The following is a 144179-nucleotide window of genomic DNA, read 5'->3' as shown; positions in this document are numbered from 1 at the left end:
TACGCCTGGGTGTGGCCCTCGTGCTGCAGTGGGAGCACCTTTTCGACGTTGAATGTATCGGCAGATGGGCAACCTTGTCATACCTGATGTCAGCGGGAACCTGTTTCTTGAATGAGCAAACCTCAGATCGCTTCCTTTTTGTCCCCTTTTTATTGAGTTCTTGTGCTCCCAGCATGCCTGCTACAAGTTCCGTGCGAAAATCCTTGAGGGTGACATTAGCATTCGTGGCTACCTGATTGTATAGGACATGCGCGTTTACTATTGCAACATCCAGGAAATGAAAAGCAATCCGATGCCACCACTTGCGGCTTTTCCGGTCGATTTCATAAATACTCTTCATCATATCAGCTTTGTCCACGTATCCCATGTGGGAATTGTAGTCTAGGACCACCTGTGGGCACGGGATGGTTTCTGTTGATCCGTCTTTGGACTTCCTCGGCACTGTTGATATTTCGGTACCGTGGGCATTTGATGCAACTGTCACACACCTCTTGTCTTTCCATTTGGCTACCAAGATACCCCTAGCTGACACTCTCTGGTCTACGTCCCCCCTTTTCATTGCCTTATCGGACTTGAGTTCTGGAAGAAACTTCCTGTTTGCACGAATGGTACCAGTGGCATATACACCTTTCTCCAGAAGGTCTGTGAGCAGAGGCACCGATGTAAAGAAATTATCAAAGAACACGTGATGATGTTTGTTGTGGAGGGCCTCTGACAGGGATCGCACAACACGTTCACCAAGGCCGTGCTCGGGCACCGTATCCTTTCCACGGCCAGTATAGATCTCAAACTGGCAGATGTACCCGTTTGCGTCGGCTCGAACCCACACCTTGTACACGCGTTTGATCGGCTTCTGCGGCATATATTGCTTTAGCGTAGACCTCCCTTTGAATTTTATCATAGATTCGTCGACACTCTGGTACTTGGTTGGGGCGTAACATTTTGCAAAAGTTTGGCTGAGCCTGTTCAGCAGTGGGCGCACCTTGTAGAGCTTGTCGTAATCCTTCGTTTCACGTTCAGGTGCCCTGCTGTTGTCGTTGATGTGAAAATTAGAAAGAAGGCTGCTAAAGCGCTTTACCGACATGACGTTTGCAATGTACGGATCCCTCATTATTTCCATGCTAGACCAATAGTCCCTGTAGCTCGGGAGTTTCTTGATTCCCATGAGGATATTTATGGCCAGAAATGCCTTCATTTCCTCGTTATTTGTTGGGGGAAATGTCGTAGCGTTCTGAACGGCATACAAGTTGGTCTGAAAGACCACGTCGTCAATCAAATCTTCAGGAAACAACTGGAGAAACACATCCACAGGGCGCACTTCAGTCTCAAATGCGCTGTCACATAGGACTCCAGTGAACTCAGAAAATTGATTCAGGGACGGTGAATAATCCTTTTTCATCCACTTTATGGGCCTTTTGTTGGTGACAGTGCTTGTATCCTCGTCTTCCCCATCAGATTCACCCGACATGCTTCCTCTCTCTGATATTTCATCATCACGGGGCGTGAAGTCATCGTCAGTGTCACTCCCTGACACAACAGACTCTGTATCAGACGGAATGTCCTCTGGAACAGCTTTGTTCCGGTAAAAGAAAGACGAAGAAAAGGCCATCCCTGCGACAAAACAGAATAGTGTCGGTTGTACCCTAGATGGGCAGTGGCTCCAATTGAAACCACGCAAACGTTGCTCCAATTTTCGAACATTTAGCGTCATGATATTGAAGCCAAACCATGTATTACTTACCTCCAAGGTCTACTTTTCTCCAAATAGCAGTTGGTGCGTGCGTGGGAACTATATAGTCGAAGAAACAGAGCGAACAAAACAACCCGATCACTCGCACGTGAATTGCATTGTTTCGAAAAGCCCGCGAACCGCGAAGATGAAATTCAAGCGCGTTTTCACTGCTTGCTCCGAGAGGGCGACACGTGCTCCATCTGCTTGCGTGGTTTCAAGTTTGTGCCACTGCCCGTTTGAGCTACAGGGGACGAAATAGGTGTGGTATCACCACGGAACCACTACCCCTCAAAGGGTTAAGTACTCCAGCACAAAATATATGTTAAGTGTGTTCTGTACCTGGGGGTAAGCGCGAATAATGTACAATTATCTGCGCAAAACAGAGCTACAATAGGGCATTGCAGGGTACATTTACAACGAATTCCGGGAGGACTGTTTATATGCTCTGGCGGACAGCGCGTTTGCAACGTCGGCAACAATGAACTTGTGCCTTCGTTCCATTTTCCTTTCCACTAATGGCGAGCAAAGGCGCATCACCTGGAGCTGCGGCCACGAGGCCCCGTGTCCGTGGTCCGCAAGTGTCTCAGGAGCGCATGGAGGCGCTTATCTCATACCTGGAAGCCAACAGGCACTTGGCAAATCCCGCGGACGATATGTCCGGGCATCCGCGTGGCGGTGGGGGCCTGGAGGCCGAGTGGCGAGCCTTGGCTGACACCCTCAACCAGGGTCAGTCATACCGCCGCACGCCGCAGCAGTGGCGGACGGTGTGGCTTAATAAGCGCCGCACCATCAAACTAAAGTACTCAACTTGGAAGGCTGCGTGCACCAGGACCGGCAACGTGAGGACGTTTGAGGACGCCGTTGGTGAGTTCAACGACATTGATGCGCGTGCTCTACAGCTCCTGGGGGCTTGCAGAGTGGAGAGCTTTTCGTCCAACCGACGTCTCTCCAGCGGCCTCGTAAGTGACGTTTTGTAGCGGTGTGTATTTGATGGTTTTCGTCGACGCGATATTTTTTGTAATGACATGTGTTACCGCAACCAGTGCAGGCGTCCCGAGCCTGACCCAGCGCGTCCTCAGCGCCACGTACGTCGTCGGAGCCGCGTCCGAGCACGTCTTCTTCGTCGGCGCCCAGTGCTTCTGCCGTACCGCTGGATGATGTGGAGGATGTCGAGTCGGACGAGGAGGACTGGTCCCTTCCATCAGTGGAACCTCCCCGACATAGCTCGACAGGTGATAGTATTTTGAGGATCTTCCACGTCCTTTTTATTCTGACTATAGGAAACAAACACACACACTCTACTGAATGATGTAGGACATTTTTTAACGTGGGCCATTCTTTTCGCAGCCTCCCCTGACAGCCCACCGCGTCCTCAGCCTAGTCGAAAGCACGCTCGCATTGACGAGTTGATGGCTGGGGCCGCGCAGCACACCCACACAATGGACCGTGTCTTAGAGGTCCTCGACGGCATTGCGACGGCAGTTACTGCCTCCTTACGCCAACAGGAGGTCCATCAGCAGCAGGTAATCATTTGCATCGCAATGCGTAATGATGTGTGTGTGTGTGTGTATCGCCGGCTGCACGCCCGGATTGATGAATTAATTAATGGCTGCGGTCGCGTAGCATACGCAGGTCATGGAGTGGGTAGCGGCGGGCCTGGACAACGTCGCGGCGGCTATCACCGCCTCTGTACGCCAGCAAGAGGCTCACCAGCAACGGGTAATCATTTGCATCACATACCTTATGACGTGTCTTGGGTATCCTCTAACACTGTATCACATGGTTAAAGAACCAAGCCATGTTCCGGGCCTTCCTGGCTGGCCTGGCTAGGGAAGCGACGCCACGCCAGGGACCATAATTACGCATCACGGCGCGGAGGCGTGTATATAGTGTATATAATGTATATAGTGTATGTAATGTATATAGTGTATATAATGTATATAGTGCCGAGCTCAAGAGTCCCAAGTAGGACGAGACGGCCGTCCTCGGCTGGGAGTGCACGATCAACTGGTAAACATAGGCACAGCCACGTGCCGCCACAGAGCATACTCTCAAGACCCAACCCAAGATTGTGTTACTTCCCTGCGCCGGGCTGAAGAGTCCCAAGTAGGACGAAACGGCCGTCCTCGGCTAGGAGGGCACGATCAACTTGTAGGCATAGTGCATATATAGTGTAGTATACATTGTACATATGGAACACTTCAAAATGAAACACAATATGGTCCCATATTTTCCGCAAGACTGTTTTCCTGGAAAGCGTGTTGCACTCTTTGTCTACAGATTCAGGCCTTCAAGTTTCAAATTGGCTGCGATCATTTGGCGAGTTGTTGATTTCGCAGAACACCGATTCACAATCAGACGATTTCGGACTTTATATGTCCACGTAGCAAAGGAGGGAGAGGAGGCAATAGGCATGCCTTCTGTAGGTGATGTTGGTTGAGACAGCATGTACGTATTTGTATATACTGAATTGTAAATAAATTTCTCAGTTGCTGCTTCCCATTAACTCTGTACCTGTCTTTCGTTTCTTTTCGGCTGTGTATATAGCTCATGGACATGTATGCAGACTGTATAGTGTAAACAGGGTGTGCGACGAAAACATAGCGTTCATTTTGGTTTTGCTCCCCCTCTATGGAAGCGCGAGTGCGCCCCTCAATCTTGTACGGTGCATTCTTTTCTTCAAAGAGGAGCGATTTCTGTGCCGCGAAACAACCGTACAGCCGGACCGAAACAAATGCTCCCCAAAAAGTTTTACTGAAAGCGGACATATAGGGCTCGTATGGTCTTACCACACATATTTGCGATACGTATGCGCAGTACCTGTTGTATGGCGTTGTCTGACAAATTCAGTGCATTAAAAAGCCCGTAGAAGGAATACCAAAGTCATTCAGGCAGGAATCAAGAGAAAGAGTTCCATGTCGCTCTTAGGTTAGGACCTGTTTCTTATACAAGCCGTAGCTGCATTGTTTTGTCTGCTGACTCCTTATGTGGGGGCTGATCGTCGGGGGTTTCAGTTCCATTAAAATTTTCCGAGTGCTCTTTCCCTTGTGTGTGCGTTGTTCTAGCTTGGTTCGCAATCTTAAAACGAGTAACGTAATGAGGTTCTTGAAAGCATAGAGAATTCTTGATATTGTGAAATGAGACAACGTTTTCAAATGCCTTTTTTTATTATTTGCAATAAAGCGACATGTATTATGGACAGACACGTAGCAACAAAGCCTGCAACTATTCACCGCAATTTCAGCATGTGCCTGCCGTTGCAGACTTCACAGACACGCGCGTATGATAACTGCAAACTGATAATTCGTGACTTTACGTCGCGGGACAGCTGTAATCATGATAGCGACGTCACAGTGCTCGCGTCTGTGATTTAATTTTGCCCACCTGCAAATGCTACAAGGAGCGCCGTGTTTAACGTCCCTCGCAGAAGACTGTGTGCTGGGCAACTTGTACCTCGCCACGGAGCTGCCAGCGTCCTCGGTCGGGTTGGAGCACGCGACTCTGGGATCAGAACAACTCTGAACTATGAAATGAATAGCGTGGAGACATGGCCCATAATATGCGGGTGCTTTTCACCATTGTGCAATGCATACTCTTGTGCAAAATAAACTACCCGATGACGCTGGACTCCAGCAAGTAGCGCCTAGGTGGGAGGCGCGCTGACACAGTTACAGAGATACTGCTTCGATCCATCTAACGTTTGATAATGAAGGGTTTGCAGTCATTATGTACGTTGATTTACGTGCAAGGTGTTCAAGAGAGTGACACGGCAAATGAGCAGATATCCGCCATGCGCTAACTATCGACTCTGAGCATATGATGCGTGCTTAGCATGCTAAGCTTCCGCGCCGAGACCGCGGGAGGTGTCTTGTGTTCGAATCCGGACGACGGCTTTGATGTCGACGGTTTCTCCGGGGTATGCCACAGACAACTTCAGACAAGAATATATCCTCCCTGTTTCCTTAGCAGTCGGCGAAGCACTCAGGCTGTTCCTATGGTGGCCGATCGAGTAGCATGGAAATACACCGGCAAAGCAGCACCACCTGAGCGAGAACGAGACATGTTAATTTAAAAGACCAAAGCAAGAGGAGAAAACCAACCCCATAGAACCACAAAGTGACAGAGACGCGGCCAGCGCTGCTTACGCTCGCCACAGGTCATCAATTAACTGTGCTCGAACCGCACCACCTGCCTCATAAGTGTCTGTTTCGCGAGGGGGCACAGGATGGCTAGTGGAATCCTCGCTCGCCTCGCCGTCATCGAGGTCGTCTTCACCTTGGGCATCAGCGGGGGGCGCGCGCCAGTGCATGCAGATGTCATGAAGCACTGCGCAAGCCACCACAATGTTGGATGCCCTATGGGGGCTGTAGTGTAGACCCCTGTAGCGCTGCAGACACCGGAACCTAGCCTTAAGGAGGCCGATGCACCTTTCCACTGTGCTGCGTGCACGTCGGTGTCGACTGCTGTACCGCGCTTCCGGTGTCGACGGCTCCTGTTCGCCTGGCAAAGGAGTCAAGAGCCAGGGCTCCAAGGGATAACCAATGTCACCTAAGCAAAATGAGGAATATCATGTTCTGGTCCCATCGAACTTCCAGTAGAGCCTACCCAACAGATACTTGCGCACGTTAGATGAATGCGTGCTGCGGAGCTCCTCTCGCAGCTCGCTGTGCCGCCAAACGTAGGCATCGTGCGTCCCCCCGGAAAAGGAGCAGTCTAGAGAGGTGATTGTCATCGACGAATCACACACGTAAAACACATGATGACACTGCTTGTGAAACATCTTCCACTGCCACGCGTAATCAGGTCATTCTCACACGAGAGCCATATTTTGTAGGTGAAACAGCACCACATAACAATGGGTCTTCTACGTAGACTCAAGAAGCTGCTTAAAACGTGCAAACACTTCATTGCAAAGGAGGTAGGGGATGAATACCTACGACCATCGCGTTCAGTGCAAAGTACTGCTTTCTGCAGAAGAACGCGCTCTTCTGACATTGCCCACTGCTTTCGGAGGGAGCAGTGACGCAGACGAGTGTGCCGTCAATGCAGCCTGCGTAGCAAATTGTGTGCTCTGTTAATCGATATGTTACATGGGTACATTTGTTGAGAGATCCCCCATAACCCATTAACTAACTTTACGAAGCACTCACCAATTACGCCGGGCAACTTCCACTTCCTCTGGAAACCAGCCATTGCCGCGTGCACCTCTGCAGAGCTTAGGGGGAATTTAATCCACAGCGGTGCAAGGCGAAGCACAATGGCATTCGTCACTCTAAACAGCACCCTGCTGACTGTGCTCTGGGAGACGGACAGATCGCGGTCAGTAGTAGCCATCCCCTGAAAGCTGCCCGTGGCATAAAAGCGAAGGGCAATCAGTATCTGCTCCGCAACTGTCAAGGTCCTCCTTGTCGCCCTTCTAGGTTGTAACGCGGGCCTAAGCTGGTGGCAGAGCCAGCGGACGAGTTCCTTCGTCAACCTATATTTGTTGACGAAAACTTGGTCACTTTCCTCGAAAGCATCCGCACGCTCCCGGAATGTCCGTTCAGCGTCGTGCTCCAGCAGAACTCCCCGCAAAGCGTATTGCATTGCAAATAGCGAGAGAGAGAGAGAGAAAAAAGAGATAAAATACAATAAAAAGTTATAAAAAGTGGAAATGTACAATTAAAATAGTTTCACTCAATATACACGTTGAAAAAGTCACAAACACACAACACAAATAAAACTCGGACGGCACAACGTAGAGAAAATCACTAAAGAATGGAGCGCAGAGGAGAATTCAACTGGGAGCAGCAGAAAAGTGATGTAGAGGGCCGCGTTTCAGCAGTACTAGCACACGATGTTCGGGATACGCCCCGCAGATAAAGCAACCCCGTTATCGCCACGAACCAAGGAATTACGTTGCCGATATTTTTCCCCACTCCTCCAGCCTCCTTCACATATTACTTATCTTTTTCCTTTCCAACGTGCACCTGTATCTGCGCGCTGACAGTGCGATTGATAAGCACACGTCGCCTGCACGACTTGGGTGCAACATGTGGGTGGACATGCGCGTTTCGACGTTGAGTTTGTGTCCGGACCGCGAACTATGCATGGCGTGGAACGCAACTGATGCTCATATATTGCAATGTACACGTCCAGTTGTCATCAGGGGCGGACGTGCATGAGTACATAGGGCTCTGTACCAATATGTCACTGTTTTAAATATTTTACACGCGAAAACAACTGTATACTTTGTTGATATACTTTATTTTTTGTGGCATGGTGTTCCGTGCAAGAATTTGACATAACAACCACATTTGCAAAATTTTACAAGAGCACATATCTAGGGGGCTTACGACCCCTTGGCTCCCCTCCACCCCCCCCCCCAAGTCCATTCTTGAACAGTGGCAATTAAACAGAGTCAACCGCCTTGCAGGCGCACCTCCTCATGATCGGTGAAGACTGGTTTCCACCATTACCGTAACGCGTAACGGAAAAGGAAATCGCAGTTCAACGCTGGAGCCGCACCATGTAGACGCACCTACATGGAGTCCAACAAACGGCTCACAAACTTCTGTCACACGTAATTGTTCAACCAACATGTATGTCCTCTTCGCAAGAAACAGCGGATAGCGAGTTAGTAAACCTTGTGGTACGAATGCGGTATCCGGCTACGTCCTTGCCTACGTTGGAATGCACCCATACAACACCAATAAGCTGCATTATTTCATAATACGACTAATATGCGCTATAAGCAATGCAACAACTGCACAGTTGTTGACTGTATTCATTTGCCATTCATACAGCCAATTGCTACAGTGCATATGTCATTACGGTGGTGTGAGAACTTGCGCGGAGATGGCCGATGGCGTCTTGGAGAAAGAGCACATTTATTTTTAAGATCATGAATGGCAAGTTTCATCGCCAAAGGGCCATACTTTGAAATAAAATACTGAGCTTCTGCATTCTAACAATGTATAGTAACAAGAGCCACAAAAGCGCCTTCTGAAAACCTCATTCTTGTCACGGTTTCTCGTAGTACACATAACTTCATTCTCTTCGTCCGATAGCGAACAGCAATGCAACAAAAGTACGACAACCACAACCACGTTCTCAAATGAACTACAACTCCAGTTTCGGTTTCATACTCGTAAAATGAAACGCTGGTGAACACTAGAGAGAAAGTCGTTCGGTCGATTTCTGTAGCTTCGGCGGCCAAAAAGGACGGCGGCGACGCGACTACGTGCAGCCGTGAAATGCTACTGGAAAGTGGCGCCCCAATGTAGAGTCTAGCCTCTATTACTGAATATGGCCGTCTTAGTTGTCCCTGCATTTCTCCCTAGCATTCCCTAGCTCATGGCTTCATGCTAATCAGGACCGTGGCCCTACGTCATTTTGACGCAATCATGACGTAAAAGATTAGTTTCAAAGCTTAAAAGTAATCTATCGAAAAGGGGTCGATTACTTTGAGCGGCGCGACTTTAGTGATGCGTCCGCATGCATACTTTTATATGATGTTGTATGAAGTGTGTATGTGCTCGTGACAACAAAAAGTTCATATCTTTTTTCGTTTAATGGTTTAATAATGCAGAAAGTATCGATGCACAATGCGCTTCACCGTCACAATTTCTCTGCGCCGATCGCCGCTCGTATGTGTGAGAGTGGCGCGCTTTTCGAAGCGTCGTGCAATCGATGTTCTTGCAATAGAAGTGTGCACACAAAATACTCATCGATCAAAATTCACTGCTTGTGGAGTAGAGCATCAACGATCATTTGAGTACCGTTATTACCCCCACAACTCACGAAGGAAGCATTTGAAGGACGACTTCCATAACGTCATCGCATGTCAGCACTCGAACACACACAAAAATTGACAAAAATAAGCTGAAGCTCATGATTTAAAGCACAAACCGATTTCTTATAGTCGCGTTTACGCTTCGCGCCACACTGTCCGTTCGATCCTTTGTGGGTTTGTTTTGTCGCCTGCCGAAGTCTCTGATGCCGCCATGGGCCACCGGCGCCATCTCACGGCCACATACCGCTATTATAAACGTCAAGTACAGTCACGGTGTCACAGATACATTGCTGCCTTGCACATCTGTACACCATGAAAAATAACAAAATGAAAAAAGGAAATTACGAGCGTGCTTTTGCGCACATTTCCCACGAAATTCAGCTTTACGCCAGAAGAGCTTTCTGGTTCCGACACCAAACAGCCGAAGCAACAAGGCAAGGCGATGAAAGGCGGGCAGGCCACAGGTGTGGCCTTCGGGTTCTCAGGAGGAAACATCGATAAGGCGGGTAGCATCCCAAGATAATACGTTGTGTCATTGGTTGATAAAAGGTGTGAACCACTTTTAATATTCACGCCTTTTTAGATTGTCCACCAATGACAGAAGAGATTTGAAGCAATCGAGCTCGATTACTTTGACCAGGATAGGGCCCTTGGTGTGCGACCCTCAGATACCTTAAAAACACTCATTGGTGCTCAATGTGCTCCTTGTTGCAGGCGGATCGTGATTACCAATGACAGCACATAACTTAATTTAAGCCACTTGAACACATACACGGGGAAAAAGGTACCATGAGCAGTTGGCGGTACGCTCAGTGTCTTAGCACTCCTGTAAAACAGCAACAACTTTATTTTGGCTTTGGAGAGTGGGGATGTTCATCGCCACAGGCGATACTCTACCCCACTGCTGGTGGGAATGTGGGGAATAAAATAACGAGCCCTGTCACAATAACGATCGAAGTCTGATGGTGTCCAGAAATGTCAGAAGAGCTTTGAGCGCAGCGCGTTGCTGGGCTGGATTAGGCCAGGGACCAAGCAATTTCGATAGGAAGAAGGGGCGAGAGTCCAGCTGACGAAGAGACTCGGAGAGTGTGGTTCGGGAAGGTTGGTAGTGGGAGCAATGAAGAAGAATATGCTCCGGATCCTCAAGCACACCACAGTGGCAGCAGGTGGGAGAGTCAACTTGTCTCAAGCGGTAACGCCACTGAGCTGTAAAGGGCACATCGAGGCGCAGTCGGTGGATTAATGCAGCATCTTGACGAGAGGTGTTTCGTGGCATGCGGAAAGCGAGCGTTGGATCAACTCTGCTCAACATAGAGGGGGGAAGAATGTCGGTTGTCCATTGGCGGGAAGCCATCGACATCGTCATGACATCTGCTGCTCCGTCGTCGAGCGCTGCAGTGGTTCAGGACATCGTCACGACCATGTCCTCTGCCCCACAGGCTCACAAAGTGCAGCCTGAACCGGAAATTCTTTTGCAAACAGCAAAGGTACGGGTACAGGGCGAGAATGGCCAACGACGCCTGGTGCGAGTTCTGCTCGATGGCGGCAGCCGTGTCGCTCCCTCCCGTACTACATACCGTTGCGTACAAGTAGTACTGTGTAGCCAATTCACTTCTCCTGACCGGGGCCCTGCAGTTACGATCGAGGCACTTGAATACGAGCAAATATGTTCGAACAAGCTCTATCTATCTACAAGATCTATGTCCACCTGCAATTGAGTATGGTTACAAATTTATAGATAAGAAGGCCACACTTTTGAGGCACTAGCACACGAGTTTAAATGCATACAAATGGAAGACCAAGGTAGAGGTAATACCTTTGCTGCGGTACACACTGCAGAAGCCTGCTGAGTGGATGCTGCTGTGATTAGGTCCTCCATCTTCCCCACCATACTTGCCATTTCTAAACACAATACCAAGGTATTATTTAAAAAAAGCGCGCGCGCGCGAGAGAGAAAGAACAACAACGCTAATGTATGGCCCTGTGTGCAATAAACAGGAATGGCTATCTGCACGTCGGTTGCACTGCCCCCAACAAGCTTGTGGGAAAACATAAATGTGTGCCGAAAAGGAAGACCTACCTTGGCACTTGCATGCCGGCCTGTCAAGTGAATAAAAAATGTCAACACACAGCTGACACCTGCTAGGAATCAGCTAACCTACAACAACACTTGCAATTTAGAAATGACAACTCATATAATCGAATGTAACTTCATTCCACCTAACTCAGTGGGCTCAAAAGTTACAAAGTGAATTGGAACAATTCAAACCAGTACCTTCCACACAGAAATGAACCAGCCTGCAGACACGCTAGGCAGACTTAATTGCATAATGATTTGTCGCCTTACAATGGAACATGGTAGGAACATGTCGTGCATACTGCTGTTTCCTTTTCGAGTATGCACCGTAAAGAAAAAAAAAAAACGGACAATGAAACAAGTTGGTAACATACGGCACTGTTCCTTTGCCTTTCGAAGCTTCTTTGCCAGCTTGGCATTGTCATGTGTCAGGTCCTCAATCTTCCTTTTGTGCTCCTGGCAACTGGTGCAGGGTTCTTCCTCAACCTGCACAGCGAACAGTAATTACTACCTGTAGAATACGAGGATCTCTGCTCTCCATTTCAGACAACACAGCTATTTTGTTAAATATGAACCACAGAAGGCATTTTTCTGGCTACTATATGCTTTGTCACAGCCGCTGATCAAAGAACATTTACACAGTGCACAAGAATGAAGCAATAATCATCTCAAAGTATAAAATGAACCAAACGAAGATACGTACAATGCCACCACATATATCCCAACAACATTCAGGGCTTTCAAGATCTTCAGTCTTTTTCTTTCCAGCGCATCTGGGGACCCTGGAGGTATAACAAATGATTCACTTTACTGCTAATAGCATTACCACGTGCCTGACCCTGAACACTACATAATTTCGTAGAGCAAGCGTATTACTGTGCAGCGAGAACAAGAAGAAAGCAGTCAGCGCAAATTTAGGGGAAAGAAATGAACGCACACAAAATGTGTCATGCTACCGCCAGTTTCAAATAGGCACGTAGGTCAGCCTGCAGTCATTCCACAACCACATGACTGCAACTGAAATTTTCGAGCACGCTGATAATAATAATAATAGCAGGAGAGCAAAGAACACGTAGACCTCGCCCAGCTTTTGAAGCTTTGCTCTCTGAGCACTTCAAGTCTTCTACTCCACGCCTACACAATACAAGGTGTGTCCCAGTGAAATGGTGACTGCTGTCAAATAAAATGGAAGGCATCAATAACGTTTAATTTTTATTATGGGTCATTCAAAGTAGTCCCCCGCCGACTCAATGCACCGCTGGAACTGCCCGTGTAACTGCTTGAAGCAGTGCCTGAAGTCTTCCTTCGGTATGGCTCTGAGGAACCTCGTCGCAACGTCTTGAATGTCCTTCATGGTCCCCTTCATGGCCAACTTCAATTTTGGGAACAGCCAGTAGTCCGCTGGAGCCAGGTCTGGGGAGTAGGGCGGATGATCGAGGACAACAAGGCCTTTCTTCGCCAAGAAATCGCGCACAGCCTTCGCATTGTGCGCAGGGGCATTGTCGTGCAACAACAACCATGATCCTTGTTTGCGGTACTCCGGCCTTTGGCGAAGAATTTTGTCCCACAAGCGGGATAAAACACCGACGTAGTATTTCGCGTTTACTGTCTGACCCTGTATAATGTATTCAATATGAATTATTCCCTTTGAATCAAAGAAAACGGTCATGAGTGTTTTGACTCGACTCTTTTGCATTCTTGGCTTTCTGAGCTTCTTGTCATCTGCCGATTTCCACTCGGCGCTCTGCCGTTTGGTCGACGGTTCGTACTGGAAGCACCACGTTTAATCGTCGGTTACGATGCTTGGGAGGAATTTAGTATCCTCTGCTGCGGTTACCTGCATGTCTCTGCAGTGCTCCAGTCCGGCGCGCTTCTGGTTGCTTGTCAGGACATCAGGCACAAATCGCGCACAAAGCTTTTGTTTTTGCAGGTCTTCCATCAAAATGCGATGCACGCTTGTTTTGGGAAGGCCGGTGAGCTCCTCGATGAGTTGTACAGAGATGCATCGGTCTGAAGCAAGCACTTCCGCAACTCTTTGCACGTTTTCTTCATTTCGGGATGTCTTCCAGGCTACCGGCCGTGGATCATCTTCCAGGGCATCCCTGCCGTCACGAAACCTCGAAATCCACCTGAAGACACTTTTACGACTCATTGCCTCAGTTCCATACCCAGTTTGGATCATCTCAAAGGTTTCTGTTGCAGACTTTCCCAAGTTTAAACAAAATTTCACATTGGCACGCTGCTCCATCGTTGAAAAATATACAAAGCGACTGTCATGCCAACGCAATTCAAATTCAAAACCGGCGGTTAAAAAGTGCCAACCATCTGAAATTCGCTTCAGCCAATAGCTGAAGGACTGCGCTACGTCATCCATGTGCTCGACAAAAAATAGCGCCACAAGCACGCTCGCGAGCGCACCAGTCACCTTTCCACTGGGACAGACCTTGTATACAACGTGTTTGCCAAGTTTCCATTGCCGGTGCCGAAAAACGTTACAGATTCACATAGTAGCGCATAAACGAATGCAACAAGAGAAGACTTACCTGCAGCTACAATGTAAGCCTCACTTGGGTCGGAATCCTCCCTCCGTCGAATAAGATACCTTGTCCGTTTCAAATCCGCCACACTTCCCGGGTTGTGCTGGATACTTAGCCGTACCTCGACGTCCACAACGCTTTCGATAGGGTAAACGTCAATCATATTCGGGTTCGGCCACTTCACCAAAATATGCATGGTGCGAAATACCAAGTTGTGACCGGGAAAGACTACAGATCTACACACAAGCAAAGCAGCTAATGGCCTCCCGCTACCCAATCTCCCTCCTTTCTTCCTCCTGCCTTGAACCCGGACGTTGCTTGGATTGTTTGGTAACTTATCGGATATCTATCCACCTCTTTCCCCCCATGCTTACTTCTCTCCATAGAAGCTTCTCACAGCACAGTTCAATCATTGTGAAACCGCAAGATAACTTCAAGTTGAGAAAAAGAAAACAATAACAAATGATAGAAAACGATAGTATCGAGATAGCTGGCACCAGAAGGCCCGCGGGCAGCAAAGAGAAGTCTGATATCTATCCACATCCATGTACATAGCCGGCTGCTGTCGTAACATCGTCACATGGTGTCAGTGTTGCCAATTTAGCGGATTTCCCGCTAGATCTGGCGGATTCAGTCTGACGGGGCAAATTTGACTATTCTCTAGAGATCTGGCCTAGGATTTTCCCTCTCCCTCGCGCGCCCCGCCCACCCGGAGCGCGCCAATGGGAGGACGCGTGGGCGGAGTCGACTTTCATTGCCATCTGGGGGCAGAGGTTCGAACGTAGACGGAGACTTGCTTTTCGCGATGCTACGTCCACTAGGTCGTTCCATTCACCATGGCCCTGAGTTGGCCCGTGTTCCATAGATTGCGCTGCTCGATCTGTGAATCTAGGGACGCGCGTTCCTTGGGACCACGAAAATGGTCGGCGATAAGTACTGCGTCTGAGCGATGCTCGCGTTTGTCTGTTTGTTTTCGCTTTTAATGAACGTTTTATGATGGCTTGTTTTTGCTTTTAATAAACGCTTCATGATCGGCATCCTTGGGCGATGCACGCGTTTGTTTGATTTATTAAACATATGGAACACGCGTTGTTAGAATGATCTTGATAAGACGTCCGCGGAATCGTTGCGCCCGTGTTTGGGTGATAGTAGGGCGTTCTTTGGCGTGTGCCTTCCCTTTTATTGAGCATGTCATGCGATTCGTGTGCGAGGTGCTGTGGACCGGACGCGGGCGGTGAGAGGTATGCCCCGCTTTTGTTTTTTTGTCGTTTCGCGGGACAATGCGTCATTATGCACTGTTTCCCTCTGCGTTTTTTTTTTCCTCTCTCTTTCATACCCCCTTTATGTCTTCACTGCGCCATGCGACACGTGTTGTTACTAAAGGAATTTGATAAGATTCCATGCCCGTGCCGTTTTTGTGCGTACGTTTAGGTAATGACGACAGAAGACTCTGGTTCTTTTCCCCCTTTTACTGAACATGATGACACACGTTGTTACAGAAGGACTTTGACGAGACGCCCAGGCCGTTTCTGTGCGTATGTTGGGTAATGCTGGCTAATGACGACAGAAAACTACTGTTTTGGTGGTTTCTTTCATTAAACTTTGGTGGCACCGTACCGCTGTCAATTGACTGGGCGCGCAACATCTTTCTATGTGAAACCAGGAGACGCATGCAACTAACCACAGCGGGCTGCGAAATTAATGCACATGACATTTATTGCAAGGAACTGCATGGACAGGCTTTTGTTGGCGATGACAACAGTACATGGGGTTGAGGGCTGTCCTCTGAAACCCTGTTGTCACACTGTTTTCAGGGAAGGCACACGCCAAGGAACGCTATCAACCAAACACGGGCGCAACGATTCCGCGGACGTCTTATCAAGGTCATTCTAACAACACGTGTTCCATATGTTTAATAAAGCAAACAAACGCGGGCATCGCCCAAGGACCCCGATCATGAAGCGTTTATTAAAAGCAAAAACAAGCTATCATAAAACGTTCATTAAAAGCGAAAACAAACAAACAGACAAACGTGAGCATCGCTCAGACGCAGTACTTATCGCCGACCATTTTCGTGGTCCCAAGGAACGCGCGTCCCTAGATTCACAGATCGAGCAGCGCAATCTATGGCGGGCCATGGTGAATGGAACGACCTAGTGGACGTAGCATCGCGAAAAGCAAGTCTCCGTCTGCGTTCGAACCTCTGCCCCCAGATGGCAATGAAAGTCGACTTCGCCCACGCGTCCTCCCATTGGCGCGCTCCGGGTGGGCGGGGCGCGCGAGGGAGAGGGAAAATCCTAGGCCAGATCTCTAGAGAATAGTCGCAAATTTTTTATTTGACGGCTAGCGGGAATTCTGGCAGTGCCCCCCCCCCCCCCAATTTGGCGGATCCTAGCGGAGTCGGCGGGATTCTGTCGGATTCTAGCCGAAGAATAATTGTCTCGCTCGCGCCCCTCGCTGGAACAACAAACACAAACCGAAAACTGTGCTGCAGTACTACTTTACGCAATAATTTCAACTGTACAAAGCACATCCATCACGCAGAGAGCGAAAAGGGCGATAAATATCATGTCACTTGTGAACTCATGCAGACCGTTGCTTTCGGTACGGAAAGTCAGCACAGAGAAGGCTTGTCAGAGGGTCATTTTGTCGTGCAAATAAAGTCATATTCAATAGCTTCGTTGCGATACCAGGACCATGAAACGACTATCTGAATTTGACTGTTCCTTCGGGACACCGACTTGCCTTTTCTTATTGAGCGAGTAGTCCGGACTCTCAAGCTTGAGGTGGTTCCCCATGTCTTCGCGTCTCGACCGCTGTCGAGCGTTCCATGCAAAGTTTCGGTTCGAAGCGTTTGCTGTCTCTGTGTGCTCCCACTTCGCTGGAATGCCGAAAGTCGTTTATACCCTAAAATTCCGTAAGGAGTGGCTCAAGGACCCACTGCTGAGCTCATGGCTACGATGCAGAACGCGGGCAGACGGTTGTGAGGCGGCCGAGTGCAGGTATTGTGGATGCGCTTTAGGCTCTAAATGTTCGGATTTGAAGGCGCATGGCAACAGTGCGAAACACAAGGCTGCGGTGGGACACATATCGTCAGGTCAGCAGACTGTCAAATTTGCCTTCCAAAATGTGGACCCAGCACATGATGCAGAAGGCAGAACAGCTCTTTTTATCGCAGAACACACATCAGTGCTTACGGCTGACCACTTAAATGGGATTTACAAGAAGTGTTTTGCCGACAGTGCTGCAGCAAAGCACTACAAAATGCACCGGTCCAAATGTTCGGCAGTCATTCTACAGCTTGATCATAGACGAGTCCACTGACATAAGTGTGACCAAGATCCTTACTGTATCCATCATATACTACAGCCAAATGACTTCAAGGATCGGTACCACGTTCCTTGGGCTATCCGTTATGGATAAATGCGACGCTGCCAGTATCGTGTCAGCTATAGATTGCCTGCTGAGCAAATAGAACCTCGCAAAGGGCAAGATGAGGGGACTCGGTACAGACAATGCAAGTGTGATGGTCGGGATGAATAGCGGAGCCAAAGGCTCAAGGAGGAAGTTCCCGCTCTTATTCTTATCCGCTGTGTCTGCCACTCGCTACAGCTATCCATTTCTGCGGCGTCGGATACGCTCCCTAGGAACCTTGAGTACCTGATCAGCGAAACGTACAACTGGTTCGCCCGGTCTTCTGGGAGACACATCGCCTACAAGGAATTGTACGCGCTTATAAATGACGGCAAAGAGCCACTAAAGATTGTACAGTCATGTGCAACGAGGTGGATGTCAATTGAGAGCGCCGTGTTCAGAATAATGGACCAGTGGCTAGAGCTGATGACGCACTTTGAGCTCGTGAGGCACACGGAGAAGTGCTATGCTGCAGAGGTGTTGTACGCAATGTACAAGGATGATATGAACATGGCGTCCTTTTCGTTTTTGCGACCTATCCTCGGAGAAGTCCAGAATGTAAACAAAGCGTTTGAGGCAAATGACGCAGACCAAACGAAGCTCCTCAATGACCTAACGCTTCTGCTTACTCCCCTCGTCAAAAAGGTGGTTCTCCCAACAGCCAAACTGTGCCCACTTACTTCGACACTGGAAGGAAACTTGGACCCTAGACCCTCTCTGGGTTACCTGTTTGAGAAACAGATGGCGGAAATGAAAGAACGTGGTATGTCCTTACGAGACGAGTCCAACATCAGAGCACGCTGTATCAAGTTTGTTCTCGTGCTCGTAGAGCAAGTCAGACAACGTCTTCCTGGTAACATCGAAGTGTTACGCAAGGTATCAACGCTGTCTGTCGAGAAATCCCTCAGTGCCCAGAAGGAACTGCTTGCACCACTCCTGGAGGCTCTGAATGTGGATGCAACTGAAATTGAGAAGATCGAGACCCAGTGGAGAAACATCACACTGCGGAATTAGGAGCACACAGAGTCGACGCAGGGATTCTGGTGTGAAGTGATGTCTCACAGGAACGCTTGCAATGAAAATCCATATCAGGAGCTCGCAAAATTTGCGTTGTCAATGCTGGTCTTGCCATATTCCAATGCGGAGGTGGAGCGGACATTCAGCCAGCTGAATGTAGTTAAGAACAAGCTACGGAACAAACTGAAGCCTGACATGGTTGAAGCGCTTTTGACAATTCGTTCAGGTCTGAGGCGTCATGGAAACAGCTGCTTTGAATACGATATTCCTCCTGCTGTGATGAAAAACATTGGAACGACAGCCAGTTACACGTCTTCTGAGGAGCCCATACCGTCGTCGTCATCCGAGATCAGAAGTGCCGCTGTTCCTGATTGGGAAGAGGAGGCTTTTTGGGAAGCTTTCTAACAATAAACATCGTACAGTACGTCCTGTGACCCAGTTTACCTGTCCTGACGGAAACATTCCAGTTACGAGTCACCGTGTGCAACTTTTACCTCTGCGAAATAGCAGGATTCCCCTTGTCTGGTCCATTTTATTTATTAAAAATATATATAGTTTGCAACATTTGAATTCATTTGTATGCGTCAACTCGCCAAATAGCCAAACAGCGGATTTTAGCGGCGTGCGCGGCATATTTAGCGGATTCTGGCGGAATTGCAGTGCGTTTCTTGCGATTTACGCTCCTGAAAGTTTGGCAACACTGCGTGGTGTCGGCGCGACCGTGAAGTGGTGATTCTCAAATCGTCATCCAGCGACCCTTGAAAGGCACCTGTACAGTCTAAGCTGGTAAAAATACAATGCGCAGCTACGGGCATGGCAATCTTCTTGTTGTTGGTTGAGCGATCAAACAGGTATTCACCGTCGTTAGTCTAGAGGAAACCGACGGCTCCTCGAATTGGGTATGCCGAAGCGGGCATACCGTGAATGGGCATTAAGTCCAGATACTGCAGTTTCGCGAAGTACGCTGTGGAACTGGAAGAGGTCCATGTCTAGTTTAGGTCCGCCACTCCATTTGAACCTTGAAATCTACATACCTGGATGTAATTATGCAAGGTGCATCGTAATCTGTAATTAATATGCGGCGCTCGGTTCCACAAATTCCTCTAGAGACCCGTGATTCACGGAAAGTTTCGGCAGCGGCGACCATGTCATCTCCTTGCGCCCATTGTTTACCTATGACAGCTTACGCACACATCGCACTCTTCCCAGCATGCCTTTCGCCTGTTCGTTGCTAAGACGCACAGCATGGAGGAAGGAAACACAGGAGCGGCCCTTCCAGCTTTTTCCCATTGGGACGGGCGTGCCGGCCACTGGGGTGGCATCCAATGTATTGCTCCGTAGACGAAAGCGTGCTGGGCGAACACAATGCATCCTGGACAGGTCCTGGTCGCACGTCACAGCAAACGTCAAGGCACACGTGACCTTAAAGATGGCGGCGCCCGTGATCGGCGGCCAAACCGTTTGTAAACAATGGGGTTGTTGTTTCTGGACGACGTTTTGGATGTTTTTCGATCACGGTAATTATTTTTATCCGATAATCTCGCAGTAAAACGCGCAATTTTACACATAAAGCCTCGTATTGTTGACAACTTCCAAAGATGTGATGACGACCGCGCGTTGAGACTTACCGAGCCGATGCGATGTACTTAAGCTAGGGAGAAATGGGCTGCCATGTTGCGGAAGAAGCACCGCATAGTTTACGCTGGCAAAATACGGTCATCTCTTGGTGTTATGACGGCGAAAATATGTCGGTTAAGCGCAAAACGACATGTAAACAAAGACACATGACCTCAAAATGACGTTTTCTATGACGTGCGACCAGGACAAGATGGCAGTTTTGCCAAAAGCACCCGCTTGAGGGTAGTTACAACAATGGCGGGTTTGTGTCACCCCTGTGGTGCCGGCCCTCGCATTGCATTCTGGGATGCTCCTGTCTACCATGTGACCGCTCACGTGACCCCAAGAGCATGCGCAGGCCAGCTCCCAAGGCGGACGACGGGAGTCGCGATTGTCTTGCAGCTCAGATACCTGCATTGTGATGAACGCCGCGCGTCCAGTTTTATTTATTTATTTATTTACATACGTTGAGGACCCCCAAGGGGGTATTACACAACGGAGGGGCAAGGAAAAAGACAAGGAAACAAAGCATGTAAAAAACAACAACAACAAAAACAAACAGACAAATAGCTAAAATATTGCAACAGATGTACAACCAATATAAAACAATAGATTCGCAGTGCTCACTAGAAATGACATTGGATGAATGCAAAAGGAAAAGACGGTCGAGGTGAGAAAATAAAAGAAAAGAGGTGGCGGAAAGTGACGCTGGAGCGATCATGAGATGTAGGCTATGTTTTGTAGTGTTGGGTGATGGCAGCCTTAAAGTGGGCGGGGTCTTGCATAAAAACGATCGACTCTGGCAGGTGATTCCAGTCCCGAATTGTTTTAGGAATGAAGGAGTACATGAAAGAATTAGTATGACATTGTGGGGTTCTAATCTTGTGAGCGTGGTCGTGACGTGAAGAGATGTATTCCGCAGGGGGGAGAAGACGATCACGAGTGTTTCTGTTATAGAATAGCTTATGGAAAAGACACAGACGGGAGACCTTTCGTCTGAATGTGAGATGGTCCATGCCAAGGTCTTCTTTTAGACCTGAGACGCTACAATCCGATGAATAATTGGAGGTGATGAAGCGTGCGGCCCTGTTCTGAACTGATTCCAGGGCATGTATCAAATATTCCTGGTGTGGATCCCAAACAGCAGAGGCGTATTCTATTTGTGTGTGTTCGGAGGTTTACTCCTGGTTTACCTTACTACTACAAGAGCGGTCACAGTCTGCAGGACAAGCACGGAAAACTAGAAACATCATTCGTGGCAGCGACGTTTGTGTGACGCCGTGGCCAACTTTTGTGTTTGTTGCTGAAGTGGTAAGGCATGCCAGTAATCAAACTTGTACAACAATGAAGGAAATCAGATGAATCTGCAGCTGTAGCACAGCGCCAGCTTGGAAACAAACGATTCAAGATGACTCTCTCACAGACAGCGGTACAAAACAACCGATGATGCAAGTACGCACTTACGAATGAAACGTTATTCTTGTGACAGAGCTGCTTTCTGTTGAACGACAGCTGCAGCCGTGGTAAGAACATGTTACCATAACGTTGTTTCCACAATGGTGCTCACATTTTAAGAATAAATGACGTTGGAAATGCATAAAAGCACGGAAAGCAGCGCGAGCAACAAAGCGTTGCCAAACCGAAACTTTAGAAAGGATCACGTGGTGGACAGAAGTAATGGCGGATTTGACAGGAGCGACCGCCAGAGGGGTCCCACGGAAATCTGTTCGAAACGGCCGCTCAGGTGTTTCCTTCCTCCATTACGCACAGCGAGTCCAGCCGCCGGCTCTAAAGCGAAACGCACCGCCTCCAAAATATTGGCGCCACCGGCGTGCGCGCTCGGAAGATCTCTGATTGGCTGCGCATTATATATATATAAATATTTGGATGCTCATTGGTCTCCAAGAACTGGCGTCAGTTTCCTTCGCGCTGATTGGGCGAGGGTCATTTGATTGAGGCGCGCGTATCTAAACGGTCGGTCGAACCAGGGGGATGAACGTGTAGTATATTTCTATTGTCGGGAAAAACTCACGTGACCTCTAGCGTTGGGCCAATCGTTGGACGACGGTTGAGTAGGTTTTTTGCTTTGCTTTTTTCTGTCTCCCTGGGTGACCTGTGACGCTGGTGGTGCTTTCCCCTTTCCCTCTCTCATTTGTTCTCTACCCTCTCCCCTGCTTTGGCGGTTCTGGGTGGTTGTGGATTTTCGTTCGCGTCGAGTGAAATAAATAACAAAATGCGGAAGCGTTGGCTGTTTCTGTTACACAAACTGCTTTATTTTTCGAGATAGATATTTCCAAATCACAAACTGCAGTCTGCTGTAGCTGTGCAAAACACGAACATGATATGAACATTGTTTCTGAAGTTCGAATGATATGCCGAAGCAACGTTGCATTCACTGATAGCTGATGTCTCACGTGGAAGATTTCACAGTAGAATAACAGTATATTGGCCGCACAGGCACACACATTCAGAGATCCGACATGACAGAGAACATGTCCATATCCCTTTGCTGCTTGTGTAGGCGCCTGGTTGACCCGCCACAAAGGAACTTGTGCAGCTGCTATGTCGAAAGATGATCCTCCAACCCCTCTGAGTGGCTTATCCATTCTACTGTATCCATGCAGATGCTATTCTGAAGCAGATATGGGTTGAGTGCTTATACCTGAACAAGAAAGATAGAGATCAGAAACGTGAAAACCAAAAATTCTACCTGTCAAAATGCTGCGTATATGCCACAGGTGTGGCTCTATGCTATACTAAGCGGCAGAATGGAATAGGAACTGACTTACCTGTCATCAAGTGAGTAGCGGAAAAACGAAGTATTCGTCCTTCTTGAATCGTTGTCGCACCAAGCAATGCGAAGCAGACCTGCCTTCCACTTCTCTATCACTGAATTGACTTGCAGAAGTATCCATGAGGCACCGAGCTTTTCAGAGTCAGTATCGACAACATGTTAGGACACTAAAACCATCCAAAGCGGTACCGGCATAGATGCTTTGCTTGCGTCCCTGCTGCACCCAACACATTTCGAAACTTTGCTGCGAGTTGCTCCCGCACCTCCGACACGGTGTCGCCGGCTTGAGCGCGCCAAGGAAAGTTCATAGTTTCAAACCAACCAACGAGCGCTCGCACACCGGGGGAGCGGCCTCAGGAGCCAATGGGCTCGTGACGGTTGAGAACTCGCGCTTCGACGTAAGAATTCGGACGTTTCATGACGTTTGATGACGTGAAAAGCTTGCAGCGCCTCACTTTAGTCCGCAAGTGAACTCGCGAGTTTCATCCCCTTGGTCGAACGGAGGAGAAAGAAAAACGACAGGGGAGACATCGCGTCTGTCCGGCCACGCGTGTTCTCTCGGACTTCGGACTGCAACCGTTGTGCACGCAGACGCTAGGGGTAGTTTGAGGGTTTTGAATGCTTTAGATTTAGATTTTGGCGAACTGCTAATGTGAGAACGGAATGGCACATCCACCTGATCATCACAACAGCGGGAAGACGAACATGACATGGAAAACCTGCACCTCCAAAGGACGCAGAAATCGTCAGAGAGGAAGTCTGCACTCTTTCCGACGTACTGCAGGTGAACGGTAAGACAAGTTTGATTACTTTTTTGTGACCGAAGGAAGTAATGCAGGTTTATCACGTTAAGTGTATTATGTACAACATTTACGAGTCACTCGGTACGTTAGCGGCGTTTCATTGTGCAGTGCATTGCCGTAACTTGTACGTTTCTGATATGCCGCTAATCAAATTATGTGTGGTTATGCTAGTTGCCCCTCATGCACGTCGCAGCCGTTCATTCACTGTGATCTACGAACATTCGTGACAAATGCGCTTTGGTGATCAAATACGAAATCAAGATCGATTGCCTATGATAGCAGTGATTTTCGTGCAGAGTTACGGATCATCAATAGATTTTTTTTTTTAGTTCTCCCGCAGCCATCGGCAACAACGACGCACATAGCTCAGCATTGGCTTATGAACTGCCCTTCGATGTCGAAGCACCTAAAGCTCCAGTGAAGCCTGTTACAAGACATAAAAAGATATGTACTGTAACTTTTTCGAGGCAGTTCCCGAGGACAAATAAACTTGATTTGTCATACACCATCGGGCTGTTTGATTGTCTGCTTTGGGACAGCATGTTCGTTGCTCTACAGCAAGGCAGCAAGCGCCGAAGACAAACGGACAAGGCTGGGGGGGGGGGGTAGCGAGGAGACGAAAAACCCGAGGAAAGAAGGGGAAGGAGGTTGGGAAAGGAGGTCGGTCTGCGCATGCGCACTGGGCCCTGGCTTTTTTCCCGCGCTCCAGCTCGGGGCCGCTGTGCGTGGCTCCTGGAGATCACGTGGTTTGGGCGCCCTCCATTTTCCCTGGACCATTGCGTAAACGGGAGCTTCCGCCGGATGGCGACTCTGCTAGCGGACGACAGTCGGCCTCCCCCTCACGCAATTGCTCCGCGCCAAAATTGGCACTGTCTTCTGCCAGCACAGTCTCGAACAACTGGGGGGGGGGTACCGCCCCCCCCCCGCGTGTAATATGTACTGACCTAACCTGACCTAACCTCACTACACTTCGTGTAGTGAGGAAAGCCAAGCTCTATGGCTGATGCGTAGGAGTACCACGAATGATACCCGTCGAGATCTAGTGCTTTCATTGTGCATTCTTGGCAACGAGCGAGAGGGAACAGGCGAAAGGCATGCTGGGAAGAGTGCGAGGTGTGCGTAAGCTGTCATAGATACACAATGGGCGCATGGACATGACATGATCGCCGCTGCCGAAACTTTCCCGGGGAGACTGATCTCTGGAGAAATTTGTGGAACCGAGCGCCGCATATTGCCACGAATCATCATCGCGAAACTTCCAGGGCAGGCACGGAACGGTACATCTCATCGCGGCGCATGCTGAAGAAGAAGCAAGAAGTTTCCAGACACATCGCCTGCTCTCTGGCAAACGCACGTGCTGTTTCTAGACTTTTCGGCTCGACGCTTAAATGCTTGTGCGCTCCAAGCTGGAGCATTCATTCTTTGGACTCAGTTGTGTTCAGAGAGCTATCACTGTGTTTTGCTACCAAGTAGTGTAATAAACCGTTCGCTGTGTATTCGACGACTCGCCGACCCATTTCGCTTCGTGACATTTCTGGTGGAGGTGCGGGGCATTCCCTGTCCAACGGCCTGGAAGACCAACTGCGACAAAGCACAAGACAGCTTGGTCTGCCTGCAGAATTCGGTCCATTAGAACCCCCTAAACGCAAGAAGAAGATGACTGCGGAGACCAGTACCCAAGTGGCGCAACCTGTTGCCACGCCCATAGCCCCTGCACGGTCGCCGAAGACATTCAGCGGGAAGTATTACGACGACGTGGACGATTGGGTCGACCACTATGAGCGGATCGCCAAGTTCAACAACTGGAGTGACGACCAGAAGCTCGTCAACGTCTATTTCTCCCTGGAAGGCACCGCGAAGACATGGTTCGAGAACCGGGAGACTTCGCTGATGTCCTGGGACGTCTTCAAAAGCAAACTCCGCGAGGCGTTCGCTTTTCAACAACGAGCTGAACGCGCTGAACATCTGCTCCAGAGACGGATCCAGCTGCCAAACGAAAGCGTTACAGGCTTCGTCGAAGATGTGTTGCGGCTCTTCCGGCGAGCTGACCCCAAAGCATCCGAGGAGAAGAAGGTTCAGCGACTCATGAGGGGCGTAAAAGAAGAAATTTTTCGCGCCCTGTCCCGGGATCCACCCGCCACGACCGACGCTTTTCTGGACGAAGCCGTCCGCATTGAGAGGACCCTGCTCTCTCGCGCTACCGTCAACGAACGACACCAGGGCTACGAGGCTTTCTCCTCGACGTCGGATCGCTCAGACAGCTGATTCGAGAGGTGGTACGCGAAGAAGTACGAGCTCTCCTCTGTCCTGAGAAGGCTCAAGACCCTTTGTCTTCGATCGGTGCGACCATCAAGGACGAGGTTCAGCAGGCAATCCAGACATCGTCAACCGCCAACCCCGACGCCGAAGTACCGAGACCAACCTACGCCGCCGCTGTGAGACAGGTGCCACCTACTCGTCCGTCGTACTACGGAAACCGTTGATTCCTCCTCGGCCTGTCCAACCTACTCCGAGCGTCCCGCCACACTCTCAGCCGTTTCGCAAAACGGACGTTTGGCGGACTCCCGACTTCAGACCGCTCTGCTACCACTGCGGAGAGGCCAACCACGTCTATCGCCGATGTCCCTACCGACGACTTGGCCTTCCCGGTTTTTCACCCGACGCCCCCCGCCCCCAGCGCGGTAGTCGCCCCGCCGCAATTGAAGACTATCTACGGCAGCAGAATGCTTCTGCTGGCTCGCGACGCAACCTGTCCCCGAGCGTCCCCCACCGCAGCAGGTCGCCAGGAAGGGCACGTTCACCGTCACCGGCAAGACGACCTGTGTGGCGCAGCCCTAACCGGGAAAACTGAAGATTGCAGCTCCGGGAGGTGAAGCTGCGGACCGACGACAAGTTACAATTCCTCCAACTCGACGAACAGCAACGCGGCACCAACACGACGCTCGAAAAATTACCAATAACCTGAAAATACTCATCGACGGCCATGAGATGATTGCGTTAATCGATACCGGAGCCGACGACTCTGTTATAAGTGGTAGGTTGGCTAAGAAGCTTCGCAAGGTGCAAACGAAGTGGGATGAGCCTAACATCGGCACTGCTGGTGGACACGTCGTAACACCGACTGGCCGATGCACGGCAGTCATACAAGTGCGTGACATCCAGTACGTCGTCAGCTTTGCCGTCTTGCCGAACTGCCCACGGGATGTAATACTCGGAATGGACTTTCTAGTCAAAAACGAAGCAATCATCGACTTCACAAATGGAGTTATCTCTTTTAAAACGCCGGAAACAGCAGAAGACAAGTGGTGGGCACGAATAACCCCGGAGAAACGCGCAAACACGGACGAAACCGCCGTGACGACTCAGCACGTCAACCTGCCTCCCTCGTCGTCAGTCCTTGTGACCGCTACGTGCGAGAGAGCACCGACTGGCTGTTTGTTGGCTGAAGGCAACACGCAACTTCTCCTCGAACGAGGAATTGGGATAGCAAGAGGAATTGTGCCCGTAAGAAACGGAATATTCGAACTCCTGGTCACACATTTTCGCCCGGAGCCACAACACCTGGCGAACGGCACGAAGATAGCCGTCATCGTAGACCAATACACCACCACGGATGTTTGCCTGATGGACACTGCTCGCATCGCGGTCACCACGGAACACGAGGCCGAACATTTCGACGTAAACCCTCAACTCAATACAACTCAAAAGCAAACCCTTCTCCAGATGCTCAACGATTTCAGTGACTGCTTCGCTGCATAGTCGAAAGTAAAACAAACGCCCATTGCGATGCACCGCATCATCGTCGACGAAAAGGCCCGTCCAATTCACCGCATGCCGTACCGGGTTTCCTGCAAAGAGCGAGAAACGATCCGAACGCAAGTAGAAGAGATGCTAAGAGATGACATTATCCAGCCGTCGACCAGTCCGTGGGCATCGCCGGTGGTACTAGTGAAGAAGAAGGACGGAACACTCAGGTTCTGCGTCGACTACCGGAAACTCAATGAGATAACGAAGAAGGACGTCTACCCGTTACCGCGCATCGACGACACGCTCGATCGCCTTCAAAACGCAAAATTTTTCTCTTCCATGGACCTCAGGACGGGGTACTGGCAAATTGAAGTCGACGAACGGGACCGTGAGAAGACTGCCTTCGTCACTCCGGATGGACTTTACGAATTCAAGGTTATGCCTTTCGGCCTTTGCACAGCACCAGCGACGTTCCAGCGTGTTATGGATACAGTTCTCGCCGGGTTGAAGTGGCAAACCTGCCTGGTGTACCTCGATGATGTTGTCGTCTTCGCAAGAACATTCGAAGAACATGTTGAACGGCTAAAGCAAGTCCTCGAGGCTATCAGAACTGCAGGGCTGACGTTGAAGTCTCAGAAGTGTCGATTCGGCTACGAGGAACTCCGATTTCTCAGCCATCTCGTGAGCAGCGACGGCGTACGCCCCGACCCCGAGAAGACGGCGGCCATCGCAAATTACCGTGTTCCTTCTAACGTGAGAGACGTTCGAAGCTTTCTTGGCCTTTGCGCCTACTACCGACGGTTCATTCCGAACTTTTCAAGAATTGCGTCACCCCTGAATGCCCTCACGAAGGACGGATCCACGTTTATCTGGAGTGAGCAACAGCACAGGCGTTTGATGAATTGAAGACGCGTCTACAGATCGCACCCTTGCTTGCCCACTTCGATCCAAACGCCGAAACAGAAATACACACCGGCGCAAGCAACGATGGTCTAGGAGCCGTGCTCGTTCACCTTCACGACGGGGTCGAACGTGTCATCGCTTACGCAAGCAGAACGCTAACCAAGGCAGAGAAGAACTATTCGACGACCGAAAAAGAGTGCCTTGCACTCATATGGGCCATCACAAAGTTGCGCCCCTACCTGTACGGGCGGCCGTTCAATGTGGTAACAGACCACCATTCTCTGTGCTGGCTGGCTGGTTTAAGGGACCCCTCAGGACGCCTAGCGAGATGGAGCCTCCGATTACAGGAGTATGACGTAACCGTCACTTACAAGTCAGGAAGAAAACACAACGACGCCGACTGCCTGTCCCGAGCACCATTCCAGCGACAGGACAACAGCCTCGAGGACGACGACGCCTTCCTCGGTCTAATGAGCGCGACTACCATGTCTACCAAGCAGTATAACGACCCCGAATTGAAGACACCAGTCGACTATCTGCAGGGCCGCGCCGACAATGTTCCTCCCATCTTCAGAAGATCACTCCCAAGTTTTTCCCTACGTAATGGTGTTATCTACAAAGAAAACAACGCACCACAAGGCGCTACGTAGCTTCTCGTTGTGCCTGGGGAAATGCGCACAGAGATTTTTGAATCCTGCCACGACGAACCGTCATCAGGTCATTTGGGATACAGCCGGACACTGGCCCGTATAAGGGAAAAGTACTACTGGCCAAAACTGGCCAAGACCGTACACCACTACGTAAGGACGTGCCGGGAATGCCAACGACGAAAAACGCCGCCGGTACGACCTTCTGGGTACCTTCAGCCAATCGCACCGACGTCGGCGCCGTTCGAGCAGATTGGGATGGATCTACTCGGGCCCTTCCCACGTTCGTCTTCCGGAAATCGTTGGATAATCGTCGCCACCGACTACCTGACACGCTATGCTGAGACTAAGGCACTTCCACAGGGCACAGCAACAGAAGTGGCGAAGTTCTTCATCGAGAACATCGTACTACGGCACGGTGCTCCGACCGCCTTAATCACCGATAGTGGAACGGCATTTACAAGCAGGCTAACACAAGAAATTCTTCGACTCAGCCACACCGCTCACCGGAGGACAACGGCGTTCCATCCGCAGACGAACGGGCTCACCGAACGCCTAAACAAAACCCTTGCCGACATGATTTCGATGTACGTCGACGTCGAGCACAAGACATGGGACGAAATACTACCTTACGTCGCGTTCGCCTATAACACGGCTGTCCAGGAAACAACGGGATTCACACCGTTCCGCCTTGCACACGGCCATGACGCATCGACTATGCTAGACGCGATGCTGCCCCACGAACCCAGTGATGTGGAAACCGACGCTCTGGACTTCACACAGCGAGCAGAATAAGCCCGCCAGCTGGCCAGACTACGGATTGGTCAACAATAACGCGTCGATGAAAGAAGATACAATTTGCGCCGACGAGACGTATGCTTCAGTCCAGGCGACTTGGTATGGGTTTGGACGCCGATTCGACGACGAGGCCTGAGCGAGAAGCTACTGAAGCGGTACTGCGGTCCCTACAAAGTACTTCGACGCATTGGAGACCTGGATTACGAAGTGGTACCTGAGGGCAGCGTTCCCTCTCGACGACCCCCGAGGACTGAAATAGTTCACGTCGTTCGACTCAAGCCGTACTACAGCAGGTAGCGCTGAAGACTGGCTGGAAGGAAACAACATGAAAAAAAAAAGAAGGAGAAGAAACGGCATCGAGACGATGCCCCGTCTACGGAGGGGGCAATGCCACGAATCATCATCGCGAAACTTCCAGGGCAGGCACGAAACGGTACATCTCATCGGGGCGCATGCTGAAGAAGAAGCAAGAAGCTTCCAGACACATCGCCTGCTCTCTGGCAAACGCACGTGCTGTTTCTAGACTTTTCGGCTCGACGCTTAAATGCTTGTGCGCTCCAAGCTGGAGCATTCATTCTTTGGACTCAGTTGTGTTCAGAGAGCTATCACTCTTGTGTTTTGCTACCAAGTAGTGTAATAAACCGTTCGCTGTTTATTCGACGACTCGCCGACCCATTTCGCTTCGTGACAATATTAATTACAGATTACAATGCACCTTGCATAATTACATCCAGGTATGTAGATTTCAAGGTTCAAATCGAGTGGCGGACCTAAACTAGACATGGACCGCCATATATGTGAACCTTGTGGGAATTGCACGGAGGGGCCTCACTTCCATTATGACGGCGAACAAGCGCGTCCCAGTGTCGACGAGGGCGGGGGATGACAGATCATGTGAAGAACGTGACATCGCAGGAGTCAACGTGGAAGGGCACGAGCCAAGCAGGAATCAGTGCTCGGTCGCTGGCAGTCGTGGATGTGTTCCTGATAGCAACCCGGAGACATTTCCGACGACCAGCGTTTCTGACGGTTCCACAACTAGACCGTACACACAACACGACGAGCCATTACCTGTAAGTACCAGTGACAAGAAACTGGATGAAGTTTGTTCAGATAATGCATCATCTTCTAGGTGAGACTCTTCCACTTCATTGACTTCCACTTCAACATTGACCTCATCCGTAGCGAGTTGCTCAACTTCCTAGGTGAATATCAGGCATTGTATGGAATAGATAAAATGACATACAGTGCACACCTTCTCATACACATGATAGACAGTGTCACCAACTGGGGCCCGTTATAGAATTATTCTGCCTTTCTCTTTGAAAGCATGAATGGAAGACTCCTGAAATTCTTTCAGGGAACACGGTTCATTGGTCAGCAAATATGTGAAAAATATTTGATGTCGCAACAACTTTTGAAGTACTCGGCAGTCTTTGAGTCAGACGAAAGGTTTAGGGACCTTTTTGGTGATCTTGTCAGAGGATGCAAGCAAAACAAGTTCAGCAGACAGGTTGGGACAGCCCGTGTTTACGGAAAGGGTGCATATGAGGACAATGAATGTACTTTTTAAAAAATGTCTGTGGGTTCAGTCATGTTTTGTGTAAATAAATTGAACAAGACTAGGCGCACTAATTCGTATTTGGTTAGTGGGGGTACTTTTGGGCCATTACTTGGGCCACTGTGTCTTGTATGAGCCATCGACAGTGCATCGATTGCACTTGCATGAAAACTGTAGCATTAAGAGCGACACCATTTGAAGTTCTGAAAAATGTCCTGTCTGTCTTAAATAAGCAATTAGACATGAGGACAATGTTCGAAGTAGTGCCAGTGGGAGGAGCTGTAGAACTGGATGCTATCTCTCCAAAGAAGTGCATGTTCTTTGAAATTGAACAAAACTGCGTCATGTGCGTTGTTCACCAGAACCTGGTTCTGGAGTCGAAGTGAACCACGTGACCGTATACTCTGTTCTGTAGATACGTTGTAAGTGCTACTGGTGTTTTTTTTTTTCTTCATTAAGTCATGAGTGATTGTGAAGTGAAGATTGGTTGTGATGAGTTGTGATTGCACATTTTTTATTGTAATTACTGAATATAGACACCGTTTGCAATTTTGTATTAGCAGTAACTGTTGCAGTGTGAAGTGTGGTTCCCATTTTTTCATTCTTGCCGTAATCCAGTGGAATGTGTCCAGAATTTTGCTGTTTCAGATGTGACTGCTCCGTCATGTGAGTGTATTTCCATGCTTCAAATTATTTTCACTTGCCTCTGCTGCCATGTTTGTGTTCCTGTCTGCGAGTTGGTGACAGTCAAGTTACACTCTGAGGGCACAACCTGCCATTGTAACGTACTGCTCTCTGCACATTGTATGTAGACGTCTAGTTGTGGCGGTTTTCTTCTTTTGTGTTTTATTCATGCCTTTTTTTTTTTTCAATTTGTGCGTTGAATGAACTCCCTGTGTGTAATATATTTTGTGTAAAAGTACGTTGAACATAAAATTTATGGTTCCTCCTGACTGAATTTGAAGGTGACACATCATGGTCTCTATCTCTCGCGCATTACATGCGTTTGGTAAATCTGTAGAGGAGGTGGTGTCCCTCTACATGAGTCCTGACCGGCGATGATGGAATGTCCCAGCGGGCAGATGGTCGTGGCCTCACGCTAGGACGGTGCCGGTAGAACTGCCGTGCCAGCGCCGTAGCGCGTGGCAGCAGAGGCACGTCTTCGTCATCACACACGGGCCGCCACATCACTCCCCCCTCAGACGCGGAGCGGTGTAGAGCTAGCGGCTGGGGTCCGCGTCGATACATGAAGTAGAGGAAGACGGGCGACACGTGGAACAGGGACGGCTGGTCTTGCGTCTTGTGTTGAGTGGGCAGAAGAGCTGACCGGGAGGGTTCCAGGGGCGGGCTGAAGCGGAGAGCAGAGTAGGCAGGTAGGCAGAACGTAATGCATGATGGAGCGACAGAACCGCGACCGGTTCGTGAGCGGTGAGCTCGTAGTGTCGCCAAGAAGAGTGCCGGGGAGGACCATCGCGAAGCACGGGGAGACCGGGAGTAGAACTCGGTGGCCTCCGTGCGTGTCCCCGGTGGAACGTTGGTCCCGGTGCCTCTTGAGCGCCACTGGATGGGCTGCCAGCACTCTGTATCGAAGCCTGGTGGGAAGGCAAGGCGGGCAGGGTTCTTGGGAATGGCATGACGATGAGGATGGGACCATGCAGCCGCCAGCGGCGTACCACGACCGGTATGGGAGCGTGATGCTCGTGAAGGTGCCGCTGGTGAAAGCCCGAGGAGTGCCATCGCGAAGCATGTGGCGACGTGACGCATAGTGAGAGACCATGGCGATGTGAGCTGAGTAGATGAGCGAGCTAGGTAGAACCATGGTGTTGCGCGGCCGTGCGTTGCGATGAGTGGAGCCGCGGTGAATTGACGTCGTCGCCTAGCGGTTCCTCGGTAGAACGATGCACCGTACCTTCGGAGGTGGGCTTGCAGAAATTTGGGATGGCGCTAGGCCGAATTATGCCGAACATGGTGTTCTTTGTTCGGGTCACCAAATGTAGAGGAGGTGGTGTCCCTCTACATGAGTCCTGACCGGCGATGATGGAATGTCCCAGCGGGCAGATGGTCGTGGCCTCACGCTAGGACGGTGCCGGTAGAACTGCCGTGCCAGCGCCGTAGCGCGTGGCAGCAGAGGCACGTCTTCGTCATCACACACGGGCCGCCACAAATCAACACACATGTCATGAGGAAAATTGGTCCGCAAACACAGCCAAAATGTGAGCTTCAAGCTAACTGTGCGTCCTTTGGCCATTTTGAAATTTGTCGTCTCACAGTTTGCAATAATGTCTGGTGCACAGATTACGTCACCCTACTTGCAGGGCAAAATTGGCATTTCACACGTGGTGTGCTGATGTTTAAAGAAATTGGCCTTGTGGGCAGGAAATCTCATTGCGAAGAGCAATTAGGAAGTCATTCGGCCTCACGTCGGTTGGATTTTAAACGAACACACATGTGATGACGCAAATTGGCACGAACCAGTCCGCAAACAGAGCCAGAATGTGAAATTTGTAGTCTAACAATATGCAATAATGTCTGGTGCACAGATTACGTCACCCTACTTGCAGGGCAAAATTGGCATTTCACACGTGGTGTGCTGATGTTTAAAGATATTGGCCTTGTGGGCAGGAAATCTCATTGCGAAGAGCAATTAGGAAGTCCTTCGGCCTCACGTCGGTCGGATTTTAAACGAACACACATGTGATGACGCACATTGGCACGAACCAGTCCGCAAACAGAGCCAGAATGTGAAATTTGTAGTCTCACAGTGTGCAATAATGTCTGGTGCACAGATTACGTCACCCTACTTGCAGGGCAAAATTGGCATTTCACACGTGGTGTGCTGATGTTTAAAGATATTGGCCTTGTGGGCAGGAAATCTCATTGCGAAGAGCAATTAGGAAGTCCTTCGGCCTCACGTCGGTCGGATTTTAAACGAACACACATGTGATGACGCACATTGGCACGAACCAGTCCGCAAACAGAGCCAGAATGTGAAATTTGTAGTCTCACAATGTGCAATAATGTCTGGTGCACAGATTACGTCACCCTACTTGCAGGGCAAAATTGGCATTTCACACATGGTGTGCTGATGTTTAAAGATATTGGCCTTGTGGGCAGGAAATCTCATTCCGAAGAGCAATTAGGAAGTCCTTCGGCCTCACGTCGGTCGGATTTTAAACGAACACACATGTGATGACGCAAATTGGCACGAACCAGTCCGCAAACAGAGCCAGAATGTGAAATTTGTAGTCTCACAGTGTGCAATAATGTCTGGTGCACAGATTACGTCACCCTACTTGCAGGGCAAAATTGGCATTTCACACGTCGTGTGCTGATGTTTAAAGATATTGGCCTTGTGGGCAGGAAATCTCATTGCGAAGAGCAATTAGGAAGTCCTTCGGCCTCACGTCGGTCGGATTTTAAACGAACACACATGTGATGACGCAAATTGGCACGAACCAGTCCGCAAACAGAGCCAGAATGTGAAATTTGTAGTCTCACAGTGTGCAATAATGTCTGGTGCACAGATTACGTCACCCTACTTGCAGGGCAAAATTGGCATTTCACACGTGGTGTGCTGATGTTTAAAGAAATTGGCCTTGTGGGCAGGAAATCTCATTGCGAAGAGCAATTAGGAAGTCCTTCGGCCTCACGTCGGTCGGATTTGTAAACGAACACACATGTGATGACGCAAATTGGCACGAACCAGTCTGCAAACAGAGCCAGAATGTGAAATTTGTAGTCTCACAGTGTGCAATAATGTCTGGTGCACAGATTACGTCACCCTACTTGCAGGGAAAAATTGGCATTTCACACGTCGTGTGCTGATGTTTAAAGAAATTGGCCTTGTGGGCAGGAAATCTCATTGCGAAGAGCAATTAGGAAGTCCTTCGGCCTCACGTCAGTCGGATTTGTAAACGAACACACATGTGACGACGCAAATTGGCACGAACCAGTCCGCAAACAGAGCCAGAATGTGAAATTTGTAGTCTTGGAGGATGCAATAATGTCTGCTTCACAGATTACGTCACAGTACTTGCAGGGCAAAATTGGCATTTCACACGTCGTGTGCTGATGTTTAAAGAAATTGGCCTTGTGGGGAGGAAATTTCATTGCGAAGAGCAATTTGTCCTTCGGCCTCACGTCGGTCGGATTTGTAAACGAACACACATGTGATGACGCAAATTGGCACGAACCAGTCCGCAAACAGAGCCAGAATGTGAAATTTGTAGTCTTGGAGGATGCAATAATGTCTGGTGCACAGATTTCGTCACCCTACTTGCAGGGCAAAATTGGCATTTCACACGTGGTGTGCTGATGTTTAAAGAAATTGGCCTTGTGGGCAGGAAATTTCATTGCGAAGAGCAATTAGGAAGTCCTTCGGCCTCACGTCAGTCGGATTTGTAAACGAACACACATGTGATGACGCAAATTGGCACGAACCAGTCCGCAAACACAGCCAGAATGTGAAATTTGTAGTCTTGGAGGATGCAATAATGTCTGCTTCACAGATTACGTCACAGTACTTGCAGGGCAAAATTGGCATTTCACACGTCGTGTGCTGATGTTGAAAGAAATTGGCCTTGTGGGCAGGAAATTTCATTGCAAAGAGCAATTAGGAAGTCCTTCGGCCTCACGTCGGTCGGATTTGTAAACGAACACACATGTGATGACGCAAATTGGCACGAACCAGTCCGCAAACAGAGCCAGAATGTGAAATTTGTAGTCTCACAGTGTGCAATAATGTCTGGTGCACAGATTACGTCACCCTACTTGCAGGGCAAAATTGGCCTTTCACACGTGTTGTGCTGATGTTTAAAGAAATTGGCCTTGTGGGCAGGAAATTTCATTGCGAAGAGCAATTAGGAAGTCCTTCGGCCTCACGTCGGTCGGATTTGTAAACGAACACACATGTGATGACGCAAATTGGCACGAACCAGTCCGCAAACAGAGCCAGAATGTGAAATTTGTAGTCTCACAGTGTGCAATAATGTCTGGTGCACAGATTACGTCACCCTACTTGCAGGGCAAAATTGGCATTTCTCACGTCGTGTGCTGATGTTTAAAGATATTGGCCTTGTGGGCAGGAAATCTCATTGCGAAGAGCAATTAGGAAGTCCTTCGGCCTCACGTCGGTCGGATTTTAAACGAACACACATGTGATGACGCAAATCGGCACGAACCAGTCCGCAAACAGAGCCAGAATGTGAAATTTGTAGTCTCACAGTGTGCAATAATGTCTGGTGCACAGATTACGTCACCCTACTTGCAGGGCAAAATTGGCATTTCACACGTCGTGTGCTGATGTTTAAAGATATTGGCCTTGTGGGCAGGAAATCTCATTGCGAAGAGCAATTAGGAAGTCCTTCGGCCTCACGTCGGTCGGATTTTAAACGAACACACATGTGATGACGCAAATTGGCACGAACCAGTCCGCAAACAGAGCCAGAATGTGAAATTTGTAGTCTCACAGTGTGCAATAATGTCTGGTGCACAGATTACGTCACCCTACTTGCAGGGCAAAATTGGCATTTCACACGTGGTGTGCTGATGTTTAAAGAAATTGGCCTTGTGGGCAGGAAATCTCATTGCGAAGAGCAATTAGGAAGTCCTTCGGCCTCACGTCGGTCGGATTTGTAAACGAACACACATGTGATGACGCAAATTGGCACGAACCAGTCTGCAAACAGAGCCAGAATGTGAAATTTGTAGTCTCACAGTGTGCAATAATGTCTGGTGCACAGATTACGTCACCCTACTTGCAGGGAAAAATTGGCATTTCACACGTCGTGTGCTGATGTTTAAAGAAATTGGCCTTGTGGGCAGGAAATCTCATTGCGAAGAGCAATTAGGAAGTCCTTCGGCCTCACGTCAGTCGGATTTGTAAACGAACACACATGTGATGACGCAAATTGGCACGAACCAGTCCGCAAACAGAGCCAGAATGTGAAATTTGTAGTCTTGGAGGATGCAATAATGTCTGCTTCACAGATTACGTCACAGTACTTGCAGGGCAAAATTGGCATTTCACACGTCGTGTGCTGATGTTTAAAGAAATTGGCCTTGTGGGCAGGAAATTTCATTGCGAAGAGCAATTAGGAAGTCCTTCGGCCTCACGTCGGTCGGATTTGTAAACGAACACACATGTGATGACGCAAATTGGCACGAACCAGTCCGCAAACAGAGCCAGAATGTGAAATTTGTAGTCTTGGAGGATGCAATAATGTCTGGTGCACAGATTACGTCACCCTACTTGCAGGGCAAAATTGGCATTTCACACGTGGTGTGCTGATGTTTAAAGATATTGGCCTTGTGGGCAGGAAATCTCATTGCGAAGAGCAATTAGGAAGTCCTTCGGCCTCACGTCGGTCGGATTTTAAACGAACACACATGTGATGACGCAAATCGGCACGAACCAGTCCGCAAACAGAGCCAGAATGTGAAATTTGTAGTCTCACAGTGTGCAATAATGTCTGGTGCACAGATTACGTCACCCTACTTGCAGGGCAAAATTGGCATTTCACACGTCGTGTGCTGATTTTTAAAGATATTGGCCTTGTGGGCAGGAAATCTCATTGCGAAGAGCAATTAGGAAGTCCTTCGGCCTCACGTCGGTCGGATTTGTAAACGAACACACATGCGATGACGCAAATTTGCACGAACCAGTCTGCAAACTGAGCCAGAATGTGAAATTTGTAGTCTCACAGTGTGCAATAATGTCTGGTGCACAGATTACGTCACCCTACTTGCAGGGAAAAATTGGCATTTCACACGTGGTGTGCTGATGTTTAAAGAAATTGGCCTTGTGGGCAGGAAATTTCATTGCGAAGAGCAATTAGGAAGTCCTTCGGCCTCACGTCAGTCGGATTTGTAAACGAACACACATGTGATGACGCACATTGGCACGAACCAGTCCGCAAACAGAGCCAGAATGTGAAATTTGTAGTCTTGGAGGATGCAATAATGTCTGCTTCACAGATTACGTCACAGTACTTGCAGGGCAAAATTGGCATTTCACACGTCGTGTGCTGATGTTTAAAGAAATTGGCCTTGTGGGCAGGAAATTTCATTGCGAAGAGCAATTAGGAAGTCCTTCGGCCTCACGTCGGTCGGATTTGTAAACGAACACACATGTGATGACGCAAATTGGCACGAACCAGTCCGCAAACAGAGCCAGAATGTGAAATTTGTAGTCTCACAGTGTGCAATAATGTCTGGTGCACAGATTACGTCACCCTACTTGCAGGGCAAAATTGGCATTTCACACGTGTTGTGCTGATGTTTAAAGAAATTGGCCTTGTGGGCAGGAAATCTCATTGCGAAGAGCAATTAGGAAGTCCTTCGGCCTCACGTCGGTCGGATTTGTAAGCGAACACATATGTGATGACGCAAATTGGCACGAACCAGTCCGCAAACAGAGCCAGAATGTGAAATTTGTAGTCTCACAGTGTGCAATAATGTCTGGTGCACAGATTACGTCACCCTACTTGCAGGGCAAAATTGGCCTTTCACACGTGTTGTGCTGATGTTTAAAGAAATTGGCTTTGTGGGCGAGGAAATTTCATTGCGAAGAGCAATTAGGAAGTCCTTCGGCCTCACGTCGGTCGGATTTGTAAGCGAACACATATGTGATGACGCAAATTGGCACGAACCAGTCCGCAAACAGAGCCAGAATGTGAAATTTGTAGTCTCACAGTGTGCAATAATGTCTGGTGCACAGATTACGTCACCCTACTTGCAGGGCAAAATTGGCATTTCACACGTGGTGTGCTGATGTTTAAAGAAATTGGCCTTGTGGGCTGGAAATCTAATTGCGAAGAGCAATTACGAAGTCCTTCGGCCTCACGTCGGTCGGATTTGTAAACGAACACACATGTGATGACGCAAATTGGCACGAACCAGTCCGCAAACAGAGCCAGAATGTGAAATTTGTAGTCTCACAGTGTGCAATAATGTCTGGTGCACAGATTACGTCACCCTACTTGCAGGGCAAAATTGGCATTTCACACGTGGTGTGCTGATGTTTAAAGAAATTGGCCTTGTGGGCTGGAAATCTCATTGCGAAGAGCAATTACGAAGTCCTTCGGCCTCACGTCGGTCGGATTTGTAAACGAACACACATGTGATGACGCAAATTGGCACGCACCAGTCCGCAAACAGAGCCAGAATGTGAAATTTGTAGTCTCACAGTGTGCAATAATGTCTGGTGCACAGATTACGTCACCCTACTTGCAGGGCAAAATTGGCATTTCACACGTGGTGTGCTGATGTTTAAAGAAATTGGCCTTGTGGGCTGGAAATCTCATTGCGAAGAGCAATTAGGAAGTCCTTCGGCCTCACGTCGGTCGGATTTGTAAACGAACACACATGTGATGACGCAAATTGGCACGAACCAGTCCGCAAACAGAGCCAGAATGTGAAATTTGTAGTCTCACAGTGTGCAATAATGTCTGGTGCACAGATTACGTCACCCTACTTGCAGGGCAAAATTGGCATTTCACACGTGGTGTGCTGATGTTTAAAGAAATTGGCCTTGTGGGCTGGAAATCTCATTGCGAAGAGCAATTACGAAGTCCTTCGGCCTCACGTCGGTCGGATTTGTAAACGAACACACATGTGATGACGCAAATTGGCACGCACCAGTCCGCAAACAGAGCCAGAATGTGAAATTTGTAGTCTCACAGTGTGCAATAATGTCTGGTGCACAGATTACGTCACCCTACTTGCAGGGCAAAATTGGCATTTCACACGTGGTGTGCTGATGTTTAAAGAAATTGGCCTTGTGGGCTGGAAATCTCATTGCGAAGAGCAATTAGGAAGTCCTTCGGCCTCACGTCGGTCGGATTTGTAAACGAACACACATGTGATGACGCAAATTGGCACGAACCAGTCCGCAAACAGAGCCAGAATGTGAAATTTGTAGTCTCACAGTGTGCAATAATGTCTGGTGCACAGATTACGTCACCCTACTTGCAGGGCAAAATTGGCATTTCACACGTGGTGTGCTGATGTTTAAAGAAATTGGCCTTGTGGGCTGGAAATCTCATTGCGAAGAGCAATTACGAAGTCCTTCGGCCTCACGTCGGTCGGATTTGTAAACGAACACACATGTGATGACGCAAATTGGCACGCACCAGTCCGCAAACAGAGCCAGAATGTGAAATTTGTAGTCTCACAGTGTGCAATAATGTCTGGTGCACAGATTACGTCACCCTACTTGCAGGGCAAAATTGGCATTTCACACGTGGTGTGCTGATGTTTAAAGAAATTGGCCTTGTGGGCTGGAAATCTCATTGCGAAGAGCAATTAGGAAGTCCTTCGGCCTCACGTCGGTCGGATTTGTAAACGAACACAGATGTGATGACGCAAATTGGCACGAACCAGTCCGCAAACAGAGCCAGAATATGAAATTTGTAGTCTCGTCACCCTACTTGCAGGGCAAAATTGGCATTTCACACGTGGTGTGCTGATGTTTAAAGAAATTGGCCTTGTGGGCAGGAAATTTCATTGCGAAGAGCAGTTAGGACTTTGGCCTCACGTCGGTCTGATTTGTAAATGAGCACACATGTGACAAGGCAAGCTGGCAGAAATCATTCCACAGACACTGCCAAGATGTGAGCTGCAAATTGTTCGGGCGTTCTTTGGTCATTTCAATAATTGTCATCTTGCAGCAGGCATTTCGTGACACAGATTATGTCATAGTACTTGCAAGGCAAATTGTATTAGTTATCACAGTTGGCTATTTTTTGCTACTAAGGGCTTACACGTGCATCTGTCCTCTCTTTCTGTTTTTGTTGCCCGTTTACCTCTTTTAGAAGGCTTTTGTTTTTAACAGGAAAACAGGTTGTAGCTTGCCTTTGGATTTTGTTTGGGCAGCACTCTAATAGAAGTCCGTCCAAATAAATGCCAAAGGCTGTCTCCAGATTTTTTTTGGGTGGCGGTCGAAAGGAAATCAAACCAAAGAAAAGCCAAAGGTTGTCTCCAGACTTTGTTTGGGTGGCGGTCTAAAGGAAATCAAACCAAAGAAAAACCAAAGGTTGTCTCCAGACTTTGTTTGGCCAATAGTCCAAACAAAGTCAAAGTCAAAAGGAAGGTAAAAGAAACCAAAGGATGTCCAAACGATGTCAATTGACAGGCAAAGTTCATTTTCACAAAGGCTCCCAAAAGGCCACTGACAGAGACATTTTCTGATGATGAAGAAGCCCAGAGAGAAAAATGTGCTCCGGTAACCATGCTGACAATCAATAGCTATAATACACTTCTGGTAGGATTGTGCACCGCAGTTTTGTCCACAGTTTGACAGCTGAACTTCACCAAGACTGGCCCCGTCCCCCGGAAGCTATGGACCGCGACTTCACACTAATCGAGCTAAAGGCAGCGTTGAAGCTTGTGAACGCCGGCTCGTCCCCTGGACCCGATAAAATCACCTATGCCGCCCTGCCAAACCTTGACGGGCGGTCACTCCAAGCTCTCCTTCATGTGTATAATACGTCATGGCAACAAGGATTTTTACCACATACATGGAAGGAGGCATTGGTTGTTCCCATCCTGAAACCAGGCAAGCCCCCAAACGCCCTATCCTCCTTTCGCCCTGTGAGCCTGACAAGCTGTATGGGGAAACTGATGGAGAGAATGGTTTTGCATCGCCTCGACTGCTGGCTCGAAAAACAACGTGCGTTCCCTCACGAAATGGCTGGATTTCGTCGCCACCGAAGCTCCATGGATCCAGTTCTCGACCTAGTCTCTACAGTTCAATATGCTCGTGCCCATCGACGGATCGTCCTATCGGTTTTCCTCGACATCAAGCGCGCAGATTGTCACGCGCGTCCTTATTCCTGTCCATTAAATCATTGCCATCGCCACGCTGTGCTGCCCATATCATTTGGTGGAGGTGCGGGGCATCCTTCTTTGAAAGCGCTGTTGTCGTGGCCATCGACGCCCCAGCCCAACCCTATGACGAGACGACGACGAAGCCCCGAAGATGTCTCAGCCCGGAAGACGCCCAACGACGCACACGACGGCAGCGCCCAGTGAGGGATAATCTCGGCACCGACCCCTTGGAGGCAGCACAGCGTCAATTCACCAGCGCCCCATCATCGGCCACCTGTCCACCCTTTATACGTCACTAAATCGAGACACATCTCCATCATCCGCCCCACCGTTGCCTTGGTCATCCTCGGCGACATCACCTGTTGTGCTCCCCGTAGCATCGCATTCTCCGTCTGTCGTGCCCCGGAGGTCACGCCTCTGGAGGGGGGCTATGTTACGACGACGACGACGGTGTCAGCAGCGGCGGGCGCATGTCACGCGCGTCATCATTCCTGTCATTAAATCATTGCCATCGCCACGCTGTGCTGCCCGTATCAATATGATACCGTCTCGCACATTTGTGTGCTGCACGCCTTGCGCTCGTTTGGGGTATCCGGTCAGCTCTTCATCTGGCTCCAAGACTGGCGGACCGAACTGTCGCTGTCCGTACGTCCCAAGGCCAAAGCCCTCAGCATCCTGTTCCACAAGGAGTCCCCCAAGGAAGCATTCTCAGCCCGACACTCTTTAACGTGGTGATGGCCGGCCTACAATCAGTAATTCCTCGTAAAGTGTCGTTTTCTGTGTATGCAGATGACGTCGCCCTTTGGACAGTAGGAAAATCACGCCCAGCCATACAGCGCCGCCTGCAGCTCGCTTTAAATATCCATACGCACTTCACGCACATTGGGATGAACCTTTCACCCGAAAAGTGTGTTGAGCTCCCTTTCACGCGCAAAGCTATGGCCAATTTCCCTCTTTGGCTTGGTACAAAGAAGCTTGAGCCGGTACGCTTCCACCGCTTCCTTGGCGTGGTAATCGACTCGGACTTGAGCTGGGCTCGGCACATTAAACACCTTGAAACTAAAGTGCAGCGATGGCTTCCCGCAATTCAACATCTTTCTGGCTCAGGATGGGGCCGTGATCAGCGTTCCCTGCTCGCGGTTCATGCGACATTGGTGAGGGCGACTGTGCTTTACAGCCTTCCTATTCTGCACAGGATATCAACAACTTCATTAAATACACTTCGGTCCCTGTTTGCTCGGAGCCTTCGTCGATGCCTCGGAGTTCCAAGAATGGCTGAAACACGGCAAGTACTGGCTGAAGCTGGGGAGCTCCCGATTGAGGTTTTACGTGAACGTGAAACGGCTCGGCACTTCCTCCGTTTGCGTGCTCACATTTCCCGCCACCCGCTCCTCAGGAAAATTCGATACCGCCCTGAAAGCGACTTCTATCGAGTAGCGCAGAGGACACGCCAGACTCTCACTGGCTTCATAACGAAGGACAGTATACCGCCGGAAGCCCCCTGGTCTCTACCAGTACCGCCCACTTTTGTACGCCTTCCAAACCTTCTGGAAAGAAGAGATCAGGTCCCCCCTCAAGTCCTCCGAGCCCATTTTCATGCTCTGGTAGACGAGAAGTTTTCTACGTTTACGGCAGCATATACCGATGGCGCATCCCGAAAGTCCGCCTCAGCATTCGTCATACCATCCGAAGGCGTAGTGCACGGTAGACGCCTTTCACATCCAACCTCCTCCCACAGCTGCGAAACTCGATGCCATCCTTTTTTTTTTTTCTACAACAAATCGCTGATTTTACACCGCGAGAATGGGCAGTCTTCACAGACTCCAAGTCTGCACTTCAAGCAATTGAAAATTCCGGCTTACGAGGCCTATCCGCACCCCTCGTCACAGATGTGTTAATGGCTTACCACACTATCTACCCAGCAGGCCACAGGCTAGTTCTCCAGTGGGTTCCAGCCCATTGTGGTGTCGTGGGGAACGAGCAGGCCGACAGCGCCGCAGAAGCAGCACTCTCGTGTCGGAAACGGACCAATATTGTTCTGCTGAGAGGAGACCGCCGTTCCATTCTGCGACGCCTAGTGACACCCCTGGCTTCCCGCCAACGGACAACCGACATTCTTTCCCCCTCTATGTTGAGCAGAGTTGATCCAACGCTCGCTTTCCGCATGCCACGAAACACCTCTCGTCAAGATGCTGCATTAATCCACCGAATGCGCCTTGATGTGGTCTTTACAGCTCAGTGGCGTTACCGCTTGAGACAAGTTGACTCTCCCACCTGCTGCCACTGTGGTGTTCTTGAGGATCTGGAGCATGTTCTTCTTCATTGCTCCCACTACCAACCTTCCCGAACCACATCTCTCCGAGTCTCTTCGTCAGCTGGACTCTCGCCCCTTCTCCCTATCGAAATTGCTTGGTCCCTGGCCTAATCCAGCCCAGCAACGGTCTGCGCACAAAGCTCTTTGACATTTCTGGACACCATCGGACTTCGATCGTTATTGTGAAGGGGCTCGTTATTTTATTCCCCACATTCCCACCAGCAATGGGGTAGAGTATCGCCTGTGGCGATGAACCTACCTACTCTCCAAAGCCAAAAATAAAGTTTTTGTTGGTAGGATTGTGTGTCAACGATTAGATACGATCTTAGCTCCAGGCCAAATTAAAGCATATTTCATGGCGAAGTTTGCAATTTGTTCCCAAAAGACCGTCCGCGAATCGGCAACATCCCCTGTGTATGATGTTACGGCCAGTTCGTCTCGCAGGCGGGTCGTAGAAAACGCCGTTCACGGCCGTGGTTAACATAGAATATTTTCGCTATTTGAACGATTTTCAACTACATATTTCACAGGGTGAATGCTTTAGTACAGAGGAACAAATTGAAAGTGATCGTAGGCTTGTGAAATATCATTTTATAGGCCCTTTAAGTACACACCAGGTCTATGACAAAACGAACGCGAGAGTGCTGCACTCCTTCAACTAGCTAGTTCAGGAGATGCAGGCAGCGCAGGCAGTGCAGCAAAAAGAATGAATCTAGTGATACCTAACCCCTTTAATAACATGGAATAGAATACAAATAGAAAGAAAGAAAAATGGAAAACTTCAAGAACAAGCGGGTGCCTTCCAGACACGTAGAATGTATTACATCAGAGAAAAACATCTTATCGGCTACGGAGCAACTGTCATTGATGTACATGCTGGAAGAGCTTTTCAGACTACATTTGATAGCTATGCGCTGATGTTTATGCCGAAGCGTATAAAACGTCTGGGGCAGCACAAAAAGCGCACTGCCTGAAAACACTTCTCGGAAATATTTTCCTCATGATTTCCCTTAGGAAAGCAAAGACGTCAGTATGAAATGTGCATACAGTAGGAGCGCTTTATTTGCAACTTGGTTATTTTCTTCGTTTAAACTAGTTTTTATCAAGCCATCAATCTTACGGAAGGTAGTTACACGTGAGCGCCTTTTTACGCTAACTCTGCAAATATTCAATACCGGACACATATTTAAGCTCACAAGAATGCGGCACATCATCACACACTGATCCCTGACGCAATGTTTCTGCTCAAGGCTCTGTTCGCGCTTACGGTTGCTTGTGTGCTTGCGGTGCATGGTATTCCCACCACCACCACTGGTGGTGACGTTGCTTATGAATGGGAGCACTTTAAGGCCGTGTACGGAAAGCACTATGAACCAGAAGAGGATGCACAGAGGAAGGCTTTGTGGGAAGCAAACGTAGAAGTTATTCGGCAGCACAATGAAGAGTATGCTATGGGGCTTCACACTTACACCCTGGGCATCAACCGCTTCTCGGACCTTGTGAGTATAAGGACTTTACATTATAACGTCCCCGCAGGGGGCACCGGCTTAGGCTGGTGTTTGGTGAGTGGCGCCACCACGGACCCCAGCGCCCAGTCCTAAGGTGTTATCCGTACCGTGCCGAGGGGATGAAAGGCGAAGGGTAGAAGCCTTGAACGGTGGCGGTCGGGGTCTTGGTCAAACCCCGGCCGATGGGTTTTCCTTAAAACTCCGGGACCTTCCCACATGTATGAATGTGAAGTGTGGGTGACCAATGGGAACATTCATTTCCTTAACCTCTTATGGTAAAATATTCTTCTCCTTCCTTGATCGCGGGCGGAAAGCGTCCGCGGACCGAAGTTTTCAAACAGGTGTCCGACACCTTCCAAGCTAAATACATAGTTGTCAGTAGTGTGAGCACTGATACTGAGAAAAGCACTCCACTAGGTAGAATGTCGCCATTCTTCATTGAGAAGGCGGTGGCATCCCTGTCAAAGAATGTGACCGAAATCAAGCGCCTTAGATCGGGTGACTTACTTCTGAAATGCACCTCGGAAGCCGACTGTGAGCGCATACTGAATACACAACAAATGCTGGGAATCAACATAACATCAACCTTGCATAGAACTCTTAATACTTGCCGTGGTGTGGTGTCACTAGTAGAACTCATCGATGTCCCTTCAGAAGAGATTCTGGAAAATCTAAAAAACCAGAAGGTGATTGATGTAAAGAAAATAAAAATCAGGAAAAACAATGAATATATAACGACACGCAACACGATTCTCACGTTCGACTGCCCGACTCTACCAGAAAGACTGAAGGTAGGATATCTGACTGCAGAAGTGCGGCCATATATTCCTAACCCACTTAGATGTTTTAAATGTAACCGCTTTGGCCATCCTTCCGATGCGTGCAGAGGGTCTGCATGCTGTGCTCGCTGCAGCAAACAGGACCACAACTCCAAAGAGTGCGGAGGGCCTGATCACTGCGTTAACTGCTCAGGTGACCACCCTTCATACTCTAGGTCTTGCCCAAAGTGGAAGTTTGAGAAAGAGGTTATGCACATCAAAGTTACACAGAAACTAAGCTATCCAGAAGCCAGGAAGAAGGCATCTCCCTTCCTGTTCCAGAAATCCTTTTCATCTGTCGTTAAAGAGAAAGCTAGGATGATTTCGTGCGCAACACAGACAGAAAATTCAACACAAAGTGAAGAAACACATACACCTCTTTCTCAAACACCACCTCCCGTAACAGTAACAAAAGTTTCGCAAGCCTCTTCCGTGGCGTCATTTTCACAGACGCCACCTTCATCATCGCAAACCGTGGAGGCAAGCTCCATGGAATGCGATGATGACACGAGCTCACAAGGCTCATTCACGAGCGTGAGCTCACAATCCAAAAGGAAGCCTAAGGGAGATGTTTCACGAAGTGGCTCACTTCCTGATATATCTCCAAAAGAACTAGCGGCTGCTCGGAAGAAAACTCCGAGACAGCCAATAATGGCCCCAAAGAAAAAATAATGAAGCTTCCCTCAAACAGTACACTCTTCTTCATAGTGCAGACATGTCTTGTACACACCTCCCTCATTTTCTCTATTATGGCGATCCTTCAGTGGAATTGTCGAGGGCTCCTCTCCAATTTTGACGATGTCAATGACCTTTCGGACAGGTATGATGCACTCTGTTTTGCATTACAAGAGACCTATCTGAATCCACAACACACACATACATTCAGGCGATGGGACCTGTTCCGAAAAGATCGAGCTGGTGCAATACGTGCATCTGGTGGTGTCGCTATCCTCACATCAAAGACCATCCCTACAAAACACCTTCCACTGAAAACAACACTTGAGGCAGTTGCTGTTCAGATATGTCTTCACAGGGTCCTAACCATATGTTCCTTATATCTACCGCCGTCAGGCCTGGTAGAACAAAAACAACTCGAAAGTCTTTTAGACGAGCTCCCACCACCCTTTCTTTTATTGGGAGATTTCAATGCCCATAACTACTTGTGGGGCAGCACAAGGGCGGATTGTCGTGGCAAAATGTTAGAACGGCTATTACTCTCAAGGCCGGTGTGTCTACTCAATACTGGTACACCAACATACGTGAACGCTGCCACACAGACGTTCTCTGCAATAGATCTCTCTCTGTGTAGCCCATCCGTTTTCCAAATGCTGGACTGGGCAGTAGATGAAAATCCTCGTGGAAGTGACCACTTCCCAGTTACCTTAAAATTACACCTGTCTTCAAATACCCTTGCAACACGTCCACCTCGTTGGAAATTATCAGAGGCAGATTGGGGCATGTTTCAGAGAGAAGCCGATATTTCACTGTCTTCTACTAAAGGTATGGATGTTGAACAAATGAGCAAAAAAATTACAGACACGATCATTAGAGCAGCCACTAATTCTATTCCGCAAACATCCGGACGTCTCCCCAAGTGCCCAAAGCCTTGGTGGACGAATGATTGCGAGGCAGCTCGTAAAGAACAAAACCGTGCATGGGGTACCTTTCGAAGATACCCTACAACAACAAATTTAATTCTATTTAAAAAGGCCAGGGCTAAAGCAAGGCGGATACGAAGAGAAGCTAAACGTGAATCGTGGAGAAATTTTGTGTCATCACTAAGTACGAAGACTCCCTCAAAAATAGTATGGGACAGACTCAGGAAAATTAAGGGTGAATATGCCAGCTTTACTGTCCCATTGTTACAAGTAAATGGCACAACGTGTCAGAACATGAATGAACAGGCCAATGCTCTTGGTGAGCATTTTCAGGGGGTTTCGAGCTCCTTGCATTATAGTAGTGACTTCTTAATAATAAAAAAACAGAAGGAGAAACATAATTTTCCTAGTGGAGCTTACGAGAAGTATTCCTACAATAAGCCTTTTACAATGATAGAATTGGTAAGGGCAATGTCATCATCAAAAATCACAGCGCCTGGACCAGATCGAATAACCTACTCCATGCTACAGCATTTGTCAAACACTTCTCTGGAAAGTCTTCTTGATTTCTTGAATACTATATGGCAAAGAGGACATATCCCTTCTCGCTGGAAGGTTGCAACTGTTATCCCGCTTTTAAAACCAGGAAAAGATGCGTCAGATCCATCAAGCTATAGGCCTGTAGCACTCACAAGTTGTCTTGGGAAGACTTTTGAGCGAATGGTAAATAACCGTCTCATACACTATCTTGAGGAAAATGAGTGCATTGACCAATATCAGTGCGGATTTCGGACGGGGTGTTCCACTACGGATCACCTTGTTCGTTTAGAAACTTTTATACGTGAAGCCTTTGTACGAAAACAACATTGTGTGTCTGTCTTTTTCGACCTTGAAAAGGCCTATGATACCGCATGGCGATATGGAATCTTGCTTGATTTGCATTCATGTGGAATACGTGGTCGTCTGTTCCACTGCATCGCCGACTTCCTACAGGGAAGATCGTTCAGGGTCCAACTCGGCACAATCCTTTCGCGTCCTTTTGTACAGGAGAATGGTGTTCCTCAAGGATCTGTTTTGAGCGTTACTCTATTTATTCTTAAAATGAACTCTATCGCTAAGGTTATACCCACCTCAGTCAAGTACTCGCTCTATGTTGATGATGTCCAAATATCTTATTCTTCCTGCAACCTAGCCATGTGCGAAAGACAGCTGCAGCTCACAATTAACAGACTAACTAAATGGTCCAGTGAAAATGGCTTTAAATTCTCCCCAGACAAGACCATATGTGTACCATTTTCAAGAGTTAGAGGAATGTCTCCCGAGCCATCACTTAAAATGAACAGCAGTGATCTTGTTATAGGGACAGAATGTAAATTTCTAGGTCTTGTCTTTGACAAAAAGCTTACTTTTCTTCCCCACATCAAAATCTTGAAGGCTAAATGCGTGAAGTCATTGAACCTTTTAAAAGTCCTGTCTCACAGGTCCTGGGGGGCAGACAGAGAAACATTGTACAGGGTCTACATGTCTACAGTTCGGTCCAGGCTGGACTACGGATGTGCAGTTTATGGATCGGCACGCCAGTCTGTCCTAAAGTGCTTAGATCCCATACATCATCAGGGCTTGCGACTGGTCCTCGGAGCATTCCGAACGTCACCCGTTCAAAGCCTATACGTCGAATGCAAGGAGTGGTCTTTAGGAAGTCGACGATCTTATCTTAGTGTCATGTACGCACTAAAGATTCGTACTTATCCACAACATGCGGCGCTCTCATGCGCTACAAGGACGCCTTTTGAACAACTGTTCTTAAACAAGTCTTCAGTCGTCCCTCCTTTTAGCATGCGAGTTTTACGAGAACTTGAATTTTATGATTTTACCCACTACAACACCCAGCTTTTGCAATTTGGTGGGAGCCTGCCTCCATGGCAACCACCACCACATTCCAACTCGTCACTGACCAAGTACAGAAAAAGCGATACTTCCACGACTGTGCTGCAGCAGGAGTTCGAAAGTTTAAGGGAAAGCTTTGGAAAGCACGTGGCGTTTTACACGGACGGATCGAAGACTAATGCTGGTGTATCTTGTGCCATGGTAACTGGGACAGTCACAGTAACTCATCGTTTACACAAAATCATGTCGATATTCAGTGCAGAGGTTTATGCGATCATCATAACACTCAACTATATTTTACAACATTGCATTGCGTCATCAGTCATCTATACAGATTCCCTCAGCTCTTTACAGGCAATATGTTCAGTGCAAAAATCAAAAAATTTTCTTGTGCAGCAAGCACGATGTCTAGCTAATAAAATAGCTAACAGGGGCTATCGTTTAACCCTTTGCTGGGTGCCAAGCCACGTGGGCATACAGGGTAATGAAAATGCGGATCGTGCAGCTGCAGCTGCACTTTCAGCTGACATAACAGTCTTTGATGTTCCTTTTCAAGACCTCAGGTTAGTTTTGATGAATGCTGTCAACATGAAATGGCAGCAATTTTGGAGCACACAAGAGCAGAATAAGCTGCACTTGGTGAAGCCTCAAATAGGAAATCGCTCACAAAGTCTTGAAAACAGGTTACACGATGTCTTAAGGTGCAGGTTAAGGATTGGACACACATACATGACTCACGGGTTTTTGCTACGTGGAGAGGAGCCACCTGAGTGCGTGAGCTGTAGAGAGCCCCTTTCTGTCCAACACATTCTAATTACATGCCCGTTACATGAAAGTTATCGTCAGCATCATTTCACTGAATTTTATCGTTACTCTTTACCTCTTCATCCAGCTCTTTTGCTGGGTGATGAGGCTATTGTTCCTTTTACTGCAGTACATAAATTTTTAAAGGATATCGGATATCTTAACAAACTGTGAATTTTACAGTGAGCTCTTTTCTTAACCCTTTCATGTTTTTTTTAAGCCACCACTAACCAAGTGTTTTAACATGAGCATCAAGTTTTTAACTAGGTTCATCACATTACCTTGTTGTTTGGCGCATTATAGCCCTAGCAGCTTTTGCGCCAAAAAAACCCAAATCATCATCATCATCATCATCACATTATAACGTGTATCGGATACAATCTACAGCTGAAAGCATTTGATAGCGAGGCTGTTTATTTGTAGGAGAAGCCCTTAGAACAGGGCTTCTGGAATTTGGGATTGACCGAACACCGCACGCCACAAAACAACCAAACTTGTTTGTTTTTTAATTCGTTCTTGCGCGTTCAATAAAGTAATAACACCCTCGCGAGGTTCAGGTTGCCAATGTGAGAACGCTTTAAACCCAGCGTCCATTGCGTTTTACCCTGTCAAAACATAACTTCACCGCATAGCACCACTCGGAGCCAACTGTCATTTAGAATAATATCGCTCTGTTTCTTGGTTCGTTGAAGACATGACGGATCCGCCTATTTTTGACCATTGCATAACGTGTCCAAGAAAGTCGCGTCTATCATATTTTCAACAAATCAGGAGGGAGAACGATGATATCACTCTCAATTACAGTTGGCTCTGCTCGGTGTTATGTGGTAATGTTCTATTTTGACTGTGTAGGGTGATCTGCTGAGATGATGGTAAAAACAAAGAAAGAAGAAACCTAGCTAATTATATTTAATTTTATTAACGCTGTCATCTCTACTGCTAACCCATCCTGCCGTGCCTAACCACCGGGTGGACAAAGCATGCATATAGACGCATCAAGTATGCACGACAACTGATGCACTAGAACGCCACGAAAACAGCACGACGTTATCACGATGGTGATGCATGAATGTGAGAGCCGGTACAGAAACAAGCACCTCGAAAGTGTCGTGGCAAGATACGAGGGTCATTCCAGGCCAAATCACCCAAAGGTCGTGCTCAACCCCCCTCAGTTTTGCTTCCAAAAATTATCATGGACTCCTTATTGCAAGTAAAGACATTTTCCCGAGTTTTACCGGACAATGTTGAACTGTTGTCGATTTAGGCGGGGTCAAAGTTCGTCAGAATCATGAACACCAAGCTACGAAAAAGTTACCTACTGACCAGGGTTTTGAGTCTAGGTGGACTTTACTGACATAGAATGAAAGAACGTGGCCCTAACATTCTGCTAATATCAAGTTCTTCCCTCGTGTTTCATTTTCGGCCAGCGAAACAGGGCTGCTTTTTGGCGCTATTTCTTACAACTTTGCGCATTGCTAAGGGCACTTTTCGCACAAGCTGGAAAGGACAAATAGATTCAGCATGTTCTGTACATTCCATACTTCAAAATCACATGTTTTGAAGGCCGACCACACAATACTTTTTGCCCCATTTAATCCCAAATGCCGTACTTTTGGTAAAGTTGGCCGTTTTCAACGCCGTTTTTGAAAATGAAGCGGTCGGCGGAGAACAATCCAAATAGACGGAGATGACCGATCAATATCTCTACTAAATCATATAAAAAATGTAGAAGGTACTTTTTGATAAGGGCGACAAAATATTTTTTATGTCCCACATGGTTAGGCGAGGGCCGCACGAGACGGCTCCCTGTGCGGTGAGGCGCGAGAACAGACCGCGTGCCTAGGTTTCACAAGCCGCGTCGTGCGGCAGGATATGAGCATTTCCTCGTTTTTGCCAGCCCTTTTGTTAATCAATTAAATTAATTGATTGATTAATAATAATTGATAAATTGTTAATGTAATCAAATGTGTAGTTTTTACTGTTATCAGTGCATTGGTAAGTATTGTTAGTAGGTGTTTCTCAGAGTCTTTCATTCGCGGCGTTTTAAAGTGGTAGTCATGAGAAACGACAGCGATGCTTTCACACTCACAAGGACATTATGAGCAAATTATACTATCCCTTCAAATGCACGTTTCTTATGATTAATAGCAACGCAGATCACGTTGTGAGCGGATAGCTTTTGCTGCATTGTAGCGTCCAAAAACGCGCTCGTACACCCACGTAACCTTTAACACATGGCCTTGAAATCGGCTTAGGAGAGCTCATCCGCGGCTCAGCTGATTAGTTTATGATCGTCTTTCTCACATGTGATGCATGCCGACTAACCAAAAAGGTTGTTATTGCTCCAAGTTTCTTGCTGAAGTCGTTGTGTTGAACAATGGCCGAAGTAGGAACGTCAGCAAATGCGCGCGTGCAAAATGAAGGACTGCGGTATGAAAGTGCGTGGCACGCACGGAAACTCCAGTCGGAGCAGCGTTCAAGACCTATCTTTTCGCCGTACAGAGGAAATTGTAATGGTCACTTCTAATGAGATACCCTACCAATGGTCGCCTTTGCTTTTTAAAGTTTGAAAAGAATATATGAAATAATAATGAAACCGTTGGGCATTGATTTACGTGGGTATCTTTTTGCTCTTACTTCAAACTGTTACAATCGCGAAAAGAAAATATGTAGACAGTCTGAATTGCAAATAAACTGTTTTTATAATTCCAGCCTGCTTGGGTGATCATCAGCAGCCAGCTGTTCAGTGTGGATAGATTAGCAAGCACCACATGAACGTCTTGGGCTAGTACGCGGTAGTAGCATAGATGTGACTTAGCTGAATATAATGTCTGTTCTGGTCCTCCATAAGGGATAGGGAAACTTCACCACACGGAAAAACGTTATCCGAACCAAGCCTCGTGACCCACCCGTGCGCCGTTCAGCGTAACTATGTGTGGAGTGGATGGGATATAAAAATTACTTTCTCGCCCTAATCAAAAAGTACCTTCTCAATTTTTTATATGCTTTAGTATAGATATTGATCTGTCATCTCCATCTATTTGGATTGTTCTCAGCCGACCGCTTCATTTTCAAAAATGGCGTTGAAAACGGCCAACTTTACCGAAAGTACGGCATTTGGGGTTAAATGGGGCAAAAAGTATTGTGTGGTCGGCCTTCAAAACATGTGACTTTGAAGTATGGAAGATACAGAACACGCTGAATTGATTTGTCCCTTCCAGCTTGTGCGAAAAGTGCCCTTAGCAAGGCGCAAAGTTGTAAGAAATAGCGCCAAAAAGCAGCCCTCTTTCGCTGCCTGAAAATGAAACACGAGGGAAGAACTTGGTATTGGCAGAATGTTAGGGCCACGCTCTTTCATTCTATGTCACTAAAGTCCACCTAGACTCAAAACCCTGCTCAGTAGGTAACTTTTTTCGTAGCATGGTTTTCGCGATTGTGACGAACTTTAACCCCGCCTAAATCGACAACGGCTCAACATTGTCCAGTAAAACTCGGGAAAGTGTCTTTATTTGCAATAAGGAGTCCATGATAATTTTTTGAAGCAAAACTGAAGGGGGTCGAGCAAGACCTTTGGGTGATTTAGCATGGAATGACCCACATGCGATATTCCTCACAACCACGACTGTCGCAAAACGACCCACGAGCAGGTAGCAATTATCCTATGGATTATTTGTGGGTCTGCCTTTTTCCCGTGAAACCAGATTTCTTACCGAATTTCAATCACGTGTCAGTTCCACTATTTATAAGCAATCAGAGCGCATGCCTGACGTGGATATTATTTTAGTGCAACATTAAACTATCTGGAGCACATTTGGTCATAACATGTGGGCGTGTGATCAAAATTCGCGAGGATTGTATGTTTGACCAATGTGTGCACCTTTAACTGCGGGTCAGAAAGAACAAAAATTACCTGATAACGTCCGAGCGTATCAATAGCACGCGATTTGTAACCGAAGAGCAATTTGGGGGGGGGGGCGATATGTTTAATTCTGATAAAAAAGAGAAAACAGAAGGGAAAGGGCATGATGCAGGCTTGCTATTCCCAAAAAGGAACAAACAAAAATTAGGATAAAAGCACCAAAGACACACAAAATTACGAAGAAACACAGGATAAAAAAATAAAAAATAAACAGCCCCTTCATTAATCGTTGTGCAGACAGTCATATAGGAGGTATCAGAGAGTTCGGTAACCTAGATGAGCGAGACGGCGCCGGAGACTGGACGGCTGATCTTCGTACCGCTGGCAGGCAAGGAGTACGTGTGGCACGTCACCTCCTACATGACACGTGGGGGAAAGAGGTGATGAACGTTGGCTAATCTTGAAGAGGAGGAGTGGAGTTCGCACCACATTCAGCCGCAGCCGATGAAGCAACGATTCCTCGATGCGCGGCCAGGCGCAGCATGTGCCATTAGCGGGTCCATGGATTTAAAGAAGGCATTGGTGGCGTATATATCTTCTTGCTGAAAGAGCAGCGTGCAGTTGGCAATAAAGCGGCTGGTTTTCAGCTGGCACATAGAGAGCGTAAGGGAAAGGACAGTAAAGGGGAAGGACAGTTGGTTGCTCAGTGTCGTGGTCTTGCCGAGCAAGAGCATCAGCACGATCATTGCCAGAAAGTCCGACATGGCTCGGAATCCATTTGAATACCACGCCCTGTCCCAGGGATATAAATTCAGAGTGCAGTGCGACGATCGTGGTGTAGTTGTCACTGTTGACTGCAGCAGAGTAAGTGGCCAGCGCCTCCAGAGCCACTTTACTGTCGGTGAGGATCGTCCAGGCCCTGGCCGCCAACGAGGAGACGTATCTCAAAGCGGCTTGTAGTGCGAATGCCTCGGTCTCGGCAGATGACATAAAAGGGTGTCGCGACTAGGTGAGAGAGAGAGGCAGGGAATCCGGTCGGCGGCCAGAACCAAACTGGCCGCAATGGTGAGCTAGATGGTGAGCTCACCATAGTTTAATGCTCGCGCCAAGTGCGCTACCTGCGCTGGTGATCGCACTGGCCATACGGCCGCTACAAGGGCGTTTGAATCCATGCTCAATTCCGTCCACTGAGATGCATGGTGACTGTTCAAACTTGCCGCGCACAACACCTTTATTTTTAAGAGGATGGATGGGGAGGTTCATCGCCAGGGGCGATTTGCTGCTCACGGTTCACATAGCGGGAATAGAATAACATCCATTCTTTACACTAAACAGGAAGCATTCGACAGACCCGAAAGTTTATCCTCAATGTGCGTAAAACTGCATGCACAAAACTGCATACATGCAAAAGTATGCACAAAACTGCCAACCTTAGCAATCTCTATGATAGGCATGCCTGAACGATGGGCGAATACATATAAAAAAAAGCAGAGTATATCCACCAGCTTGCATGCATCTGCGCCATTCTGTCTACGTACCTTAGCAATTCCTGGTCACATCTGCTCCCCCCCTTTAAAAAAAATAAAAAAGAAAGATGCGAAGACGAAAACCCATATCTACATACTGCTTTCCACGAGTCCTGTAACTGCACAATAAACCTCTACCCGAGAAACGTCATCATGACGTTGGTAGACACACTGAAGCCGAAACGAGTCGGAAGGGGAAGGCTGGGTTCCACGAATGGACACTTGTTAGCTGCCTCCTACCAGTGCTCCTACTAAAAGAAAAGTAGGACCGAAGGTGTGGTCCCTTTCAGGGACCATCGTAATCCCCTCAAGACCTTGACTTTCGAGCGCGACCTTGTTCGTCTCTACCTTCGAGCGTAGTTCAACTTTACCAAATTGGTGGCGCTGTCGAATACTATGACATCATTTGTTTACAAACAGGGAGAGATCTATTGGCTTCGCTTCCACCTCACCAGGACGTGACGTTCCTAGCAATTTAAGCAGAACAGTTGCAGATTTGAGATTGCAGCTAGAATTACAGATTGAAATCTTCGACAAACCTACTTACTACGACGGTAAAGCGGGAAATGTAAATATGCAGACACAGACAAGGGAGAAAAACAGATGTGGAGACGTTGGCTGTACCCGTGCTGTTGCACTGCATCTTATTAGTGCGATGGTATTATATTGAAGGGAACAAAATATTTCTGTCTATATGTTCGCCGCGGTTGTTGCTGTTCGACGCGATACAACCATTGCAAGCCGAGTACAATTATTACGTTGACGCGTCCACATATATTTTGTGGGTGGGAAAAATTCATGTGTGGACAGGACAACCAGCATTGCCCTTCAACAGGGTGATACAAATAAGATGCTGAAAAATGGCACAAGGACAGTTTCTATAAAGGTTGAGTACGACTCTCTATCAGTCATTCAACAAATCAGTCTCAAAGCTTTGCCAGGGCTCCCGGCATGAGCAGCTCGCGCATGCTTAACACACAGGCAAAGCCAGTAGGCGATTTCAAAAAATCCCAGTGCTCCTTGCGTACTCGTTGCATCCTCGGAGATCCGCCGACCTGCGAGATCCGCCGACATCCGCCGACCTTGACTCCTCGTGGACAACCAGCTGAGAGAGAAGGAACCGAAACATCTTGGAGACATTCTCCACCTTTGCTTCCAGGAAGTTCCCATATTCCAAGGCAGCGCTAAGCTCTCTGGGATTTTCTGAAGTCGCCTATTGAGATTTAGTCCCGTGCACAATTTTTATGCAGACATGCTCAGATGACCTATACGACTATGAGAGTGAAAGCGGCGTCTTTTTCCTCTTCTCTTTCTCTTTTTTGGTAGGGGAGGAGGTCTGTCTATGGGGAGTAGATTTGTGACTCCAGGAGTAGACGACTTTATCGCGTGACGAATTAAATATTTTTCTTTTATTTTTTGGCCAACATCACATCACATCACTATGAGAGTCACCAGCCTCGGTAGCGTGCTGGCTTGCTCAGCTGAAGATTTGTGCTGAGGTTTCGACCCCGCTTAGGACGGTAGCAATGTGGGGACGTAAACACTGCTTCCACAGTAGCGTGTGTCGGAGATTTCCGGCGCACGTTACAGAATCCTAGGACGAAATTATGGTCGAAATTATTATCAGTCCCACCCTATACGGCACGTGCAGAATGTAGCCAGAAGAATAAATGACATAACAAACCAAACGGTCGCTTAGAAAGGCATTTCTTTTCAAAGAGAAAACAGATACTATGTACGTACATTGCCCGTCTGCAAATTCGATAGCCCTGCTCGCCTTCCAGTCAAAATGAAGGGTGAGGTGACTAAGTTTAATTTGATTATATACAACACGCACACTGTCTCTCTTTCTCTCTCTCTGAAATGAGGAATTCCTTGGAGTATCAAGATAACGTCTGTGTTTCTTACTGGTTTTGGTATGGAGGAAAATTAAGACTCAGCGTACACGACATTCATATTCCACGACAATGTTAGACATTTTGCTCAATTACAGATATACCCTTAAGATCAACCTCTGTAACTATTACACCCATATAACGCCCCCATGCAAACGTTTTTTGCCCAGAAGGGTGTAACACAGGTGTGCAAAACGATTTTCACCAAAATTACACCCTATTTGCACCGAAAAGGGTGTTCAGAATTTTATAGTGAAGGACACTGTGTTACAAAGATAGCAGGCGCTTCTTGGTTTTCTATTTCAGGGAACAATTTCTGTGATGTTGTACTACGCACCTGCTTCATCCTTCAATATGTGGATGCAGAAGGGAAACGAGGAATGATATTAACACCAAGAAATAATGCTGCTCACATATGTAAAGCGAGGAAGGCTGCTTGGGGGTAAGGAGATTACTTGGGCGAAAGGAGGCACTTGCCACATCATATTACATGCGGTGTGTCCTGGAACAGATATCAAATCACGACGCTACTACCCACCATGTTGCTCTATCCGATATCGCATTTTTACCATTGAACTTTCGGTTTGTAACTCAATTGATGATTGCGAAATTTTCATGCACTGCTCCACAGTAATTTGAGTGTTGTTTACGAAAGAGAAAGCTGCATTAATAACAGTATGATCATAGCCGGTGTAAAATGTAAATGAAGATTACGATTTACGATGACAGATGGTCGCCAAGAAATTGATACCTCTGTCGGCACAGCAAATCCATGCTCCCACTCATTTTTTGCTTCTTATTTTAACCATGGTACGGAGTTTATACCTGTATTTTATTCTACCATTTTCAGTTTAAGAAGATAACTCGTGACCGCTTAATGGCACTTAAATAAATATGAAATGAAATACTGCAGATAACACAGCACATGCAGTGGGCATTGTGGTACTGACTGGCACCACATTAAGCTGCAGTTTACTCGGCAGTTGGTTCTGTAAGCAATCCTATAACCAAGCACTCGTAGCTGACCCTGTGAAGTGATATTAGTTTCACTTTGAAATTCAATTTCAACTGGTTCGTCTTCCAGCTGGAATCATCTCGATTTTTAACTATTCCAGCTAGGATCCACTTCAGCTGTGTGTTTTCCGCTTGGAACTGTGTTAGCTGGTCTCTTTCCCAGTTGGAACCACCTCAACCGGTCCTAGTCACCACCGGTTCCACTTAACTCCAGCTCGTTCCATTGAGAACCAGCTGAAGACCTTATACTGGCTTCAACTGACTATTTTCGCCTGGGTGCTGACTCCCTTCCACATGTACAACAATTGGATGTTGCACAAGAATGGGTTTTATCCCAGAACCTTCAGGTGCGCTTCGGTAACAACATCGCAGGGGGGTTTGCACCCGCCTGATGACCCCTGAACTCTCTCCATCATTCTTGGACGCATGCGCAAGACGAGTCACACAGAGACGCATTTCTTTATACTGTACTTATCTCGTGACGTAGAGTTTTAGTAACGGATATATCCTGAGAGGCAAGACAGGGGACGTAATTTTGTCACAATGTAAAACTTTACTCTTGCAGGCACCCGAAGAACGCGAAAGGTTCCTTGGTTGCCATTATCAGCCAGTCCAAACGGAGCCGAATGTAAGGATTCACGTACGTGATCCCGAGGATGTTCTACCGAAGGAGGTCGACTGGAGAAAGGAAGGATACGTGACGGCTGTCAAAGATCAGGTATGCCACTCTTTTTTTCTGCCAAAGTGCCTCTGACATCTAGGACACAAAATCTACAGCCTCGTTTTTCTGTTTAGCCTCGCCTCCACAGGCTTGAAAGACATAAAGTCATCTGATAGCAATGTAGTAAAATTCATCATTTGGCACGAAACATTGAAAATGTCAGTCTATTAAGTTATAAAACCCGCGGCTTCAGTATTCTACCAAACTGATATCGTTGCAATCCATGTGTCTCACACTGTATTCTCTCAAAAGATTGTTTCGCTGTATAACTCGGAAACATCACCAAAGTAATAAACGAAATATTTTTTTAGCTTTCTAGACTACGCAATCTGCCATGCGACTGGCATCATTGCTCTTCGTAGGTCGACTTCCTTCTCACTAACGTTACTGGCAGTCTTCCAATGTAGGGCGGAGAGCGTTCTTGTTAGGTCGCTTACTCTTGCAGAGTCCGAAACTAATAAGTTTTGCGCGTTCTTAGGAAAGTTCCGGGAAGCGCGTAATGTCAACATCAACTATTGATTGAGAAAGCCTGCTTAATCGTCGACGTGTCGCAACAACTAAGAGTCAGCCATTCACGATTGTGTTTTCAACGGCCGTAGCCAATAACGAACGTGCTTTCAGGAGCCGCAGCCGTGAAGACGAGCCACCGTCAGCCGCATGGGCAGCCACTGTCGTCTGCGAGTTGTGAACGTCCCCTTGTACAAAATAGAAAAACAAAATAAAGCGCAGAACGGTCCCATGTTTTGCTCAAAACTGATTTTCTGGAGAGCGTTCTGAGCACTTTTATATCCCTGTCAGACGGCATGCTCGAAGGACTTCGGGGAATTTTCATTTGCAAAAAATGACCTCTGACAGCCGTGTCAGACGGCAGCTCAAAGGATCTTTCTAAGAAATGACCATCAACGCGAAAGGAGGCCCCCAACGACATTTGAGGAGCAGAAAGGAGCAATCTCGACAACAGTGTTATGCCATTGTAGCCTCGCTACCTTCGCAGCTGAATGTAGGAAAACCTATAAAATGCGGATAATGGAGTAAAACTGTGTAAACGTATTTAGATCCTATTTAGAGAAGCGCATATGGCTTCTGCATCTTGATTTGTGGCGCACAGACCAACTTCAAATTTCCACAACAGACAGGGAAAACGAAACCGAAAAAGGGAGCCGGTGAGGGCAGTCAGTTGAGGAGCACTCCTTTCCCGCCTGTCTGGCAGGCGCCCCCGAACAAAGGTCATTTGAGAGGCCGAAGGCCATTTCTCGCAATTGACATTTGAAATGCTGTCTGACTAGGGTATTAGTCTACAGGTTGAAATTTGCGAAATTAGTTGCAATCTAGCTGGTGGATCAACTCCATGATAGGCAAGCCTGAGCGATGAGCAAGACAAGACAAGTGTTGGAGCCCTCGTGTTTGTGTGTGTTTAAGTGTCTTGCCCATCGCTCAGGCTTGCCTATCATGTAGCTGCAATCATTTACAGGTTCGTGAATTCGCAGCACTGCGAATGACAGTACCATATGAATTTTGACTTCACGTGTCCGCATAGCGAAGGAGGGAGAGGCGCCATTAAGCAGGCCATCTATATGTAGGTGGCGTTGGTGATGCTCACTGATGACGTTGATAGTTTGCGAGTCTTTGAGAGACCTTTCACATATTGTGATAAAGTCTACCTAAAACATGAAACAAGACAGGGAAATCCTGGAGCTACTTATGATAATGGGAGCAGGAACTCCTGAATGTGTCAGAGTACAATCCTTAGCTTTAACCGTAGAGGAAATAGGTTTTATGAGGGAAATGATGGGGCGAGGGGCACTCTTATCACTTTAACTTTACACGTTAGACGAGATCTTTGAGTAGTAAATGTGTTGGTAGTTGGAGTCGCGTGTTGTGCTGCGTTTGATGGTGGTTCCTCAAGGAACACCGAACGCGTACCAACTGGCCCAAATTGCAGTGCTGATAGATCCTTGAAAGAGGTTTATTTGTGATGCACCATATATAAGATGCCCACACTAGCGTGCACAGGAGTCTAAGAAGACATGGTGCGTCATTGGCTGATGAAAACTGCAGGATATTGCGCGGAATCACGTCTTCTAATCTCCTGAATTTTTTCATCGTGAGCGATTCATTAATCAGGCGCAATTAATTAGTCAACTCTTTAATTGTTCGTCGTAGGGTCGAGATGTGAATTGGAAAGTTGTAGAGTGTGTCCAGAAACACCCATCGGAAATGTTTCCTACAGCGTACGCCTTGCGTGGCCCCGCGAAACCTGAAAGTGTTCCACGTGACATGAGGCGAGCGTAACAACGCACGTGCCTGGGTTTCAGGGCTCTCAAGCGTGCAAAAAAATTATTGCATGCGTTATCTGCCGAGAAGCGACCTCCAGGCGATGTCTGACATGAAGGTCGGACTATTAAAATGCTAACTAATTAATTGCGCCTAATTAATCAATCGGTCACCTTGGAAAAAAAATATCAGGAGATTTGAACGCGCGGTTCCGCACAATAGTCCGCAGTTTTGGTTTGCCTATGATGCACCGTATTCTTTTTTTTTTATACCCCGCCGCGCGTTAGCCTGGACACGCTGTGTAATGGCGTTCCTTTAGAATCCGCGATGTGACCCAGATTTTTTTATTTATTTTCTATTTTAGTTATTTAGTTTGTTGTTGTTGTTGTCTGTTGTGTGGATGAAGGAAGGAAGGGCGTACGTCGTGACGTAGAGCATATTCGCCTAGCATTTGACTCGTTGCATAGACCAGTGCAGCTGAAGCGTGCATAAACTTGACAGAAGAGGCAGGGTTTCGAGTACTGTTACTGCTGAAGAGACCAGAGGAGACCACTCCTTTCTCTTTTCTTTTCTTTTTTATGTTTTGCTTTTGAAGACCAACCTGACATCGGAATAAGTACTTAGGCTTCCGAGAAACACGAAAGTGGTGTTTTATGCTCCCAAATAACGTAGTGTACCCCTGTCGGTGATATAAATAACGCCACACTTCGATCCCCAGAAGAAACGAAAGTCTAACGCTGGGAGAATGATACCTCCCAGCTAGGTGCCCATGGACGAGAGGTGGCATGTTGACAGTCCCCTCAAAACCCTAAATAGCTTTACATTTGTAGCAGCGCTTTGGCAATATGCTGGTATGCTGGTATAACGATTTACATTTGGTATACACGGTGTGGAAACCTGCGTTCCGCCCCCCCCCCTCGTTCCGCACGCAAAGGAGCAAGTAGCATACAGTCAAACTCAATGCAACAACATACAAGGTACAGGCATACAAGTGACTGACTAAACTATTTACTTCGCCTAAACAAGTACGTAACCGAATCCTAATCGACAGGCAAGATGGCGGTTAGTACGGCTGTATGGTGTTTAAGCATGGCACAAATCAGCTTGGCACTGAACGAGTTGACTGGGAACAAGCGTTGTTCCAAAAGTTATGTATTGCCATAGGAGATTATACGCTACCCCATAGGCCATTTGAAAACGTTCCAGGGAGTAGCGCGCGCCCTGGCAGGGCGTGCCGGGAAATGCTGTGCAAAACGACAGCGATTTGCTATCGTCTCTGATCGTCGTCGTACTGGTGTAGTTTTGCACAGGATTTCCCGGTGTGCCCTCTCCATGGAACTTTTGCAAATGGCCTATTGCTCTATGTTTATTTGAAGTTTCGCTTTTTTTTTCAGTTTTTTTGTGGACTACCAAGCCGGCATCAGCCTGGCTGACATTTCCTCTTTTCTGTCTTATTTCTATTGAATATATACTTCCTTCCTTCCTTCATTTCCTGAGGTAAAACCCGGGGGGGGGGGGGGTTCAGTAAGTAAACTTCTTGCCGCCAACCTCCTCCTCGAGGTTGCCGAATATGCGGTAGTTCACGTCAGTCGAACGGCGCGGATGTGAAGGACACTGAACTCGAAGGTCACGGATGGTTGAAGGTTAGATGTGACGTATGTAGGCGAGCTTGGTCTCGTTGGAGCAGTACATTCGTTTCCGCGACGTTTTCTTCCGATGAGTTTCCAATACGCTTCGTTGCTCACTGTTAGTCCCTAGACATTTATTGTTCAACAACTGCGCACTGGTGGTTCAAAAAAAGAAAGCAGTTTCGATAGCATCGGTCGTTATCGCATTGTGCGCGAGGCCGTGACGAGCCCAGCGCATTCGTGTTGGCTCCAACGAACTTGCGCGTTCGTATGCACTTGTTGCAGTGGTACGAGAGGACTACCATATACCGCGCTATCATGCGGCGGTAGGATATCAAAGGGTTCGCTCATAAGGAAATTGCTGACTTACTGCTGTGCCTCTTTTGTACAAACCTCCAGCGGTATTGGTTTTTTGCAGTAGCTTCCAGAAGGGGCTCACCTCACTTCAGTGAGGTTAGGTCAGTCTGGGTTTCACAGATTGGGGAGGTCTGGGGGCGCCCCCCCCCCCCCCCAAGGCACGCACTAGGCGGTGCGGGCGTGAGACTGTGCCGTCGGTTAGGTCAGTAAAGAGGGCTCCCCTTCTGGAAGCTACTGCGAAAAACCTCTCCAACCTCCAGGCGGGGAACCATTTTTTACACAGCTGTCACGTGACTACGTGTGGGATGCTCCGGCTTACGAAAACATTATACATGTTAGAAGACCTTACCAACCGTCTGCAGGAAGAATCATGGACACGATACATGGTACAAAATTTTAAATCAATCAACTTTTAAGGTTACTTACATACCTCGTGTCATGATGGGCTTCAAAGTGAGGACGGAAGGTGTTATTGATAATGAAAGAATGGTTTGGAACAAACGAACTGGTTGCGAGGCTATATGACGACAAACGCTAAACTATGGAATCCTCTACATGCCCTCGTCTTGGGTTCTTCGTTAAGTATCCTTGTTCGTGGTGTTCGTTTACATTGTTCCATTTCTATCCCATTTCAGGGGCACTGCGGATCTTGTTGGGCCTTTTCAGCCACGGGAGCGATGGAAGGGCAGCACTTCAGGCAGACGGCAAATCTGGTGTCTCTTAGCGAGCAGAACCTCGTTGACTGCGTGAACGAGGACGCAGGGTGCGGCGGCGGAAACTTCGTAGACGCTTTCGATTACGTACGTGTCAATGGAGGAATTGATACCGAGGCATCGTATCCGTACCAGGCAGTGAATACCACCTGCCGTTATGATGCCGAAAACGTCGGAGCTACAGTGGAAGGCAGCGTTGAAGTCAAACCCGGCAGCGAGGAGGACCTGTTGCATGCCGTTGCAACGGTGGGACCAGTCTCAGTTGCTATGGAGGTGCTGGACACATTTTTCAGCTACACGTAGGTACAGTTCTCACTAGTAGCAGTAAATAGGGGCGACTTTTAATGTTACTAAGCAGGCAGTTGCGAATCTGAAAATGTTTCGAACACAGAGGGTAATAATTTTATATTCGATTCTATTTTCGAGTCGAATACGGAACTCCAGATTGGAATATCGAACGCTACGTCACAGTAGCGGCACTACAGTAGGAGAAACACATACAAAAATAAGCAATATCTACACAAAACAGACATGATAGTTTTAACCGGAAAGAAGCATTGGAAGAGGCATTTCTATGCATGGACGTTCCAAGACGGTTGCAAGGAGATCTTCCTTGGAGCTCCATGATGACCTGTGGAAATTGCGCACTCTTTACTTGCAGCTCGTCATGATTGATACTCGGATGTCGTATTACAAACTTGACTCTTATCCAACGGGTTCTCTGCAAATCAGATATTTCGATTGTCTTCATTCTACTAACTAGTTTTTTTATTGGTTGCACGCTTTGCCTCCACCTCTGAAAGCTCCTTGCCCTTCCATAGAAAAAATCCTGGGGACCCCATGTTCCTTGGCGCAAGTTAACTCCCGATGCGGTTCCATTCGCTTTTGGTTTCCAGACAGAAGAACCTGAAAGCGTCTCTCCTTCGGAAAGACTGATGTTATTTCTGATAGCGATCAGTCCTAGGGGTAACATCTCATTACGGCCCGAGTCTCATTACGGCCGAAGTCTCATTACGGCCGAAAGTCTCATTACGGCCGAAAATCCTTTAATCCCCAAGTGTCTCGTTACGGCCAAAGTCTCAATACGGCCGAAGGTAGTCTCATTACGGCCGAAGATGTCTCATAACGGCCAAAAAGAAAAAAGAAGCATCCACCATAGTAGCTCTGTATATACTGTGTTTTATGCTTCCCAAAATGTGTCCGAGGCTGTGTGCCCCCACGGCTTGTGTCACACACAATGGTTCATGCACACAATATTGCGACAGTGTTTCATGCATCCCTCGTGAAAAATGTTTTTATTGTCATATGTGTCACACGATATTTGTATGTGTTACGCCATTTTCTCTCAGTATTCAAGCAACATCCTACTCGTTGGTTCTGTGAGCAAACTGTATGTGTGTGTGTTCTGAAAAGTACTCCACAAGGGAGCCACTGGGAGCTCCAGGAGTCACATGACCTATGACCATGATCTTCTCCCCCACTAGCTGCCTTCTACAATTTACGTCCACCTGAAATTTACAAAAAAGTACATAAGCCAATGAACAAAATGACATATGCTCTTGTTTGATGATGACTATAAGACATATGCTGTCAAGCAGACTTTTTTTTTTCATATATTCAAAACATATTCAAGAATTATGGACAACAATGACAATTACGTGATAATAATGCAGCTGCATAGCCAGGAAACTATTTCAGGAGGTGTTTTATGAGGCTTGACATGGGGTGGAGGAGTCCCCCTCGTCAGTGCTTTATCCAGACCCCCCCCCCTAACTTTTTTGCCTGTGCACCCCCTACAGGGGGTGCCCTTGCGATTTCAGCTTCAGATACGTCTGTAATGATATGTTAAGCTGTAATGACGTAACTATTCCAACAATTTTTTCCAACACCCTTCTCGTGCTTGGGATTCTGGATAAACCACTACCCCTTGTTCATTTTTGTGGGGCACTACATTAGAGCTTATGCCACTGCACTGATGTCACAATGTTAAAAGTGTGTGTCACTCTGTGCATTCGGAATTCCTCTAAGCTACAATATGTAAATTCAGAATATCCGAAGGGTAAACATCAGATGCTACCTGCAGGCTTCATGCTGAAACGCGTGTACGCAAAACACTTCCGCCGTGGTGGGCGACCCGTTAGTGTAATCATACACGCAAGACAATTGCGGGCACATGGAGTAGTGGCAGCAACCTGAAAACGACACATTTTCTTGTTACATATGAGTAATCAAAAATATACATTCCCACATGTTTCGTTTTGTCGTTTGTAGGAAGCGCTAGAAAGGGAACAGCACTTGGTTGGTCACATGCAAGCCACAATGCGAGAGGTGCCGATATTTCGATTACGCGATCAAGAATTAAAAGTCTAGAACCATGCACACTTCCCCATGTAACTACTTCCCCAGCATCGTGAGACATGACACCCATGACATGACACCATGTATTCACGTATAGTGTAATGATATGCAGGAATGAAAAAGATGCCAACATACCTGTAATCCAGTGTCCCATAAGTTTGATTCGATTTTTTGGCAGCTACCATGAAGAGCAAATGCACGATTCACAAGTTACGTTTCGCCATTTTCATTGTTGATTTCGCAAGCGTCGAGCAATCCCACGTGACCTCCTTTGGATCAGTGAAAAGTGAAAATTACTCGCGTCATGAACATATATGTTCATCTCAGCGCAAATCACGTTTTGCATGCTATAGAAGGAGGGGGGATCAATACTCTTCCTTTCGTGTTTTGATATCTTGTCGTTTTGCTACTCTCACTTCGGAGTTCGGATGGTGTCTAGCAACGTTGGGTACCTCGTTTCTTGTGTGTGTGAGCGAGTGGTTGCTGTTTACGATGTGTTCATATATCGCTTTGTAGTGCTGTAATGTGCAAATTAGCGGACTTTATAGCGGCTCTCTATTTTCCGTCGTTGTCTTTCGAGCAGCGCCTGTTGTTCCGGTAAAAATCGAGTTGAATGAATCGCCACAGCCCCAACGTATATCGCGCAGTGTTGACCAAGACCAAGTCAAGCAGGAATTCTGGTGAGTAATGCTTTCGTAGATTGCCTGTCTTAGTAGTGTACTGTCCACACATAGTTGGATTCTCATAAGAGTAATTTAAATTAATCAAAACAGCTGAAGTGCCTGTAATAGATGTAACTCGGTATCCGTTCGTAGGTTTGCGCCGTTTCTAGTTGGTTGCGCGTTTAGGAACAACTAATTTATTCGAAGACGATAAGATACCGATAATACATCACCGTACAGCAGCATTTACTCGTATCATTGTGAGCCATATTTCATTTGTTAAAATTTGTCGTCGTATTTCTTCAAAAATAAAAGCGCAAGTCGGCGTACTTGAATTGATCTCCAAGAACTGCTTACGTCGAACGTCTGCAAATGTTGTACTTATGTGCCTTCGCGCACCATAGTAGGCACAAAGCATATCTGATTAGAATAAATACTTCAAGAGGAAGTCATTCAAATACATTGTTATTTATAGCTGGTTTTCCATTCCAGGCATGGTATGTGGCTGCACGAAGGATTCCGAAAAAGAAAAACAACAACATGGCCAATAGGATGTTGCTGCCCAGGGACTCCTGGCGAAGAGGTGAGCTGTTAAGATCATCATAAGGTTCTGTTGTGAAGTGAGAAATTTTGTAGTAGTGCACGAATGTTAATTCGTGCACTACTTTTATAACAAAGAAACCAGAAATGGAAAGTTATGCATGCATCATTTCATGAATTGTAATGTATTACTATTTGATCTTCACATGTTTCCATTAAGGGAATGAACTACTGAACCTATATTCATATCATGGTCATGCTCTGTGTTTACCTGGAAGTCACATTTTTAAGGCTTGTCATTCTTTTGTCTAATTGAATATTTATGTTAACCTTGTATGAAATAGCAGACACGTATCAACACGTGTGCAGCTTGTGCACATTAAAACGAGCTATGTAGAGACAAATGCTTGTTTTTTTTTTTTTTTAATATTCTAGCCTATTCATGGTTGCTCATCGCTTCTTGCAGGTTTACTCATTCCAGAAGCAAGAATTGTATCATTGTAAGGCGAATGGAAATAAACTGACATCGACTGAGATAGGTGCTCTGTCATGGCCAATGACTGTAGGATGGCTCCAAAAGCGTCACAACAAAGCCAATATTCATCTAGCTCTCTACAAGGAGCTAACTCCACATAGCAGCCTGCTTCACAGCCTACAATACCTTGTGGGAGTACACATTACACAATATGTTGCATTGTGCTGTGGTATGATAACATACCGTTTGTCTCGCAATATGTGTATATAAATATGATAAGGGCCCTAAGGGCACAGTGCATGGCTTATACCCTGCTGAATATATATCCATACCTGGCTGCGACATTGCATATCAATGCAGGTTACAATACACATTTTGACATTTGGCCGTTATGAGACATCTTCGGCCGTAATGAGACTGCCTTCGGCCGTATTGAGACTTTGGCCGTAATGAGACACTTGGGGATTATAGGATTATCGGCCGTATTGAGACTTTCGGCCGTATTGAGACATCGGCCGTAATGAGACTTCGGCCGTAATGAGATACAATCGTCCTAGGTGGCTCAGGTAGGATTTAGTCGCAGTGGCTCCGGCGGCGTGACGTCACTCCATAAGCGGAGGAGTGAGAAGGGGCGCTCAGAGGAGAAAGGTGCCGTCCAGACGTCCCATAACTCTGTCAGGCGCCCGCACGCCCGCGACACTCTTTTTCTCAATGTATTCCATTGAATAATAATCAAACTACGCCACTCTTTTGCGTTGTATTTTCGATACCGCGGTCAGGTGTCCACGACTCTAGTTTCGCAGTTTCGAAATCAACTGGGGCTGATGTGACCGTCCCTTTAACCATAACGCGTGAGCGCTTGCCTCCTAAAGACGCCAGCGCCGACTATCGTTCACGCCGTGAGGAAGCACTTCTGCTCGCGTGTCCGGTGTCCCGAACCCACCGTCAACGTTTGGCGGCCGTGCCGCTTGTGCCGTGACACGCGCTTGAACGTTACTGTTAGGTCTCGCGACACTGCTACCAGTTTTGCCGCTTAGAATGTTTTCTATAACTTTTAGTGCTTCTGCCTACGAATTGATAAGTTGTTCCAACATCACACGGGTATTTAGTTAGGTCAGATTCACAGCGGAATTAAATTAATTTCCACGTGCGTAAGCTATTCTACACCCTGAGCTCTGTGCAGTCCCAAAGAAGCGAGCCCCACATTCTAATCCTGTGTCTCAAAACAGTATATGCCAGACAGCCTTTTGTATTCGCTACAACAAGCACTGAGTAGTGGGAAGACAGAACTGTCAGTGCAACTGTATGCGGCCGTCTCAACCCCCCCCCCCATTCATCCCCTTCCAAACAACCAATAATTGCCACAAAAGCCGTGTGTGCGTTTCTGAGTCGCACCAAACTGCTTTAGACGCAACACGAAATTGGACTGAATATAATATCAAAAGTTTCCTGAAGACAGCTCTTCTTGTCGAGAAATCCATGCACCAGAGTTTCGACCCCTCTACGGGGACAGTCGCCTTCTCCTCCATCGATTCCGAAACTCTGTTGTTGTTTTATTTACCAGTAACCGTGATACTAAAAATCCAAAGGGATTACTGTCGTACTTTTCGTATAATTTGATGACATACACTGCGAGAACAGACTCCGTATGTTCACAGTATGGCGGCATTTCCTTTCTCGAGAAACGACAAAACATGATATAATAACGGACGAACGTTGGCACGCGTTCGCAGAGCGCTCGGGAAAAATGTCTGCAATGCCAGTCGACTGCGCGCTGCTGTATGGTTGGCGTCCTAAAGTATGTGGTAGTAAATCATGATGCTTTTGTTATAATAAATTGTTATTGTTGTCATAATAAATTTCACTCTAGACATTCTTTATGAGAATATATCGATGTTTCACGTAACTTTTCGAGGCAAAAGGGACGACAGTCATGCTATTTCGTTTATTTATGCCTGGACAGTGGAATATCGCTACTTGGAACTCATTTAAACGGAATTGCTGCTTAAAGGGACAATACTCACGGAGTTGTTTGTTTTTGTATTGGTGCAATGTCATAATGTTCCCAATAACCGGAACCAAGATTTTGGCACCTCCGGGTAAACGAAGGAGAAAATGGAACTCACTGGACACGTTTTGTGTTGCGAGGTGCTCTCGAGCTTTTCCTGACAGCATATCGCTACGCCGATCCTAGTTGGAGCCTTCCCGCTTCTAGTGTGTGAATGCCACTTGGCTCGGCTAATCGTATTTCAGAACTGAAGCGCGTACACTATGCGCTCACACTTGAAAAGAACATCGATATTATTAACCAACTGACAGTGGTAGCCTCAAATAATAATAATAATAATAATAATAATAATAATACTTTTGACACCTTTTTTGAATGACAAGAGAGGTCATAAACACTGATTGACGCATTTTTCGTTTTTTTTTTTGGGGGGGGGAGCTTATTTTGTCAGTGGTATGAAATTTAATTACCTAGATCGCGATTCCTCAGCAAATACAACTTCTGATCAATAGAACTGAATTTCACGGGCCCTTCAGGTCCCCATAAGAAAGGTTCCACTTTTAGCCGAAGCAGAGCATGAGCAAGGCATATCTAAACAGGTAGCGTAACTCCCACAGGCCCCCGTGTCTTCAGAATCGCGCCATGATATAGAGACGGTCAGCGCCATCCATCCGTTGCGCGCACTACTACGATTGTAAACAAATGAAGTCAGAGATGACGTCAGCAGTTTGAATAATAAGCGGTGCATAATTAGCCATGGCACGTTTACATTCGCGCACTTCATTTTCGTTGTATTGCCTTTCCCTTTTCCTGACAGAACCATACTAATCACCCAGGGCAACAATAGCAGACGAGAACAGGGAACAAAATATCATATCAGGTTTAATGACACATATCAGTTTGAAGAGCACACAGTTATCACATATTTTGACAACTCCAAAAAGTGGGCATCGTGATGACCACACAGAAATTAGGAAGGTTCACTTAAGGTCCATTTCTCACCTAGAGCTATATGTACACGTATTGAATAGACGTTTGCATTTCTTCAATGAGTGGCCATAATGGGTCCATTGAAAAAAAGAGAAAAGGACATGGCATCGTTGGTGCACAGCTGATTCGTGCTAGCACTCACGCCGTTTTGGCCGGTCGTGCCATGACGGAATCTTTTCTTCTTTTTTTCGTCGGACCAGCAACAGGGGATGCATTGCATTCATCTGTTCACACGTGCTAATCTTGGTCTACAGCTCCGAGATGTGAATGTCGCTTCGTGTTTAGCCCAAAAAGTGTACGGACTCCGTGTTACAGTGCACGGACACACGGCACGGATGCAGAGATGCACGGATAAACAAGCCAACTGTGTGACATGCGCAGGGGAGCACGATACAGAAACGCACTCGGGTGGTAGATGACTTCGTATATGTGCACGAGTGGGGCAGCAGATAGTTCTTTTCTGGATTGAAATCATGAATAACCTATTAGTACACGCACACGCCATGCCCATGTAGTAAAGTTTTTTTTTCTTTTTTTTTACTATCGTACCTCTACTACCAACACCTAGGATCGCTCGCGCCTCATGATGATAGGCTTGTCAATGGGTCTGATTTGGTATTGTGGGGGCCCGTGGGCATCACATCGGCCAACCTGACGCTCTCCGCTTTGGCCCGCCCGCCCGCCTCTGGAACCCTCCCGGCCAGCTCTTGTCCGCACCATTCATCCCGCCTCTTCTGCCCACTCAGCACAAGACGCAAGACCAGCCGTCCCTGTTCCACGTGTCGCCCGTCTTCCTCTTCTTCAGGTATCGACGCGGACCTCAACCGCTAGCTCTACACCGCTCCGCGTCTGAGGGGGGGGGGGGGGGAGTGATGTGGCGGCCCGTGGGTGATGACGAGGACGTGCCTGCGCCTGCGCGCGCCACTGCGCCTGCCGGCCAGTTCTACCGGCACCGTCCTAGCGTGAGGCCACGACCATCTGCCCGTTGGGACATTCCACCATCGCCGGTCAGGACTCATGTAGAGGAACACCACCTCCTCTACAGTATTCTCGTTGTTTTCGCTACCAGTTTAGATATACCTTGGCTCGAGAACCTAAATTAACGTACCGCGGGTAATGGGGCAGATTGCCAGTGGCGATGAACCATTCAAATCAGCATCATCAAAATAAAGTAGTTGTTGACGATCGCGTGCAGCATATACACATATTTCTGTAGCGTTATTATGTGCACTGGAAACAGAAAAGAATGTAATGACGTATGCATGTATTGATAACGGTCCTGGGACCAATCACTCTTAAAATGATATCTTAGAATTTGAAGCTGAAAATTTTCTGTAACATTCTAACTTGTGCACATTGTACACACACCAAAAGAAAAAAACAAAAAAAAAACGCAGTATGCCCTACAAACTACCCTGGAAATCCTTCCTTTCTCTTAGGCGAGAGCTGAACCATTTGCTCGCAGCTAACAACCGATTGCGTAGTATTAGGTTCAGCCTCTCTGCATTATCTTTTTACAGGCCCCCGCCCCTCCCTACCATAAACTGAACAACAAAAAAAAAACATTGTCTGGGGTTGTCTTCGTGTTCGTCTTTGGTAGTTTGTCTACCGCGCTTTCTAGAGAAAACTGTAGCACTCAAGAGATGATGGATTGGGGGAGACTCAGTTTGTTATTTGGTAATCTTCTGCGTTTAGTGTGTGTACCACAAGGCGTTATTAACATACTGTTTGCGCTGCAGGGGCGGAATTTACCAGAATAGGAACTGCTCAAGTGAAAATGTCAACCACGCTGTTCTAGCCGTGGGCTACGGCACAGAAGATGGCAACGACTACTGGCTGTTAAAGAACAGGTGAGTGTCATGGAACGTTAATGTGAATGGGGCTTGTCAGCGCATGACTTCAAGTACCAACGTGCATTGGAGAATAAGACTGATGGTGAATCTAGCTAAGCCACCGAAACTCGGGATCAAGGAAGCGGACCGCTAAAGACTCAACTAGATCCAGCTGGGGTCCGGATAGCTACCTATTCGTACAGCTCCTTGTGTAGAGGTCCACATGACACGTCCCTCCGTCACATCGGCAGCTCGAGCGCTCGGTAATACAACGTCACCAACTAGCTAGCTTTATCTAGATTGATTTTGGGCAATACTAAGCAAGATAGGAAGGAACAGTCGTGACTAAAATTTCGTCGAACAGATTTGTTGATTCGTTGAAGATTGAAGATTCGTTGATTGACAGATCGAGCCTCCTTTTTAAGCTCATCCTAATGTGCAGACGCTCCTTTTCATATACGGCTCTGCCCCACGTGCCTGGGGAACGACCTCCTTGATCCTTCTCCGAAATAGCGCATGACGTCAAAACGCATCAGTGAGGCGTTTTGACGCACAGGCATCCGTTCCGTTGACCTGTATCCGTCAGTTACCATGACAACGAGCTAACGGAGAGCTCCCGCTCACGGACGTACAAGAGTTTGCAACGGCTCAACTTTTCTGCACAGTAGTGCGTTCGACGTAGCAAGGAGAACAATCACGGCGGCGAACCTGACGCCTGCGCAGTTTGTACTCGGTAGATAAACAGCAATGGCGACCAACGAGGCAGCGTTGTGTGGTTTTGTGTATCTGGTGCTACTATGTGCGTTGCAGTACAATAAATGCTTTGCAGCAAAATAGAGGTGACAAGACGGGGCTAGATTATAAAAAGGCAGTGCAGCGTGAAAACGTGTGTTCTTGTCTCCTTCAATTTCTGCTGCAAGAGTAGCGCCGCCGAGGAATACTGGGACACAAGAAATCCTGCGAATCCGTTTCCGGATCTTCCATATCGAGGCACCACAGCACGCAAACAAAATGCTTTTAAAACACAATGTTCAATCGTAGTGCCTTCGCCCTTCGCTTTGCCTTCGTCTGTGCTGTATGTGCATGCACTGAACACACGCTGGTGCGCCATTATATAGGCTACGCTTGGTTGCGCTGCAGTATAATTTTTTAGGCGGAGTAACTAAGCCACCATACCTACATGCGGTAGAGATGTGCGGAACCACCTGCGGGGGGGGGGGGGGGGGGGGGGCTTGCTATACCGCCTAAACTACCTCCACTGGCGACTCTCCGCATGAAGATCTGGTCAAACGTGAAAGCCTTTGAGGCCGCGTCTGACAACATAGTAAATGACCGCGAAGTCGTGTGATTTACTTCAGTCAGGATTGTAGTGAACGTTCTCGTTCTCCTATGTGAGCATTTGCGAAACTGATATCATAGACACCAGAAACACGGGCTATAGCCATGCGCTGCTTCAGTCGTTGTGACAATAGCGCATTATTTTCTTGCGAACAATGTTTAGCTTTCTCCTTCCTGACACTATGGCAATTATCGTACACTTTAGTTATCTGTACTCCTGAATTTTGTTCCAATGTCGGACCAAAGCGTAATTTTTAATGCCGTGTCCTTGCCACAGCCTTATAATGTAGGCGGTGATGCTATTTTATTTTCTCCGTAAACTCGTCTGCTGAAAAACGTAAGCCCCGCTGCGGCATACCTGCCAGTCAACGACGCTGCCGATGCTTTCCGTGCGGAATGCCGGAAGAAAACAAGAACGTGACGTAACCTCTGTTGACTTCCTGATTGGTCGAAAATGTGCGGCATGCCGATAAAATCGTGCACCGAGCGGTCGACGAAAAACGGAAAGCGGCTGCCCCACATTCTCCACCAATCCCACACAGTTTAGTCAGTGTTGTACCCGTTACCGAAATATGGTATCGCGATACCGATACTCGTTACTTGAGTAAAAAGTATCGAAATACCGATAACGATACTTCTTTTTTAAAGTAACGAATACCGCTACCGTTACTAAAAAAAAGTAACGCGATACTTTGCCCGATACTTTTGTTTGAAACACGAAGATGATGCAACATAGAAATACTGTATCGCTTACGTAAACAGTTTTGCAGTAAAAAGACAGCAGACTTTCATCAATAGCTCGTTCTGGAACTCGACTTCTGCCATCCTTTCAGGCCGTGGTCTCTCCGGCAGTTGGCAGAGACCAGTATGACAATTACGTTAGTGTCAGGCCCACACACCCTGGAGTCCGATTACCAAGGAATCCTATCCGAAGTTAACAATACCACAGTATATGTGAGCGTGACTCAGTGCGACACGGCAGCTAAGCAGTGGAATCCAGAGCGTACTGGCAATGACTTGACCTCTGTTCGTTGACCTCAACTCTTTTGTTGTGCTTATTTTCTCCAGTTTCTAAGAAAAGCAGTGAACATGTGTTTGGTATAGTAATTCTATAATTCCGGTTACGGAGCACTTGGACATGTCCACAGGCTTCTTGTCGAGGGCTAGGCGAACCATTGACAATGAACAAGAGTGAGAAATGTCGTCGGTGAAGAAAGGGTGGGGCACTAAAAAGTATCGGTATCGGTAACGATACGGAGATCGCGTTACCATAAATTTGTAACGGAAATACTCTTCCGATACCAATTTTAAAAAGTATCGCGATACGCACTCCGATACCGAAAAAGTATCGATTACAGTAACGGCGTTACTTGTAACGGCGATATGTACAACACTGAGTTTAGTCGAGGCGGCATGGATGCGCGCGGCGAGCCCCGCAGGCGGTTCCGCACATCTCTACTGCATGTGGCTACGGAGCCTAAGGCTGACGGACGACATTGCGTGCCGCACTTACGTAGGACATGGGTATGGAAAGAAGAAGCTCGGTGCAGATGGTCACGTTGTCTGATATATATTTTCACAACCTTTTATGACTCACCGAATGTACTCGGTATCGTCCTAAGGAATTGAGAAAGGCAAATGTGGGCTCACAAGACAGGACTGAAATCACATGCCTCGCGAACAGTTGTCCAATATACTCTCTGGACAGCCTTCGACAATTCCATATGTCGGAAGTACCTTTACTCTGTCTGTCGTGTAGGAGGCATCCTACACAAAGCTCAATATCTACGTCGCATGTCTTAGACTAAGATACTTGGCGTGGGACTGCAAAAGGAATTCGGATGTGCCGAATCGGTCATGTGGGACTTTGAAGTAACGTAAAGGAAATGATAATCATGAATGGATAGCGATTTCTCTAATCGCTTTTGTCCCTAAGAAGAGTAATGTAAATGCGATAGGAGGGGAGCACGGGACTCCTGCTGGACATATCGCCTGGGTCGACTGAGATGCCCTGAATAACATTCCTGTGCTGTCGTAACCACTCATATTTGCCACAAAGAATTATTTCATCATGGCAAAGCGTTGAATGTCCCAACTAGTGAAAACATCCAAAAGGTTCAGAAGGCCAACCGTCCATTCAGGGGCGCCGCTAGGCAGTTTTTTTAGGGTGGGGCGAGATCTCGAACCCGGGCACCACTTCACCGTCCTCCCGGGGGGGGGGGGGGGGAGGGGGGTCGTTCTACAGCTCACTCTTGCGCAATAACTCCGAGTACCTTCAGCGACGTCCGTCATTAGAACGCTCCCATTACTGCCTCTGCCTCACGCAACATGTTGGTGCCTGAGGTGTTGCTATTCGAATTACCACAAGTTACGCGGCCCGAGAGCCAAGAGTTTTAGTTATCATTTTTAAGGATGCTGATGGACTCAACTCAGTCGGCAGGACTCTGACAAAGCCAAGAAGAAAAAATGGTAGGAGCCGGGGGGCAAGTGCACCACCTTGCCTCCCCCAACGGCGCCCATGCATCCATTCGACCTCTGCATTGAATGGATTTTTAGGGTCATTGGAACTTGATTGGTAATCGTGACCCCGCTGTAGGCACTAAGAGTTCTCATGCTTTTTTTTTTTTTTTTACAGTTGGAGCGAAGAATGGGGAGCAAAGGGTTACTTCAAACTTGCCAGGAACAAGGACAATATGTGCGGCGTCGCCACATATGCTGCTTATCCCCTCGTCTGACCCCCCATAAATGTCTCGAGAAATAAATTTTGTTCTTTTGTCTTTTTTCTCCGCTGTAGGGTATTATTTTAATCGTTCAAGAAGGGATGCCTGTTCGCACAGTCATCCGGTTTTCTCTTTCAGAAACACGTGCCCCAAAGGAACGAGCAAGTGGTCGACCATTTATGATGGCCCAAACCCTCTCAGGCAGCATTTTGCCGCCTATTCTATATGACACCGCGAGCCACTAGTACAGATGTTTTACCGTAGGGCGTAGCGTAAGAGTTACCGGCAAACCCCCGAAGCTGCCATAGAAGCCTATTATTGGGGAAAACACACGTGACCTCCCTAGGGGCGGATTTATAGCTGAGATATGCGGGGGCGGGGGGCACTCAAAAAAAAAAAAAAGAGGAGAAAAAGCGACGATCAGGAACGCCTAGAGATCAATCGCTTTGGACCATTTGATCGCTTCTGTCACCTTTTTATTGCAGCATTGAAATAACTCCTGAGGATAGTCCCACCGCCTATTGAAGCATATGTACGTAAACTGAGCAAATGCACTTACGACTGTCCCAACTGTAGCCTCCCTTCCCGAGTATTTGGACTTTGGTCCGCGATCGTCAACAAAAAAACATGGTCGATCCATTGGTGTATCCGACGGAAATGCGTTAGCATTACAACTTGAAACCCCCTTGGAACTCTCCTGCACAACGCTACACATCCCTTTAACGACCCTTTACAAACGTTACACAACCCTTCACACGACCCTACAGAACGCTATCGAAAGACAGCATCCGCAGCCAAGCGAGCCTTTCGGACTACTTCCTTCGACTCACCTTGGCGGCGCCGTCTCGAAGCCTCTGCCTTCTTTCACTGGTGCTCCTACGCACACCTTTCATAACCCATGGCGCAATCACGCTGATACCTGTGAACCTGTGTCTGATCCTGTGACAACCACAGCTGTGCTGGCCGGCGCGCAGCGGCGCGCGATGAACTAGTGCACTTCAATGAACTAGTGCACTTCAAGCGTCTGGTCACCTTGCAGCTCGACAAGCCTGGGGCCAAGCGCAGGTCTGAACTTCGACAAGAAAAAGTACTCTCAATTTTACTCATACGCAAATGACAAATGTTACCAAATGGAAATGTTACGAAAATTGATCAGATGAAACTATTGCTATGACTAACTATGGCATTTTTATATATTATACTTTATTAGTATATAATTTTGAAGAGGTGCGCAGAATGACACGGAATCATCTCGAAATTAGTTATGTCGAATGATTCAACAAAATAACTAATTGATGTCTCATCTAAGAGGGGCAGTGGCTTGAGGCTGAGAGGGCAAGCTCAACTTGGCGAGGTCTGCACGGTCAGGCGTTAAAGGGGTTGAGAAACCAAATGCAACCCACTAAATGTATGGCATCGTTTCATACGTTGTACTCCATGGAGCTAACTCACAAAGTCCCACATTCCTTACTTGAGCAGTTTTCTTTTACTATTGGGTTTTTAAAACGGTATTTTTTTTTTCAAGCCACCGTCAGCGGTGGCGCCGAACAGCGCTGAGAGAAATTGGCAGGCGAACAGGAAGTGACGTTTTAGGTGTGCGCGCGTGCCCGAAGTTCCCGAAGGTCACTAGGTGCATTCTTTTCGCTTGCACCTCCTGCACCAGATCTGAACTGGGTTATTCGCGTGCTGCACTTTCCTGTTGAAAAGAAGGCATTACTAATAAAGTTCCTTTCAGCTGGAAAGTGCAGCTCCCGAAAACCGTCTTGCGTGGAGTCCAAGGTAGTGCAGTCCAGTGCAAGTGAAAAGAATGCGCTTACTGTACCCATGCCGGTCCGTTTTCCCTGTTTTCCCTGCCCTGTTTTCAAAACATGATCACAGAGCTCTGTCTGCTTACTAGTAAAAAAGGGATATGAAATACAATACTAGTAAGCAGACAGAGCTCTGTGATCATGTTTTGAAAACAGGGCACCAGGTGAACTTAGAAAAACCGGCAATCTTGGCACATGAAAAACGTTGGGGGGTACGTAAACAATTGGAGTCCTGGTTTATCAAAAAGATAGATAACACCATGAACAGGCATCCCGGCCCGTTACCCGAATGCTACGCCCCCTTGATGTATAAAAGAGCGGGGACGACCACCTAGACCGCATTCTGATGATGGAATCCGGATGGATTCCGAAACGTCAATTTTAATTCACTGTTTTTAATTGTTGTGAGCCGGTGTGAATTTCGGTAATTAAAAAATATTTGAGTTTTCTCCACCCATCTGGACGATTGTTTTCAAACTGGGATGGTTCAATGTGCATAATAGTGGAAGTGAGCAGGAGGGTACGGGCGAAGGCACAACACACACACACAGGCTGACCTCTGTACTTCCGTCCGTATCCCTTGTTCACATTCAGTATTATGGATAGTGACCAACTGACCTGCCTTGACACACTAAGTAGGTTAAAAGTGCTTCTGTAAAGGATCATTCTTTTTGGGTCGAAGAATCGTTGTTGTCTTTCCGTTCGCGTGCAATAGTAATCACGTGCAACTGAACAATAGTGGTGGTGGTGGTGGTGGTGAAAGGACTCGCCGTTGTCAGCCTCACAGAGGTGGGCAATGTCCTCACGACTCACGCCCGGGGGACTGTGCGTCCTGGGCCGACTTCTAAGGGAACTGTGCCGACATATGTCTGAAAGCGTCTGAGGAAAAAGCAGGAAAACCGCATACAGGCGCAGCCGGCACCAGGATTCCAATCGATGGATTCGGACCGAATGCATTCCTTACATCCTTACATCGCACAACTCTGCGCGTTTCGTGCGTATCCAAATGGGTCTATTGATGTTTTCTACCCACTTCGATTGAGCAGATAGCGTGACAAAATCCAGTGCTGACAACGCGTTAAGGTCACAATTTGAGCGTTTTCCGTGCCCACACAGTGCCCATGGCCGGTCGGGTAAATATGGCGCACGCAAACAGATTGGCTGCCTTCTAGGCGTCTTCTATGTTGCTCTGCAACAAGAGGATGTTACAGTAGTAAAGAGGGGTTGAGAAACACAGACATGTCCAAACTAAGGCACCCCTTCCCCTGAGCCCTGAGCGTATTTTCCCTGCGCGGCGCGTCCCTTCGCGTATTTTTCCCCGTGCGGCGCCAGTGCGGAGGGTTGTCCGCGCGCTTATCGGCGGGGGAGGGCTGCGCGTGCGCTCATCGTAGCGTATTTTTCAGCCTGGGCAGACTTCTTTGGCCATACATGGGCCGACTTCACATATTTTCCGATACAACAGGTGAGCGGTTTACACGCAGAGACATGCAAAGAAGGGTCATACACAAAAAGTACAAGTGAAAATATATTTATTAATGCCAATCAAGTTGCCAATTGTAAAGCCAGTGCTGGGAATTGTGATGCCAATCAGGTGAAGGAGAAAAACCCGACCGAAAAACCTTCACAACCTGTAATAGAAGAAACACAACACACATAATAAAGAACATACTTACTCATTACCAATTTCACAGATTCCATATGGATATGACTCAATGGCATTAAAGAGGTATCTCTTATCAAAGTGGGCCAACTTCTTTCCTCATTTTTCAACCTGCGCCGAATTTTTTCGCGACTTTTTCCCGTGCGCGACAGGCGACGCTCGGGTAGAGGGCTGCTGCGGTGGGCGGAGCGTGGCCGGAGGGCTGCGTGAGCGCTTACTTGCTCACATTTTTTCAGCCTGGGCCGACTTCTTTCATCATTTTTCAATCTGTGTCGACTTCAATCGCAATTTTTTTTCCAGCTACAGCAGGTGTGCAGTAGGCGATTTACATGCAAAGGATAGCTATACACAAAAGTACGAGTGAAAATATATTTATTAAAGTCATTAGTGTCAGGAATTATATTATGACTCAGTGTGAAGGAGAAAAACTCAGTCAAAAAATCTGATGCAATAGCATTGAAGGGGTATTTTATTAGTGATAATCACGCAAGTTTTCAATTAAGCAGAAGGAGTAGCACATTTTTAATAAAAGAAGATATTTTTAATCAATATGATTACAACCAAAATTAAAAGTTTTGTTATAAAAAGTCTAACATTATTATACGTGACCACCATACTGGAGCTTTAATTACAAGTGCCGATATATGTATGTGAACAGCAGAGAACATGGAAGACCATGGGACACGAACACAAGAGGAAATAAAATCTATAACACTACATTGGTTAATCAAAACAACAGAGGAGGAGACTATCATTTTAACTATCATAAAATCACCCTCGTGACTTCCCCATACAATTTTCATTCTAAGAGACACTTTGTTTTATGAATTCAACACAGAAAATATATTAAAAAATGAACTTCACCACATAGCACGCTCCTAGCCAACAATCAACTCTAATAATATCTGCCCTGATTTGTTGAAGACGGGAGGCGTACACCTGACAGTTATAAACATTTTCGAGCGCAATAGGGAAGATTATTCAAACATTACACAATTAATCGATTTCTTATTAAGTAAACAGCATAGACATATGGAAATAATGAGAAAAACGATCAACAGCTAATAGAGAACCAAAACAGATCACATAAACAACAGACACATACAGGAAAATAAATGGAAAAGAATCTATCAAAACGATCAACATGCACGGATGAACAGCAGAGAACCTGGAAGACCATGGGACACGAACACAAGAGGAAATAAAATCTATAACACTACATTGGTTAATCAAAACAACAGAGGAGGAGACTATCATTTTAACTATCATAAAATCATCCTCGTGACTTCCCCATACAATTTTCATTCTAAGAGACACTTTGTTTTATGAATCCGACACAGAAAATATGTTAAAAAATTAACTTCACCACATAGCACGCTCCTAGCCAACAATCAGCTCTAATAATATCTGCCCTGATTTGTTGAAGACGGGAGGCGTACACCTGACAGTTATGAACATTTTCGAGCGCAATAGAGAAGATTATTCCAACATTACACAATTAATCATTTTCTTATTAAGTAAACAGCATAGACATACGGAAATAATGAAAAACACGATCAACAGCTAATATAGGACCAAAACATATCACATAAACAACAGACACATGCAGGAAAATAAATGAAAAAGAATCTATCAAAACGATAAACATGCACGGATGAATGGCAGAGAAACACTTCGAACGCCACATGATGAATAATTTAATACAGCACAGAGCTAACGCTAAGAAACACTCTAAACGGCGCATCTACCAACGTGTAAACAACAGTCAGGAAAATATTACTGAAACAGCTAATAGAGAGCCAAAATCCAACACGTAAACAAGAGGTACACAAAGGATAAATAGTTGAAGAACAATCTAACAAAACAAGAAACATGCATGAATGAATAGCAGAGAAACACTCTAAACGGTGCATCTACTAACGGTAAACAACAGACACATGCAGGAAAATAATTGAAAAAGAATCAATCAAAACGATAAACATGCACGGATGAATGGCAGAGAAAGGCTTTGAACGATGCATCTGCCAACATGTAAACAACACACAGGAAAATAATAGCGAAACATTACAATTTGAAATAATATATCTTTTGAACTATCATAAAATCAACCTTGCGAGCTAACAATATCCTACTCAGGCACTTACCTTGACAGAGTTATCCAAACACGCACCACAGCTTTACAATAATTACAACTAGACTCGAGACACGGTGGGGTCACTCTCTCCATCTATGCAGACCGGTGGGGTCACTCTCTCCATCTATACAGTCCAAAAAGCGGGGAGCCTGTTGTCAATCTGCGGGTGGGGAAATCCTCTCTCTTTTTCAAATTCTTTCCTCCAAAAAAGGAAATATTCTTAGGACCGGTGTACAGAGGCGAAATTTTTCATTGATCGCAAATAGACATTGGAATTATTCGATTCTAAAGAACACAATAAGAATTATATATAAAAAAAAATCTAAGAATAGACTTTCTAAGCAAATGAGAAATATTATCGGCGCAAAAAATACCAAATGAGAAGCGATGAATTTTATTGTATTTCAGATCAGACAAAACTATTAGGCATACATTATTCTCAACTCACAAATATCATTCGATTGAATATCTGAAGCAAAGAGAGAAAGTCAAATTTATTCAATGATAGAAACAATACTCATTCGAAAACGAGAATCAAATTTAATTACATCATTTTATGTTAACTTTGCAATACACGCAGAAGTCGCAAACAACTCATCTGAAATGCAAATTATTGTGTTTGCTATAGCGGAAATCAACGCACACAACATTCCCAAATAATATAATATTTTTATTAATATCAATCGAGTGATCACCTGAAACAAAGTCAAAACCAGTAATTAATTTAGGCAAACATTTTTCGTAATCACACAGCGCAAATATACATCACAGAAACATGTCTTTTTTCATTCAGGACCCACTAGTGGAAACGAAGTGAGAGAGTTCCCGTACACATTCATTAAGGTTACGCCCGCAGGGAGTAGGGGAATCCAAACAATGGTCTCGGTATACAAAGCCATAAAATCGCTCCTACAAGTCAAGTTAGGGAAGGAGGGTCTCTTGCGCTGTCTTGTACATAGAATCACTGAAAGCAAACGTTTTTCCTTTACACATCACATCTTTTTTGTAAATTGACTTTCATAATTCTAACGTCAGGTGGAAGATTATGAACCTGATAATAAAATTTTAATAAATAAAATTAGCACCAATATGATTTAATTAAATGTCGAGGCGCACTACAAAACAGAACAGACAATTGCTATACATTGAAGAGATGGACGGATTTTGTACTCGTTACCATACGTCATGGGAGGACCTGATAAAAAGCTGCTTCGAAAAGGAGGAGCCGCGAAACGATTCATTTATCGCTGCATTTCAATACGTCCTAGACATGGTCGTATTCGGAGATATGGCACAAATTATGGAATTCAAGATGCGAGAACTTGTATGCCGAATCTACAATAGTTATAAAAATATTTGCACGTCATCATCGGAAGGACCACTTGGGTTGATGGTGGAGTTTTTGAGGTTTGCTAACGAAGAATTGAAATACACTAGACCAAATGTAATTATAATCATTGCAATGGGTATTGCATTAATCAAGAAAGCAATCAGATCAAATTATCATATACAAGCAGTCTATATCGCACGATTCATTACGGATTTGTTGAAATTACACCTAACGGTTGAAATGGAAAGTACATAAAAAATCTTATCATGTGGTATATCCTACCCTAGAACCTCTACACATTTATTTTATTCTACCAGTCAAGGATGTCGAATGAACAGAAGTTCAATATTGTCGTGCAAGGTCTGATGTATCATCACTTATTGAAACTCAACAAACATATCAATTGTGGTGGGCCACCGGACGATTTTCATCTAATACTCTCTTGTACGCCATTCAAGAATCTTCATACAAAGAAAGGAAGCATCAATAAGAGACTGTGCAAATTCGTCGCAACAAAGTGCAAGTTGTTGAAGCAATACAAACACGGCGACAACATATCACCTGCGTTAATCAACGCTGGATTCAAGCGCCCAATAATCAGAATAAATTACTTGATGTCTTCGGAATTCATCAATCAAGACAACAAACGAAAACTTCGGAGTTTGGAATAGAACTGTAATTTATCGAAATAAACAAGTGTATAATTGAAATAATAATTGTATTCTTTGTCATCATTCTAATGTATTCTACACAGCGCAACGAAAACAGCTTATGACTAGATTGCTAAGGAGACACTACATACAAGGATCTTCGCATGGAATCAGCGCTGGCAATCAAAGAGATTTTTTTACACGACCACACTCTATACAACACCGACACCCGAAGGAAAGAATTGTAGAAGAATCGATAATAGAAATTTAGAGGCATGTTACATCAATCTTTGTTTACAAAGAGGATCACTAATATTTTGCGAAAGCTTATTTTACGAATTAAATTGCACAGTGTATATATTTTCTCAGACTATTGGGTAGTTGACAATACTATATTGAAAGGAATCTATTATCAAATGACGCGATGCAAGTGATGGACATGCATGACGCGCTAGCGGAGTCTACAATTCTAATCATAATAACATGCGGCACACAATTCCAATAAGATTTCGGGAGAATCGAATCACGCAACTGTCATCAGAAATACTTAACCAATGAAGATGTGCACTATCCATAAGATATGTAATTATAATAAGTAAATATTCCTTTTGCAAACTTAACCAAAGCAGCACCCATAAACAGAGCTCCAATTCACAGAATGTACCCAAGGTTTTTAATTAGCCATACTGAAAAACTATGAGTCTGTTCATTATGTCACGACATATGAGGCACTACAAATGGGAATGGCATACTTTAATTTTAGGAGATTTTAGCTCATAATGAAACAAAACGCAAACTGCAACACCGAAGGTTCTTGTTTAAATTTTCAAAGTCAAAACTGTATACTCTTTCTTACAATTTTTTAATATATAGATTAAAAAGCTGTCTATATAGTCACACATTGTATACAATATATTTGTTTGTACATTAATTGCTAAAATTTATCAGATCACATTCAGGAGCAGTGGTGACTATCGGTAAGTGTTTAATTTGAACTGCTGCCGCAATTTACGAACTGAGTTGTAGAAAGTGTAATTTCACGGCTTTGGCTGGCTCACTTTGATACGCGAAGGTTTTAAGAAATCTTTCACGACGACAAAGAATTTAATCGAGCGTATTGATATTTTCTATACACTCTATAATGTAATGTGAATTCTCCATGATGCGGATAGTAAAAGTTACGAATATTTTTTTTCGAACAAAATTTACTTAAAACTCGGAGAAAGGGTCATCCGCGTCGTCGAATGCGTTTCGGCAACACGCCGGGCCGCCTTTCCCGAATGCCGTACCCGAAACCGAACGCGATTCTGCGCCCGACGCGTTAACGCGGTACCGCACGCTAGCGTGTTGCTTTCTTCCAGAAACGGGTTCGACGACGCGGATGACCCTTTCTCCGAGTTTTAAGTAAATTTTGTTCGAAAAAAAATATTCGTAACTTTTACTATCCGCATCATGGAGAATTCACATTACATTATAGAGTGTATAGAAAATATCAATACGCTCGATTAAATTCTTTGTCGTCGTGAAAGATTTCTTAAAACCTTCGCGTATCAAAGTGAGCCAGCCAAAGCCGTGAAATTACACTTTCTACAACTCAGTTCGTAAATTGCGGCAGCAGTTCAAATTAAACACTTACCGATAGTCACCACTGCTCCTGAATGTGATCTGATAAATTTTAGCAATTAATGTACAAACAAATATATTGTATACAATGTGTGACTATATAGACAGCTTTTTAATCTATATATTAAAAAATTGTAAGAAAGAGTATACAGTTTTGACTTTGAAAATTTAAACAAGAACCTTCGGTGTTGCAGTTTGCGTTTTGTTTCATTATGAGCTAAAATCTCCTAAAATTAAAGTATGCCATTCCCATTTGTAGTGCCTCATATGTCGTGACATAATGAACAGACTCATAGTTTTTCAGTATGGCTAATTAAAAACCTTGGGTACATTCTGTGAATTGGAGCTCTGTTTATGGGTGCTGCTTTGGTTAAGTTTGCAAAAGGAATATTTACTTATTATAATTACATATCTTATGGATAGTGCACATCTTCATTGGTTAAGTATTTCTGATGACAGTTGCGTGATTCGATTCTCCCGAAATCTTATTGGAATTGTGTGCCGCATGTTATTATGATTAGAATTGTAGACTCCGCTAGCGCGTCATGCATGTCCATCACTTGCATCGCGTCATTTGATAATAGATTCCTTTCAATATAGTATTGTCAACTACCCAATAGTCTGAGAAAATATATACACTGTGCAATTTAATTCGTAAAATAAGCTTTCGCAAAATATTAGTGATCCTCTTTGTAAACAAAGATTGATGTAACATGCCTCTAAATTTCTATTATCGATTCTTCTACAATTCTTTCCTTCGGGTGTCGGTGTTGTATAGAGTGTGGTCGTGTAAAAAAATCTCTTTGATTGCCAGCGCTGATTCCATGCGAAGATCCTTGTATGTAGTGTCTCCTTAGCAATCTAGTCATAAGCTGTTTTCGTTGCGCTGTGTAGAATACATTAGAATGATGACAAAGAATACAATTATTATTTCAATTATACACTTGTTTATTTCGATAAATTACAGTTCTATTCCAAACTCCGAAGTTTTCGTTTGTTGTCTTGATTGATGAATTCCGAAGACATCAAGTAATTTATTCTGATTATTGGGCGCTTGAATCCAGCGTTGATTAACGCAGGTGATATGTTGTCGCCGTGTTTGTATTGCTTCAACAACTTGCACTTTGTTGCGACGAATTTGCACAGTCTCTTATTGATGCTTCCTTTCTTTGTATGAAGATTCTTGAATGGCGTACAAGAGAGTATTAGATGAAAATCGTCCGGTGGCCCACCACAATTGATATGTTTGTTGAGTTTCAATAAGTGATGATACATCAGACCTTGCACGACAATATTGAACTTCTGTTCATTCGACATCCTTGACTGGTAGAATAAAATAAATGTGTAGAGGTTCTAGGGTAGGATATACCACATGATAAGATTTTTTATGTACTTTCCATTTCAACCGTTAGGTGTAATTTCAACAAATCCGTAATGAATCGTGCGATATAGACTGCTTGTATATGATAATTTGATCTGATTGCTTTCTTGATTAATGCAATACCCATTGCAATGATTATAATTACATTTGGTCTAGTGTATTTCAATTCTTCGTTAGCAAACCTCAAAAACTCCACCATCAACCCAAGTGGTCCTTCCGATGATGACGTGCAAATATTTTTATAACTATTGTAGATTCGGCATACAAGTTCTCGCATCTTGAATTCCATAATTTGTGCCATATCTCCGAATACGACCATGTCTAGGACGTATTGAAATGCAGCGATAAATGAATCGTTTCGCGGCTCCTCCTTTTCGAAGCAGCTTTTTATCAGGTCCTCCCATGACGTATGGTAACGAGTACAAAATCCGTCCATCTCTTCAATGTATAGCAATTGTCTGTTCTGTTTTGTAGTGCGCCTCGACATTTAATTAAATCATATTGGTGCTAATTTTATTTATTAAAATTTTATTATCAGGTTCATAATCTTCCACCTGACGTTAGAATTATGAAAGTCAATTTACAAAAAAGATGTGATGTGTAAAGGAAAAACGTTTGCTTTCAGTAATTCTATGTACAAGACAGCGCAAGAGACCCTCCTTCCCTAACTTGACTTGTAGGAGCGATTTTATGCCTTTGTATACCGAGACCATTGTTTGGATTCCCCTACTCCCTGCGGGCGTAACCTTAATGAATGTGTACGGGAACTCTCTCACTTCGTTTCCACTAGTGGGTCCTGAATGAAAAAAGACATGTTTCTGTGATGTATATTTGCGCTGTGTGATTACGAAAAATGTTTGCCTAAATTAATTACTGCTTTTGACTTTGTTTCAGGTGATCACTCGATTGATATTAATAAAAATATTATATTATTTGGGAATGTTGTGTGCGTTGATTTCCGCTATAGCAAACACAATAATTTGCATTTCAGATGAGTTGTTTGCGACTTCTGCGTGTATTGCAAAGTTAACATAAAATGATGTAATTAAATTTGATTCTCGTTTTCGAATGAGTATTGTTTCTATCATTGAATAAATTTGACTTTCTCTCTTTGCTTCAGATATTCAATCGAATGATATTTGTGAGTTGAGAATAATGTATGCCTAATAGTTTTGTCTGATCTGAAATACAATAAAATTCATCGCTTCTCATTTGGTATTTTTTGCGCCGATAATATTTCTCATTTGCTTAGAAAGTCTATTCTTAGATTTTTTTTTATATATAATTCTTATTGTGTTCTTTAGAATCGAATAATTCCAATGTCTATTTGCGATCAATGAAAAATTTCGCCTCTGTACACCGGTCCTAAGAATATTTCCTTTTTTGGAGGAAAGAATTTGAAAAAGAGAGAGGATTTCCCCACCCGCAGATTGACAACAGGCTCCCCGCTTTTTGGACTGTATAGATGGAGAGAGTGACCCCACCGGTCTGCATAGATGGAGAGAGTGACCCCACCGTGTCTCGAGTCTAGTTGTAATTATTGTAAAGCTGTGGTGCGTGTTTGGATAACTCTGTCAAGGTAAGTGCCTGAGTAGGATATTGTTAGCTCGCAAGGTTGATTTTATGATAGTTCAAAAGATATATTATTTCAAATTGTAATGTTTCGCTATTATTTTCCTGTGTGTTGTTTACATGTTGGCAGATGCATCGTTCAAAGCCTTTCTCTGCCATTCATCCGTGCATGTTTATCGTTTTGATTGATTCTTTTTCAATTATTTTCCTGCATGTGTCTGTTGTTTACCGTTAGTAGATGCACCGTTTAGAGTGTTTCTCTGCTATTCATTCATGCATGTTTCTTGTTTTGTTAGATTGTTCTTCAACTATTTATCCTTTGTGTACCTCTTGTTTACGTGTTGGATTTTGGCTCTCTATTAGCTGTTTCAGTAATATTTTCCTGACTGTTGTTTACACGTTGGTAGATGCGCCGTTTAGAGTGTTTCTTAGCGTTAGCTCTGTGCTGTATTAAATTATTCATCATGTGGCGTTCGAAGTGTTTCTCTGCCATTCATCCGTGCATGTTTATCGTTTTGATAGATTCTTTTTCATTTATTTTCCTGCATGTGTCTGTTGTTTATGTGATATGTTTTGGTCCTATATTAGCTGTTGATCGTGTTTTTCATTATTTCCGTATGTCTATGCTGTTTACTTAATCAGAAAATGATTAATTGTGTAATGTTGGAATAATCTTCTCTATTGCGCTCGAAAATGTTCATAACTGTCAGGTGTACGCCTCCCGTCTTCAACAAATCAGGGCAGATATTATTAGAGCTGATTGTTGGCTAGGAGCGTGCTATGTGGTGAAGTTAATTTTTTAACATATTTTCTGTGTCGGATTCATAAAACAAAGTGTCTCTTAGAATGAAAATTGTATGGGGAAGTCACGAGGATGATTTTATGATAGTTAAAATGATAGTCTCCTCCTCTGTTGTTTTGATTAACCAATGTAGTGTTATAGATTTTATTTCCTCTTGTGTTCGTGTCCCATGGTCTTCCAGGTTCTCTGCTGTTCATCCGTGCATGTTGATCGTTTTGATAGATTCTTTTCCATTTATTTTCCTGCATGTGTCTGTTGTTTATGTGATCTGTTTTGGTTCTCTATTAGCTGTTGATCGTTTTTCTCATTATTTCCATATGTCTATGCTGTTTACTTAATAAGAAATCGATTAATTGTGTAATGTTTGAATAATCTTCCCTATTGCGCTCGAAAATGTTTATAACTGTCAGGTGTACGCCTCCCGTCTTCAACAAATCAGGGCAGATATTATTAGAGTTGATTGTTGGCTAGGAGCGTGCTATGTGGTGAAGTTCATTTTTTAATATATTTTCTGTGTTGAATTCATAAAACAAAGTGTCTCTTAGAATGAAAATTGTATGGGGAAGTCACGAGGGTGATTTTATGATAGTTAAAATGATAGTCTCCTCCTCTGTTGTTTTGATTAACCAATGTAGTGTTATAGATTTTATTTCCTCTTGTGTTCGTGTCCCATGGTCTTCCATGTTCTCTGCTGTTCACATACATATATCGGCACTTGTAATTAAAGCTCCAGTATGGTGGTCACGTATAATAATGTTAGACTTTTTATAACAAAACTTTTAATTTTGGTTGTAATCATATTGATTAAAAATATCTTCTTTTATTAAAAATGTGCTACTCCTTCTGCTTAATTGAAAACTTGCGTGATTATCACTAATAAAATACCCCTTCAATGCTATTGCATCAGATTTTTTGACTGAGTTTTTCTCCTTCACACTGAGTCATAATATAATTCCTGACACTAATGACTTCAATAAATATATTTTCACTCGTACTTTTGTGTATAGCTATCCTTTGCATGTAAATCGCCTACTGCACACCTGCTGTAGCTGGAAAAAAAATTGCGATTGAAGTCGACACAGATTGAAAAATGATGAAAGAAGTCGGCCCAGGCTGAAAAAATGTGAGCAAGTAAGCGCTCACGCAGCCCTCCGGCCACGCTCCGCCCACCGCAGCAGCCCTCTACCCGAGCGTCGCCTGTCGCGCACGGGAAAAAGTCGCGAAAAAATTCGGCGCAGGTTGAAAAATGAGGAAAGAAGTTGGCCCACTTTGATAAGAGATACCTCTTTAATGCCATTGAGTCATATCCATATGGAATCTGTGAAATTGGTAATGAGTAAGTATGTTCTTTATTATGTGTGTTGTGTTTCTTCTATTACAGGTTGTGAAGGTTTTTCGGTCGGGTTTTTCTCCTTCACCTGATTGGCATCACAATTCCCAGCACTGGCTTTACAATTGGCAACTTGATTGGCATTAATAAATATATTTTCACTTGTACTTTTTGTGTATGACCCTTCTTTGCATGTCTCTGCGTGTAAACCGCTCACCTGTTGTATCGGAAAATATGTGAAGTCGGCCCATGTATGGCCAAAGAAGTCTGCCCAGGCTGAAAAATACGCTACGATGAGCGCACGCGCAGCCCTCCCCCGCCGATAAGCGCGCGGACAACCCTCCGCACTGGCGCCGCACGGTGAAAAATACGCGAAGGGACGCGCCGCGCAGGGAAAATACGCTCAGGGCTCAGGGGAAGGGGTGCCTTAGTTTGGACATGTCTGTGTTTCTCAACCCCTCTTTACTACTTGTTACATTACCAGTGCAACTGGACGAATCAGGTATCTAGTTTGGGATGATGCCTTTCGTTCACGTAGTTCCACTCACGTCTCCTCTTCTCCAGCTCATTATTTCCCGTCACCGCAATAGATGTCCCAACTCTTGGAAACATAAAAGGTTCTTGTCCCAGTTAGCAGACGAGAAAATTATTCATTTCTGCCAACATTATCACATGGTGTGAACGGCTACATGCAAAAAATTTTGCGTGAGTTGTGATAATTAAAAAGAAACGTTTCAATGACCATTTATGTGTCGTTTCCATAAAAATCTGTGTATTCGTATCAAGAGAAACAAAAATTTGTATCAATTCAACCAAGTGCCAGAGAGAATTGAAAAACGTGTCATTCTATGGGGGATTTCTCATAGTATTATCTGCGCGACGTTTGACTCCGTACGCACAGCCGTTTCAGAGACTGTCTTGACAGCGCTAGCCCCATATACATTGCATTGAGGTGATTCCGTCTCAAGCATGTCTCATCTAATATGAAGCTTATGATTTAGAATTCACATGTAACGTTTTAAGTCAATCAGTGTTTGGGAACCCGGCGATAAGCGTCATATTAGTGTGTTGGAATTTGTACAAAGAAATACAGTCGTCAGGTTTATCTTTAATAAATCTCGTGCACTCGATTCTCATTGAACATTAATGAATTTCAATGACATAACCACTCTCAAATTACGTAAGAATCTGAACTGATCGCAACGTATCTACAGGATGCTTCATGCTAGTTGAGATTGCTATTAAGGTTGCTATAGCTATTCAACTTCTGTTGGAAAGGCTAGAGCACATAGGAAGGAAAAAGCACCAACATGACTTCTTGGTTGTTCCAGTTTTTCCGAAAATAATACTTCCCCCTTTTCTAAGATCCCCTAAAATCCCCCCTATAGACCCCCTAAAATCCCCCTTTTCGTCACAACGATCGAAGCTTCGAATTCTTTGCCAGGATTTGTTGTTGCTATCGATGGAATTGAATACTTTGAGAAAGCTGTTCCAGCTATACATCTTCAATATTGACGATGTACACGCGTAAAAAAAAAAAAAAAAGGAAAACGAAAAAGAATGACATATTATTCAGTGTTCTTTTTGTTGTTGTTCTTGTGGGGGCACACGTGAAACTTCTTGCAAAAATCTCTCGACACCTTCGAATTATGCCTAGCCCTCAAGTGGGTGTGTTCCCGACTCGTAGAATGTACCAGTTCCCAGAATAAGGACCTTATCGGTTACGAAACAACCGTAATTGATGCACATGCTGAAAAGCTTTTAAGCATGGCAGACTATATGCATGCTCACGTTGATCCCGAAGCGTACAAAACGCCTGGGCCAGCACAAACAGCGCATTCGCTCAAAACACTTCAAGGAAGTATTACGTTTCTTCACGATTTCCCTTAGTGAAGCATAGACGTCAGTATGAAATGTGCGTACGGTACGCTCGCCTTCTTTGCTACTTGATTATTTTCTTCGTTTAAGCTAGTTTTTATCGAGCTATGAATCTTGCGGAAGGTAACTACACGCGCTCACCTTTGTACGCTAATTCTGCAAGTCCTCAATGCTCGACACCTATTTAAGCTCACGAGAATGTGGCACATCATAACACACTGATCCCTGACGCAATGTTTCTGCTCAAGTCTCTGTTCGCGCTCGCGGTTGCCTGCGTATTCGTGCAAGGTATTCCTACCACCACCACCACTGGTGGTGACGTTGCTTATGAGTGGGAGCACTTTAAGGCCGTGTACGGAAAGCGCTATGAACCAGAAGAGGATGCACAGAGGAAGGCTTTGTGGGAAGCGAACGTAGAAATTATTCGACAGCACAATGAAGAGTATGCGATGGGGCTTCACACTTACACCCTGGGCATCAACCGCTTCTCGGACCTTGTGAGTATAAGGAATTTATGTTCTGAAGTGTACCGGATAGAGTCGTCAGCTGTCAACACTATGACGTATATGGTGAGAGCATTTGGTAGCGAGACGGTTTCCCTGTGTGGGAAAAACCCTTGGGACCAAGCTTCCATAATTTGTTGGCCAGACACCGGGGACAGCCACACAACCAGATTTGGCTTTAAATTGCGTTTGCGCTCTCAGTGAAGTAATAACAGCAGCGGAAGGTACAGCTTACCAATATGAGAACTTTCTAAACCGATCATCTATAGCGTTTTATCCTGTTAAAACAGAGCTTCAACACATAGCATCAACTGGAGGCAACTGTTATTCAGAGTGATACCGTTCTGTTTTCTTGTTTGTTGGGACAGGAAAGGTTCGCCTACTTGGGACAATTGCATAATGTGTCAAAGAACGTGTATCCATCATATTTTCAAAAAATCAGGAGAGAGAACGATATCATTCTAAATGACAGTTGGCTCCCCGCGGTGTTTCAGTTTTAAACTCAATTTAAAATTGCGAAATATTTTCGATTTTCATGCACTGCACAAAAAGTTTGTGATATTTACTGAATTCAAAATTGGAGAGTTCGTACTTTAAATGGGGAGGAGGATTCTCCCTTGTTTTCCCTCTCCCAAATGCACTAACAAATGTACGATTTCGGGGGCTTGAACCTTTAACCCCCTAAACACCCTGGCTACGCACCTGCTTTCATTCCAGAGCCTTTCAGGTGTCATTCGTGAACTACATCGCAGTGGGGTTCGGAACCCCCTAAAGATGGTCACTAATTCCTTGGCTCATGTTTATAGTCGTCTCGTGACGTAGAGTTTCGAATTATGGTCAAATAATAGGCATAAATGCGGGCAAGCTAGTGAATAAACTACATAATAGACAAGCTTGAGCATGGGTCAAACACGAAGAAACAGTACACACCACAACAGCTCTAAACGTGTTTGTTTCTTCGCGTTGGCCCATGCTCTGGCTTGTCTATACTATGGAGTTGATCAAGAAAAAAATTTCAGAAAGTTTCTTTTTTAAGCCTCGATAAGAATAAAACCTTAGAGTCTCGGTGTCAGCTCACGAAACGACACGACAATCAGGCAGGGCACAACTGAACCATCGGTCGACTCGGCCGTTCACTAGTGTGAAGCTTCTTCGCCAGCTGACCTTCGCATACGGCTTATGGTATTTTCCAGTCCGCATATGGTACTGTCTGAGTTCAAAGCTCGTTTACACGCATAATTTAAAACACAACGGAAATACCTTGAAATTGACGTAATATTTCACGATGTAAAACTGTCCTCTCGCAGGCACCGGAAGAACACGAAAGCTTTCTCGGTTGTTATTACCAGCCACTCCAAACCGATGCGAACGCAAGGATTCACGTACGTAATCCAGAGGATGTTCTACCAGAGGAGGTCGACTGGAGGAAGGAAGGCTACGTGACGGCTGTCAAAGATCAGGTGGGCCACTGTTTTCCTGCAAAGTGCTTGTGACAGGACACAAAATCTGTGATGGGTATAGGCTCCTATGTCTGATTAGCCTCGCCTCCACACGCTAGGAAGACATAAACTCATCTTATAGCAATGTTGTAAAATCCATCATTTGAAAAGGAGTGTTGGAAATGTCAGTCTCATTATACTGCCACTGCATAATGAATCTCGTGGCTTCAGAATTCTACCAAACTTATGCCGTTCCAGTGCATGCCTCCTCAGCACTGCATGTATTCTCTCAAAATATTGTTTCGCCATGTGCGTCACCAAAGTAATATATAGCTTTGAGAAGTATGGCGTCATACACAGCACAATCTACCATGTGGCAGGCATTATTGCTCTTCGAAGGTCGATTTCCTGCCTCACTAAAGTTGCTGACAGTCTTCCAACGTAGGGCGGAGGAAGTTCTTTTTCCTGGGAACCCGAAACTATTAAGAGGGGATACGACAATCCGGAGCCCTATGTATTTTCTATGGGATAAAGTTTGGCTTATTGCTTGGTAACTACTGCACCGATTTGACGAAACAGGTCTTGTTCGAGAGCTTTTGCAAAGCTGGTGGGGGAATGGGATTGAAACTGCGATTATTTAAAGCTGTGTTTTCCACAGGAGTGTCGAAATAATTATGACACGCAGACGAAACTGTATGTCCCATTTCCCTTTCGGAAACCTTTCGAGAATATTTTCGCAACAATGTTATGCCTATCCACGGCTCTGTTCACACACAGTAACCCGATATGTCAAGGTATGTCAAGCTTTCTCTAGTGAGGACATTTTCAATCCCACACTGGGGGCACATCGCGGGCAGTAGGGGAAGTAGCTATCAGGCCGCCACATAGGACCGCTATTCAGCCTACCCTAAAGTGGGAGATTACGGTCAGCGGACGAACGTGGCTTGACTGAACAACGGAACATCGCTTGAAGGGAAACAATGAGAGTGTGGAAGGGTGTGAACGGAGAGGGACCACAGGAGACCTTGTCAAGGTCTTACTTTTCCGTGGTATCTGAAAATGGATGTCTAGTCATTCTTCTCTTATCCTGCGCATGCGGCAATTGTCAATAGATATTTGGTTGCTTGAACGTCATTATGACTACGCGATACCAACCATTTTAACACAATTGTGCATTTATACATCACCGTCTAGTATTCAAGCCTGATGTCAATTGAAATTATTGTGACCAGAAGACAGTGTCGCATTGTTTTCACGTTATTTCAACCACAATTAGGCCTTATTGTTTTCAATATGGAAACGCTCAAGCAGCACGGCAAGATTGGACGTTCGATAAAAGGGATAGGGTGCAGACTAGCTGGTGCATGATGATGAAGGAACGAATAACCGAGAGACACGGGACACGAAGACAAGCACAACAGTTCTCAGACACAGTAATGATTTAATAACACCTTCTAGGGGAAGGGATAAGTGGAAAAGACTTTTGAAAGAGACGATGGAGATAACGCAAAGCGGGAACTGTGTAAATAGGCCATCCTTTATCCCTCTCCCTCCCCTCCGGGAGTTGTTAGGTATTTAGGAGGTTTGTGTGTTATTAAATCATTACTGTGTCTGAGAACTCTTGTGCTTGTCTTCGTGTCCCGTGTCTCTCGGTTATTATATTTCGTTCCTTCATCAAGATTGGACGTTGAAGCGTGTGAAATGCCCCAACTCAATATGTCGTTACATCCAACAACTTCCCGCAGAGGATACACATTGTTCGAAACAGTCACACCACAGCACTACATTTCCGGTGACCGACCGGATGAACTACTATCCCCATCAGTTATGACACACCCGCGTGTATGATATTTCATTTGCGTGTGTTGTGCGTGCATTCGTGTGTGCATGCTTCATCTTTTTCATCGTCAACCCACTAATATATTATCCCACATGCACTGAGGTATGGTACCACAATTGTTGCAGTGAAACACCTCATCCCATCGCCAGTTATGTAGCTGTTGTTGTTCGAAACAGTGAACATATCTGGCAATCCCACTGTAACTCAGCTGGTACATCTGCTGCAAACAGCCGCCTTCTTGCTTCGCGATGCCAATCGGTCGAAGCTGCGGAATAAAACGAAACGACAGAGCGTGTGGTGTGGGGTGGGGTGATGTATGGGGGAAGGTGCGGTCAGCATGCACTCTAGAGGCGGCTCGGTGCACCCAGGGGAGGGAGAAGAGGGGAGGGCGAAAGCGGGAGATGATAGTGGAACAGAAGAAGGAGCGGTGTGCTAGCCCTCTTACTCTGGGAGTGGGTAGTCCAAGAGAACTACCCACCATAGAATGCATCCCAGCATTCCTCAGTAGTCTTCATTGGGGTACTTCCTGTACCACGGTAACCACCGGTTACCACGGTACCGGTAACCACGGTACCACGGTAAGTATTGGCGAAGTTACCCCATCCCGGATCCTTGAGCAAGACGGGCATGGCACCTGTTCTTCCCTGCCGCGGCTGTGTTGCTTTTGTAACGTGATGCAACGTGGATCAATTAAAATATCTGCCGAAAACGAAAAAGACGACAGAAATATTATTACTTTGCTGGATATTATATGAGATAATGCTTTATTATTACACGGACTCATCGTTGACACTATTACGGAAAAATTTGCGCAATATGGGCTTGCCAACACAGGAAGCCAGTATTGGTCCAATAGGGATCTTGGTTGCTCTTTTCATGTTGGACCAATATAGGCAGACCACATGGAAAACCAGTATTGGCTAGCCTGGCAGGGCACATTGGTCCATTATTGGTGTGGAGCCTGGGGTATGTCTGTCACCGTCGTTTTTTTTTTTTTTTTTTGCTATAGTCGTGACGATGCCCACTTGAGTGCGGCCAACAACGGCAAGCTACCTCGACCCCCCCCCCCCCCCGTCAGTAAAGTGTTTCGCTTCTTTGTAGTCTGGGAGCGGGTTGTAAGTTTTTAGGTCATACAGCGGTAGTTCCTGCCTTGTCTTCCCACTTCGCCTATTCCCATTTTGCCTAATGCTTCTTATCAGGTTATTTCGCAATCCATTGCCAGCTTCCCTTCCCCGGAACCGCACGGGGTCCCAGTTCACCTAATGTATGATTCAGACAGTCCCATTTCGCCTATTGATGCGCAGTATACGTGTAACTTGAAGGAAGAAAGCGGTTTTCTTTGTTCGTTGCAGCCTGTGCTTGACCATCACTGAAAATCGCATTTTAAGCAAAATGTCATTTTTTTTCTGCACTCTTATTGTGCCTACCTCACCTACAAACGCGACATTACACTCGCAGTGTCGAACAAGGACGTTATAATTTACATCCAAAGTTTTCACTCGCGAAGCACGAACAACAACAACAAATAAGTAATGATGATATAGCGGGATGTTTCGCCGTTGAGGCAGAACCCTATCCCATTGCTTGAGGGGGAGAAGAGACTATCCTTGCGTTTGCTGACCAAGAGTGAGGGAGGCTCCGCCTCCTGGACGCAAGACAATAGGAGGACGCGGAGGGCAGGCACTGTCCAAGCCTCAGCTCTCGCCTAAGAGATGGCGCAGCGTTACTGTTGCTTTGCGTGTCGCACAGCTTCTGCCATGGCGCACCAATCTTACCAACTTCTTCGCCGTCCGTTAACCAGCAGGTGCCGCTGTTTTGCCTGCTGCAAAGCTTCTACCATGGCGCACCAATGTAACCCACGGCTTCGCCATCCGTTATTTGGCGTACACGCAACTCCCGCTTGGCCTCGTTCTCGTGTTGACGGACGGCAAAGCCGTTGGTTAGATTGATGCGCCATGACAAAAGCCTTGTGGCAGGCGAAATAACGGTAGCTACACTCCTGTCAGCCTCATTCAGCCGTTGGTTAGATTGGTGAGCCATGGCTGGAGCCTTGCGACATGCTAAACAACGGTAACGCTGAGCCAGGCTCCCACAGCTCCCCATAGAACCCATAGTTTGAGATAATTCAGGCAACACTGGGCGTGCAACCAATGAAAAGGAACTATGATGCCTACCATTCGGCCAATCAGGAGTCTCTCAGTTTGGCTCGCCTTTCGGCTCCGTACTGGCTACCATCGGCTTTTACTTTTACTGGTTTTCATGCCCGACGCTCGTTATTCCGTATTCCAGAACTACTAGGCAAATTTTGGACAAAATACACATTTATTTGAAACATCGTACTGACTCAATAGTCTGACACAAATATTCACCGTGCGTACAGATTCCAAATCGTTGCGTTCGTTGACGAAGTTCGAACTCTCAGAACATACACACACTCTACTTCCTGAGTGCGTGCGATTTCACGGTGAGCATCTCCTTTCGTTGGTCGCAGTGCGAAGGTTTCAACGAAGAGGGAAATGCTTGTCGCACGACACCGAATCCTGTCTCCGTTTTGACTGCATTTGAAAATGCGACAGCGCTCACAAGTGTTCCTCAGGCGTCAGCTCACCACTGCATTCCAGTTCTGAACTCGAGAGACTGTTCGTACGTAGGACACTTGTGTCGGGGAAACATCACAACACGCGCTGAGTCACTTTTACACGCTAACAAATCTGCGACTTCTCTTTGAACAATGCGGTCATATGGTGCTGTCAACTGACATTGTCGAGACGCCGCACGCCGCTGCCACTTCTCTCCCTTCTCTTCTCGTAACTGCCCGCCAGAAAGGCAGCCCGCGAAAGAATGCTGTTTTGAAACTCTGCCAACCAATAGCGGAGCGCGCAATGTCATTCGGCCAATGGGTATCAACTATGATGCCTGACGGAGTAATACCACGTGTTTATGACGTGCAAACATTTTTTTAGAGCCGCGAAGAGGGGGAGCTATGGGGGCCTGGCTGAGCCATCTCTTATGCGAGAGCAGAGGCTTGGGAAGTGCCTGCCCTCCGCGTCCTCCTATTCGCTGGCATTCAGGAGGCGGAGTCTCCCTCGCTCTTGGTCAGCAAACGCAAGGATAGTCCTCGAGGTTGGCGCTGGAGGACGCGTCGCTCAGTGAAATACTTCTGACAGTCGATGAGGATGTGGTGGACAGTACTTGGGAGTGTTACAGCAAGGGCACATTGTGTTACTATAACCCAGCTTGTGGCGAAAGTGTGGGGTTAATGCCACGTTCAAACGAAGTCGACGGACGATAGGCGTAATGATCCGACGAAGTGTGGACTGCATTATGAAGGACAGTGTGGGATCTACTGAGTGGAAGAGGGATCCTTCGGGGATGTCTTGACGCCATTGATGGGCGGCCTTTGCTGATGCAAGCGCCGACAGGTAAGACCGCCTATCCCCTTTTGGCAATATGATGGAGATCGTATGTCGACGGCGGTGGGCTTCTGCAGCTATAAAAAATATGCGTCTTCATTACCACGCATACTTACGTGGCCCGGGATCCACTGTATTACCAGTCGGTGGCCCTGTTCGTCTAGTCGCTTGTAACGTTGCAGTATGTCAGTAGCGATTGATGCCAAGGAGCATCGAATGTCCCTGCGCTGTAGGGCTGCTTTAGAATCAGTATAGATCACCCAGGAGCGGCGTTGAAAGTGACACTTCAATAGCTTTTCCATGAAAAAGAGAATAGCGTAGAGCTCTGCACAGGTGGATGACGTGCGATGAGTAAGCTTATATCCGCAAGACAGGGACTCCTCTGGTACGACGAAAGCGGAGGATGAATATTCTTGAGTGAAAGACGCATCGGTGAAGACAGCAGAGTGAGTTGTGTATACCGCGAAGCAAGCACCCATAAGAAGCTGAACCCGTGTTTAAAGGATAACGAGCATAGTTCAAGGACAATGTTCAGTTAAAGTGCTGTTGGCACAGTTTCCTATGAGGTCGGCCCAGGACGCATACAGCTGTACCCCACTGCTTCTTGCTGTTCTCTACTCGTCTGTCCACGACTGCCGCCCATAGCAGACTTGCTTCGTGGCGCTAACACGAATTTTTTTTAAAAAACTTAAGGTGCATCAGATGTCCGACAGCATACGTACGTATGAGATCAACCTTCGTTCTCCGACTTCAAGTTGATTGCCTCATCGCCGCGTTTGCAAAAACGACACTTCTTGCTCATTCATTGATGTCAACGAGCAAATACATTTGAAGATGAACAGCTTAGTCACACAGCTTGCCAGTCGAAAGGAAGAGTTCAAATTTGCGAGTTGAAGTATCTAGAAGAGGTACCCATTGACAGAATGGCGTAAATGCAGGCTAGCTGGTGGATAAATTCTATGATAGGCAAGCCTGAGCGATGGGCAAGACACGTAAAACAAACACGAAGGCTCAAAGCCTTCGTGTTCAGGCTCAGGCCTTCGTGTTTGTGCTTGTTTTACGTGTCTTGTCCATCGCTCAGGCTTGCCTATCATGGAAGAGGTACCCACAACTTTCGTCTTAGAAACACCTTCGCCGAGTTGCGCGAAAAGGCAACCAGAGGTTAACATCACTGCGGAGACAAGTGATATTTTAACATTTTGATTTGAAGCGCCGAGCTAGAAAATTCTGAAAAGTATTATATTGTTGCCAGTGTCATTCACAAGGCTTGGTGAAAAGGACAATAAGTCCAGATGTGTCGTTCGAAAAAGAGTTCGTAGACTGTCGAGCCACAAGCGCCGCGGGCTTTGATGCAGAACCGCATCGCAGAACATCCTACTTCTTCCGCGACGCTTAATTAGAACTTTGTAAGATGTGTAGACTGCACACAGAGGCGGAGCCATTCCCCGCTAATGTCAATCAGTGATAGTAACGCCCACTTGTTGGCAGTCCCATTTTGCATAATGAGACGGCACGAGAGTCCCATTTCGCCTAATGGCAGGCTCCCCCATCGCCCTCCTAATCCTAAAAATGGCATTAGGCGAAATGGGACGTAACCGTTCCTGTTATACCTGCTCTTCGTTTTTAAGAGGGCATACCAGCTCTCCGTCCCAATGTATTTCCTATGGAACATATTTTATGCTTTTTCTCGGTAAACACTGCGCAGATTTTAACGCAGGTGGTTTCACTATAAAGAGGAAGACGAGGTGAATCGGATAACGTTGATACATTTTTGATACATGTCGTATGTGTTTTACGGCGACGTCACGAATGTGAAAAAAAATACACAATTTTTCTCCTCCCTCTTTGAACAGGTTTTTATTAAACTTCTATAGCCATTTCGAAAAAAACTTTCCATTTACTTACTTTCTCTCGAAATATTTCAGGAATCGATAGACATCAAATTTGTATGTCTACCACTTTTCGTTTTTATAAAAAAGCATGATATGTGAGTACACATACGACCGACTGAAAGCCCAGTGAAACACGTCATTCTGTGTTGCCATCTGGTGACGCAGAAGGAAAACCGCGGGGACCGTATCCTTCCGCGAAGGATACGGTCCGCCGTTTCTTCGAAAATCGTGAATCGGAGTTGCTCCCCGACTGGTATGGCCTCTTGAGGCGAGGGCAATGCTATTTTTGAAACGTGATGTCGCCAAGCTTTCGCTCGTCCCATCAGAGTTGGCAATACAACTACCTGAATCCTTGAGCAAGACGGGCACTGCTCCTGCTATTGGTTTGTAGGGCGAGCTTTGTAAAGCGATGCAACGTGGATCAGTAGAAAATCTACAGGAAAAAAAAAAAAAAGAAGAAAGGCGAAATAAGTAATATCACTTTTAGTGGAGGGTATTATACCAGATCATGCTTTATTATTACATGGAGTCATCATTGGCATTATCACTGAGGTTCGGAAAATGGGCTCGCCACTATAGGCGGCCCATGTTGGTCCAGTTGGGAGCTGTTGGGATTGTCTACTTGACCGTAATGCACTCTTCATGTTGGGCCTATATTGACAACCCACATGGGGCTAGGGTTGCCACCAGGCCGGTATTATACCGGCACGGCCGGTTATTTGCTCGCTCTGCCGGTTGCCGGTAGAAAGGTGATACCGGCAGCCTTTTGCCGGTATTTGTGGCTTAATATCTTTCACAGGGGCTTTTCTGGGCTTTTCCCTTCAACATTCCACTACAGCTTGAATAAATCTAGAGCACAGACCCAAGTCCGCGCAGTCACCAGTTGTTTCATTAGTTACTCATTATTATTATTAGGCACAGGAACACGTTTTCTCGCATTGTCTTGAGCTCCTCTTCCACCCCTCACCCACTTCCCTTTCCCGCGAGCCTTTCCTCCTTTCCCTCTATTGCACCTCCTCTCGCTCAGCCGGTATTTTTCACTACGAAAGGTGTCAACCCTACATGGGGCCGATGTTGGCGAACCTGGCAGCCTACGTTGATCCAGTATTGGGCTAATATTGGTAGCCTGCCTGGGATCGAACGCTGTCTTTATTTATGTACAGTCAAACCTCGCTTTACGAACACCCTTCGTTTCTCAGAAAATCGTTCGTAAATTGAGGTATTCGTAAATCGAGGTCCGAGGTGTGCAGTGCACAAATACCTCACCAAACCACGGGAAATTGGTTTGAATAGGTTTTATTTTTGAAAATACTGCGTAATTGTGCTTTGCACCATAGTTTCTACAGGATCTATCCTGTTTAGAAGAGATGACAGAAGTCTGACACTTGACTCATCCACCCGGTCCTCAAAGTACCGTATCGCGCGCGGATGAGACTGCTTCCAACGGCAAATATCACCCTTGTCCCCGGCTGTCAGGACTGAACGCCTTCTCTTCGAACGGCAAGATGTTTCCATCTCGGAGACCTGGTCCAAACTCACAACCGTTCGGCTGTAAATGCCGGAATTATACTTTCAGGAAATGGTGAATCATGTTTGTGGAACGTAGTGGCGTTGGGACATTGTATGTTGGACCTTGACATCATGTACTGAGGAACTTTCATTATCGTCCGGTCCATTGGCCTGTCCTCTGTACGTTTATAACGCCCGTTCGTATATCGAGGTCAGAATGGCTTGGCTACTTTGGGTCCGTTCCCTAATAATCCGTTCATAGTTCGGATATCGAGGGTTCGTAAAACGAGGTCAAAATACACGGGAAAAGTTTGGTTCCCTGTGGAGCCGTTCGTAAGTTGAGGGAATTCGTATATCGAGGGTTCATAAAACGAGGTCCGACTGTATTACAGAGAGCCCTACAGCCCTACAGCCCTACAGGTTTTAAGCTTTCACAGGGGCTTTTCTGGGCTTTTCCCTTCAACATTCCACTACAGCTTGAATAAATCTAGAGCACAGACCCAAGTCCGCGCAGTCACCAGTTGTTTCATTAGTTACTCATTATTATTATTAGGCACAGGAACACGTTTTCTCGCATTGTCTTGAGCTCCTCTTCCACCCCTCACCCACTTCCCTTTCCCGCGAGCCTTTCCTCCTTTCCCTCTATTGCACCTCCTCTCGCTCAGCCGGTATTTTTCACTACGAAAGGTGTCAACCCTACATGGGGCCGATGTTGGCGAACCTGGCAGCCTACGTTGATCCAGTATTGGGCTAATATTGGTAGCCTGCCTGGGATCGAACGCTGTCTTTATTTATGTATTACAGAGAGCCCTACAGCTCCACAAATGTGGCATTACGTAGGGGAGAGAGGACACTGTGCAATCTATTACAAAAAATTATGCCATTCATCGATGGCATTTTATCAAACGCCATTTCATCGGGCGGCTGACTCAATACGTAACCGTGTGGCTAGTAAAAGACATGCATTTTCGTTTCAGGGTTCTTAGTTTGAAGAAAATGGTCCTGAAAAAATGGTCCCGGAAAAAAAATGGTCCCTGGTTACCTGGCGGAAAGAATGGTCCCACGGGGTTCCGTGCTCCAAAAAATGCCGGAGAACCGTTGTGAAGAACTGATGAAACGGATCATAGCCGACCAAGTGCTATCGTTCGCCCTCGTGAGTTGTTGAAATTGGGAGACAGACTTTTTAAATTAACATTGATGTTAATTGCAAAGCTGCATAAGCTGCACGCCATTCAATGAGGAACATAAAAGCGGTTATATTCGAGGCACCGCTTGTGTTGTGCGGATTGCCATGTGTTCTTCCTGTTGCTCTCTCTCTCTCTCTCTCTTTTATTTTGCGGAGTACAGACAACGTGGCAAATTTTGGAAGAGATTCTCCAAAGTCCTGCTACCTTCTGTGTATTTCTGGCAGATAGGTTGGAAAAATGGTACCCGCGTTCTTTTATAACAGCAAATATTACAGAATAGTGAGCAAAATGGCACATTACGTTCTGTATTCGTACAAATGAAATAAAACGCGTATGAAGGTTTTAAGCTGAGCTCATTATCCTGAGGCGCTGACTTCACGCTCGCTTTTGTGCTGTCGTCGGATGTAGGCGGGTGTAGTTCCCAGCTCAACCTGGATGCTAGTATTTTCCTATTGTGGGTCAGATAAAGATTTTGCAGTTGTTCTCTCATACTGCCTATGTCGATGAACCGTATTTACAACAGAAGCGGAGTTGTAAGGGCAATGAAACAATGAATGACTGGGTGTACAGCTTTTATTATTCATAAACATCGACACAGAAAAGATGCAGGGGACAATTGTAAAATCCGTGTCTCACCAACAGTAGAAAAATACTAGCATCCAGCGAACGATATCGCTAGCTAAGTAGTGCAGCGAATGATATCGATTGTATGGTGCTCATTGAATGGAATGTAGACTTCACTCTCCATTGACACGTAAAAAAATACTAATATACCTACGTCTCCCTATTTCAACAAATTGGGAGAACGAATGATAACACCCGGTCGTCTGTGATGAGCTTCATCGGCTATCTGCAACTATATGCCCCTGTATTTTTGGCCTATTTTTTTATAATGACATTAAATTTGCCGCGTGACACTTTGTTCGAAAAATTTTGACGTTTCGTCGTAAGGGGTCATGCTCTACTTCATTGCCTGAGGTAATATTCTGAAACACGAGGGGTGGTAAGTAAGCAAACTTCCAGCCGCCGTACTCTTTCTCAACATTGTCGGATATGTGAAAGACACCGAACTCGAAGGTCACGGATGGTAGTAAGCTAGACATGACGTATGCAGGCCGATTTTAGACCACGACCCCGTTTATATGAATGCGACAGAAGCGGATCGACTTGAGCGACATGAGCGCATTGAATGCCCTCATGTAAACGGTCAATAGACGATTCAGAAAACCCCAGAGGGCTTAGCGCCGCTTTGAGCTATGGGAACTTGCTGATAATAAAGGAGGATAATGTCTCCAAGCTGTTTCGGTTCCTTCTCTCTCGACCGATTGTCCACAAGGAGGCAAGGTCGGCGAAAACGAAACGTGAAGGACAGTTCATTCCAGTAATCTCCCAGGATACAACGCGTGCGGATAGCGCATCAAATTCAATCCGCCAGACAGGCGTGGTTCGAGACGGTAGATGCGCATTGAAAGCGTGCATGTAAACAGAAGATGCGCATGGAAAACAACAGGAGGACAGAGAAGAAGTTGAAGGGGCACTAAAATGACCACACAAGTTCACTTCAAATTACGTTACACGCTTTGTTAATTTCGCACTTATTGTCGTAATTCCAAACTGTGATTCCGTTACAAAGCTACAATCAGAATTATACCGGACTCTTTCTTGCCTCGACACTAAGCAGTGAACGCCGCTTCAGCGCGTGCATCGGTGCTTTTAGCCCATGGTGCGCGTGTACGCGCGTACCACGCCATGGAGCACTTCCGGCGAAAAACATAGTGCGTCTTACGAAGCTGACTGGTGTCGCTGTCCGAACGACGTATATAATTGTGGTCACTAGAACATTTGTGATTACTGTTGTGGGCTACAATTCAGTAAACTGGTATTGAAAAATGCAGCAATGCGCGTCATGCCGCGCATGTATACAATACTGCGACCGGACCTATTCCAAATCCAAACACACACGATAGGCATGCGCGCGCTTCTCCTGCTGTCTGATTGGATGCCGCCACTCTTTGCTTCTTGGGGTTCCATTGGTTGCCGCCAAAGACGGCACTGTTTCATTGCGTTTTTCTTCTAAACGGTAGCGCTGTGTGAACTAATTTTGCTTGCATTATACTAATTGAAACACGGACTTTTATTTGAGGACAAGTTGTTTTTGCATTTTAGTGCCCCTTTAAGCTGGCTGCGGGGTGGATTTTACGTAGGAAGAAGAAGATGATTTTAACAAATGGCAAGGGACACAACAGTTTCGGAAGTGCAGAACTCTGTATTTTCAATCTGACACCGTGGGGTGCTAGTTCGGTACCCAAACTCTATACGCATCCGCGCATGTCTTCATTCCGGCTCCCACTCGATTTGATGCGCTTGTGTCGCATTCATGTAAACGCGGCTTTTGTGATGTTGGAGCAGTACACGGTGGTGGTGGTGGTGGTGGTGATGATGAAAGAGCTCGCCGTTGTCGGCCTGACAAAGGGGGGCAACGCCACGACAGACGCCCTGGGGGGAATGTGCGTCTTGGGCCGACTTCTAAGGGAGCTGTGCCGACATATGTCTGAAAGCGTCTGAGGAAAACCCAGGCAACGGCAACGCGGTAGTGGTGGTGAATGGGATCGGCATTGTCGGCCTCACAGAAGTGGGCAACGTCACGACAGACGCCCTGGGGGAAAGTGCGTCCTGGGCCGACTTCTAAGGGAACTGTCTAAGGGTGGATGGCAACACGGTCCACCATACGTTCGCGGTTCCTGCAAATCATATGTGATAACGAATAGTGCTAGCTAGCGCCAAATCACATAGCCCAGTGGCGATCACCGGAACTATTACGCTGGTGCTGGGAGCTGTGCGCATGTCCAGGTCTCTGATATAGTAGTAGGTAGTGTAGTACACTCCTTTCGAGTCGTCCGTGACGTTTTGTTTTGATGAAATCATAATATGTCGCGTTGTTCACTGTTACCCCTTAGGCATTTAATGTTCAACAAATGTGCCCTGGTCGTTAAAAAAATGTTTCGATAGCCTCGGCCGTTACTGCGGTGTGCGGGCTACCAGGTCGTGGCGAGCCAGCGCATTCGCGTTACCTCCAGCGAACTTTATACACTTGCTGCAGTGGTATGCGAGCACTACCATACTGCGCTATCATGCGACGGTTGGATGTCAAATGGTTTCACACTTTCGCTCATAAAGAAATGGATGACTGACTGCTGCACCTCTTTTGTGCAAAGCCCAAGCGAGGGAGCTATTTTTACACAGCTATCACGTGACAACGTGTGGGACGCTGCGGCTTACAAAAATAACATAAATATTAGGAGACCTGACCTATTATCTCCAGCAAGAATAGTGGACACGATATGCAGTACGATATTTTAAATCAAGTTTCAATACTATTTACTGAACTGCCCCACTGTGGCCATTGGGGACGTCATGCTCACGTGACGGATGACATGCATAGAGCATCCTTGGGGCAAGGAGTATGGCAGGGAGAAAAACGAAATCAGATGTCTTGAGAGGAGTAGTTTTTATTCGGTGTCTCGAAAACCACGCCATTTTGTGAGCGGAAGTTCGGTTCGGTTCGGTTCGAGGAAGTTCGGAGCGAAAGTTCCGCGGAAGCCATTTAGCGGAAGTTCGGTGATCGTTTCCAGTCTCTCCCATCATGGCGCCTCCGGAGTTCGACAGCATGCGGACGAACAAGTCTGATCAACTGACGGAACGAAAAATTACCAGACATTTTGGATGACAGACACGTTGGCAGACAGGCACGAGACATTGGCCAGCACGAGCGTTGTACCAATATTAAGACTGAAAAAGTTGACACGAGCTCAACGGACGACGGACATATGTCGGCACAGTTCCCTTAGAAGTCGGCCCAGGACGCACATTCCCCCAGGGCGTCAGTCGTGACGTTGCCCACCTCTGTGAGGCCGACAACGGCGAGCCCTTTCACCACCCACCACCACCACCACCACGAGCTCAATTCCGGCAAGCGCTAATTTTTAGCGGTTTGGAGGGTTACGAGGAGGAAAATATCGCGCTATTTTCTAGCGCTACATAGCAAATCGCTATATGTCGGAACAGGCTTTTACATTGTGGACGTTGTGGACGAAGCGAATTGTTTCCAAATACTTTCCAGACGAATGTCGGTACAGTTCCCCTGAAGTCGTCCCAGGGCGCATACTACCGCCCTGTCCCCCACTCGTTCCTGCTGTCCTCTCTCCATCTGTCCTCATCTGTACAACGCTCATAGCCACGGTTGCTTCGCGGCGCTAACACGGTATTTCAAAATAAAATAAAATAAAGGAAATTGTTATTGATAACGAAAGAATAGCTGCTGGAAAAAGCGAGCTGGTGGAAAGGCTACATGACGACAGAACATGACGTTCCCTCGTCTCGGGGTTCTTCGTCAAGTATCCTTCTTCGTGAGTCCTCCACTTCCTTATCACTTGTCCATCATATGAAACTAACCGGCACTGTCTTTTTCATGAGGTTTACATGTACCATTTACCTCTCCATCCCTCCCTTTTACTGGGGGATGAAGCTTTTGTAGCATTTTGAACGGGTTTTTAACTTCGTCCAAACTATTGGTCTTTTAAATGCATTGAAGCTTTACAGCTTCATTTCATGCCTTGTGATTAGTAATGCGTTAGTTTTAACCGAATCCTTACATCCTTTAATCAATCACTGCATCACGTTCTCTTAAATCGTTAATGCTTATTATCACAGTCTTCACGCATTATTGTCATAGTTATCGCTGTGCCAATAAAACACGAATTATCATCACCTTCTTCGTGGTGGTCTTTTACACTGTTCAATTTCTATCCCATTCTAGGGGACCTGTAGCTCTTGTTGGGCCTTTTCATCCACGGGGGCGATGGAAGGGCAGCACTTCAGGCGCACGGGAAATCTTGTGGCTCTCAGCGAGCAGAACTTAGTTGACTGCATGTACGGCGGCGAAGGATGCACCGGCGGAGACTTCGTCGACGCTTTCGATTACGTACGTGGCAACGGGGGAATTGATACCGAGGCATCATATCCGTACGAGGCAGTGAATGCCACCTGCCGTTATGATGCCGAAAACATCGGAGCTACAGTGAAAGGCAGCGTTGAAATCAAGGCCGGCAGCGAGGAGGACCTGTTGCATGCTGTTGCAACGGTGGGACCAGTCTCAGTTGCTATGGAGGTGCTGCCCAACTTTTACAGCTACACGTAGGTACAATACTCGCTCTTAGGAGTAAACAGGCGTTGCCAAGTAGGCATGTGCAAATATCTAAATTTTTCGAATACCAAGGCGAATAATTCTATATCCGAATCGATTTCCGAAATGAATGCGCAATTCTACATAATATCGAACTCTGCATGGCAGTAGTAGTGACACACAGAAAAATACGGAAAATATATAGATAACAGATATGATAGCTTTCACCGGGAAGAAGCAGAGGAACAGGCATTTCTTGGCATGAACCTACCGAAAGGAAGGAAATGGGATCTCCTTTGGAGCTCAGTGATCATCTGCGGAAATTGCGCGCTCCTTATCGCATCCCGTTACCATTGATACTCAGATGTCCTGATGTCCTCACATGTACTTACCCGCCGGACCCTCTACATGGCAGGTTTTGCGTTTGGCATCATTCAATTACCGAGCATTTATTGTTTGCAGGCTTTGCCATTACCCTTGGAAGCACTTCGCCCTTCCCGCGGCAAAAATAAATAAACAAGTAAATGAAACTTTAAAAAAAAAAGATCATTGCGCGATGTCCATGTTCCTCGGTGCAAGTGAACACGATGCGGTTCCACTGGTTTTTGGTTTCCAAAAGAAAAATAACCTGAAGGCGTCTATCCTACGGAAACTATGATTGTACTTGTGATAGTTTTCAATCCTAGGTGGAATGAACGTTGGAGGTCTCAAATAGGCTTCTCTTACTGCAAAGGCGTCGCTATAGACTTAACCGTAACGTGCGAGCGCTTGGCTTCCAAAAGACGCGAACGCCGCCTAGCGTTCATGTCGTGAGGAAGCCCCCTCCTGAGGATGGAACTTCGTGAGGAACTCCGAAGCAGCACGCCAATATTGGTCCAATATTGGATCCATAAGGGCTGCCAGGATTGCCAATATTGGCCCAGTATTATCTGCCAATGTGCTCCCCATGGCAAATGCAACCAGGCTCCATATTGGACCAATATGGGCAATGGGGCAAGCTCACTTTGCCCATATTGTGCCAACTTTTCCGTGATACTGCCGATGATGATCCTGTGTAATAATAATGCATTATCCGGTATAGTATCCACTACTAAACGTGATGTTACCTCATTCGTAATTTTCTTTTTTGTTCGTGCAGAACTTCTAATTGATCGACGTTGCATCGCGTTACAAAAACAATACTGCTCTCGCCCTAAAAACGAAGAACAGGTGCAGTGCCTGTCTTGCTCAAGGATCCAGGTAGTGATACTAAACTACCCATGCGAAACATCCGTCAGAAGCCGTAATTGGGATCGCAGCAACAAGGGGCACGAACGTGTAGTATACAATCTTATTGTTGGGGAAAACTCACGTGACCGCTAGCGTCTGACCAATCGCTGGAAGAAGGCGGAGTAGATATTATTTTGCTATTTTCTTAATGATGTAGCTCATTACCCCTTTCCCGTTCGTTTCTCCCACGTGTCGCCAGGTGTATCAGCTTCGTACAACTTCGGTAATTCTTTCGATCATCACGTGAGAAAGCCATACGCCTGCCGGGCGTAGAAGGTCGGCTGTGTGTTCAGGAATACGTCTCCTATCAAACAAAAATGGGAAATATATTTTCATAGTTTCTTTAAACTATTAGGCTAACTTTGTTAGGGCATTCGTTTTCTTACACTGCTAACCTGTAATCTAGTGCTGTTGCTACTCATTGTTCCAATAGAATGAGCACCGCGTGGCATAGTGGTTAGGATGATCTCCTTCGACGCCGAGACTGTGAGGTGACGCGGGTTTCGCTTTGTTGTCTGAGGTTTTCCCTGTGTTTCCCGGCAGGGGGTAGAGATGACTGTCGGCACAGCTTCCCCTGACGTCAGCTCTGGACGTCGGCCCAGGACACATACTAACGCTTGTCTCCCACTCTTTCCAGCTGTCCACGTCTGTACGCCGTTCATAGCCACAGTTACTTCGCGGCGGTAACGCGGAATAAACATAAGAAGTAGTCGTTGGCGTAATGTGAATGCATATAAGATAGTCATACGATGCGAGTCAGTGTTCAAGTACGGTGTCTGACACATCTGCTACGCACATCAGTGTCGCCTCGTAAATAGTCACAATAAATGCTCACTCTAGGCATTATTCTTGAATATACAACGATTTTTCGTTACCTTCCAAGGTAAAAACGAAGCCTAAACTGGACCTCACTGAACAAGTTTTGTGTTGCGAGGTGCTGTCGAACTTTTCCAGGAGCATATCGCTGCCCCCATCCTAGTTTGACCCTTCCCGCTTAAGGTGTATGTATGCCACTTGGCTCGCCGGCTCGGCTAATCCTATTTGCCATGGCATCACAGAAGCGTGTACAGCATTCGCTCACGCTTGCAAGAAACATCGATGTCATTGACAGCAAAACAGTGATTGACACATTTCGAGCATCTCAGGATCTAATCATTATGATAAAGTTTGCAAAAGAGCAGCAATTTTATGTTTTGTGAATATTCATGCTCTTTGTGAACTATGTTTGCTACAGCTATGTGCACAGTTGTTTACAGCTTGTGGTCTTCCTGAAGACAAAGACAACATTTAATATCCTATAACACCTTTATTCAGCAAAGGCGACTTGTGATCAGTTGGATGGATTTTCGTGTTCCCTTCAGGTTCCATTTACAAAGATTCCACTATACCCGAAACAGAACTTGAGCATCAACACCAATTTACTGCGAGAAATGGGGGTAGAGTATTGCCGGCGATGATGGAATACCCCTATCATCATCTTCATCAATGTTGTTAATGATAATGTGCAGCAGCTATAAGGCTGGAACGGTATTATATACAGGGAGTCCCAAAACGTGTCATTGAATTATATGAATATATTTACTTATGTAAATACCTGCGAACTGAACTCGGAAGTTTGCCAAGTAAATGTCACTTTTTTACCCCGCCAGTATGAAGACCGTGCCGAATTTACTCAAATTCGTGATAATTGACAGTGATATTCACGAGCTATCCCATCGGAAAAAATAGCCGAACATCATGCTTTCCGGAGCACCGGACCATAACGCCCGACGACTTTTTGAGCGCAATCGCTGTCAGTCCGACGAAAGGAGGTTCCAAACCCAGCCCACAGCTGCACCCAGCTGCACCCAGCCCACAGCTGCAACCCAGGGCAGCACACGTGCTTTGTCAAACAAAGGTAAAAGGGTACAATGAATCACAGGCAGTCATATTCTTCGCCGGAGGGCAATGATTTCGTGGGGTGACCAACCGGGGAGTCTGAAAGAGATACAAAAGAGTGTATGTATTCTGATAGAATTAGGAATTTAGGTTGCGAACTGTTGAGAGGACGCCGGGGTCCTCGTTAATCTGGCTTTTAAATTTGTAGATCAGGAACGATTCTCTTTGTTCTCTAAGGCGTTGGGATGGAAAACCCGATTGCAAAACGAAAATGGCTATGTCGTTAATTGAGTGGCCGGGTTTACTAAAATGTCGAGACACTGGCAGATTAGGTTTCTTTGATGGTGTCCGCCCATTTGGTCGAACGCCGTTTGGTCGAACGCCGTTTGATCGAAGGCGTTTGATCGAACGCCGCTTGGTCGAAAGCCGTTTGATCGAAAGCCGGTTGATCGACGCCGTTTGTTCGAAAGACATTTGTTCGAAGGGAATTCAAAGCTGCATGCACTGTGTTGTCCGCACCACTTTTTCTGTAACTTTTGACTCGAGCATACGGAGCAGGCAATCAGTGTCCTCTTCTTTTTTATTTCTTCTTTTTTTTCTTGCTTTTTGCAGTTGAAGAGGGGAGACCACTGGTTAGTTGCAGGCGTTTGTCATTTACCAATCAGTGGGACACATATTGAAGAAAGATGCCCCAGGTGGAGAGCAGCCGATAGTCTATCCTTGTTCAGGGCACCCTTCTTATTGCTGGCGGCATATTTAAAGGGAACGGTCTGAAACGGGATAGTCATATGTGCAAAGCCACTCGAAGTCTGTGGGTGCTAAGAACGAAATTTCGCCATGGTACAACGAGAGATATTAAATTAACAGCATGTAAAACCTTAGTTCGACCTTAGAGTATGCATCTGCAACCTCGAATCACTACACATGCACGATATCTGAAGAAATAGAGAAAGTACAAAGATCTGCTGCCTTATAATCTTGTCTAAGTTTCGAAGGACTTCTTCGGTTACATGTCTGTTGCAAGAACTAAATTTAGGTTCACTTGCACATAGGCGAAAAGTAAATAAACTGAAACTGTTCTTTCTCCTATGCAGTGGTCAGTTGATTACAAACAATAATCTACTGTTAAAATTTGTTCACATTCGACGGGAATAAACATCAAAAATTTCATTTACTTATTTTTTAATTCATTTGCCAAAATGTTTAATACTTGACATCTATTATTATTTCACAAAGGGTTGGGGGATTAACAAGTACAGCATGTTTAGTCACCATGTGTCAGAGCGGAAAAACCTATTCGGTTGTCCAACGGGTTAACGGTGAACAACCCTGGCCCTTGTACTGCTTTTTGGACACTAAAAAGTGGGTTAGCATGAGGAATGTGTTTGCGGGGAAGCAGATTACACAAAGTTAAATGTTCCTTAGGATAACTCCATTTAGAACTGCAGCTTTTTTTTCCTTGTCTTTTTTTGTCATTTTCGACACTCCAAGTGAACCAATTAAAAAAATCGATCAAACGACCGCTGCCGTTTCGATCAAACGGCGTTCGATCAAATGGCTTTCGACCAAATGTCCTGCGTTCGATCAAACGGCTTTCGACCAAACGGCGTTCGATCAAATGTCCCGGAACCTTCTTTGATACGTCGGACCTGTGGTTGTTGAATCGGATTCTGAAGGATGTAGCTGTTTGACCGATATATTGGGCCTTGCACTCATTGCATTGAAGGAGATAAAGGACGTTAGAAGAGTTACAGTTAAATGGCCCATTAATTTTTGTGCGATAGCTGGAATTTGTGCTTTCTACTCTGGTAGCAGTTTGCATTAATTTACAGATCTGGCATCTGCGTCCGTTGCATGGTTGACAACCGTTGTGTTCCGACGGCTTGTTTAACTTGGCGTTCACAAGTCTGTCTTGGATGTTCCTTGCTCGACGATAAGTAACGCGGGGTGGTTCCGGGAACACCTGACTCATACGGTCAGATTGGGTGAGGATTGCATAGTGCCGTTTAAGTATGCGGTTTACGTCCGGGGCATAACCGTTGAAGCTAATAGTGAGGTTTACCGAAGAATTCTTATCGGCTCGGGGCTGTGTTTGGAATAGGTTGTCTCGATCGGTTGATCTAGCTCTGGCTATGGCATCTTTTACGACCTGATTAGGATATTTTCTATCTGCGAAAGTTTCTTCAAGGCTCTCAAGATGATTGTCTAGTTCATCATCGTTAGAACATATTCTCCGGTAACGCAGCGCCTGACTATAAGGGATAGCTAGCTTAGTGTGTCTGGGGTGGCAACTCTGGAACGATAGATACTGTTGGGAGTCGGTAGGCTTTCGATACAGACTGGTGGTTATGATTCCACTATGTAGTTTAACTTCCACATCCAGAAAATTAACAGCTGAGGAGGAGTAATTGAATGTAAATTTAATACTGGGGGGGATGTACTTGGTTAAAGTCGTTAACAAACAACTGTAGGTCGCATTCGGAGTGGGGCCAAATAATGAATATATCATCTAGGAATCGCTTATATAAGAGTGGCTTCAGTGCACAATTGCTGAGGAACGGTTCTTCCAAGGATGCCACGAAGATATTTGCATAGTTAGGAGCCATTTTTGTTCCCATTGCTGTACCATTGACCTGTATGTAGTGTTTGTCGTCGAATTCAAAGTTATTGCATGTTAGGATCAGATTCAGGAGTTCAGTGAGGACTGACGTATCATAACCCTGATCGGGTTGATTCTTAAATGCACATTCTGCTGCTGCTATTCCATCTGAGTGAGGAATGTTAGTATACAGGGAAGTGACATCTAGGGTTGCTAACAGACAGTTAGGGGGAACGTTTATTTTACGTATATCTTGAAGGAAACGGTTGGTATCCTTAACATATGAGTCGAATTTAGACGGGATGGGCTTGAGGAGATGATCCACGAATGATGAAAGATTCTCAGTGGCTGTACCATTACAGGAAACAATCGGCCTTCCGGGGTTACCCGGCTTATGTATCTTGGGGAGCATGTAAAATCTACCAGGCCTAGGGTCCTTTGGGAGTAAATACTGGTACAAGCTCTCGTCAATCTTCTTGGCGTTTCTTAATCTTGTTAGGACTTTGGTTACATTGGCACTAATTTCGGGGGTAGGGTCAGTTTCGAGAGATCTGTAAAATTCCGCGCACTGAAGTTGGCGGAGGCCTTCTGTAACGTATGATTGTTTATCCATTACAACTATCGCGCCTCCTTTATCTGCCCTCTTAATTACGATATCCTTGTCGTTCTCTAATGCCGACAAGCTTTCTTGCTCCTGCTTATAGTGAGGTTATACCTGAGTTTCCGTTTTGCGCTGTCCTGATACGCACGGAAGATATCCTTCTGAACTGCTTTAATGTACAAATCAAGGGTTTTATCTTGGTTAGGTTCTGGAGTGAACTCTGATTTTATACGAAACGGATTACCGTTCGACTCTGTCTTTTCATGAAAGTATTCTGCAAGCCGTAGCCTCCGGGCAAAGTTATCAAGATCTACATGTAACTGGTATTCATCCACTCTTGCATCATTAGGGCAGAACGATAATCCTTTACCAAGTAGGGAACGATCGGAGTTCGTAAGTTCACGGGAAGAAAGGTTGATGACGTTACGATCTTTTGGTAGTCGGTCGGCATCACGCATTGGAGGGGAATTATTACTTAGATGCATTTCAGGGGCGTGCTGCAGATTAGGGTTTGAGGCTACGGCAGAAGTGGACAAGAAATTGGGCGCGTTTGAGGCTGTGTTATCTGCGGTATGATGTTGTATGTTATCCCGAGTGAGCTTTTTTTCTTTCTGTAGTTTTAGGCTCACTCGTTTCTTTTGAAAGAACTCGTCTAGTTCTGCTCTATGAGACTCAGATAAGGTGGTTGCGTTTGCGACGGTGTTTGCCTCCTCTGACAAGGAATTGATTATATCTTGACACTGCATAATTAGTATAGGACAGGCCCTAGCCCTAACCAAAATACTAATTATGCAGTGTCAAGATACAATCAATTCCCTGTCAGAGGAGGCAAACACCGTCGCAAACGCAACCACCTTATCTGAGTCTCATAGAGCAGAACTAGACGAGTTCTTTCAAAAGAAACGAGTGAGCCTAAAACTACAGAAAGAAAAAAAGCTCACTCGGGATAACATACAACATCATACCGCCGATAACACAGCCTCAAACGCGCCCAATTTCTTGTCCACTTCTGCCGTAGCCTCAAACCCTAATCTGCAGCACGCCCCTGAAATGCATCTAAGTAATAATTCCCCTCCAATGCGTGATGCCGACCGACTACCAAAAGATCGTAACGTCATCAACCTTTCTTCCCGTAAACTTACGAACTCCGATCGTTCCCTACTTGGTAAAGGATTATCGTTCTGCCCTAATGATGCAAGAGTGGATGAATACCAGTTACATGTAGATCTTGATAACTTTGCCCGGAGGCTACGGCTTGCAGAATACTTTCATGAAAAGACAGAGTCGAACGGTAATCCGTTTCGTATCGGTAACGGTAACGTATCGGTAACGGTATCCGTTCCGTTCTCCACAACCTAACCGAGATAAAACCCTTGATTTGTACATTAAAGCAGTTCAGGAGGATATCTTCCGTGCGTATCAGGACAGCGCAAAACGGAAACTCAGGTATAACCTCACTAAGCAGGAGCAAGAAAGCTTGTCGGCATTAGAGAACGACAAGGATATCGTAATTAAGAGGGCAGATAAAGGAGGCGCGATAGTTGTAATGGATAAACAATCATACGTTACAGAAGGCCTCCGCCAACTTCAGTGCGCGGAATTTTACAGATCTCTCGAAACTGACCCTACCCCCGAAATTAGTGCCAATGTAATCAAAGTCCTAACAAGGTTAAGAAACGCCAAGAAGATTGACGAGAGCTTGTACCAGTATTTACTCCCAAAGGACCCTAGGCCTGGTAGATTTTACATGCTCCCCAAGATACATAAGCCGGGTAACCCCGGAAGACCGATTGTTTCCTGTAATGGTACAGCCACTGAGAATCTTTCATCATTCGTGGATCATCTCCTCAAGCCCATCCCGTCTAAATTCGACTCATACGTTAAGGATACCAACCGTTTCCTTCAAGATATACGTAAAATAAACGTTCCCCCTAACTGTCTGTTAGGAACCCTAGATGTCACTTCCCTGTATGCTAACATTCCTCACTCAGATGGAATAGCAGCAGCAGAATGTGCATTTAAGAATCAACCCGATCAGGGTTATGATACGTCAGTCCTCACTGAACTCCTGAATCTGATCCTAACATGCAATAACTTTGAATTCGACGACAAACACTACATACAGGTCAATGGTACAGCAATGGGAACAAAAATGGCTCCTAACTATGCAAATATCTTCATGGCATCCTTGGAAGAACCGTTCCTCAGCAATTGTGCACTGAAGCCACTCTTTTATAAGCGATTCCTAGATGATATATTCATTATTTGGCCCCACTCCGAATGCAACCTTCAGTTGTTTGTTAACGACTTTAACCAAGTACATCCCCCCCCCCCCCAGTATTAAATTTACATTCAATTACTCCTCCTCAGCTGTTAATTTTCTGGATGTGGAAGTTAAACTACATAATGGAATCATAACCACCAGTCTGTATCGAAAGCCTACCGACTCCCAACAGTATCTATCGTTCCAGAGTTGCCACCCCAGACACACTAAGCTAGCTATCCCTTATAGTCAGGCGCTGCGTTACCGGAGAATATGTTCTAACGATGATGAACTAGACAATCATCTTGAGAGCCTTGAAGAAACTTTCGCAGATAGCAAATATCCTAATCAGGTCGTAAAAGATGCCATAGCCAGAGCTAGATCAACCGATCGAGAGAACCTATTCCAAACACAGCCCCGAGCCGATAAGAATTCTTCGGTAAACCTCACTATTAGCTTCAACGGTTATGCCCCGGACGTAAACCGCATACTTAAACGGCACTATGCAATCCTCACCCAATCTGACCGTATGAGTCAGGTGTTCCCGGAACCACCCCTCGTTACTTATCGTCGAGCAAGGAACATCCAAGACAGACTTGTGAACGCCAAGTTAAACAAGCCGTCGGAACACAACGGTTGTCAACCATGCAACGGACGCAGATGCCAGATCTGTAAATTAATGCAAACTGCTACCAGAGTAGAAAGCACAAATTCCAGCTATCGCACAAAAATTAATGGGCCATTTAACTGTAACTCTTCTAACGTCCTTTATCTCCTTCAATGCAATGAGTGCAAGGCCCAATATATCGGTCAAACAGCTACATCCTTCAGAATCCGATTCAACAACCACAGGTCCGACGTATCAAAGAAACCTAATCTGCCAGTGTCTCGACATTTTAGTAAACCCGGCCACTCAATTAACGACATAGCCATTTTCGTTCTGCAATCGGGTTTTCCATCCCAACGCCTTAGAGAACAAAGAGAATCGTTCCTGATCGACAAATTTAAAAGCCAGATTAACGAGGACCCCGGCGTCCTCTCAACAGTTCGCAACCTAAATTCCTAATTCTCTCAAAATACATACTCTTTTGTATCTCTTTCAGACTCCCCGGTTGGTCACCCCATGAAATCATTGCCCTCCGGCGAAGAATATGACTGCCTGTGATTCATTGTACCCTTTTACCTTTGTTTGACAAAGCACGTGTGCTGCCCTCTCCCCTTGGACATATTCCCCTCTCATTCTTTGCAATTGTCTTGCGTCACCATAATATCCCATTCCTGTTGAAGACAGCGCTGCTGTCGAAACGTCGAATACTCCCTCTTAGTTTTTAATAAAGTTTCCCTTTTATTCCTTGTCCTGTAGAAGCACCGTCTCCACTTCTGATCTTTATTGAATACCTTTATTTTTCGTGGTCAACCGCATTCGTTTATTTCAACTTATATATATATATATATATATATAATTCAATGACACGTTTTCTGGGACACCCTGTATGTACCGGAAAAAGAAAAGAAGGTAATAACCTATGTGTTCATGTCAGGGAAAGGTAACGGAAACGACAATAATTTACGGTAATAATTCGGGTACCGCAGGACCCGAATTATTGCAATTCTTCACCATATCATGTAGATAAATTTATGAAATAAACCTCAATGAAGCAAACTAAAATTAACTGAAGAGCTAAAACAAAAATGAACTATCAAACTGGAGCATATAAGTAAGTAGTATACAGTAAATAAAAGAAGCATAGTTCTTATATGCTTATGGTGACCTGGAAGTTGCAAGCGTGAGTAACATTCCTGGAAACCGTGTTCATAGTAGCTGTTCACAGAAATCACGCACCTATATGTATATTTTGAATAAACGTTATCTCTTGTATGCATGTATCCCTGGAGTCCTCAAAATAGACTTCAGAACGTAGAGAGATTAAGTTTTGTCCCGGTCTCAATGGTCTTTTTTATAAAAAAAGAGGAAAGAAAAGAAAGAAGGAAAATAAAAAGCTGGAGGTGGGGGGGGGGGGGGTGGTACCGAAAACCGAAACGTAACGAAAACGAGAGCAACAATGGTGGTAACCAAAACCTAAACTGAAACAAATAAGGGCCAGTAACGGAGGTGGTAACCATAGAAATCTTAAGGAGTGTGCTAGAAGGAAATCTCCGAAACTGGGACGTATGGGCGAGGGAGCGCCATATTGAATCAGCTACCGTTGCCGCGGCGCATGCAAAGAAAGAATCCGGTAGGCATACACCAAACGTAACGCAAAAAAAATTGGAACAGTAACACACAGCCCTAATCCATGAAACCCTAAAATTTGAAAGAAAGAAAAGAAACAGACACGAAGAAACAGACGCTACACGGACGCCACATCAGGACGCGGTCTCCGCCGCTGCCCCGCTGCCTCGACCAGCCTCGTCTACAAGCCTGGATAGGGGGCGGACAGTGACAAAATCCGTAGACAACGGAAGCAGAGGAGCAAGCGGTTGCCAACAGTTTTTGGAATTGCGCCTCCTTTCACGGGCTAAAAATACGCAAACATTCCGTCGGCTGATTCAATATGGCTGCCTCCGTGCGCATACATTGAGAGAGGGAAGAGCCCCGTCCAAATCCTTTGCTCTCCTTCGGTCCTAATCCCCGCCTTTCCTTCTAGCCTCTCTCCTTAAGGTTTCTATGGTGGTAACGGAAACGAAAAAGATTCCGTTACTATTCCCTGTTCATAATGGTCCTGGGATCCAAGCGCTATTAAAGGTGGTGTCCGGACAAAAAGCGCAGTTGAACTGGAGGTGCGAGCGGAATAGTGGGTGCCTGAAATACATGTAACCGGAATTTTTCGTCTTGAAACAGTTCGAAACATTCGAAAATAATATTAATCGGATTTTGCAGCTGGCTGCGTGCTGCCGGCTCAATTCAGGAGACAATGTGTGGACCGACGACACTGGAGTCGGTTGTGAAGGCAGGCTGTCCGTCACAAAATGTGGTCTTCCGACTCGCAGTCGGCTGCCGAACAGTCGCTATACATATGTGTTCATGCTTTAGGAGGTATCGGATTGCAACCAGCCTGTAGACGCCGTCAGCAGAGCGATTGGAAATCTCGCTGGCAATGCCAATTACGTCACCGGAAGAAGCGTAGCAGGGAAGGGCCTTTTCAACCGGAAGCTGGCAGTTGGTTTCGAATTGGATGTTTTTGATGTTTTATGAGAAAACTCGAACTAATTTTGGGAAACTTTCTTTTTTGTGTTTTCTTCTTGGAAGGCCTCTCCAAGTGGATCTCACGTTAACTGTATAATTCCGAATTGGTCGCGGACACCACCCCTAAGAACGATATCGCTCTATCGTAGACTTTAGAGCACAAGTTTTACCCTAACATTCTAACGTGAACCTGTGTTCATTGTCACACACACACACACACAAAAAGAAAGAAAGGAACGCCGCATCCCCTGCACACTATTCTGAAAATCCTTTCTGTCAGAAAATCAAGAGGTGAATAATTTGCTCGCAGCTAACAACCCACTGTGGAGCATTAGGTCCAACGTCTGTACGTAATCTTTTTACGTGCCCCCTTCCCTCCTCTCCACTAGAAACCAAACGAGAAAACCTGTACCATGGGACGCAGATGTACTGGGGGAGACTCAGTGTGTTATTGGTAATCTTTTGCTTATGTTTGTATATCACATGCGTTATTAACATACCGTTTGCGTTGCAGGGGCGGCGTTTACCAGAATAGGAACTGCTCATGTGAAATTGCTCAAGTCAACCACGCTGTTCTGGCCGTGGGCTACGGCACAGAAGACGGCACCGACTACTGGCTGTTAAAGAACAGGTGAGTGTCATGGAACGGAAAGGTGATTGAGGCTAGCTAGGGCATGACTTCATGTATGAACGTGCGTTGGAGGATAAGGCTGGCGGTGTATGTTGGCCACAGGAACTCCGACCCTAAACTACGCTGGAATCAGAGCGCGAACTACTCAAGTAGATCCAGCTATGTTCCGGATTATACATACAATCCGGAATATGGCTAACTTTTCTAGCACTCTACCTATTCGAAAAGTTCCTTCTGTAGGGATTCACGTGACACGTATCGCATACCGCTGAACTGCAGGCGCTTCGAAGCAAGGTGTATGTGATCCGTAGTACATGGACGAATTGAACAGCGGTGCTCGAAGAGGAAGCTGTCGGGCGGGAAGTGTTCCGTTTACTGAATTCATTCCTTAGCACGCTCGTGAGTTCATCTTTCTAGTAATCAAACAGCGGCTTCTTCTTACTCGAAGTGTGGTGTAGAGGGGCTACCGTGGAGTGCAGTCAACATTTCCATATTTCTCTGATTCAAACCCAACCCCAAGACCTTCGAGACACTCAGAGATTTGGTGTCTGCTCAGGTTCGCAGTTCTCGTGGCGAAGATGATCACCGTCCAGGTCGAAAACTGGGAAGTGTTTCGGAGCCGAGTCAACGGCGCCCGCAGCGTTGTCTGGTTGCGTTGTCCTTCGGTTTCCCTCAGTCGAGGGAAATATAGGCACAGTTCCGCATGAATTGAGTCCAAGGCGCAGGAGCGTTTCGGGGCTACTCTTCGTCGCATCAGCAGCCAGAACGCTCGATAATACAACGCCACCAACCAACTAGCTTTTATCTAGATTGATTTTGGGCAATACTAAGCAAGACAAATTCCGACCGAGGAACGGTATTGGTCCCAACATGAACCTGCGTGGTGCTGCAGTGGCTTAGGAACAGTCGACACTAAAATTTCCCGAACAGGAGAGCGCCATCATTTTCTCCAGGACCATACCCTGCTGGCAGACAGAAGTGTCAACTCGTTCATTAAGGTGTACCAGTTCGATCTCCAGATGCATTTAATGACGACGTTAATCCGAACGGCGTAATCAAGGTACTTTCTCCTTTCGTGTTTTGGAAATCCAGCACCGTTGTATCCAGCAGCCATCCTACAAACTGTCCTTCGCTAACCAACAGCTTTTATTTTGACGCCTGAATTCTGCATATAACTGTGGTCGTATTCAATCTTAGGCTGAAATACGTTATGCAAGTGGGTCAACTGCCTGCAGCTCCGCAGTTACTCTTTCCCCACGTCAGAGCCATGTATAAAAAAAGGGAGTCTAGCCATTAATCGAGCCTGCCTACACCTGGAGCTTCACATACTTTTTGAGGGCTCTGGAGAATGACAGAAGGTCATAATATAGTTCGGTATTAGAACAGGCTGTCCAAAGTTATACTACGCCCTTGCTTACTGGGTGCCACCATGTTCGGCAAACTGGATTGATTGGAATTGAAACAGATACCCCCAGCGACATACAAAAAAAAAAAAAGAAAAATCTGTGGCCACGTTTATCAATGCCGTCTGGATGGAGAGGCATGTCGCGATGACCCAGAACTGAAGAAATGATTGCTGGCAGAACTGATCGGCCGGGAGAGCGGCAGAACCGCTTCTTTCTGTTTCTGCAGAAGACGGATCTTGCTCAACGACCCCTCTGCTCTCCCCAACTCATCCGGACCCCAACTCCGGAACTCATGCACGGTCTACGCATCTCCACCCTACACCCTTCATCCTCTATCCTCCATCCGTCTTTCTTTCTTTTTTTGGCTATAGTCGTGACGACGCCCACTTCTGTGTGGCCAACAACGACGAGCCGATTACCCCTCTCCCCCCTCGTACACACACGGCTGCCGGTATGGACTTTTAATCACGTAGCGTAAGCAGATGGAATTAGAAATAGGCGAATATGTACATATAAATAAAACAATACAATGCAAAATGTTACGCTTCAGTGGTATCTTTCGTGCTATTTTCTTGTGATCACGATCTTCACTAGGCCTAATGTCAGCGACGGAGAACGTATCATTTTCGCGTAAATATAATGGCGGTGCGAAAATTGAAGCTGATTTTGCAGATACTTACAAGATGATATGCTGATAGTAGTTTATAAAACATTTTCGTTAAAAAATCTCCACTTCAACATTCCAAGCAATACCCCTCCATGATGAGGAAATTTTAGAGGCATGACGGCATTGACAGGCCGAAGTTCTTTTTCCCTCGGCAGCTTTTAAGGGGAAGGTTTTAAGGAGATCCCCGTATCTGTGAAAAAAAAAAAAAAGAAGAAGAAGACCTCGCTTCTGCGGTCGCAGTACTTGATTGTTGCAACGGACGCGTCGGTTTCTGCGGAGCGCGCTGGAGCTGGCTTGTACTTCCCACAACTTGATTTCCAGTTTTTTGATTTTCCAGTTTCCGGTTCGCCTCCCTGACTTTACCCCACCCTTTGACAGCGAGTTCTTAGCTATGGCCCTTGCCCTTAGGAGGGTTCCTCCCGCCTTCGAACAAGTTATCCTGCTGTCGGACTCCCTGTCTGTCATTTCAGCCTTGGCGTCGCCCTCAGGCTTCCGGGTGTCCTCAGAGACATTGGTATCCATCTTGGCTCGGCTTGCCCCACCTCATCTTCGCAACGTCATAATCACGTGGAGTCCTGGCCACTGCGGACTCACCCTTAACGAAACCGCTGACGCCCTCGCTAAAATGTCCCTCTCTGGAGAGATTCTTCCTCTCCTCCCAGTACTTGCTCGCACTTCTGTTGCCAGGTACAGACGGCTCACAAGTCTGTCTCGAGCTGCCCCCCCACGCCCGCCATATGAACACCTCGTCTTTTCGTGGAACCCTAACCTCTGCAGCTCAAGGCAGACAGAAGTCTTGGTGACGAGAGCTCGATGCCTGGCGCTGCCGCTAAATTTTTACCTCCACCGTGCTGGACGGTCTTTGTCCCCTGCTTGCTCCCACTGTGGCCAGGATGAAACAACTGAACACTTCTTGCTAACCTGCTCTCAGCTCGGCCAATTACGCCGCATGTATATCTGGACACCCTTACGCTTGTTAGGAGCCCCACTCTCATTGGCGTCAGTGTTGTCTCTCGGAGCATCACACACTGCGCTCTGTCATAGGGCTGTGGTAGCGGGTCTTGCATCCTACATCGTGCTGTCCAACCGCTTCTAGGCACTTCCTTCCTACACTCATACACTTTCACGTACACACACATTCATACAGCCATCCTTTTGGCCCTGTATAGTCGCCATACGCATATTCCTACATACGTGCATATCCAGTTCCTGCATTAGTCATCACATGTCATATATGTCATAAGATACTTGGATCCGACTTGGCCTTAGTCCCCATCATTACTGCACAGACATAAACAACCATCTCACACCCATTTTGTCCTGGCCAATCTCCCTTAGTGGCTCACGGCCATTATCTCATTGGTAGAAGAAGAAGAAGAAGAAGGAAAACAGAGAGTCATAGGTACTCGCGCAGGTGCGGAAAGGGAAAGCGGCGCGCGGTAGGGCTAGGGCAATCGGAAGGAAGCACACATTAGGGAGTGTGCATCGGAAGCATTGCAGGGAAGCCAAACAATAAAAAAAATGAAGCTTTCAAGAACAAAGCAGCAACGTGATGCCAGCAACTTCAAATGAATCATGTGCTTGGCATACCATATTTTCAGAACCGTTATCAGAAATACCTTCCAATCTGCTAAATCTCTGCTAATCCTTCTAATCACTCTAAACTTCCCCGCTGTACTGGCTTCGCGATAAGTAAACAAATGAATGTGAGCAGTGTGACGCAACAGAAACACCGACGCCCCCAAAGTGCGTTTTCCGCATTGGGGCGGGGTCCCAATGCCTCGATTGAGCAGCAGCAGCAGAGCAACAGCAGCGGAGCAGCAGAGCTGCAGCGACACGAGCGGTCCCATAGCACTGGGCGAGAGCAGCAGCGCTGCCGAGCTGCAGAAATTCCCTGCTGCTCCCGTATCCGAATTTTTGGTTGATGTGCTGCCCTGTTGCTCTGCAGCCTGAGCAGCCGGTCTCGCAAGCCAATCAGGAGGTTGGTTGGTATTGTTTCCGTTCGACGGTGTTTAGGGTTAGCAGGGCGGTGAGTGACGGCAGAACGTTTGTGTCTGGTTGTTCTGTGATTTCTTTCTGAAGACCTGGGGGCACGCTTGTGATTGCCAGTAGTTTGGAGTGAGTGTTCAATCATGGAGACTGCGTGAAGTGCGCTTTCAGGACGTAATTCAGTTCATAAAGTTCAATAAAGTGTTCGACCGAACCTACGTGATACGTATGTTGTGTACCAGAGTTGTAGCGCTTTGTTTTCTGGAAAGTACCTGACAACCCGATACCTTAACCTGATAACGTACAAACAAATTACTTTCACGGCCATGCTGTGTAAAAACCATACCGACCACATTTCTTGGGAGGGTCGACGACTTGCGAGCTAGGTTGTTGTAAATGAAACTGACCCTTGAAAAGGGTTAGATAGAGATAGACAATGTTCAGACAACAAAAAAATGTTCGATAGAGATAGATAATGAACCCATTCCTTGTGAAAGCAGGCACAAAGCAGTGAAGACTAGCAGAAGGGGCCTTTGTTTTCGTTAAACAATTTTATTTCACTAAGAGCAACGTACGCATTTGACAGTCACAGTAAATCAAAATATGGAATACTAGTAACGAGGTGATATTTATACGACAAAATCCCGTAGAAGAATCTCCACACAACACAGCAAGGACTGTTCTGCACAGCAGTGGGACGAACCTACGTTGAATGTCACGAAACTGACTACACATCAACGAAGAGTCAATCAGGTAATACGAGGCTCAGACCATCACCACACTCATCTCAAAGTCCACTTATGAGCCACGAATCCACAACATATCTCTCACACAAACGCCTTTCACCTAGGATTGCGTTCCTAGGTACGTGTACTAAAAGGCTTAGCAGCTGCGTACGCCTTCGAAATGTGCGAAATGTAAACAATGCCACAGTTGCCAACACGTTTTGTGTTTCCTAAGCCGCTGCTGCCGCTAATTCAAAACGAAGCCATGGGACGCCTCCAGCAGCAGAGCAGCGGCAGCAGAAAGCTGCTCTGCTGCCATGTTGCCGTGTTGCTGCTGCCGCACCGCTGCTGCTTTGCTGCTGCTGCTCGCATAAAGCTATGGGACCCGGCCCTTACCTTGATTTCATGACGCTTGTACCATTGCGATAACTAAAAGTTGACGCAACTTCCGTTGATTTCTTGATTGGTCGAGGATGTGCGGCATGCCGCTAAAAAATCGTGCATCGGCGGTGCACGATTGGTTGGTGATGCGGGTTCGGATCCGCACGCCGGCTGTGCTGTCCTGGTGTTCTCTATGGGCTTTCCTCAGACGCTTTCAGACAAATGTCGGCTCGTTCTCTGTGAAGTCGGCACAGGACGCACGATTCTCACTGGGATGGCCCTGACGTTGCCCACCTGAGCGTGGCCGACTGCGGCAAGCAGTACCATCCCCACCACCACAGGTGTGGCACTCAATGTATTGCTCCGTAGACGGAAGCGTGCTGGTCGAACGCAATGCATCCTGGACTGGTCCTGGTCGCACGTTACAGCAAACATCAAGGTACACGTGACCTTAAAGATGGCGGCGCCCGTGATCGGCGGCCAAACAGTTTGTAAACAATGCGGTTGTTGTTTCTGCGCGACGTTTTAGATGTCTTTCGAGCACGGTAATTATTTTTATCCGATAATCTCGCAGTCAAACGCGCAGTTTTGCACATAAGGCCTCGCACTGTTGACGACTTCCAAAGGTGTGATGACGACCACGCGTTAAGACTCACTGAGCCGACGCGATGTCCTTAAACTAAGGAGAAATTGGCTACAATGTTGCGGAAGAAGCACCGCGTGGTTTACGCTGGCAAAATATGTTCAGCTCTTGGCTTTACGACGACGGAGATATGTCGGTAAGCGGCAAAACGACATGTAAGCAAAGTCACATGACCTCAAAATGACGTGCGACCAGGAACAAGATGGCAGTTTTGCCAAAGGCACCCGCTTGAGGGTAGTTACAACAATGGCGGGTTTGTGTCACCCCTGTGACCACCACCACCACCATATCACGCACCGCGCGTTCGACGAAAAGCGCGAAGCGAGGGTGACTGCTCCGCATTCTCGACCAATAGGAGGCGGTCCAGCGGAGGCGGCACGGATGCGCGCCGAAAGTCCCCCCCCCCCCGCTCCCCCCAGGCGGTTTCCGCACATCTCTGTCAATGGGTGCGGTTGCGCGGCGTCGGGTTCACATTGCGTCCCGTACGTTGAACGCGGGTATCGAAAGAAGCAGCATTAGGACCAGAGGTGGGCAAAACTCCTCACGGTCGTTGCCCTCACCTCGATTTTCCTGGACGGAGCTTTGTCCTCACCTCACCTCAACTACTTTTCGGAGATGTTCCCTCACCTCACCTCACCTAAAAAAAATTCAGAGAATTTTCCTCGCCTCACCTCACCTCAAAACATTATCAGAAAAATTTCCTCACCTCACCTCAGCCTTTCCTGAAAAAATCTTTCCTCACCTCACTTCACCTCAAAACATTTTCAGAGAATTTCCCTCACCTCACCTCACCTCAGCCTTGCATAAAAAATTTTCCCTCACCTCACCTCACCTCAAATTCCGTGAAGTGAGGGGGTTCAAGGCGCCCTCACCTCACTTGCAGTTAGGAGGGTGCCCCTCCCTGCTCAAGGTCGACGCTTCTCACTTTTTTAAATGATGAAAGTACGCAGCGTAAAGCAAGTATCGACCATCGAGACTAAAGCATCAGGTCCCGACTCTCTGCTTCATCGGTAGATTGTGACTGTAGGCGTTTGTGGCGCAAGCGCAACAGAGGCCAGAAAGCGCCACGACTGCGGTGAGTACCTGATGAATGGCGATGATAGCTAAAATTATTTACGGATCATGTCCTACGCATTATATCATGGCCGCTCGCCATCAGCTAGTGGGATGGCAGGTGCATTGCTAATTGTCTCGTTCACCGCCTTCGCATGGCATCCGATAGGTTGAGCGCTACAGTGGTGGTCGAATCGAAGCGCAGCTTTGTGAATCATAATCGTATGAGTGTCACGTCATCAGTGCACCCAATGTCGTGCCCATATTGCCCCCTACTTTTTGTGGGATGTGCAGCCAGAGTCTAGACCAATCGTCAGGACTCAGGACCAGCCAATAAGCAGCGATTATTGATAGTGAAGTGCAACGACTCGCGTCGTTCGGTTTACAACAGTCACTGAAAAAACAAATAAAGTAAAGAAGACAGCCCTAACAACTACCCTTTGCCAACTTGCCTCATATCACCTAAAAATTTTCGGACAAATTTTCCCGTTTCTTCTCTCGACACACGAAAAAAAGTCCTCACCTCACATGAAAAAGGAATCCTCACCTCAGAAAATTTTAACAAAATGTATCTCATCCCACCTCACCTCAGCCTTTCTGGAGAAAAAATTTTCTCACCTCACCTCAAAAATTCAAGCTTTTCAGAAAATTTTCCTCACCTCACCTCACCTCAAAATTATTTCAGAAAATTTCCCTCACCTCACCTCAGCGTCTTCTAGGAAGATTTTTCCTCACCTCACCTCAACCATTGCTCCAAAAGATGCTCCTCACCTCACCTCACCTCAAATTCCGTGAGGTGAGGGTGAGGGAGCCCTCACCCTCACAAGCCCTCGCGAGGGTGCCCACCTCTGCTCAGGACTCATCCATATATGCTCGGTACCGCTCTAGGGAACTGAGAAAGGCAGGTGTAGGCTGTGGGTTCACACCGCAGCGCCGAAACGACGTGGCTCGTGAACTGTTGATCAATATAGTCTCTGAATGGCCTTCAACAACTCCACAAGTGGGAAGAATCTTTATTCTGTCACGTGGGAGACATCGTACGCAGAGCTCATTATCTACGTCGCATGTGTTGGTCTGAGATACGTGGCGTGGCAATGCGAAAACCTAAAGAATTCGGCTGTGGCGAATCGGTCATATGGAACCTTGAGGTTGCGTAAAGGAAATGATATTCAGGTAGGGATAGCGATTTCTCTAATCGCTTTTGTTGCTCAAGAACAGTAGAGTAAATGGAATAGGAGGGGAACGAGGGCTCCTCCAGGAGATGTTTTTTTTGTTTTACTTTCGTGTTAGCGCCGCGAAGCAACTGTGGCTATGAGCGGCGTACAGATGAGGACAGATGGAGAGGACAGCAGGAATGGGTGGGGGACAGCGTCCAGGAGATAGTTCATTTCTCTTGTAAACGTGTGCCTCACGATCGATGTCGACTGAGATGCGCTGAATGATATTCCTGTACTTTCATATCCTCTATACAAAAGTACTATTATTTTGGTTACAGTTGCAAGAAAGAATGATTCTGTCATGGCAGAGCGTTGAATGTACCAACTAGTCAAAACAACCCAAGGTTCAGGAGGTGAACCATCCGTTCGGCCTCTGCATTGGATGGGTTTTTAGACTCATTGGAACTTGATTGGTAACCGTGATCCCGCTGTAGCCACTAAGGAGTTCTCGTGCTTTTTTTTACAGTTGGAGCGAAGAATGGGGAGTGAAGGGTTACTTCAAACTGGCCAGGAACAAGGACAATATGTGCGGCGTCGCCACACATGCTGCTTATCCTCTCGTCTGACCCTCCCCCTAAATGATTAGAGAAATAAACTGTGTGATTTCTGTCTTTTTTTCAGCTATTGATCCTTATTTTTATCGTTCAAGAAGGGATGCCCATTCGCACAGACACCTAAAGGAACAAGCAAATGGCCATTTATAGTGGCTCAAACCCTCCCGGAAAGCGCACCACTATTAGCCTACGCTCTTAGACATGTTACGCTACATGAGAGGGACTGTTTACAATATCTTGCCGCCTATTCTAGATGGTACCACGCGGGCTCTTAATATATGCGGTACCGTATAATGTGTTGTACGAGCGTAGCAGGGTGCCGTTTCGCGCTAGTGTTTACGTGTGATTGTTAGCGGCATTCTACTGTGCTTTCTGTAGTCAGCACATACAATAGCGAGGGTGACACTCTGGAAAAGTGAACCGTGTGCAGACGCAGAAATAAAAATTGTTCTATTTTGCGCATGCTCATGTTTTCTACGGGTCGCCCACGCTGCTGCATGTGCTGGCTAAAGAATGCACAGCATAATGCCCGCTAACATACATGTAACAATTGTCCACATGCTCGTCTGCACATACGCTGCAACACGAAAATGCACAGCACATGCAAATAGGTTTGTGATGCTATCGAATCATCATGGGAAGCTTGTCGCGCACGCACAAATTCTGTGACAATATCTGATGTTGCATTAGAAAACTATCCCATCCGCTTGTTGCAGCGTAATCTTATCATCTAAAGGTACGCAATCGACAAAATGTGGATCCACACAAATGCGCGAACTGACCCAGTGAATTTTATTTGTCCGAAGGCACTTATCTGGCCGAACCTCGATCAACAAACCGGGAAGCAAAGAGAGGTAGAAAGTAACTGGTCAAACGTGTCAAAATATCAAGAGACATTCCTCCATTCTAAAGGGAAACCACATGTATATATTTAGGGTAGGGTGCCTTGTTAGGTTCTCAAGCAACATTTGGTGTGGGCTAAAGTATGCCTTAGAACCAGAGGATAGAGTCACCTCGCAAGGAGGAATGTATATTCCAAGTACAAGATCTAAAAGACGATAAAGACGAAAAACACACGACACACGGTGTCGGTATGGCTCACTGATTTCTACGTATAAAGGCTGGATCGCTCATGAGAGAGGGGCTCGTGGGCGATGATGATGATGATGATTCGTGTTTTAATGGCGCAGCGGTGACTATGACCATAATGCGCCAAGACCATGATAAAAGCATTTAACAGTTTAAGAGAAAATGATCCAGTGATTCATTAAAGGGTATAAGGATTTCATTAAAACTAACGCATTACCAATCGAAAGGCATAAAAGAAAGCTGTAAAACTAGAGTGCATTTAAAAGACCAATGTTTGCTCGTGGGCGAGAGGCACGCATTCGGGTCGCCATGTTGGTGGTCTCTACCAAATGTGTTCAGTCCGAAGAACCTTCCGGAAAGTATCAATACCTTTGCACATCGAGTTTCACATATTCCATCCGCAACGTGTCAGCCAACTTGACAACTTGCAACCACATGTGTTGCGAACAGGCGAACGCCGACGTGAAAGAGGAAATGGCGTAAGGGTACAAGGGTCCGGCATAATGAAATATGTTCACAGATAAAATGCGTGTGTTGGTTGAGGACAAATGAGTTACAGAGTGCACCTATTTTATGTCATCATGGAGTTGTATATTTGAGCTTTTAACATGTATAACTATTTAAAAATCCTGGGAACAACTTAGTCCTATACACGTGGATGAACGTGCAAGGCGGCGGCGCAAAGTGGCAGAAGGAGCTCACCAGCACCATCAGATGCAATCTAGTTGTCTACTAGACATCACCAACTGAAATTTGACGGTTTATTAGGTACCACCAATGACAGTCTGCTGGTGCATTAGGCACCAACAGGGACGATCTGCTGGTCTCTCAGGTGCCACTAAGGGCGGTTTGGTGGTCCACCAGGAAGCATCAAGTGGATTTGATGGTCCATCAGAATATTTCGATGGTCCATCAAATCTTCTGGTTGTCCATCAATGAAATTTTCAATCGGGAGCTGATGTATCCTAACAGTGTTTCACGGGTGTCCTGCGGTTCGATTCTTAATTACGTTACGTTTTGTATTCCGAAACTTAGACCGTCACTGCAGTGCAGAGCTGGGGCTTGTGCTACAGCACGTTTCACAGCCAATATTTCAATAAGAAACGATGTGAGGTTAACAACAACCATGTATAATCTTTCATGCTGAGTTCTGGACAGAAATTGTTCCAGAAAGAATGGCGTCGGACAAGATATACTCACATGGTAGAAAGAAATCGTCCCGTAGAATCACAGCCGTTGTTTTATATACGTTTAGTGTGATTTATATCAAGTATCACCGCAGAAAAAGTCTTCTAGTGAACGACAGTGGTGTCTTCGACGTAATGCCTGGCAAATATGGAAACACCGAAGCAGCCCAAATAATTACTTCACGCAATTGGATCACGCTCGTTTGGCCAGTTAATCTAGGTATTGATGTAAGCTTAATCAAATTACTTAGAAAGTGGTAACACCTCCTTGAGACACTAGACTTATCTCCTTTTGAGGTACAGCACATTGCTGTTTGTTTCTTCCTTCATTTGTTCTGATTATCTGCATGCGCGGTTGTGCCAAATTGAATGTCCTTCTCGCGTACTCACGTGCTTTTGCTGAATAGAACTGCAGAGTGAGCAAAGCTGCTTAGGGACGAGGGCCTGCCATCCACTGCTGACTTTGTCATGTTTTTTATGTGGAGCACGTTGCAAAAAAGCAGGTGCACATCTGAAACTCCAATCATTGTCCTCGTCATCTAAAAGGCAGCGTCGTAGCACTGCCGTGAAACCAGACACGATTTCTGAAGATCCTCTATGACACTTTCCGCAGTTAGCACACTTTTCTTCAGCGTCAAAGTCAGCGTCATAGGAGTCACTTTTCATTAACTGTGACTCCCATCTTACATTTAAATGTGCGAGGGCACTCTTGCACTACACATGTATGGTCTGCAAACTGCAACAGGGCGATTTGGAGCTTGAAACAGTTGTGATTAGGGCCATGGTATACCCTGTCTGTGAAATGATACCAACTGAATCATGTCAAACGTGATGTTTAGTGGAAGATGGCTTTCTTGGTTGTGCATTCTTCGTGACAAAGATGTAACACGATATGCTTTTGTAAAGAAAAGTGATGTTATGCTTTATGAATAAAGAAAATATACATGTTTTCAAGTTCAACATTTATTTCTTGCACATATGCGTCTCAAGATACAGTGAATGTGCAGGGAAAACAATACGTTTACTGTTTTGTGACCTTCTTGCAATGACAATATATATTTCAGAGATGACAATGTACAGGTACACTATGTAAATTTGTTGAACCCAATTTTAGGGTGGAATGAGTAGTGAATGGCAATTGCCCTCCTCTTATTTTCTCATACATGATGAATTTTATATTTTTGTTTTGCTGCGCATGTGTTCAGTGTATTACAAAGTGCTTAATGCAAACGACACTTAGTTAATTTCAAGCTTTTTGCTCCCATCTAAGATATTCGTATCCTGAAGGAACCGCCACTTCGACACCATAAAATATTCAGTACCACTGCAAATTTCCTGAATTGCAATCCTTCGGACTGTGTCATATTCTTAAATACGTAAATATTTTTGCAACTAGTTGACATGCTGGAGGACACTCCTCCTGCAGCTAAGGCAACTACAGGGAGTTCCAAGGGGCCGAAGGTAAACCTAGAGCGGCATGAATGTGATCAAGAGGAGATGTAAACATCAGTAGCCAGAGAAGTGCATTCTCAAGAAATAATTTTCATCTTATAGAATATATATGTGCAAGTGCATGCCTATTAACTGAAACGATCACAGTTCCCCGACAAGTTTTAATTATTGAGAGTGTATACTGTAGAGGTGAGATAGATCCACAACTGTTAATACAAGGTATTATATACTATGAATACCTTTAAAAATCTCATATGGCACATATGCTTTTACTTTTTGAAGGTGCTGTGGTAATCGATGTTTGTGGGCACTGCGCAGGTTCTGCAACCATTTCTTGAGTATGTTGAGGCAGCTGCGAAGGAACCTGTATTGATGATGATGATTCCAGTTTTTATGGTGCATCGACAACAAAGGTCATAATACATCAGAACATTGGTTAGGATGCAACTAGTTCAGAATAAACATGTTGTTTAATAAAAGCATTGCATAATTGTTTAAAAGATCAGTTTAAAACAGGGTTGACAATCCCGATATCTTTTAAAAATTTAAAAGTTTAAAAACTCCTCTAAAAAGAATTCTAGCTTCGTCACCAAGTAATAATGCAGGGTGAAGGGGCCTAATGTGTATATAAAAGTATCTGAAGTGATGTGAACATGTAAAGAGAATTTTTCCCTTACAAACAAACAAACATGTAAAGGCAATGTGCAAAATTGAGGGAGGCTCACCACAGTGCGTGCACTGAGATGGTTCCTCCCCGTGAAGTAGGAACCCGTGGATGAGGAACACGATACTTATCTGTAAACTCAATCGCATCACACTGCACAGACGATTCTCTGGGTAGCCCCCATGAGGAAACCAGGGGCGGATTTAAGGGCATGTTCCCTATGTAAAAACCCTATCTCGTGGATGATGCTGTGCCGCAAAGCACGAAATTTCCTTAAGACCCCCCCCCCCCCCCCATGACAAACCCTTAAATCCGCCGCTGGAGGAAACCTGTATTGAGTGACCACTTTTGCCTTAAACACTGCTACAAATAACACGACAGGCTACAAATTATTAGTATCGCAACAAGCTGGCAACGTAGCTCAGACACAAAGGTGGTATCATAGTCACACCACACCACCGTTACGTAGGATTCGTTGTCACACATCAAACCAAGGCATAAAACAATACCAATACATGAAAAAGGGTGACACTCTTGGTCTCATTACGACGTAACACTGAACTTGTGCACGTAGGTGATTCAAAGATATGCTGATGACAACGCTACCGGTGTAGTATAACATGTTCTCTCTAGCATATTATGCACTCAAACTGTATTTGCCGCCGGGTAAAATGCAAGTGTGTTCGATTGAACCTCGGAAGAACGGTCAAGCAACTTTCATCCAGTGCTGGTTTTGGGGAAAAAAAAAACACACTTCATAATTGTAAAATGTACAGAATGGATGCCTATTGATTCCTTGATAAAGAATGACTCACCTGTACAAATTCAGGCCCTGTATCCTTGCCGGTACGGTTGGTACGACCGTAATTGCAAGAAGTTGCCATGATCACTGCGGCGAGAGTTTTGGGTACAATAAGATAGCGGCCGGTTGCCGCTCGCGCTCCCTATCCGCGATCCAGCCTTTTACAATCGAGATCAGTGGTATGGCTATGACGTCGGCGTGCCTGTCGTTTGTTTTCCGTCTTCCTTGTCTTTTAGCGCTTTTAACTGTAATTAGTGGATTACAAACAGTTCCAGATGTATGTTTCCAGTAGGAATGTATATTCCTGCTTTTTGATACGTAGGCTTTCTCATTTTATCATTTTGAAGTCCTGAAACGCTCATGTCCTGAGACCCAAGAATATGTACAATAGAATAGCGCATGTCTTCTGTCCTTCCGACACAAGTCAGACCATTTTCATAGTGCAGTCACTGGGGGGTTTTAGATCTCCCCATATTCCCAGTCCATTGTGTGCAACGTGCCATAATATGTCATTGCATGGAGGACGGACACACAGAAGCGGACCTTTGCCCCACCCCCTCGTGTACCTTCTGGCGGTCTGTACCCGCTCTGGGTACCCTCTGGCGGTCGCTCTCGTCAAAACCGCCATCTCTTCCTGTTCACCACGTGACCCTAGTAGTAGACTTAGAGACGGCATAAGAACCAGACTCTATAAGAACCACTTTTTTCTAATCCAAGATGGCGTATTCTAATCCAATTCTCAGCCAAAATCCAGTTCTAAGCCAAAACAATTCACTTTTAATCCCACAAAAGCCAAATCCAAAGCCATCTGATTGGCCGCCATTAGCTCCGCCCACTTCACCTTGATTGATCCACACCAAGCCTACTGATCATTGATTGGTCAATCGTTGCTTTGCTCCTTTATGCTAATTAGTTGGCTTGGCTCCGCCCACTTCACGGTGATTGGCGCACACCGAGCCTACTGATCGTTGATTGGTTGATCGTAGCTCCACCCCTTTATGCTAATTACTTGGCTCTGCCCGCTTCACATTCATTGGCCTGTAGTGGACGACGATGACTAGGCTCGCGCCACGCCCCCGCTTTCCATCGGTGGCTCATGCCACGAAATAAATCAGTTTCCTTCCGGCATTCGTTGTGGTAGCTTGCGTTCTTTTGGCTCCCACAATTCTGGTGACCCGAACGTAGCTTCGCCCTTCAACAATGCACTTTGGAGACGAGCCTTCCCCACAGACCCCGGCTACAACCCCTCTTCAACCGGGCGTGGCTCATGTCGGCATACGCTTACCACCGTTTTGGTCTCGCAGCCCGTTCATCTGGTTCCAGCAAGTCGAGGCACAATTTCTCATTGCTGGTATAACATCCCAGATAACCAGGTACCGTCATCTCCTCGCCTCCCTTCCCCCCGAGATCGCCATGGATGTCGCCGACATCATTGCCAACCCTCCGGCACAGAATCCCTACGACCATCTGAAGAGCTCAATCCTCCAGCGCACCACCATTTCTGAGCGAACGCGCCTCCAACAGCTTTTGCACTCCGAAGAACTGGGGGACCGAAGACCCTCCCAGCTACTCCGCGTCATGCAAGTCCTATTGGCCGACAGAGCTGCTTCTCTTGACGACGATCTGCTTCGCGAACTGTTTCTGTCGAGGCTCCCATCCTCAGTGCAAGTGGTCCTCGCTACGGCCACTGCCTTACCTCTGGCCCAGCTCGCACAACTGGCTGACAAGGTGACGGAAGTAGCAAGCCAGAGCACTCCCATTGCAGCCGTTTCCGAGTCCTGTCGCCTTCCCAACCCCCGCTGCCAGCCACCGGTTTCAACGGCCCCGTCTACATTCGCCGAGGAGCTTTCGTCTATGCGCGCGGACATTAACCGCCTCTCCGACACAGTCGCCGCACTCCAGTTCCGTGACAACCGCAGCCGCTCCCCAAGTCGTTCTGGCCGATTCAGAAGATTCCGCCGTTCCCCACGGCGTTACTCCCACCGCAGCGTTTCTCCAGCTGATAACCCACCACCCTGCTCGTACCACGAACGCTTCGGTCAGGCCACCATGCGATGCACGCATCCATGTGGTTGGTCGGGAAACGCCCCCGGGAACCGATGACGGCGACCACCGCTTTCCCTTCTCCCGCCACAAGTCGCCTTTTCTTTGTTGTGGACCGCTCCAGCAAGACTCGTTTCCTCGTGGACACTGGAGCTGCCATCAGCGTTCTACCTGCCTCATCGAGCGACCGGCGCGGAAACGCAATCTATCACCTTATGGCTGTGAACAACAGCGCCATACCAGCCTACCATGAGAAGCTGCTCACCCTTAATCTTGGCCTGCGAAAAGTGTTTACTTGGGTGTTTCGCGTTGCCGCCGTCTCTCACGCTATACTCGGAGCAGACTTGTTGCACCATTTCGTAGATGTCTCCGTAGATGTCTCACGACGCCTTCTGGTCGATACCCAGACCAGGCTATCGGCCCACGCAATCCCTGCCGCTCCCCACCTTGCTGCTGGCGTCAGTGGAACTTCCCTTCCACCAACTTCGTTGCCAATCTCGGAGCTCCTGCGCCAGTTCCCCACACTCACACAACCTCCTGACTGGACGAAATCGGTCAAGCACGATGTTGTTCACTTCATCGAAACCACGGGCCCACCGGTTTTCTCCCGTTCTCGCCAGCTATCACCCGAGAAACTGAAGATAGCCAAAGCGGAGTTCCAGCGCATGTTGGACATCGGTATCGCCCGTCCATCCTCCACCAGTTGGTCTTCAGCACTCCACATGGTGCCTAAAAAGACGGGAGACTGGAGACCGTGCGGAGACTACCGCGCCCTCAACCTAGTCACCAAGCCCGACCGCTACCCATTACGTAGGCTCCAAGATTTTACCGCTAACCTGCACGGCATGAAGATGTTCTCGAAAATCGACCTAACTAAAGCCTATCATCAAATCCCTGTAGCGCCATGTGACATCCCGAAGACTGCAATCACCACCCCATTTGGGCTCTTTGAATTCATTCGCATGCCTTTTGGGCTCCGGAATGCTGCACAGACTTTCCAGCGTTTCATCGACACCGTCACTCGGGGCTTGCCCTTCGTCTTTGCGTACAGGGTGTCCCAGAAAACGTGTCATTGAATTATAATAAAAAAACTACGTCACCTAAAATGATGTGGTCAACAGCATTTGTTCATATTAGGTTTTTGCCACCACCTAATGTGAATGTCATGTACTCCAAGTTTAATTATGTAAATATTTGCGAACTGAACTCGGAAATTTGCCAAGCAAAAGTCACTTTTTTACCCCACCAATATGAAGAGCGTGCGGAATTCACTCAAATTCATGATAATTCACAGTGGTATTCACGAGCTACCCCATCGGAAAAAATAGCCGAATATCATGCTTTTCGGAGCACCGGACCATAGCGCGCGATGACTTTTTGAGCGCAATCGCTCTCGATGCGACGAAAGGAGGTTCGGAAGCCAGCCCACAGAGTGATAGTAGAAAAAGTAACAGTTCCTAAAATTGGGAGAGGGAAAGCATTATCCCAGCAAAAGTCGGACGTGATAAGCTGTTCCTGTTTTATCTCTTTCTGCGATGTCGGGGAGGGCTGGGTTTCCAACCTCCTTTCGTCGGACTGACAAAGATTGCGCTGAAAAATTCATCGTGCGCTATTCTGCGCGACCTGCATAGAGCATGATGTTCGGCTATTTTTTCCGATGGGATAGCTCCTGAATATCCCTGTCAGTTAACATTAATTTGACTAAATTAGACACGCTCTTCCCATTGCTGGGGTAAAAAAGTGACCTTTACTTGGGAAATTTCCGACTTAAACTCGCAAAAATTTACATAATTAAATTTACGTTACACGACATTCACGCCAGGAGGCGGCAAAAACCTAGTAAGAACAAATGCCGTTGACCGCATGACTCTAGGTGGTGTAGTTTTTTTATTATAATTCAATGACACGTTTTCTGGGACACCCTGTATATTGATGACACCCTTGTCGCAAGCGAGAGCCTTCAACAGTACCTCGAACACCTTCAGCTCCTCTTCTCTCGCCTTGCCGACCATGGAATCGTCATCAATATTGCGAAATGCGAATTCGGAGCGCAGTCGCTGGAATTTCTTGGCCATCACGTGTCCTCGGAGGGCATCGCACCGCTCCCGCAAAAAGTCGCTGCCATCGTGAACTTCCCACAGCCCCAGTCTGTTCGCCAGTTGCGCCGTTTTTTAGGCCTCGTCAATTTTTACCGACGGTTTCTACCCCACTGTGCCCACACTCTACGTCCGCTCGAAGAGCTCCTGCACCAATCTGAAACATCACGTCGAGGCAGCAACCAACATGTCACCGGCTCCGGTCCTGCCAGTCGCGCATATTCCCTGGTTTGGTCGGATGCCGCTTCCGACGCCTTCAGTGCTATCAAGCCGCTCCTTTCTTCCGCCACTCTGTTGCACCACCCGAGCCCAAATGCACCAACCGTTCTGATGGTCGATGCCTCCTCTACCGCAGTCGGAGCTGTGCTGCAGCAGAAGTCCAGTGACACTTGGCATCCTCTGGCGTTCTTTTCCAAGGCACTCAAGCCAACGGAAGCCCGCTATAGCACTTTTGGCCGAGAACTCCTTGCTGCGTACCTCTCCGTCAAGCATTTCCGCTACTTTTTGGACGGCAGAGAATTCACCATACTCACCGATCACAAGCCCTTAACATACGCTTTTCGCTCGGCCAGCAGCAAGTACTCCCCTCGTGAGATTCGGCATTTAGCTTTCCTGGCAGAATTCACTACCCGCGTTGAGCATGTCTCCGCATCGGCGAACTGCCCTGCCGACGCCCTTAGCCGCATTGCTGCAGTCGAACCCCTCTCTCCTGAAGCTCTAGCGCGTGCTCAGCTCAGCGATCCCGACATTGAAGCCTTACGCCGATCGTCCACTTCCCTTCATCTTGAAGACCTTCCCGTTCCCGGTTCAGACCTCCGCCTTTGCTGTGACACAACCACAGTTCCTTCCAGGCCCTATGTCCCTCAGCCTTACCGTCGAGCAGTTTTTGACCTTCATCACGGACTCTCGCACCCAGGAGTACGAGGCACACAACGCCTTATTGGGTTCCGCTTCATATGGCCCAAGATGAACGCTGATATTCGCGCCTGGGTTGGTTCTTGTTCCTCCTGCCAGCGTTCCAAGATCTCCCGCCATACGTCCGCCCCGCTTGGCCGCTTTGCTCTCCCTGACGCACGTTTCGATCACGTCCACCTTGACCTTGTAGGCCCATTACCGCCATCTTCCGGCCACCGGTACATTTTGACAGCCGTTGACCGTTTTACCCGCTGGCCGGAAGTCGTACCCATCCCTGATTCCACAGCACCCACCGTGGCAAACGCCTTCTCCACCTGGGTCGTACGGTTTGGAGTGCCCTCACGTGTCACCACTGACCGGGGTCCTCAATTTGAGGCCAGACTTTTCGCCGCCTTTCTGGACCTTTTGGGAACGACACGCATTCGCACAACATCATACCATCCCTCATCAAACGGCCTGGTAGAAAGGTTCCATCGACAGCTGAAAGCCGCCCTCATGGCGCACGAAAATCCGACCCGCTGGGCATCACTGCTTCCCGTCGTCCTGCTCGGCATTCGTACCACCCTGAAGACTGACATCGGTTGTAGCTCTGCTGAGCTTGTCTACGGTACTGCGCTACGGCTCCCAACCGATTTCTTCTGCCACTCCGAACCCTCTACCATCAGCCACAGCTCCTACCTAGAAAACCTCCAGCGTATTTTTCACGATGTTCTGCCCACTCCCACCCGTGCGAGTCCATCCCGACAGCCGTTTGTACCGCAGCTCCTTTCAACAGCGTCCCACGTCTTCCTCAGGCGGGACGCCGTTCGAAGGCCCCTTCAGCAGCCATATTCTGGCCCTCACCCCGTCTTACAGCGGGCCGACAAGTTTTTCAAGATCAGCGTCAACGGGAAGCCGGACTCTGTAAGCGTGGACAGGCTGAAGCCCGCCTTCACCGAACCACCGCTGTCCTCATTTCCCCTTTCTGCCCTTGCACCATCCCCTTTGTCGGCCCATCATGCCCCCGACTCGTCCACCGCCCCGAAGAAGCGCGTCTCCTGGGCCGATCGCTCCTCACGGAGTCTGGCGGGGGGGCCCTGTAGTGGACGACGATGACTAGGCTCGCGCCACGCCCCCGCTTTCCATAGGTGGCTCATGCCACGAAATAAATCAGTTTCCTTCCGGCATTCGTTGTGGTAGCTTGCGTTCTTTCGGCTCCCACAGGACCATGCTAAGCCCGCTGATCGTTGATTGGTTAACCATAGCTCCGCCCCTTTTATGTTAATTACTTGACTCCGCCCACTTCACGCTGATTGGTGGACGCCGATCCGCTATGCTAATTAACCGGCTCCGCTGATTGGTCCTACTTTCCCAGCGCTCCGATTGGCCCGCCTTCACCAGCGTGGCGGCAGCCCCGCTGCGGCTTTATCTCAGATGTTCAAGCTTACCTATCTACTGGCTCCGCCCACTTCACACCGATTGGTCCATTCTAAGCCTACCGATGGCTGGCCCTGATTGGTCCACACTAAGGCTACCGAACAGTGATTGGCTAACCTGAATTAGTCGCTCCTAAGTCGGTCCAATCTCATACGTCCAAACTTACCTCGTGCCACCGGATGGCGCGACTCAGGTGCATCAACTCCGCGCTGTTCCACTTTGAGGCGTCACA

General features: G+C 46.6%; 4 protein-coding genes across 4 annotated transcripts; 3 read left to right on the top strand and 1 right to left on the bottom strand.

Annotated features, from left to right (window-relative positions):
* Positions 1-5567: 5567 nt before the first annotated feature.
* LOC135377321 (putative nuclease HARBI1) lies at positions 5568-7318 on the bottom strand. Its single transcript, XM_064609675.1, has 4 exons — positions 6883-7318; positions 6666-6782; positions 5878-6280; positions 5568-5775 (listed from the first exon to the last, which is right to left on the bottom strand). The coding sequence occupies exons 1-4, from the start codon at positions 7316-7318 to the stop codon at positions 5568-5570; spliced, it is 1164 nt and encodes a 387-aa protein (XP_064465745.1).
* Positions 7319-45747: 38429 nt separating this feature from the next.
* On the top strand, positions 45748-78150 carry LOC135378424 (procathepsin L-like). Its single transcript, XM_064611452.1, has 5 exons — positions 45748-46061; positions 60037-60189; positions 65087-65463; positions 73937-74047; positions 78003-78150. Exons 1-5 carry the CDS (start codon positions 45798-45800, stop codon positions 78100-78102), a joined length of 1005 nt encoding a protein of 334 aa, XP_064467522.1. The 5' UTR covers positions 45748-45797; the 3' UTR covers positions 78103-78150.
* A 16302-nt stretch (positions 78151-94452) lies between these two features.
* On the top strand, positions 94453-132349 carry LOC135378423 (procathepsin L-like). The gene is made up of 5 exons (XM_064611451.1): positions 94453-94752; positions 96066-96218; positions 110855-111231; positions 123532-123648; positions 132196-132349. Exons 1-5 carry the CDS (start codon positions 94489-94491, stop codon positions 132293-132295), a joined length of 1011 nt encoding a protein of 336 aa, XP_064467521.1. The 5' UTR covers positions 94453-94488; the 3' UTR covers positions 132296-132349.
* Positions 132350-138677: 6328 nt separating this feature from the next.
* Positions 138678-139580, top strand: LOC135377301 (uncharacterized). Its single transcript, XM_064609638.1, has one exon. The coding sequence runs from the start codon at positions 138678-138680 to the stop codon at positions 139578-139580; it is 903 nt and encodes a 300-aa protein (XP_064465708.1).
* Positions 139581-144179: the final 4599 nt, after the last annotated feature.

Source organism: Ornithodoros turicata, chromosome 1 (assembly GCF_037126465.1).
Source record: "Ornithodoros turicata isolate Travis chromosome 1, ASM3712646v1, whole genome shotgun sequence".
NCBI classification, from domain to species: domain Eukaryota; kingdom Metazoa; phylum Arthropoda; class Arachnida; order Ixodida; family Argasidae; genus Ornithodoros; species Ornithodoros turicata.
The sequence above is the reverse complement of the archived record's forward strand: the minus strand, read 5'-3'. Positions and strand labels throughout refer to the sequence as shown.

Bases quoted from the DNA above. Each gene is read 5' to 3' on its own strand.
- LOC135377301 (XM_064609638.1), top strand. From the start codon at position 138,678: ATGCACTTTGGAGACGAGCCTTCCCCACAGACCCCGGCTACAACCCCT.
- LOC135377321 (XM_064609675.1), bottom strand. From the start codon at position 7,318: ATGCAATACGCTTTGCGGGGAGTTCTGCTGGAGCACGACGCTGAACGG. The intron at 6,783-6,882 runs GTGAGTGCTTCG...TTTGCTACGCAG, and splicing joins GAAGTTGCCCGGCGTAATTG to GCTGCATTGACGGCACACTC. The intron at 5,776-5,877 runs GTAAGCAGCGCT...GTTCTCGCTCAG, and splicing joins ATTGATGACCTGTGGCGAGC to GTGGTGCTGCTTTGCCGGTG.
- LOC135378424 (XM_064611452.1), top strand. From the start codon at position 45,798: ATGTTTCTGCTCAAGGCTCTGTTCGCGCTTACGGTTGCTTGTGTGCTT. The intron at 60,190-65,086 runs GTATGCCACTCT...ATCCCATTTCAG, and splicing joins TGACGGCTGTCAAAGATCAG to GGGCACTGCGGATCTTGTTG. The intron at 74,048-78,002 runs GTGAGTGTCATG...TTTTTTTTACAG, and splicing joins TACTGGCTGTTAAAGAACAG to TTGGAGCGAAGAATGGGGAG.
- LOC135378423 (XM_064611451.1), top strand. From the start codon at position 94,489: ATGTTTCTGCTCAAGTCTCTGTTCGCGCTCGCGGTTGCCTGCGTATTC. The intron at 96,219-110,854 runs GTGGGCCACTGT...ATCCCATTCTAG, and splicing joins TGACGGCTGTCAAAGATCAG to GGGACCTGTAGCTCTTGTTG. The intron at 123,649-132,195 runs GTGAGTGTCATG...TTTTTTTTACAG, and splicing joins TACTGGCTGTTAAAGAACAG to TTGGAGCGAAGAATGGGGAG.